General features: G+C 43.7%; 3 protein-coding genes, 1 long non-coding RNA gene and 2 pseudogenes across 6 annotated transcripts in view; 3 read left to right on the top strand and 3 right to left on the bottom strand.

The window, feature by feature from the left end:
- CDKL3 (cyclin dependent kinase like 3) overlaps positions 1-47,554 on the bottom strand; it is a 63,169-nt gene extending 15,615 nt beyond the window's left edge. The window contains exons 1-5 of one of the 2 annotated variants that reach the window (XM_074381508.1): positions 46,756-47,554; positions 43,147-43,341; positions 30,469-30,647; positions 6,914-7,026; positions 4,482-4,621 (exon numbers count right to left, since the gene is read on the bottom strand). In XM_074381508.1, coding sequence (XP_074237609.1) covers positions 4,482-4,621; positions 6,914-7,026; positions 30,469-30,647; positions 43,147-43,341; positions 46,756-46,920 — 792 coding nt within the window. In that variant the 5' untranslated portion in view covers positions 46,921-47,554. Of the gene's footprint in view, positions 1-4,481; positions 4,622-6,913; positions 7,043-30,468; positions 30,648-43,146; positions 43,342-46,755 lie in introns of those variants that run through there. The other variant, XM_010338718.2, reaches the window with a different exon arrangement.
- Positions 47,555-52,439: 4,885 nt separating this feature from the next.
- On the top strand, positions 52,440-71,941 carry UBE2B (ubiquitin conjugating enzyme E2 B). Of its 2 annotated transcripts, XM_010338699.3 has the most exons (6): positions 52,441-52,630; positions 54,719-54,799; positions 56,725-56,750; positions 62,566-62,655; positions 69,640-69,728; positions 71,513-71,941. In XM_010338699.3, the coding sequence occupies exons 1-6, from the start codon at positions 52,587-52,589 to the stop codon at positions 71,639-71,641; spliced, it is 459 nt and encodes a 152-aa protein (XP_010337001.1). In that variant the 5' UTR covers positions 52,441-52,586; the 3' UTR covers positions 71,642-71,941. The 2 variants fall into 2 exon arrangements, with proteins under 2 accessions (XP_010337006.1, XP_010337001.1); XM_010338704.3 differs by lacking the exon at positions 62,566-62,655 and having other exon boundaries at positions 52,440-52,630.
- Positions 71,942-75,900: 3,959 nt separating this feature from the next.
- On the bottom strand, positions 75,901-95,385 carry CDKN2AIPNL (CDKN2A interacting protein N-terminal like). Its single transcript, XM_003920577.4, has 3 exons — positions 95,081-95,385; positions 93,310-93,409; positions 75,901-86,995 (listed from the first exon to the last, which is right to left on the bottom strand). The coding sequence occupies exons 1-3, from the start codon at positions 95,317-95,319 to the stop codon at positions 86,984-86,986; spliced, it is 351 nt and encodes a 116-aa protein (XP_003920626.1). The 5' UTR covers positions 95,320-95,385; the 3' UTR covers positions 75,901-86,983.
- An 828-nt stretch (positions 95,386-96,213) lies between these two features.
- On the top strand, positions 96,214-96,338 carry LOC120365488 (U4 spliceosomal RNA; annotated as a pseudogene).
- Positions 96,339-105,486: 9,148 nt separating this feature from the next.
- Positions 105,487-105,886, top strand: LOC101054310 (small ribosomal subunit protein eS17 pseudogene; annotated as a pseudogene).
- An 81-nt stretch (positions 105,887-105,967) lies between these two features.
- Positions 105,968-130,730, bottom strand: LOC141582628 (uncharacterized). Its single transcript, XR_012515523.1, has 4 exons — positions 128,372-130,730; positions 107,740-107,806; positions 106,568-106,853; positions 105,968-106,258 (listed from the first exon to the last, which is right to left on the bottom strand). It is a non-coding gene; the product is annotated as an uncharacterized LOC141582628 (long non-coding RNA).
- Between the last annotated feature and the right edge of the window lie 13,145 nt (positions 130,731-143,875).

Here is a 143,875-nt window from a genome sequence, read left to right as displayed (position 1 = left end):
ATAAAAATAAATGAGTTTTGTACTAAATATGTTGGTATATTTATTACCTAGTTTAAAAATTTTATGTTTTTATTTTTATCATTTATTGATTTATTTTTGAGACAGAGTCTTGCTCTGTCACCCAGGCTGGAGTGCAGTGGTGTGATCTCAGCTCACTGCAACCTCCGTCTCCAAGGTTCAAGTGATTCTCCTGTCTCAGCCTCCTGAGTAGCTGGGACTACAGCCACACACCACCACGCCCAGCAAATTTTTCTATTTTTAGAAGAGATGGGGTTTCATCGTGTTGGTCTGGCTGGTCTTGAACTCCTGACCTCAGGTGATCCACCTGCCTCAGCCTCTCAAAGTGCTGGGACAACAGGCATGAGCCACTGTACCCAGCCAGTTTAAATAAAATTTAAATTTTGACCAGGAACAGTTGCTTATGCCTATAATCCCACTTTCAGAGGCCAAGGAGGAAGGATTACTAGAGGATAGGAGCTTGAGGTTGCAGTGAGCAATGATCACACCATTGCACTCCAGCCTCGGCAACAGAGTGAAACTGTAAAAAATAATTAACTAATTTTTTTTTAATGGGGCCTGGCTCTGTGGCACATGTGTGTAATCCCAATATTTTGGGAGGCTGAGGCAAGTCGATTGTTTGTGCCCAGGAGTTTGAGACCAGCCTGGGCAACATGGAGAAACTCAAACTCTACAAAAAAATACAAAAATTATCTGGCATGTTGGCATGTAACTGTAGTCCAGGCTACTCGGGAGGCTGAGTTGAGAGGATCAGTTGAGCCTGGGAAGTCGCAATTTCAGTGAGCTGAGGTCACACCACTGCACTCTGACCTGGGTGAAAGAGTGAGAGCCCATCTCAAAAAAAATAAATAAAGGCCGGGTGCAGTGGCTCACACTTGTAATCCCAGCACTTTGGGAGGCCGAGGCAGGTAGATCACCTGAGGTCAGGAGTTCGAGACCATCCTGACCAACATGGAGAAACCCCATCTCTACTAAAAATACAAACTTAGCCGGACATGGTGGTACATGACTATAATCCCAGCTACTTGGGAGGCTGAGGCAGAAGAATCGCTTGAACCCGGGAGGCAGAGGTTGTGCTGAGCAGAGATCATGCCACTGCACTCCAGCCTGGGCAACAAGAGCAAAACTCATCTCAAAAAGAAGGGGGGGGGGCAGGCACAGTGGCTCACGCCTGTAATCCCAGCACTTTGGGAGGCTGAGATGGGTGGATTATGAGGTCAGTTAGGAGTTCAAGACTAGCCTGCCTAACATAGTGAAACCCTGTCTCTACTAAAAACGCAAAAATTAGCCAGGCATGATGGAGCAAGCCTGTAGTCCCAGCTACTCGGGAGGCTGAGGCAGGAGAACTGCTTGAACTCAGGAGGCGGAGGTCGCAGTGAGCTAGATCATGCTACCGCACTCCAGCCTGGGCAACAGAGTGGGACTCCATATCAAAAAATAAATAAATAAGTAAACAGAGATCCAAGATGGCTGATCACTAGCAGCTCGGGAATGTAGCTCCCAGTGAAAACGCAAAGAACGAGAGGACGCCACACCTTCACATGAATTCTTGTTGCTCACGCACCAGGAGATTCCCAGCGGAGGAGCCCCACGGGTCGCCAGCGCGACTCTTGTGACCGGCGAAGCGGTTTTGCCGGAGCCTCAGAGCGTCGGTTCTCGGTGCAGAGTCAGAAAAGCACCATCAATCTTAACGCCGCTGATTTAGTCGGTGCAGTGGGTTGCTCAGATTTCGGCGCTGAGAATCAATAAGTTGGACGTCCACTCAGAAACCCAATTACAAAGACGGTAATTATAAAGACCACAGATGGATAAATCTACAATGAAGGCAAGAAAACAGTCAAAAAAGGCTGAGAATACCCAAGATCAGAACGCCTCTTCCTCAGCAGGGGATCCCAGTTCCTCATCAGCAACGAAACAAGGCTTGATGGAGAACGAGCGTGTTCCAATTACAGAAGCAGGCTTCAAAACGTGGATAATAAGAAACTTCTGTGAATTAAAAGAACTTGTTATAACACAATCTAAAGAAACTAAGAACTTTGAAAAAAGGTTTAACGAAATGTCAACAGGAATACAAAATTTAGAGAGGAAAATAAGTGAATTGATGGAGCTGAAAAACACAATACGAGAACTACGTGAAGTATGCACAAGTTTTAACAGCCGAATTGATCAAGCAGAAGAAAGGATATCAGAGGTCGAAGACCAACTTAATGAAATAAAACTAGAAGACAAGATTAGAGAAAAAAGGATAAAAAGGAATGAGCAAAGTCTCCAAGAAATATGGGACTATGTGAAAAGACCTAATCTACGCTTGATAGGTGTACCTGAATGTGACGAAGAGAATGAATCCAAGCTGGAAAATATGCTTCAGGATATTATTCAGGAAAATTTTCCCAACTTAGTAAGGCAGGATAATATCCAAATCCAGGTAATACAGAGAACACCACAAAGATATTCCTCAAGAAGAGCAACTCCAAGGCACATAATCGTCAGATTCACCAGGGTTGAAATGAAGGAGAAAATACTAAGGGCAGCCAGAGAGAAAGGTCAGGTTACCCACAAAGGGAAGCCTATCAGACTTACAGCAGATCTCTCAGCAGAAACCCTACAAGCCAGAAGAGAGTGGGGACCAATATTCAACATCCTTAAAGAAAAGAATTTTCAACCAAGAATTTCACATCCAGCCAAACTAAGCTTCATAAGTGAAGGAAAAATAAAGTTTTTTGTGAACAAGCAAGCACTCAGAGAATTCATCACTACCAGGCCTGCTTTACAAGAGCTTCTGAAAGAACCACTACACATAGAAAGGAACAAACAGTATCAGCCTTTCTAAAAAATACCAAAAAGTAAAGAACATTAATATAATGAAGAATTTATATCAACTAATGGGCAAATGGCAGTATTAAACTCACATACATTATTATTAATTCTAAATTTAAATTGACTAAATTCCCCAATTCAAAGACAGACAGGCAATTTGGACAAAAAACTAAAACTGTATGCTGCATCCAGACCCATCTCACATTCAAGGATACACAAAGACTCAAAACAAAGGATGGAGAGAGACTTACCAACCAACCAGAGAGCAAAAATAAATAAATAAAAAGCAGAAGTTACAATTTTTGCCTCTGATAAAATAGTATTTAAAGCAACAAAGATAAAAAGAAGCAAAGAAGGACATTACATAATGATAAAAGAATCAATGCAACAACAAGAAGAGTTAAAGGTCCTAAATATATATGCACCCAATACAGGAATACCCAGACATACAAGACTTATAAAGAGACTTAGACTCCCACACAATAATAGTGGGAGACTTCAACATTAATATTAGACAGATCAATGAGACAGAAAATTAACAACGATATCCAGGACTTGAACTCAGATCTGGAACAAGTAAACGTAATTAACATTTATAGAACTCTCCACTTTACACAAAATATACACTCTTATCAGTACCACATCATATCAACTTAGAAGTTTAAACGAAATGTTGGTTGGCTCCTTGTTTGTTACTCTCTTCCCTCATTTTCTTTCATGTCTCCATTATTAAGGATAATTATAGGCATACCCATATTTAGACTGCATTCTAGCCCGGGCAACAAAGCAATACCCCTATTCTCTCTCCCTCTTCCTCTTTCTCTTTCTTAAAAAAAAATAAAATAAAATAAAATAAATAAATAAGTAAACAAATAAAACCAAAAAAAATAATTTTTAAGTAATAAAAAGGAGCTATACAATGCTTTTATTTTCTCCAGTTCAAGATGGATTTTGGCCTTGGTGTATCTTCAGACGTTAAAACTACAGCTGCTAATGTCCTGTAGATATTTTAGTACCAAAAATAGGTCCCTAACCTAGCTAAACTAAATGTTAAAAGGTAGTGATAAACATAGTAAGTCCTTAGAATTTCTCCAGGTTATACCTAATTATCATTAAAATAGAGATAAATTAAATATAATGAACCTAATTATCTTAGGGAGCTTTCAGCTCTGACAGTCTATGAATTTTAATATTTCTCTACTAAAGACATAACTTTCTACGGATTACTTTAGGAATCCTTTCGGAATTTCATTAAAGTGATAATTTAAAACTGTATTATGTTTCATGCAAATTTCTCAGATATAAAGTCTTAATTTCTCAACATACATTAACTGGCTAGGCACAGTGGCTCATGCTTATAATCCCAGCACTTTGGGAGGCTGAGGTGGGCAGATCACTTGAGCTCAGGAATTCAGGACCGGCCTGGCCAACCATGGCCAACGTGGTGAAACCCTGTCTCTACTAAAAATACAAAAATTAGCTGGGTGTTGTGGCGGGCACCTGTAATGCCAACTACTCAGAAGGCTGAGGCAGGAGAATCTCTTGAACCTGGGAGGCAGGGGTTGCACTGGGCTGAGATCATACCACTGCATTCCAGCCTAGGTAACAGAGTGAGACTCTGTCTCAGGAAAACAACAGCAACATACATGAACTATATCTGCCAACAATCCATTAAGCTTTGGATATTTTTTTCTTGCATTTTTGGGATGTTGAACTTGAGGAAGGACTACCCCAGCAAAAATGGGGCTCTTGGAAAAGATATTCTGCAAGTGAGGTGTCAAATTGCCTGAAAAGAAAAAAAAATGTATATTTAAAAAACAGAGAAATGAATATATGATCAAAATAATCAAATTGCTATGTGATCTACATTAGATTACTAAAAACTTATATAAGGAAAAATAGCAATCATGTCTTTTAATTTCTTGAAGTTGAATAAAAAAACTTTCTGAATATGTCATTAAAAATTGAGGTTTCCTAAGTCATCTGCTGATAGCCCACAGGCAACAGGGGATGTAAATCCACCAGGTTTATTTGTTTTTCCTAAACTATAAGACATAATATGTAATGCTATCAGAAATTCCACAGCACAACTTTTATGCATTTCCATATGGGTATCCAAATGATTTTACTATCATCAGCAAAACAGGTTGAAACCTTACTCAAAACAGCTAAAATATTAAAGGTATTTAGAAATCAAAATTTGCAAAAAAAAAAAAAAAAGAAACCAGGCTAGAGAGTAGTAGCAGAATGAAAATAATTACAAATAGGAGTGGAAGGAACTAAGTTCTAGCAGTTTTGCTATAACCAGTTCTGTGACCTTGGGTAAATCTCTTCCTTTTTTATGCTTGGTTTTCTCATTTGTGAAATGATAGGATGAAACTCCACCATCTAAGATTCCTTCTGATATTAATCCCTTAACCAAAACTTCTTAAAAGACACACAAAAGTGAGGTGTCTTGAGGCTCTAAACTATATCTTAAATCATTAATTATCCAAATTTCACTGTTTTTAGAATTGTTCATAGTATCTTCCTCATAATCCTGTAATTATAAATTTATGTATAGCTTCCCTGCCACACAAAGAGCTTCTTACTCTCCTCATTCAGCAATAATAAAAAACAAATCTTGGCCAGGCATGGTGGCTCACACCTATAATCCCAGCACTTTGGGAGGACAAGATGGGTGGATCACTTGAGTTCAGGAGTTCGAGACCAGCCTGGACAACATGGCAAAACCCCAGCTCCACCAAAAATGCAAAAATTAGCCAGGCATGATGGCACGTGCCTATAGTCCCAGCTATTCAGCAGGCTGAGGTGGGAGAATCACCTGAGCCCAGGAAGTATGCCATAATTGCACTACTGCACTCCAGCTTGGATGACAAAGTGAGACCCTGTCTTAAAAAAATTAAAATTTAAAATTTAAAAAAAAAACCATAAATCTTGAAATTGTAATTTCAAGACTAACCATCATAATGTTTTGGTGGCCAAAGCAGATCATCAAATAATTAAACTCTCATTAAATATACTCTTTTTGTTTTGAGACAAGTCTCATTCCATTGCCCAGGCTAGAGTGCAGTGGCATGATCTTGGCTCACTGCAACCTCTGTCTCCTGGATTCAAGTGATTCTTATGCTTCAGCCTCCTGAGTAACTGTGATTACAGGTGCCTGCCACCACACCTGGTTAATTTTTTTTTTTTTTTTAATTTTTAGTAGAGATCAGGTTTCACTATGTTGGTCAGGTTGGTCTCTAATTCCTGATCTCAGGTAGTCTGCCTGCCTCAGCCTCCAAAGTGTTGGGATTACAAGTGTGAGTCACCATGCTTGGCCTTCATCAAATACGTTCTTGAACACAGCTATCTGGCTACCTAGTCTTATTTTCTTTAAAAAGAAAGGTGGTTGGCGAGACACGGGGCTCACCGCTTGTAATTGAAGTACTTTGGGAAGCTGAGGCAGGTGGATCATGAGATCTGGAGTTCAAGACCAGCCTGGCCTAGATGGTGAATCCCCGTCTCTACTAAAAATACAAAAATTAGCCTGGCATGTTGGCAGGTGCCTGAAATCCCAGCTCCTCGGGAGGCTGAGGCAGAGAACTGCTTGAACCCGGGAGGGAGAAGTTGCAGTAAGCCCAGATCATGCTACTGTACTCCAACCTGGGCAACAGAGAGAGACTCCGTCCCAAAAAAAAAAAAAAAAAAAAAAAGGGAGGCGGCGGCTTCTGAGTAAATAATTTCTATTTCCAAATGCTTTAAAAAACCATCTGACTCAACTCTATTTAAAAGTTCTTATATAGAGGTGCAAATATTTGTAGAAGCCTAATTTAAAAACAACTTTTGAACAAATTGAAGTACATTCCCATTGCACTATTTTTCTTAGCATCAACCATCAACATATGGCTTAGCTATTTGCATCCTAGCAAAGAATTTTCTACCTTCTTTATCAGCCCAAGGCACCCATCTGCTGCTATCAAAACAATATGCTTCCCTGTTCTTATACAGAAAAGTGAAATATGAAAATTAAGCAGAATTGATCTGGTAATATTTATTTTAGACATGTAACTCATGTTATTTCAGTAATACCTACCTACTTTCAAAACGATTTTATGGAGTAAATCCAAATCAGAGCTACTAGGAAGATAGGGATTTCCAGTGGCCATCTCAATGATCATACAGCCCAAAGCCCAGATATCCACAGGTCTCAAACAGATCAGAAAAAAAAAAAAATCACTTTTTCATGTAGAAATATATAAATATATTCTTAAAAATATGTTTAAATAAGGCCAAAGCCAAAGAAACAAGTGGTATCATTTGTAAGTTTTTCTTGTAGATCATATACCAGCTTTATAAGAATTGTTAACTGCTATATTGGTGAGGCTACAGGAAAGAAATAGTCCCATGTACTGTTCTGGGAGTATAAACTTATACAACTTCTTTGGAGGAAAAATTGGCAAAAGCCACCAAAATTTAAATTGCATATACTTCTGATCATATAACTTTATTCCTAGGATTTTATCCTAAGATATACTCACATGTGTATACAAATATAAATACGAGAATTTCACTGCAGCACTGTTTGTGGAAGAAAAAGATTGGAAACAACCAAAACATCCGTCTGTAAGGGAATGGCTAAGAAACTTTTTGTACAACCACACAATAAAATATTCATCTGTTAAAAATGATGAGGTAGGTCTATCTATATATGCAGAAATAGAATGATCCCCAAGATAAATTATCGAGCTAAAAAAGCAACATTCATGAAAGAAATCAAAGATCTAAATAAATGGAAAGATACTCCATGTTCATCAATACTCCATGTTACTCAATACTGTCAAGATGTCAGTTCTTCCAAGCTTTATGTAAAGAGTCAATGCAATCCCAATCAAAATCCCAGTAAATTAAAAATTGATAATTATATGAGGTAACATAATATGTCAATTAGCCAAATTTAGTCATTCTACAATGTATATATACCTCAAAACATTATGCTGCATACAATAAATACATACAATTTACTCTGTGAATTTTTTAAAAATCCTAGGAAATTATTTTGTAGATATTGACAATTGATTGCAAAGTTTATATGGAGAGGCAATAGACTCAGAACAGCCAATACAATATTGAAAAGAACAAAGACTGATACTACTTGACTTCAAGATGTTTTATAAAGCTATAATAAGCAAGATAGTATGGTGCTGGTGAAAGAATAGCCAAATAGATCAAGGGAACAGAATAAAGAACCCAGAAACAGACTTGCACCAATATACTCAATTGATTTTTAATAAAGGAACAAAGATAAATGAATAGAAAAAAAAGATAGTCTTTTCAGCAAATAGCACCGGGACATACAAAAACTGAATCTAAACACAGACCTTACACCTTTCACAAAAATTAACTCAAGATGCATGATAGACCTAAATATAAGATGCAAAACTGTAAAACCTCTAGACAATCACATAGGAAAACATCTAAATGGCTTGGGTTCGGTAATGAGATTTTAGATACAACACCAAAAGTGTAATTCACAAAAGAAAAAATTGATAGGAGGAACTTCATTAAAATTAAAATTTCTGCTCCATGAGAGATCATGTTATGCAAATGAAAAGACAAGCCACAAATCTGGGGAAAATATTTGCAAAATAATAAAGAATTTGTATCCAAAACATATAAAACTTAAAATTCAAGAGAACCCAATTAAAAAGTGGGCAAAAGATATGAGCATACAACTTACCAAAGAAGATATAAAGATGGCAAATAGGCAGATTAAAAGATGCCCAATATCATATGTCATCAGATAATTCCAAATTAAAATAATAATGAGTTACCATTACACACTTATTAGAATGCCTAAAATCCAAAATACTGACAACATCAAATTCAGGTGAGGATGGAGAGCAACAGGTTTTCTCATCCAATGCTGGTAGAAACACAAAATTCTACAATCACTTTCGAGGACAATTTGACAGCTTCTTACAAAGCTAAACAGTCTTACCATATGACCCAGCAATTGCTCTCCTTGGCATTTACCCAAATGAGTTGAACACTTAAGTCCACACAAAAACCTGGACATGAATGTTTATAACAGCTTGCTTCATAATTGCCAACACATAGAAGCAATAAAGATGTCCTTCAATAGGTGAGTGGGTAAACAAACTGTGGTACATATATACAATGGAATATTATTTAGCAATAAAAGAGAAGTGAGCTGTCAAGACACCAAAGAAAAGGAGGAACTTTAAATATATATTGGTAGGTCAAAGAAACCAGTCTGAAAAAGCTACATACTGTGTGATTCCAACTATATGACATTCTGGAAAAGTCTGAAGTATAGTGACAGTAAAAAGATCAATGGCTGCCAGGAGTTCTAGGAGAGGGAAGGAAGAATAAAAATGAAGCACAGAAGATTTTTAGGACCACAAAATTATTCTGTATGATATTATAATTATGGATACATGACGTTCTACATTTATCAAAACCCAGGAAATACATCACAGAGTAAACTCTAAACTATGGAATTTAGTTAATACTAATTTATCAATATTGGTACATCAACTGGAACAAATGTACCACACTAATACAAGATGTTAGTAATAGAGAAATGTGTGGAGTAGGGTGGAGGAGACATAGGAAACTACAATTTCTGTTCAATTTTTCTGGAACCTAAAACTGGTCTAAAAATTAAAGTCTATGAATATAAGCACATAAAAAGTGGCAGGGCTTGGTGGCTCATGTCTGTGGTCCCAGCTACTTGGGAGGCTGAGGCAGGAGGATCACTTAAGCCTGGGAGATCAAGGCTGCAGTGAGCCATGAGTATGCCAATGTACTCCAGCCTGTGAGACAGAGTCAGACACCGTCTCATAAAGAAAGAAGAGGGGGAAGGGAAACCAAGATTTTATACTCTATGTATAGTATGCTCCTATGTCTGTTGAAAAGGAAGGAGATGGAGAACTATGTGTATGTATTTGTGCATATTGTTAGATAATGACTGAAGAAATCAAGGAATTAACTATAGTATACATGATTTTTCAGATCTACATTATAACCACAGATGATATCATAGTAACTTATAAGCTTGCTTATTTCACAAGTTTTATTTAATGAATATTAGTAAGTTTTAGTGATAATAAATAAAATGAAGACCAAGTTTTGAATCTTTTGGTGAATACATACATGTGTATGTTCAGCTTTAACAGTTGTTTAGTAACAGTTTTCCAGAGTGATTGTACAAGTTTACATTTCCCCACCAGTGTATGTGAGTTGTAACTGTTCCACTTACACTAGTCTTTTTTCCAATTTAACCATTCTGGTGGTTATATAGTGGTACCACCTTGTGATAAAGGTTTATATGTTTCTTATGACTAATAAAGGTAAGAGTTTTCACACTTTAAAAAGCCAAATTTTCACCCTCAAGCTTTAAGTTAATTATTTTTAAGTATTCTCTCCACAGAATGCAATTTCTATGCACCTCGCCACTACAAAAGAGACACTAAAAACATACCTACACAAAGCAGTTCACTTTTTCCCAGCTTTACCTGAAATTTCACAGTACAGTTTAGTAAGGTAAGCCATTATGTACAGAAATTTAAAGCATTATCTAGGCAGACCTTTCAAAGAGCAACAAAGGAAAGACCATGTCTAGTTAATTATCATTGTAGCAGCAATCTTAAAAGGCCCCCCTATTTTCTGAAAAATGAGCAAGTCCTAGTTAGCTATAGAGAAAACCTCTCCTCATTTCAACTACATTTTGCAGAAAAAGAGCTGTCCGATGAAAAAAACGAGAACAAAACCTACTAAGGAAAGTAAAGGTATGAGACTCAAGACTTAGTTAAGAAACGTAGATCCAAGAAAGCTTAGATCTGGACTGGGCACGGTGGCTCAAGCCTGTTAATCCCAGCACTTTGGGAGGCCGAGGCGGGTGGATCACGAGGTCAAGAGATCGAGACCATCCTGGTCAACATGGTGAAACCCCGTCTCTACTAAAAATACAAAAAATTAGCTGGGCATGGTGGCGCGTGCCTGTAATCCCAGCTACTCAGGAGGCTGAGGCAGGAGAATTGCCTGAACCCAGGAGGCAGAGGTTGCGGTGAGCCGAGATCGCGCCATTGCACTCCAGCCTGGGTAACAAGAGTGAAACTCCGTGTCACAAAAAAAAAAAAAAAAAAAAAAAAAGAAAAGAAAACATTTCCTTCCCCACTCTCTGCCTAGTGAGGCAAAGACTCCACTCTAGGGCTCCCTCTTCCTCCAGCTCCCAGTTGAAGAGCTTTCTTCCCAGGACGAAGTCCAACTTCAGCATTTCTCATAATTCTCCCAGCTACCTGTTGCTGAGGCTAAGTTCTGGGTGCTTAGTGTCAAGAGGAGGGAGACCCTCTTCCAACCAACCCCTGTTCATGAAACCATAGTTCTACCTTGAATGCAGTGCACAGGGAATACTGGGGCCCAAACTACACTTGCCCCACTCATAAGGCAGAGGTTTTATGCCAGGAGAAGCAAGCTTAGGGGACCTCAGGTTGCTGCTTTCCATACCCTGCTAAGTAGTCAGCTCTTAAGAGCAGAAATAGAACTTAGAGAGAAAATGCCATGAATTCAGTCCAGATCCAGAAACTGAGCTCAGAGAATTTCCCTGGGGGAAGAAGCAAGCCATAAATTAGATGACTTCTAATCTCTTTCAAAGGAATTAACATCATTTGCAACAGAGTGTAGAGAAGTTCCAGCCTAAATGTGTTCTCAACAACAGTACAGAAGGTGGTGAAAGGCAACTGGGTGGAGATTCATCAATTTAATGAAGCTACAGTCTAGAGTATAAGTTAGCTAGCTTGTGGGAAAGAACCATGGAATAATACAATTAGAAGATGCTTTCCTGGGGTCAGGGCAAATATTAAATAGTGAACACCGAAACTACTTCTTCAAAGGAGCCACAATTTGATTGGAACAGTTTGTAGAGCTATTTAAACCCCAAGGCAATGTTGAAAATAATAATGCAATAAGCTATCAATGAATGGAGTTTAACAGCTAGGAGTAGCCATGGAAAGAAAGATAACCCTACCAATACCACTGTCATCTCAGAATGACTGTGGGCCTACCCAAAGCTGTGCCTCCCTGAGGGGCAACTAAAGAGGTTTAATACTGTGTGTTGGGGGTGCAGCCGGAATACTGACTCCGTGAAAATAATTTAGCCAGTCACTATGATACAAACAAGCAAATAACAATAACAAGTCACAGAAGGAGGGGTCCCATACCCAGAGTTCCTACCATACATTATCTAAAATAGTCAAGTTCCAACAAAAATTACACGTCATGCAAAGAAATCTGAGATATGACTCACACACCAGAAAAAAAGCAGGTAACCCAAACTATCTGCAAGAGTAACTAGGCTGGGTGTGGTGGCTCACACCTGTAATCCTAGCACTTTGGGAGGCTCAGGCAAGCAGATTGCCTGAGCTTAGGAGTTCAAGACCAGCCTGGGCAACACAGTGAAACCCCATTTCTACTAAAATACAAAAGAAATTAGCCAGGCGTGGCAGTGTGCACCTGTAGTCCCAGCTATTCGGGAGCCTGAAGCAGGAGAATTGCTTGAACCTGGGAGGCGGAGGTTGCAGTGAGCTGAGATTGGGCCATTGCACTGCAGCCTGGGCAACAGAGCAAGACTCCATCTCTAAAAAAAAAAAAAAGAAAAGGAAGAAAAGTAACTACATGTTGGATTTGGCAGAAAAATATTTCAAAAGACCAATTATGAATATGTTCACAGAACTAAGGGAAAACATGATTAAAGAAGGAAAGAAAGGCATAATGACAGTGTCGCATCAAATATTAATAGAGAACATCAATCAAGATATATATATATATATATATATATATATATATATATATATGAAGAAGAACCAAGTAGAAATTCTGGAGTTGAGAAGCACAATAACTGAAATTTAAAAATCTACTAGAGAAAATCAACATTAGATTTAAACAGGGAGAAAAAAGAATTCATGAGGCCAGCCATGGTGGCTCACATCTATAATCCCAGCACTTTGGGAAGCCAAGGCAAATGGATCATCTGAGGTTAGGAATTCAAGACCCAGCCTGGCCAACATGGTAAAACCCTGTCTCTACTAAAAATACAAAAATTAGCCAGGCATGGATGTTGGGAACCTGTAATCCCAGCTACTCAGGAAGTTGAGGCAAGAGAATCCCTTGAACCCAGGAGGCAGAAGTTGCAGTGAGCCGAGACCGTGCCATTTGCACCCCAGCTTGGGCAAGAAGAGCAAAACTCTGCCCCTGACCCCTGCCCCCAAAAAAAGAATTCATGAACTTGAAGACAGACCAGTAGAAATTATGTAAGCTCAAGGACAGAAGGTAAAAGGGATGAAAAAAATAGCAGAGACTCAGAGAAATGTGAAACACCAAAATATGTATGTATACTGGGAATACAAAAATGAGTGGAGAGAAGAGAAAAATATTTTATAAAATAATGGAGGAAAACTGCCCACTTTTATTTCAGAAAAATAATCCACAAACCCAGGAAGCTCAACAAACTCCAAGAACAATAAACACAAGGAGATCCATAAACAAATACATCATACAAGATGAAAATCTTGAAAGCAGCATGAGAAAAACAAGTCACTTACAAAAGAACTTTGGTAAGATCAGCAACAGACTTCTCAAAGGAAACAGTGGAGACCAGTAGACAGTGGTACAACAATTCAAAGTGCTCAAAAAAGACCTGTCAACCAAAAACCCTATATCTAGCAAAGATACCTTTCAAAAATGAAGGTGAAAGTAAGACTTTTCAAGATAAACAAAAACAGAGAATTTGTTGCTAACCAACCCAACTCACAAGAAATATTAAGGAAGTTCTTAAGACTGAAAGCAAGTGACCCCGGATGGTAATTCAAATCCACAGGAAGGGCAGGTATAGTTGCTCATACCTGCAATCCCAGCACATTTGAGGACCAAGGGAAGACTGCTTGTGGCCAGGAGTTTGAGACCAGCCTAGGCAATATAGTATGACACCGTATCTACAAAAAAATTAATTAGTTGGGTATGGTGGCACATGCCTGTAGTCCCAGCTATTTGAGAGGCTGAAACAGAAGAACTATTTAAGCCCAGAAGATTGAGGATGCAGTAAGTCATGATCACTCCACTGCACTCCAGCTTGGGTGACAGAGTGAGACGCTGTCTCAAAAAAGTTAAAAATCCACATGAAAAAACAAAAAGCACTGGTAAAAGTAATTATGTAATTATAAAAGGCAATATAAATGCATAATTTTTTCTTTCTTCTCTTAATTCATTTTAAAAAGCAATTATAGAGAAGACTTCAAAAAGTTTGTGAAAATAAAAATAAATGACAAAAATAAAATATAAGCTTTATTCTCATTAGCTGGGCATGGTGGCACATGCCTGTAATCCCAACTACTTGGGAGGCTGAGGCAGGAGAATTGCTTGAGCCTGGAAGGTGAAAGTTGCAATGAGGTAAGATCGCACCACTGCACTCCAGTCTGGGTGACACAGTGAGACTCTGTCTCAAAAAAAATAAATAATAAATAATAATGATACTCTAAGAAAAAAATTAAAATATAAACTTTATTCTCAATGTAAGATCTCTAAGGTTCAAGATACTTTTGTAAGCAACGATACCAGCCATTTAGTACATCCCTAAGGAACTGAGCGTCTTGGGAATTTAACCACATCAATGTAGTCCTTTTAACATTATTAACTAACTAAAGAAAAATGGGTGCCCTTTATAGACTTTTTTAAGATTAGGAAATAAAAAGAATCAGAAGAAAATAATCAGAATTTTAAAGTAGATGCCTAATAATTTTGCATCAAAATGTTTATAACATTGCCCTTGTTTGATGAGAAGAATGAGCTGGAGCACAGTCATGATGGAGAAAGACACTCTGGTGAAGCTTTCCCAGATGTTTATTTTGCTAAAGCTTTGGCTAACTTTCAGCTGGGTGCAGTGGCTCATGCCTATAATCCCAGCACTTTGGGAGACCAAGAGAGGCAGATTGCTTGAGCTCAGGAGTTCAAGACTAGCCTGGACAACATGGTAAAACCCCATCTCTACAAAAAATACAAAATGTAGCTGGGCATGGCGGCACATACCTGTAGTCCCAACTACTCAGGGGGCTGAGGTGGGAGAATCACTTGAGCCCAGGAAACAGGTTGCAGTGAGCCAAGATCCCACCACTGCACCCCAGTCTGGGTGACAGAGACTGACTCGTCTGGGGAAAAGAAAAAAAAAAAGCTTGGGTAATTTTCTTGAAATACTCTCACAAGAAGCAGATATTATTCTTTGGACATCCAGAAAGTCAACAAGCAAAATTCTGTGAGCATCCAAAAACAAACAAACAAACAAACAAAAAAACTGTTGCCATGACCTTTGCTCTTGACTAATCTCTTTAGCTTTGACCAGCCCACTTCCACCCCTTAGTAGCCAGTGCTTTGTCTTCAGGATCATACTAGTAAAGCCAGGTTTCATCACCTGTTACAGTTCTTCAGAGAAATGCTTCAGGATCTTGATGCCACCTGCTTAAAATTTCCATTGAAAGCTCTGCTGTTCTCTGCAGCTGATCTTGGTGCAATGGTTTTCACATCCATCAAGTGGAAAGTTTGCTCAAGTTTAATTTTTCAGTCAGAATTATATACACTGAACCAGTTGAGATGTCTACAGTGTTGGCTATTGTTTCTACCTGTATAATCCTTCAATTAGAGCAGTCATCTCCTTAAATTAGGGCATGAACAAGAAAAATGTTTTCCTCACAAATTGATGTGAGTGGTCTGCTATTGCAGTCTTCTTTTTTTTTTTTTGAGACAGTCTCGCTCTGTCACTCAGGATGGAGTGCAGTGGCATCTCAGCTCACTGCAACCTCTGCTGCCCAGCTTCAAGCAATTCTTCTGCCCCAGCCTCCTAAGTAGCTGGGATTACAGGCATGCACCACTACAACCGGCCAATTTTTTGTAGTTTTAGTAGAGACTGAGGTTTTACCACATTGGCCAGGCTGGTCTCAAACTCCTGACCTTGTGATCTGCCCACCTCAGCCTCCCAGAGTGCTGGGATTACAGGCGTGAGCCACCGCACCCAGCCAGGCTTCCTTTTTAACATCGTTTCCTCCCTTCTTAAAATAAGTTATCCATTTGTAAACTGCTGGTTTCTTTGGGGCATTGTCTCCATAAACTTTTCAAAAAGCCAATCAAGCCTGCAATCTCAGCACTTTTGGAGGCTGATGCAGGAGGACTGCTTGAGCCCAGTTCGAGACTAGCTTGGCCAGCACTGCAAAGACCTTGTTTCTGTATTAAAATTTTAAAACATTAAAAATTGAAAAAAAAAAAAAAAAAAGAACTTTTCATAAAACATCAGTGCTTCCACCATTCTTCCACTCAAGCTTCATCATGAATTTGATGCTTGTTCTTACTTCAATTTTAGCAGAATTCATGTTGTTTTGATAGAGGCTCTTTTCTAACTGATGTATTACCCTTCTTAGTGCCTCAAACTAGATCCTCCTCAGAAAGGTAACAAGTTAATATGAGTTTACTTTGGTGCCAAAAAAAAAAAATTAAAGCCATGCACAGTTTTTTTGTAATATGCATTTCCATAAACTTTTTGAAGACCCCTCATACAAAATAATATGCAAGACATTACAGCTGCCTCTACCTAGGGAAGAAATAATATGCATACAACATACTGTTGGGCCGATAACATTACAAATGTAATATGTGTAATATATTTGCCAATGATATCAAAAAGGAAGTGAGAGGAAGCAAAACTATATTGAGTTTAGAGAAATGACTATAAAGAAAAGGTAATAGTAACAACATATTGTTGGGTTTAAAACAGTACTAGATGTAATATGTACAACAAACCACACAAAGATGGAAAAGGGAATAGAATGATATAAGAATAACTTTTCTATATCTGTATCACTGGAATTAAACTACTATACACAGAAACTTACTTGTTGATTCTGATAAGGTGTAAACCTTAGAGAAACCACTAAAAAGAAAATATATATATATATATAGTAAAGGAGGGGCATGGTGGCTCACACCTGTAATCCCAGCACTTTAGGAGGCCTAGGTGTGTGGATCACTTTAGGTCAGGAATTCAAGGTCAGCCTGCCTGGCTAACATGGTGAAATCCCATCTCTATGAAAAATATAAAATTTAGCCAAGAATGGTGGTGGGCATCTGTAATCCCAGCTACTCAGGAGGATGAGGCAAGGAGAATTGCTTGAACCTGGGAGGCGGAAGTTACAGTGAGCTGAGATCGCACCACTGCACTCCAGCCTGGGACTCTGTCTCAAAAAAATGAATAAATAAAAATAATAATAACATTAAATGTTAACAGATTAATCCATCCAGCAAAAGGCAGAGACTGTCAGCCTGGAGGGGGGAAAAAAAGACTCGTGATTTGACTATATGCTATTTAAGGAAGATATACTTTATATTCAATATATAAACATTGTAAGCAAAAGTTGTAAAAAAGATATATTATGCAAACAACAATCACAAGAAAACTAAAAAGCCTGTCCTAATATCACACAAAATAGACTTTTAATAAAAAAAGTTACTAGAGATGAAGAGGGAAATTTCATAATGATAAAGGGAGCAGTCTATCAGAAAACTATAATAATGATAAACATGTCTAAACCAATTAGAAAATCAAGAAGGAAAGAGAAAATATGAATGCCATGATAAACAAGTTAGACCTAATAACTCTCTGCAGAACACCTCACAGAACAATAGAATATATATTTATATATTGTTCTCAAGTCACATGGAATGTTCTCCAGGAGAGCCCATGTGCTGGGCCATAAATAAACCTCAGTAAATTTAAAAGGCAGAAATGACACAAAATATATTTTCTTACTACAGTGGAATAAAATTAGATATCAATTACAGGAAAAATTTTGGAAATTTACAAATATACGGATATTAAACTATATTCTACTAAATAACCAATGGGTCCAAGGGGAAATCAGAAAATACTTTGAGGCTGGGCACGGTAGCTCATGACTTTAATCTCAATACTTTGGGAAGTAGAGGTAGGAGGATCACTTGAGAACAGGAGTTTGAGATCAGCCTGGGTAACATAGTGAGACCTTGTCGCTGCAAAAAAAAAAAAAAAAAAAAAATTAGCCAGGCATGAGGGCACAAACCTAAAGTCTCAGCTACTCGGGAGGCTGAAGAGGGAGGATCACTCAAGCTGGGGAAGTCAGGGCTGCAGTGATCTGAGATCACACCACTGCACTCCAGCCCGGGCAACAGAGCAAGATCCTGTCTCAAAAAAAAAAAAACAAAAAAAAAAACTTTGAGATTAATGAAAATGAAGACAAAACATACCATCATTTGTGGGATACAGTAAAGCAGAGAGGAAAATGAATAGCTGTAATGCCTATATAAAGACATCAAATCAGTAACCTAACCTTCCACCTTAAGACACTGGAAAAAGAAGAGCAAACTAAACCAAGCAAGCAAAAAGAAATATTTAAAAAGTAAGTTCATGAAATAGAGAATAAGAAAACAGAAAATCAATGAAACCAAAGCTATTTTTTTAAATAAATCAACAAAATTGAAAGACATTTAGTTAGAATGACCAAGAACAAAAGAGAGAAAACTTACTAGAATCAGAAATGAAAGAGGTGACATTACTACTGACTTCACAGAATTAAAAGGATTATAAAGGAATAAATAATTGTTTGCCAACAAATTAAGATAACTTAGATTAAATGAGGTTTCCCAGAAAAACATAAACTACTGAAACTGGCTCAAGAAAAAACAGACAATCTCAATAAACTTTTAACAAGTGAAAAGACTGAATCAGTTTATTTAAAAAAAAAAAAACTATCTGCAAAGAAAAGCCCAGGCCTAGATGTCGTCACTACTGAATTCTATCATTTAAAGAAGAGTTAATACCAAATCTTCATAAACTCTTTCAAAAAACAGGAGGAATACATCCATCTCATTTTTTAAAACCAGTACTTCCCTGACACCCAAACCAGTAGAAAAGAAAAGTACAGACAAATATCTTTCATGAATGTGAACACAAAATTCTCAACAAAAATACCAGCAAACTGAATCCAGCATCACATTAAAAGAATTATGCTACCGGGCACAGTAGCTTACACCTGTCATCCCAGCACTTTGGGAGGCAGAGGTTGGTGGATCACCTGAGGTCAGGAGTTCAAGACCAGCCTGGCCAACATAGTGAAAACCCGTCTCTACTAAAAATACAAAAAATTAGCTGGGCGTGGTAGCTTGTACTTGTAATCCCAGCTACTTGGGAGGCTAAGGCAGGAAAATCGGTTGAACCCAGGAGGCAGAGGTTGCAGTGAGCCAAGATGGTGCCATTGCACTCCAGCCTGGGCAACAAGACTGAGACTCTGTCTCAAAAAAAAAAAGAAAAGAAAAGAAAAGAAAAGAAAAAGACTTATGCACTGTGACAATTGGATATTGGTTCAACATCCAAAAACCAAGAAATGTAATATAATACATCAATAGAATAAAACCAAAAAAATTCTCATTTTGATCATTTCAATAGACAAAGAAAAAGCATTTTATAAAATCCAACACCCTTCATGATAAAAGCACTCAACAAACTAAGAATAAAAGGAAACTTCCTCAACCTGATAAAAGGCATCTGTGAAAAATCCAATCTAATATCATACTTAGACTGAGTGCTTTCCCCATAAGATTAGGAACAAGACAAGGGTATCTGCTCTTGCCACTTTTTTTTTTTTTTTTTTTTGAGATGGAGTTTCGCTCGTTACCCAGGCTGGAGTGCAATGGCGCGATCTCGGCTCACCGCATCCTCCGCCTCCTGGGTTCAAGCAATTCTCCTGCCTCAGCCTCCTGAGTAGCTGGGATTACAGGCACGTGCCACCATGCCCAGCTAATTTTTTGTATTTTTAGTAGAGACGGGGTCTCACCATGTTGACCAGGATGGTCTCGATCTCTCGACCTCGTGATCCACCCACCTCAGCCTCCCAAAGTGCTGGGATTACAGGCTTGAGCCACCGTGCCCGGCCCACTTTTTTTTTTTTTGAGACAGAATTTTGCTCTTGTTGCCCAGGTTGGAGTGCAATGGCACAATCTCAGCTCACTGCAACCTCTGCCTCCTGGGTTCAAGTGATTCTCCTGCTTCAGCCTCCAGAGTAGCTGGGATTACAGGCATGCGCCACCACTCCTGACTAATTTTGTATTTTTAGTACAGATGGGGTTTTTCAATGTTGGTCAGGCTGGTCTTGAATTCCCAACCTCAGGTGATCTGCCCTCCTTGGCCTCCCAAAGTGCTGGGATTACAGGGGTGAGCCACCATGCCTGGCCAATGCTCTCGCCACTTCTATTCAACATTGTACTGGAGGTTCAAGTCTGCACAATTAGGAAAAAGAAATAAAAGGCATCCAGACCAGCAAAAAAGCAAAACTATATCTACTCACAGACGACATTATCTTCTATGTGGAAAATCCTAAGGAATCCACTAAAGAACTATGAATACCAATAAACAAGTTCAGAAGGTTGCATGATATTAAGAGTTAAGAATAAATTATCTAGGCAAATAGTGTGGGTATGGGATCCTCGGTAAGGTTTTCCTTTTAGTGAAAAGCAGCCCCAAAGCATTTTCTTTTCTAACCAAGAGCAGCCTGTAGAATCAAGCTGCAGACGTAGACACAAAAACTGGAAGCTTGCACAGGTGAATGCCAGCAGTAGTGCCAACTGGAAAAGGCTACCTGAGACTAGGCATGTACAAAATGATGGCTCCACCTTCCCTTCTCTTTGCAAATCATGTAAGGAGAGGACAGTAAGGCTCCAGCCAGGCAAAGACTCCTTTTGCATAATAATATTAGGGTGGGGCAACCAGCCTTCCCCTTGCACTATGTAAATGTCACACCTGGTGGAAACAATCTGTGAGCCCTACGCAAATTGGACACCACCTCGTCAAGCTGCAGGCCAGATTTTCCTTTTGGAGATCCCTCTTTCTCACTAAGGAGAGAGCTATTCTTTCTCTTTCTTGTGCCTATTAAACCTCTGCTCTTAAACTCACTCCTTGCGTATGTCCATGTCCTTAATCTTCTTGGCACGAGATGACAAACCCTGGGTATTTACCCCAAACAATGACACCACTTCAATATAAGCTCAATATACAAAAGTCAGTTGCATTTTTATGCCCTTGCAATGAACAATTTGAAATAAAATTAAGAAAACTCCATTCATAATAGCATCAAAAAGAGTAAGATATTTAAGAATAAATTTTACAAAACAAGGGTAAAATGTATGCTTTGAAAACTATAAAACATTGTTGAAAAAATTAATGGAAGATCTAAATAAATGGCAAAACATACTAAATTCACAGATTAGAATAAGAGTTAACATTTTTAAGACAGCAATAACCTCTAAACTAATCCACAGATACAATGTAATCCAAATCAGAATCTCAGATGTCTTTTTTCAAAAATTGACAAACTGATCTTAAAATTCATATGGAATTGCAATGGACCTAGAATAGCCAAAACAATCTCAGAAAAGTAAAGTAGAAAGACTAGCACTTCCTGATTTCAAACTTACTATAAAGTAGTAGTTATTAAGACAGTGTGTTGGCTGGGTGCAATGGCTCATGCCCATAATCCCAACACTTTTCGAAGCCAAGGCAGGCAGATTGCTTGAGTGCCATTCAAGACCAGCCTAGGCAACGTGGTGAAATTCTGTCTCTATAAAAACATTTAAAAATTAGCCAGGCTTGGTGATACACCCCGAAGTCCCAACTACTCAGGAGGCTGAGGTGGGAGGATTGCTTGAGCCTAGAAGGTGGAGGTTGCTGTGAGCCAAGATCATGCCACTGCACTCCAGCCTGGGCAAAAGAGTAAGACCTTGTCAAAAAAAAAGAAAAAAAAAAAAAAAAGGAAAGAAAGTGTATTGCTGGAACAAGGACAGCCTTGCAGATCAATGGAACAGAACTGAGATTCTAGAAATAAGCCCTTATGAAACCACCTTTCCAAAATTATGACTGAGACAGTGAAGGAGATATAACTTAATCAGCTCTATCTTGCTTCTAACCTTCAAGCTGTCCTTGTTCATTCTTGGACACAGGCTAGACTAATTTCACATACAGTTTAAGACAGAGACGGTAACAGCCCTTTTCCAAAGCAGACTTCCTTCTTGCCTGGGGACCAGATTGCCTTTGTAGGACTAACATGTAGGGTACAGTAAATTTCTCTTCAAAGAACCAGTATGTCAGTATATTCAGTTTCCCTGTTCTTTGTCCTCCATTTTTAAGTTTAACTTCCTCGTTCTTTACATCTCCTTGCCCCTGGTTTCAGTGAACAACCCCGTCCTCTCCTCTATGACCTGCTCTGTCCTTGGTCATTTTTAGTCACCTGCTCTGTCCTTAGTCACCTGCTCTGTCTTTAGTCATCCTTGGTCACCTGCTTTGTAACCGTCCTTCCTGTCAAAACTATTCACTCCACCACTCTGGATCATACCCCTGCTCTCTTTAAAAATAGCCAGTCAGAATTAACTTAGACTGTGCAGTCCAACCCTACCCAATAGGGGAAAGACAAAGCAGTAGGGACCAGCTGTATCAAGGATAAGACCCCCTTCCCCTCCCTTGTCCGGTGTGCTTTTGCCATTGCCCCATCCACAAGATGCACCTTTCTATAGAAGTAAATTTGCCTTGCTGAGAAAACTTATGTTCCAGTGCTATTTCTTTTGTGGCACCAAAAATTTGTGGCCACAAGATTAGAAATTATGGTTTAGGAGTCATGCAGCTAGAGGCTACAAGATTCTGACCCTTCCTAAAATGCTCCTAAGATCAGTGCTTGAGATATTTTACAGACCCTGCACTTGATGGATCAGCTGGCACCACCTAGTTTGAAAAACCAGCTCATCTGATCTTATGTCCCACCCCAACCCAGGAATTGACTCAGTGAAAGAAGACAGCTTCCACTCCCTGTGATTTCAAGCCTGACCAAACAATACTCCCAGCTCACTGGCCTCTCCCACCCACCAAATTGTCCCTAAAAACTCTGCTCCCTGAATGCTCAAGGAGACTGATTTGAGTAATAATAAAATTCTGTTCTCCTGCAGAGCCAGCTCTGCATGAGTTATTCTATCTCTATTGAAATTTCCCTGTCTTGATGAATTGGCTCTGTCTAGGCAGCAGGCAAGGTGAATTCCTTGGGTGGTTACACTTACATCCATGATCAACCAAATTTCAACAAGGGGCCAAGACCATAATGGGGAAAGAACAGTATTTTCAACAAATGGTGCTGGGACAACAACTGGATAGCCACATGCAAACGCATGAACTTGAACTCTTATAGCACATACAAAAATTAACTCAAATGGATCAGACTTAAATGTAAGAGCTAAAGTCATAACTCAAAAGAAAATGTAACTCTTCATAACTCCAGATTTGTTAAACAATTTTGAAATATGATACCAAAAGCATAGGCAACCAAATAAACAGATAAATTGGACTTCTCAAAATTAGAAACATTTAAAAATCAAAAGACATCATTAAGAAAGTAAAGACAAAACCCACAAAATGGAAGAATATATTTGCAAATCACATATCTGATAAGGAATTTGTATCTAGGATATGCAGAAAATTCTTATATCTCGGCCGGGCGCGGTGGCTCAAGCCTGTAATCCCAGCACTTTGGGAGGCCGAGGCGGGTGGATCACGAGGTCGAGAGATCGAGACCAACCTGGTCAACAAGGTGAAACCCCGTCTCTACTAAAAATACAAAAAATTAGCTGGGCATGGTGGCGTGTGCCTATAATCCCAGCTACTCAGGAGGCTGAGGCAGGAGAATTGCCTGAACCCAGGAGGCGGAGGTTGCGGTGAGCCGAGATCGCGCCATTGCACTCCAGCCTGGGTAACGAGAGCGAAACTCCGTCTCAAAAAAAAAAAAAAAAACCAGGCAAAGAATATGAACAGACATTTCTCCAAGGACAATATACAAATGGATAATAAGTACCAAAAAAAAAGACATTCAACCTCATTAGACACTAGGGAAATGTAGATCAAACCCACAATGAAATACCACTTTACATTCATTAGAATAGCTAGAAAAAAAGTGAGGCTTCAGTGTGGTGGCTCACATCTATCACCCTAACACTCTGGGAGGCTAAGGCAGGAGGATTGCTTGAGCCCAGGAATTCAAAATCAGCCTAGTCAACATAGCGAGACCCTGTCCCTACAAAAGAAAAAATTAAAAATTAGCTGGCCATAATGGTGCATGTCTGCAGAAGTAAGGCCAGGTGTGGTGGTTTATGCCTATAATCCTCGCACTTTGAGAGTCTGAGTGGGGAGGATTTCTTGAGCCCATGATTTCAAAACCAGCCTGGGCAACATAGGGAGACCTCATCTCTATGCAAAAAATAATAATAAAATTAAAATTAAAAAAGAAAAATCTATAAAGATAGTAGTGATTGCTTAGGGTTAGGGAGGGGGTTTGGAGGTCTGGGGTTAATAGACAAAGGGTATGGGGTTTTTACTGAGTTGATGAAAATTGACTGTGGTGATGGTGGTACATATCTGTGAATATACAAAAAGCCACTGAAATTTACTTCAAATGGATGGATCATATTATATAAAAATATCTCAACTATGCTGTTTTTAAAAACAATATAATATGGCTGACACCAGGTCTGGGGCAAAAACACGTAAAAAATGAGCCTGGACTACTATCTTGTCAGTAAGGTCACAAGGAAAGTATCAAATTCTACATACTAGGTCCTGTTAAAAGGACTTGGGAAGCCGCCTTGTAAAGGCACCCATTGATTTTGAGCTCCAATAATAATAATAATTGTGTCCAGGTTTAGACTATGATACCCAAAAGTATGGTGCTTTGGCATGACACGTATTTTGAAATGAAGGAGATTAGAAGGGCCTCAGAAACAAAAATGTCTCTGACCTTCTCCTGCCCTCCCCTCTCCCTCAAGGTGTATCACAGAAACCAGGATTTCTCTCCCCCTTGCCCACCTCCAGAGCAACTAGAATTCCTCTTCCCCAAAGCAAGCCATAAAACATAGAAAGGTCACTCTCTGATCTACCACCCTTGATAAGACCTTCATTCCAGAGAGCTTCTTTCCACCACACCTGGAAGGAAGGAATGTAAAACAGAGGCAGAAGAATCTGAACAAACAGGCCTTGCTGTGCTTATTACCATGAGATCTTACTCCTTTTGCCCAATCGTGTTTCTCTACAACTATCCACTCCTTTCAGCAAATTTAGCATAAAATCAGACTGTGTTCTCCCTGGGTCTTTGGGTTTTCATTTATGAAGACTTCTACATCACATAGAACTTCGTTAAATTTGTCATGCTTGCTAACCTATCTTCTGTTATATGAGTATTGGCTGTGACTCTTGTTACAGGTAGGCAAAAGGTATTATCTTTCTGCCCTGATAATTGCAATACATTGAAACTCATTACATGTGTTTAAGTTCATGAGTTTATAATATTTCCAAAAAAATTAATTGGTTGCCTTTGTAGGTCACTTTTTGGAGTCAATTCTTTAAAATGTATGAAAAAAAATCAAGTATTTACCCAGTTTCTCCATATGAACTATATCATTAGGTAACTAAACAAGGGAAAATGTCTATTTATAAGAGTATTCAAATATTAAATTTTAAAAAGATGATAAAGTTAAAATAACACCATTTTAGACATCCCAATGAAGTGATGGATCTAGTCATTAAGCATCAGTACTTACTAACATCACAAAAAGAGACATTCAAACATGTGCCCTCTGATGAAAGAAGACAGTAATACCTGCAGTCTTGTCAAAGGGATTGAACCTCAGATCAATCTGCATCAGCTGCCTGTTTGCAGAAAATACACAGGACAGATAAACACACTGAACTCCTCTATGGGAATGCAATCAACAGCATTCAGATTGTGAGAAATTCAACAAAGCAAATGGTCTGAACTCCTCAACATGTAAGCTATAAGGGAAACAAAGGGATAGAGGAAATTCCCGTAGTTTAAAAGATAGTTGAAAAACATATTAGGCCAGGTGTGATGGCTCACACCTGTAATCCCAACACTTTGGGAGGCCAAGGCAGGCGGATCACCTGATGTCAGGAGTTCAAGACCAGCCTGGCCAATATGGCGAAACCCAGTCTCTACTAAAAATACACAAATTAGCTGGGCATAATGGTGGGTGCCTGAAATCCCAGCTACTTGGGAGGCTGAGGTACAAGAAGGACTTGAACCCAGGAGGTGGAGGTTGCAGTGAGGTGGATTACACCACTGCACCCTAGCCTAGGCGAAAGAGTGAGACTCCATCTCAAAAAAAGAAAAAAAATCAAATCTTGGCCCAGCGTGGAGGCTCACACCTGTAATCTCAGCCCTTTGGGATGTGGAGGCAGGTAGATCACTTGAGACCAGTAGTTCAAGACCAGCTTGGCCAACATGGTGGAACCATATCTCTACTAAAAATACAAAAATTGGCCAGGTGCAGTGGTTCACACCTGTAATCCCAGCACTTTGGAAGGCTGAGGTGGGTAGATCATCTGAGGTCAGGAGTTCAAGACCAGCCTGGCCAACACAGAGAAACCCCCTCTACTAAAAACACAAAAATTTAGCCAGGCATGGTCGCAGGCACCTGTAATCCCAGCTACTTGGTAGTCCCAGGCACTTGAACCTGGGAGGCAGAGGTTGCAGTGAGCAGAGATTGTGCCGTTACACTCCAGCCTGGGCAACAGTGTGAGACTCCATCTTAAAAAAAAAAAAAAAAAAAAAAATTAACCAGGTGTGGTGATGGGCACCTGTAATCCCAGCTACTCAGGAGGCTGAGGCACAAGAATCATTTGAACCTGGGAGACAGAGGGTGCCATGAGCTGGTATGCCACTGCACTCCAGCCTGGGTGACAGAGCAAGACTCATCCTCAAAAAAAAAAAAAAAAAAAAAAAAAAAAAAAAAATCGAATCTTTTTTAAATAAAAAAAGGCAAGGCTAGTTATGTTGTTGGCAATGGTTTCATGGGTTTTTTAAGAGATAGAGTCTCGCTATGTTGCCCAGGCTAGATAGATTGCAGTGGCTATTCATAGGTGCAAACATAACACACTATGGCCTCAGACTCCTGGGCGCAAGTGATCCTCCTGCCTCAGCTTCCTAAGAAGCTGGGACTACAGGTATGTGCCATGACACCTGCGTGGCTAGGACAAGATTAGTTTTGACAAATTTACCCGTAGTAATGAAATAGGATAATATTAGGACAAACAGAAACTGGTTGAGGAATATATGGAAACTCTCTATACTATCTTTGCAACTTTCTTGTAAATCTAAAATTATCCCAAAATAAAGTTTACTTAAAAAAAAAAGGGGCCAAGATGGCTATAAAAACAAAACAATAATAGTAAGTGCTAGCAAAGACGGAGTAACTGAAACCCTCACACTCAACTAATGGGGATGTAAAATGGTACAAACAATTTGGAAAACAGTCTGGCAGTTCTTCAAAGATTAAACATAGAGTTACCACGTGACCCACAATTCTAACTCCTAAGTATATACTTTAAAGAAATGAAAACATATGTCCACACAAAAACGAGTATACAAATGCTCATAGCAGCATTACCCATTATAGCTAAAAAGTAAAAACAACCCAAATATCTATCAGCTGATGAAAGGTAAATAAAAAGAGGTCTATCCATTCAGTGGAATATTATTCAGCCATAAAAAGAAATAAAGTAATGGCTGGGCATGGTGGCTCATGCCTGTAATTCCAGGACTTTGGGAGGCCGAGGTGAGTGATCACTTGAGGTCAAGAGTTCAAGACCAACCTGGCTGACATGGCAAAACCCCAGCTCTGCTAAAAAAAAAAAAAAAAAAAGAAAGAAAGAAAGAAGGAAATGAAGTACTAATACTGCTATGTTAAGTGAAAAAAGCTAGTCCTGAGGACCATATATTATATAATTTTCCTTATATGAAATGTTCAAAATAGGCAAATCCATAGAGAATGAAAGCAGATAGGAGTTTGTCTAGGCCTAGAAGGGTTGGGAGGACATGGAGAGTTATTACTAACGGGTACAGGGTTTCATTTGGGGGTGATAAATATGTTCTAAAATTGCCTATGATTGTGGTTGTACAATTCTGTGAATATACTGAAAACCACTTAACTGTACACTTTAAATGTCTGATTGTATGATATATGAATCATATCTCGAAAAAGCCTAGATTAAACTAAATGGATGCACATTTGGGTGATAAAACTATCTTTAAAATGCAAGGAAATGGCCAGGCCTGGTGGCTAACACCTGTAATCCCAGCACTTTGGGAGGCTGAGGCAGGAGGATTGCTTGAGGCCAGGAGTTCGAGACCAGCCTGGGCAACATAGCAAAACCTGTCTCCATTATTTAAAAAAATGCAAGGAAATGATTACAATAAAAGTCAATATGATGGTTGCTTTGTAGGGAAGGGGGCATGTTACAATTGCAGTAGGACACACAAAGGGTTTTCTGGGGTGGTGGGCAAAATTCTATTTTTTGATCAGGTGGTAGAGCTATCCATTTGTTATGTGTGATATTTTGTGTCTGTGTTTTCTTTTACAATAAAAACGTTTTTAAAAAGGATATTTTGTGTCTGTGTTTTCTTTTACAATAAAAAGGTTTTTAAAAAGAACTCACTAGTGCAAGTTTGTTTCAAACACAATGTGAAATCTCCTAGAATCCAATCTTACCATGGGCAAGGCACCAAGTTTGGTTATGCCAAATACAAGAGATTATGCTGATCCTCAAGGAACTTAATTTTTAGTAGGAGGCTAGTAAAAAAGAGCTAGAGAAAGAACTAGCCCATGTTAATATTAACTGGCACAAAATTTATAAATAATGTACTAGAAGATATAGAATAGGATTGAGGGGCTAGGGAGTGTATCAGAAAAGGAATTTAAGTACAGCAAGAACAGAGGGTAAAACTGAGAAGAGAGATCTTATGTAGGCTACATTATGCCCAGAGGCAAAAAAGAAATGAAGAAAAAAATTTTGAGGACTTTGAATAAGAGTAGATAATATAGGCTGGCTGCAGTGGCTTACACCTATAATCTCAGTACTTTGGGAGTTCGAGGCTGGTGGATCACCTGAGGTCAGGAGTTTGAGAGCAGCCTGACCAACATGGAGAAACTCCGTCTCTACTAAAAATACAAAATTAGCTGGGTGTGGTGGTGCAGGCCTGTAATCACAGCTACTCGGGAGGCTGAGGAAGGAGAATCGCTTGAGCCCAAGAGGTGGAGGTTGCAGTGAGCCGGGATGGTGCCGTTGCACTCCAGCCTGGGCAATAAGAGCGAAACTCTGTCTCAAAAAAAAAAAAAAAAAAAGTAGATAATATTTATTGAGCATATATCACATCATTTAATCTTCACCACAAACCTATGAAGTGAGTCCTATTATTATTTCCATTTTATAGGTAAAGTAACTGAGGCACAGAGACAGTCTGTACAGTACCTCAATGGTAGGTACAGTTGAAAAGGTACCCTGGGGAATGGATTGTGAATTCAGACCACCTGGGCTAGAATCCTGGTTCTGTTCTGCTATTAACCAGCTATGTGACTTTAGGCAAATTACTTTATCTCTGTGCTTTAGTGTTCTATTATTTAAAATGAGAATGCTAATAGTGGCAACTTCATCATAGGGTTGTTATAAAGATTAAATTATTTGATGTATATAAAGCATTTAGAAGAGTTTCTGGCAGAAGGTTAAAACCCATTAATATTACATATTATTATAACAGAATAATAATTTCTAGGAAAAGCACATGAGAATTACCTCCTTCAAGTTTTCTATTAAATCAGGTATTAAGTTACATACTTTTACCTCTTTATGTTCAAGATTGATTATTTGTATTTTAGGTTGCTGTTGTGTGCTAAACCAAGATCATGCTACTTTTGAGGCACCTAAAACAGTACCATTTTAAAATAATTTTTCCAGGAAATACTCGGCAGTTTCTACTGCAACACTGGCAGAGTAAGGTAAATGATTTCAAATCTTTGCAGAATGTAGAGACTGAAGATAAACAAAGGAGGGAACTCTGCCAAGGGTATGGCACCGCTTAAAGCAAATAAAGATACGCTCTGAGGGATTTCTGCATAGGTCTTCTGGGGCTGTGGCCATTCAACCCATGAGAGTTGAATGAGCATAGCAGCAGCAGTAGCCAGCAATGCAGGTACCTATAGGATCTGTTCCATTACCTTTAAAGGTGTCCCTCTTGTTAGCACCAACCTAGATGCAGAGGGCAGAACCTGTCAGTATTAGGGGTGATGGATATAAAAGAATATACCAAGGGATAAAAGAGATACCTAGGAGGCTGGGCACAGTGGCTCACGCCTGTAATCCCAGCACTTTGGGAGGCTGAGGCTGGTGGATCACCTGAGGTCAGGAGTTCGAGACCAGCCTGACCAATATGGAGAAACCTTGTTTCTACTAAAAATACAAAAATTAGCCAGGCATGGTGGTGTGAGCCTGTAGTCCCAGCTACTTGGGAGGCTAAAACAGGAGAACTGCTTGAACCTGGGAGGCGGAGAATGCAGTGAGCCAAGATTGTGCCATTGCACTCCAGCCTGGGCAACAGAGTGAGACTCCATCCCAAATAAAAAAAAAAAAAAGAGAGAGAGAGATAACTAGGAAAGGCTGGCAGGATCCCAAAATATACATACTTTCCATAAGAAGTATCTTTTAATACTAATTCTGGAGCTCTATACCAGCGTGTGGCCACATAGTCCGTATAAATGTCCCCAGGAGCTGCTAGTGTTCGTGCAAAACCAAAATCACAGAGCTTAGTAATTCCTGACTGGGATACTAAAATATTCTCAGGTTTTATATCTCGATGAATGATCTAAAAAGCAAACAGCACACAAAATATATTAAAACGAGATTTCATTATCCAGAATCTCTCAAAATTTATACTGAGAAAATCTAGTTAATTAAGATAGTAAAACTATTTCCTTACCACATGCAAAGGGTTAATTACACAACACAAATATAGTCACATGTTTTCAATTCTTGTCCTATCATCTCAAAATAAAATGAAGCTAAGAAAACAGGCATAATACTAAAACGGCAAATCATATTCCTATAAGAAAAACCAAAAGAACTTCATGATGCTGGGAATGGTGGCTCATGCCTGTAAACCTAGTACTTTGGGAGGCCAAGGCAGGAGGATAGCTTGAGGCCAGGAGTTTGAGACTAGCCTGGGTAACACTGTGAGACCCGTTCTCTAAATAAATAAATAAATAAAAGAAAAAAGATAAAAAGAAAGAAAATAACTTAATGAAATTTTACTTTCCTTTAACCTATGTCCCACTCCAGTTCCTGCCCTTTCATGTCCTTCACAGCTAAACCTCTTGAAGACATTATCTGTACTCATAGTCTTCACTTTCTGACCCAGTCACCCAAGATAATGTAACCTCCTCTTTTGCTTCTATACTGCATTAAACTTCTCTAGCCAAAGTCATCCACATTTTTGCTGCATCCAATAGCCACCTCTCCACCCATATCTTACTTGATTTCTTACTGCAAAAATATTGCCAGTTATTCCTCCATTCCTGTTTTCTGGGATCCAAAATGTTCCCAGTCTCCTCCTATCTACCTGGCAGCTCCTCTTTTTCTGTCTGTCCCTAAAATACAGGGTCCTTGTCTTAGGCTTTCGTCTCTTCATATATATCATGTTTCCTCATCCATTTCACATACTCTCTTTTTTGGGGGGTGGGAGGGCCACTTTCGTCACTTGGTTATAGGGACAACACTCTTGGGCGTCTCCCCACCTATTGGCTGCTCCATCTCAATCTGATCAATGCTTTTTAAGAAATTATTTTTTAAAGAGATAGGGTATTGCTCCATAGCACAGGCCAGAGTGCAAAGGCACAATCAAAGCTCAGTGCAGCCCCAAACGCCTGGGCTCAAGCAAGGAGTGCTGAGGCAATCCTACCACCTCAACCTCCTGGGTAGCTAGGAGTACAAGTGTGTGGCTGTAGTTGTACAGCCTACATTATTAGGAGTACTGGCTAATTTAAAATTGGCCTCCCAAAGTGCTGGAATTACACGTGTGAGCCACGTCACCCAGCCTGATCATGTTACTTCTTTGCTTCAAGTTTTCCTCATCCTGCAGGATAAATTTTAAACTCCCTAAAATGGCTTAGAAGTCCTTGTGAGATTTGGCCCCTATTAACCCTCTTAACCTCCTCTCCCTAGCCTACAGAATATTAGTTTCCAAATTTGCCAGCGTTTGTCTAATCTCTGTGCATTTGTCGATGCTGCTCAAACTGCCTAGAATACTTTGCCTGACCAAGTCAGCTATTTCCTCAGGACTCGGCTTATATGTTAGTATTAGATGTTCCTTCTACATGTTCACATCAATCTGCACTTCCCCCTTCATAGCATCTGTCATGCAGTACTGTTAATTGCCTGTTTAGTTGTCTAAAACCACCAGGAGACCATAAGCTCCATGAGGGAAAGATGCATATCTGTCTTGTTCAAGTAATACCCCGTTTTCAGTACAGTGCCTAGAACAAAGAAGGCATTTAAAATTTTTATCAAATGAATTATGGAAGCATATACTATTCATCACCTGTAAAGTATTACAGCACAAGTTTAAATGTCTCAGTGACAGAAATTCGGGATCTTTCCTTGCTTATGTAACTTACTACCATAAATCTTTGAGACTGGCTCCTGTTTTGACTCAGTCTCCCACCATAAATAGCTAAGAAATTAATTTAGGGTAAGCCTGTCTAATTGAGGCATTTTAAAGTTGCCATCTGTTAAATTATATTAATCCTTTTTCATTACCACAATTTTCATTGAGTGCCTACTATATGCCAGGCACTATTCCAAGACCTAAGTATATAATGTGAACAAAAATAGACATTAACAAAGCACATTAAGATACCACTTCAGGGACTGGGTGCCTCACGTTTGTAATCCCAGCACTTTGGGAGGCCCAGGCAGGTGGATCACAAGGTCAGGAGATAGAGACCAGCCTTGCCAACATGATGAAACCTCATCTCTACTAAAAATACAAAAATTAGCCGGGCATGGTGGTATGCACCTGTAGTCCCAGCTACTCAAGAGGCTAAGGCAGGAGAATAGCTTGAGCCCGGGAGGTGGAGGTTGCAGTGAGCCGAGATCACACCATTGCGCTCCAGCCTGGTTGACAGAGTGAGACTCCATCCCCCCACGAAAAAAAGATACCACTTCAGGCTGGGCATGGTAGCCCATGCCTGTAATCCCAGCATTTTGGAAAATGGAGGCAGGAGGATCACTTGAGCTCAGGAGTTTGAGACAAGCCGGGGCAACATAGTGAGACCTCAGCACTACTAAAAATAAAAAATAAAAAAATTAGCCCTGCATGATGGTGGGCATCTGTAGTCCCAGCTACTCAGGAGACAGAGGTGGGAGGATAGCTTGAGCCCAGAAGGTTGAGGTGCCAGTGAGCCAAGATTATGACACTGCACTCTAGCCTGGGTGACAGAGTGAGACTCTATCTCAAAGAAAGAAAAAAAGGTATCACTTCACACATTCTGCCCACTATACACCCATTGACCTCCTCCTCAGTGTTCTAAACATGGGGCAAGAAGATCTACAGATCCACCCACTTAACACCCTGACAGTTTCACTTGCTTTGTCACCCAGACTAGAGTGCAGTGGTATGATCATGGCTCACTGCATGATCATAGCCTTGAAGCCCAGGTTCAAGCAATCCTCCCACCTCACCCTCCTGAATAGCTGGGACCACAGGCATAAGCCACCACACACCCAGCACATTTTTAAATTTTTTTGTAGAGATGAGATCTCACTATGTTGTTCAGGCTGTTCTCAAACTCCTAGGCTCAAGCAATTCTCCTGCCTCAGCCTCCCAAAGTGCTGGGATCACAGGCATGCACCACCATACTCGGCCCATTCTCTCTTTCTAGCAACTAACACCATGACTACATTTAGAATTTTCTTATGCTTGAAAACCAAGCACTCTCTGAGTTCCAACTTTTAAAATTCTATGTTTCAATGACATCCTCCTTGGTCTTTCATCATCATGTTGAGAACCCCATAAAAACAGTTATGTCACTCCATTTGTTTAGGCTTCTTTAGTATTTCTCATCAATGTTCCATAGTTGTCAGTGCATAGGTCTTGTCAGATTTTTCTCAATGTTCCTGAAAATATGTGATATGCTTTGGTGCTACTATAAATGATATTTTTAAATTTCAGATTTTTGTCATTAATAAATGAAAATACAATTGACTTTGGCATACTGATCTTGTATATCACAATTTTAACAAACTTAATAGTTCTATTAACTTTGTTGTAGATTCCTTAGGATTTTCTATATAGATGATTATGTCATCTGTGAATAAAGACAGTTTACCCCTCAAAAAAAAAAAGGTATCATTTCATACCCACTAGCATACCTACAATAAAAAAGACAATGAAAAATATTGGGAATAATGTGAAAAAACATGAAACCCATTGCTGGTTGGGATTTAAAATGATACAGCCACTTTGGAAAAAAAGTGTGGCAGTTTCCTTTAAAAAACATAACTAACCCTAACTATGTGACCCAGAAATTCTGCTAGGCATCTATCCAAGAGAACTAAAAACGTATGTCCACACAAAGACTGTACATAGCAGTATTATTTATAATAGCCAAAATGTAAAAACAATTCCATCAAATGGTGAATAAAAAAAAATGTGGTCTAGCCATACAATGGAATATTATTCAGCAACAAAAAAAGAATAAAGGCCAAATGCAGAGGCTTACACCTGTAATCTCCACACTTTGGGAGGCCAAGCTGGAAGGATCACTTAAGCCCAGGTGTTCAAGACTAACCTGGGCAACATAGGGAGAGCCCACCTCCACAAAAAATGTGTTTTTTTTGTTTTGTTTTGTTTTTTTTGAGACGGAGTTTCGCTCGTTACCCAGGCTGGAGTGCAATGGCGCGATCTCGGCTCACCGCAACCTCCGCCTCCTGGGCTCAGGCAATTCTCCTGCCTCAGCCTCCTGAGTAGCTGGGATTACAGGCATGCGCCACCATGCCCAGCTAATTTTTTTGTATTTTTAGTAGAGACGGGGTTTCACCATGTTGACCAGGATGGTCTCGATCTCTTGACCTCGTGATCCACCCGCCTCGGCCTCCCAAAGTGCTGGGATTACAAGCTTGAGCCACCGCGCCCGGCCCAAAAAATGTTTTTAAAAAAGAAGGAATGAAGTACTGATACATACTATAATACAGATAAACTACAACATAGAAAATCATGGTCAATAAAGGAAGCCAGATGCAAAAGACTATATATTGTATAATTCCATTTATATGAAATGTCCAAAAAAGGTATATCTGTAGAGATAGAAAGCAGATTATTGGTTGCCTGGAACTGGGGGTGGAAATTGGTATTGTGTGAAAATAAGCAAGGGGAATCTTTGGAGTGAAGAAATGTTCTATAACTGGATTGTGATGATAGTTGCAGAACTCTGGAAATTAACTTTAAAAATCAATGAACCGTACACTTAAAACAGGTGAATTATATGGTATTTAAACTGTGCCTCAGGCAGGGCACAGTGACTCATGCCTGTAATCCCAGCACTTTGAGAGGTGGAGGTGGGTGCATCGCTTGAGGTTAGGAGTTTGAGACCAGCCTGACCAACATGGTGAAAGTCCATCTCAACTGAAAAATTAGCTAGGCATGGTGGTACACACCTGTGAAGAATTGCTTGAACCTGGGAGGTGGAGGTTGCAGGGAGCCATGGTCGTGCCATTGCACTCCAACCTGGGCAACAAGAGCAAAACTCCATCTCAAAAAAATAAAAATAAAAATAAACTGTACCTTGGTTGGGCATGGTGGCTCATGCCTGTTAAAACCAGCACTTTGGGAGGCCTGTAATACCAACACAAGGCAGGTGGATCACTTGAGGTCAGGAGTTTGAGACCAGCCTGGCCAACATGGTGAAACCCTGTCTCTACTAAAAATACAAAAAATTATCTGGGTGTGGTAGCATATGCCTGTAATCCTAGCTACTCTGGAGGCTCAGGCAGGAGAATCGCTTGAACCCAGGAGATGGAGGTTGCAGTGAACTGAGATCTTGCCATTGCACTCCAGCCTGGGCAACAGAGTGAGATCCTATCTCAAAATAATAAATAAAATAAAATAGAACACTGTACCTCAATAAAGCTAGTAAAGAAAAATAGTTCAGAAATACATATGTTGAGTGAAAAATAAATACTTAAAAAAAAAAAAAAAAAGAAGTCTGGACATGGTGGCTCATGCCTATAATCCCAGCACTTTGGGAGGCCCAGGTGTGTGGATCATGAGATCAGAAGTTTGAGACCAGCCTGGCCAACATAGTGAAACCCTGTCTCTACTAAAAATACAAAAATTACTGGGGCATGGTGGCATGTACCTGTAACCCCAGCTACTCAGGAGGTTGAGGCAGGAGAATTGCTTGAACCTGAGAGGCAGAGGTTACAGGGAGCCAAGATCATGCCACTGCACTCCAGCCTGGGTAACAGAGTAAGACTCAGTTTCAAAAAAAAAAAAAAAAATAGATATAGTTCTTCGCCATCATAGAACTAACAGTCAATTGGAAGAGAAACACCTTACTGCATATAATCACAAGTAACACAAGTGCTACAAAGGAAAGGAACATATCATTATGATAATTTAAATGGAGACATGACCCAGTGACAGATTAGGGAAGATGTCCCTGGGGAAAACTCCATTTTCATTAAGATCTGAGGGATGAGCAGAGGTAAACTAGGAAAGAGTGGAAGAAAGAGAAATCCAAGCTGGGCGTGGTGGCTCACGCCTGTAATCCTAGCACTTTGGGAAGCTGAGGTGGCTGTATCACCTGAGGTCAAGAGTTCAAATCCACCCTGGCCATCATGGTGAAACCCCATCTTAAAAAAAAAAAAAAAGGCCGGGTGCGGTGGCTCAAGCCTGTAATCCCAGTACTTTGGGAGGCCGAGGCGGGTGGATCACGAGGTCGAGAGATCGAGACCATCCTGGTCAACCTGGTGAAACCCCGTCTCTACTAAAAATACAAAAAATTAGCTGGGCATGGTGGCACGTGCCTGTAATCCCAGCTACTCAGGTGGCTGAGGCAGGAGAATTGCCTGAACCCAGGAGGCGGAGGTTGCAGTGAGCCAAGATCGCGCCATTGCACTCCAGCCTGGGTAACAAGAGTGAAACTCCGTCTCAAAAAAAGAAAGAAAGAAAGAGAACTCCAAGAAGAGAGAATCATATGTGCAAAGGTGTTGTGTTAGGAGGAAGCATGGTAAAAAAAAAAAAAAGGTATTTATTGAGGCTAGGCGCAGCGGCTCATGCCTGTAATCCCAGCACTCTGGGAGGCTGAGGCAGGTGGATCACCTGAGGTCAGAAGTTCAAGACCAGCTTGACCAACATAGAGAAACCCCATCTCTATTAAAAATACAAAATTATCCCAGTGTGGTGGCACATGCCTGCAATCCCAGCTACCCAGGAGGCTGAGGCAGGAGAATCACTTGAACCTGGGAGGCAGAGGTTGTAGTAAGCTGAGATCACACCATTGCACTCCAGCCTAGGCAACAAGTGCAAAAAAAAAAAAAAAAGGAAGGTATTTATTGAAAAGTTACATCGCGATTCTGAGATGACTTCAGATGAACTCATTGATTTATTATTATAAGTTTCTCTTTTATAAACAGCAATTAAAGTTTTGGAAATCTTTCTTTTCACTGTCACTTTCCTCTTCTGATCCCCTAATTCCATTTAACAAACAAATATATGCATGCATATAAACGTGTACCATATCCATAAATATAAATATTTATCTGCTTCCCAAACACAATTACACTTTCCTCATTCTTCAGTATTTCCTAAGCACAAGTTTTTTTTTTTTTTTTTTTTTTTTTTTTTTAAGATGGAGTTTCGCTCTTGTTACCCAGGCTGGAGTGCAATGGCGCGATCTTGGCTCACTGCAACCTCCGCCTCCTGGGTTCAGGCAATTCTCCTGCCTCAGCCTCCTGAGTAGCTGGGATTACAGGCACGTGCCACCATGCCCAGCTAATTTTTTGTATTTTTAGTAGAGACGGGGTTTCACCATGTTGACCAGGATGGTCTCGATCTCTCGACCTCGTGATCCACCCGCCTCGGCCTCCCAAAGTGCTGGGATTACAGGCTTGAGCCACCGCGCCCGGCCTAGCACAAGCTTTAAGAATTAAAGCTAAACACTAAGCTGCTGTGGAGAGATAGCATGGTAGAAAGGAAAGAGTATGGACTGTAGAAGGAATCTAATTCCCCTCTTCCATCAGTTATTAACTGTATTACAGCAGTCGCCAACCTTTTTGGCAACAGGAACTGGTTTCATGGAAGACAGTTTTTCAACAGACCAGGCTGGGGGATGGTTTCAGGATGCTTCAGGTGTATTATATTTATTGTGTACTTTATTTCTATTATTATATTGTAATATACAATAAAATCAGTATACAACTCACCATAATGTAGAATCGGGGGGAGCCCCAAGCTTGTTTTCCCGCAACTAGATGGTCCCAACTGGGGGTGATGGGAGACAGTGACAGATCATGAGGCATTATAGTCTCACAAGGAGTGCACAACCCAGATCCCCTGCATGCGCAGTTCACAGTAGGGTTCACATTCCTGTAACAATCTAATGCCTCCGCTGATCTGATAGGAGGCAGAGCTCAGGTGGTATTGCGAGAATGGAAAGCGGCTGTAAATATTGCCTGCTCACCTGCCACTCATCTACTGTGTGGCCTGATTCCTAACAGGCTGCAGACTGATATTGGTTGTAGCCCAGGAGTTGGGTACCCCTGCTGTATGGTATCAGGAGATTCATTTATTAACCTGTGAATTTGTTTCCTTGGTTATTACTTATAAACTCTCATCAGTGGCTCATGCCTATAATCCCAGCACTTTGGGAGGCCAGGCGGGTGGATCACTTGAGGTCAGGATTTCTAAACCATCCTGGCTACCATGGTGAAACCCCGTCTCTACTAAAAATACAAAAATTAGCTGGGTATGCTGGTGGGTGCCTGTAATCCCAGTTACTCAGGAGGCTGAGGCAGGAGAATCGCTTAAATCTGTGATGTGGAGGTTGCAGTGAGCTGAGATTGTGCCACTGAACTCCAGCCGAGTGACAGAATGAGACTCTGTCAAATAAACAAATAAAATAAAATAAAGATAGGCTGGTCGCAGTGGTTTACACTTGTAATCCTAGCACTTTGGGAGACCAAGGCAGGCTGCTCCACTGAGGTCTGGAGTTCAAGACCAGGCTAGCTAACAAGGTAAAACCCTGTCTCTACTAAAAATACAAAAAAAAATTAGCTGAGTGTGGCAGTACATGCCTATAATCTCAGCTACTCAGGAGGCTGAGGCAGAAGAATTGCTTGAACCTGGGAGGTGGAGGGTGCAGTAAGCTGAGATTGTGCCACTGAACTCTAGTCTGGTGACAGAGTGAGACTCTGTCTCAAGAAAAAAAAAAAAAAAAAAAAAAAAAAGAGTAGGAACCAAGTATTTTACTTAAGTCTGTATTCCCAGTACCTAGTACAAAAAATGTTTATCAGTAGACACTTAATAGAAATTTTCACTATTTCTTAAAATATATTGATATATCTTAAAGCAATTCCTATTTCTAAATTCGGTTATTGTCAATGGCACTTCTGTGTCTCTCAGTTAAAAATACTGCAATACTATGAAAAATAGAAAAATTAGCTGGGCTGGATGGCAGGTACCTGTAATCCCAGCTACTCGGGAGGCCAAAGCAGGGAGAATTGCTTGAACCCAGAAGGCAGAGATTGCAGTGAGCCAAGATCACACCACTGCACTCCAGCCTGGGTGACAGAGTGAGACTCTGTCTCAAAAAAAAAATAATAATAATACTGTAATAACCTCTCTGACTTCACCCTTTGTTTTCAACCCTCTCATATCTAATTAGTTCCCAAGTCCTGTGATTTTCCCTCTGAAATCTTTTCACCCTCTGCCTCTGCCACCTTTCCTCTCCTTCCCATTGCTACTATCTTAGTCCAAACCCTTAACCACCCACACGTCTAGACTGTCACAACTTCCCACCTGATCTCTCTGGGTCTCTGTCTACTCATATCTTCCACTCTTGCTAAAATAAAATTGGGTTTTGTTTTCACCCAGTCATGGCAATGCTCAAGAACCTCCAATGGGTCAGGTGTAGTGCCATGTGCCTGCAATCCTAGCAACTTGGGAGGCTGAGGCAGGAGGATTGCTTGAGCCCAGAAGTTGGAGGCTGTAGTGAGCTATGATCATGCTATTGTACTCCCATCTGGGCAACAGAGCAAGATCCTATCTCAGGAAAAACAAAAACAAAAAAACAACAAAATCTTCAATAGTTTCCCAGCATCCTCAGGAAACAGTCCACCCTCTTATGGATAAATTTCAAGGTTCCGGAAAATCTCTCCCCTGGGAACCTGTGTAATCTTATCTTCCTCCACCTGTTGTTCCCTGTAACCTGACTTAACAGCTCTCTCTGAAATTAAGAACAACTCGGACACAGAGGGAGGTGGGGGGAAAGTCTCTTGGGTACCTGCCAAACTTCACCCTCATACAATGGGCCCCAATAAAACAGTGGGCCTTAATAAGCACATTCCTTTCTCTTCAAGTACACTAAGACAGGGAAGCTAAAAGCAGACTTGGGGAATATGCCTGCAGCCGCAGAAAGATGTATGGGAAAAGACACCCAGCTCTCCCTCCCAAATAAGCACAACAAAGAGACAAAGAAGCAGTCCAAGCCTCTAATAAACTCTCCCACTCTGAATCCTTAAAAACTCTTAGTCTGTAAGAGAGTGAGCTCTGACCTAACTTGGCCAGAAGCCTCTCGCAGGTTTATTTAAAATAAACCGATTCCTGAAGACTGAAAAGTCACCCTTCATGTTTCTCTCCTCTTTCTTTAATTCTTACAGTGGTGTGAGCCTGTAGTCCCAGCTATTCATGGGGCTGAGGCAGGAAGATCACTTGAGCCTGGGAGGTTGAGGCTGCAGTGAACTGTGATTGGGCCAATGTACTCCACTGTGGGCAACAGAGTGAGTGAGACTCTGTCTCAGAAAAAAAAAAAAAAAAAAAAATCTGTGTAGTGCTGCACCTGTAGTCCCAGCTACTCAGAGGGCTGAGACAGGAGGATCACTTGAGGCCAGGAGTTCATGGCTGCAGGGTGCTACCATTGTGCCTATGAATAGCCACTGCACTCCAATCTGGGCAACATAGAGGGACACTGTCTTAAAAAAAAAAAAAAAAAAAAAAAAAAAAAAAAAAAAAAAAAAAACCAGACAGGTTAGCTTGTGAAAGTTATGGGGATAGACAGGGCCTTGTAGAGCCTGATAAGGAGTTTGGATTTCACTGCCTGGAAGTTCTCTCTCCCAAACCACTGCTTGGAGTACTGAGTAGTCCTGGCTGGGAGGCAAGCAGGCATCATAAGAGATGCAGAAGAAATGAATATTAAAATTACTAAACTTGGCCAGGCACAGTGGCTCACGCCTGTAATCCCAACACTGTGGGAGGACAAGGTGGGCAGATCACCTAAGGTCAGGAGTTCAAGACCAGCCTGGCCAACATGGTGAAATCCCATCTCTACTAAAAATACAAAAATTAGATGGACGTGGTAGTGGGTGCCTATAATTCCAGCTACTCAGGAAGCTGAGGCAGGAGAATTGTTTGAACCTCGGGGGCGGAGGTTGCAGTGAGCCAAGATCATGCCACTTCCCTCCAGCCTGGGTAAACAAGCGAAACTCTGACTCAAAAAAAAAAAAAAATTACTAAACTCATAAGTGATAGTAACCTGTGAGTTCCCTTTTCCTTGGATGTAATGTTTAAAGAAAAAAAATTTAATAAAAAATAAAAACCTGTGAGGTACCAAGTATCATTTTACAGATGAGGAAAACGAGACTCAGAGAGGTTAGATAACTTTCCCAAGATCACAGAGTCACCTTTGGTCGCACAAGTTGTGCACTGCAGAAGTTGCGTGTTTTTTCATAGTGAAAAACCAGTAAGGTCAAAACTCAGGATGTTCTGATTCCAAAGACTGTATGCTCTTAACTGTCACATTATACCACCTCCCCATGGATTCAGCTGGCAAGGAAATTACAATCTGAATTCTAGTTGCTATCAGAGCCATATTTTTCAAAGCCACAAAATGAGATGCATTATTAGCAAGCCAGACAGGTAGAGATTAAGATACCAAATCTATAAAACCCTAGGACATATAGTTGTGTCATCTACCTAATAAAATGACTTCTGGCCAAGTATGGTGACTCATGCCTGTAATCCCAGTAGTCTGAGTGGCTGAAGCAGGAGGATTGCTTGATCCCAGGAATTTAAGACCAGCCTGGGCAATATAGAAAGACTCTGCCTCTAAAAAACAATTTAAAAATTTTAAAAACAAAGAAAAATATTATTTTTCAGGCTTTTAGTGTTATTTCCTGAATATATATCTTATTTTCCAGAAAGTAGAGCCACGATGAGAACAAAAGAAGCTCCATAAAAACCTGCTGAGCTGGCTGGGCATGGTGGCTAATCCCAGCACTTTGGGAAGCTGAGGCAGGTGGATCACCTGCGTGCAGAGTTCAAGACTTGACCAACATGGAGAAACCCATTGCTACTAAAAATACAAAATTAGCTGGGCATGGTGGTGCATGCCTGTAATCCCAGCTACTTGGGAGGGTGAGGCAGGAGAATCGCTTGACCCCGGAAGTGGTTGCGGTAAGCCAACCTGGGCCACAAGAGTGAAATTCCATCTCAAAAAAAAACAACAAAACCAAACCAAACCCTGCTGAGCTAAACACTTAGGAGGCAATGCTAAAGTCAACATTAAAAATCAGTATAGCTGATCTTTTCTTTTCCTTGATTTTTCATAGGTTAAATGACAATGCCTCATACCTCTCAGCCACTTTATACCTCCTTTCTTCCCCTAAAGGCATCCACATTAATTAGCTATTACCCTGGCCTAATTTCCACTTCCTAATGCTAAACCTCCCTTAATTTGAGCAGCTCTCCATTAAGCCACAGCCTTGACTCTCAATGTTTTAATATACTTCCTCTAATAATGGTGGCCCAGTTGATTATTGATTCTACTAAACATAATTATTGATACTGCCTTTACCATCCCACTTGGATGGATGGTAATTCTAACTTTATAGTTAGAATTACTGAGTGCTCAATATTTTTGGTTCTGCAACTAAAATATAGTGCCCCCACCATTCCCTATCCCATTTTCAGGATGTCTATTATTATTGTATAGAAAAAGAATGTTAGCAATCTTCATGAAAATAAAACAATGTATAAGGAACGTTTATGATTCATACTCAGCCTACAATTTGTCTTATTCTAAAGTACTTACATTATTACTGTGAAGATATTCAATTGCTCGAAGAATCTGGAAGAGGTATTTTCTAAGTCGTTTACTCTCTAGTCCATAACAATAATGTTGTAACTCATCTAGTACTGTGTGGTCAATAAATTCAAATACCAAATGAATTTTCTTTTTCTGTCTAAAAACTTCAATCAGATTGACCAGGTTTTCATGATGAAATTGCTATTGACAAAAGAAATAAAACAAATTTTTAATTATTTCACGCATAATAATTTGTACATATAACACCTAAAATTTTGAGAAAAAAAAAAAGACAGTAATAGTCTCAGCTCTGTTCCATGCTTTTTTTTTTTTTTTTTGGCGATGGAGTCTTACTCTGCCACCAGGCTGGAGTGCAGTCGCACAATCTTGGCTGACTGCAACCTCTACCACCCTGTTTCAAGCAATCCTCCTGCCTCAGTGTCCTCAGCAGCTGGGATTACAAGCATACACCACCACACCCAGCTAAGTTTTGTATTTTTAGTAGAAACAGGATTTCCCCATGTTGGCCAGGCTGGTCTCGATATCCTGACCTAAGGTGATCCTCTTGCCTTGCCTTCCCAAACTCCTGGAATTACAGGTGTGAGTCATCATGCCCAGCCTATGTTCCATGCATTTCAATTGAAATTTCTCAACCAGTTTGCTTCCATTCCTAGTTTAAGAAAAATTTAATACATCTTATAATCAATATTTATAGGACAAAGTGAGATATATTATTTTATCTCAAGTTGGTATTTGGTTGCTTGTGAAAATAATTTAATGTATATAACTTAGTATTCTGTTGAGAGATATCTTGCTATTTTTAAACTTTGGTTGTGGTTAAGTTTAACATCCAAAATTTAAAAGGTCCTATGTTTTCAGATGAGCATGGATTTCAACACGATGTGGTCTGACTTTATATAAGTTAATTATTCTTTAATTTTGATTCTAAACTCTAGAAGGTAAACCATAAGTTTTAAGGGACATCATAAATTCATTAAGACTATAACAAAAGAACATCAAAATATCTGCAAAATCAGATATGTGAACTACCAATTTATAACCACAGAAAGTTTACATAATTATATAATTATGCCAGGCACGGTGGCTCAAGCCTGTAATCCCAGCACTTTGGGAGGCAGAGGCGGGTGGATCACGAGGTCAAGAGATCGAGACCATCCTGGTCAACATGGTGAAACCCCGTCTCTACTAAAAATACCAAAAATTAGCTAGGCATGGTGGCGTGTGCCTGTAATCCCAGCTACTCAGGAGGCTGAGGCAGGAGAATTGCCTGAACCCAGGAGGCGGAGGTTGCGGTGAGCCGAGATCGCGCCATTGCACTCCAGCCTGGGTAACAAGAGCGAAACTCCGTCTCAAAAAAAACCAAAAAACAAAAAACAAAAAAATATAATTATTTGTGGGTAAACGTTTGTTTGTTGTCTGTACTCTTATTAAACAACTAACCACCTTTTCAGACTGGTAACAATTATTGCTAATTTTAAAATGTCAACGATGGCCATGTATCAGCTTGGGAAACAAATGACATTTAATGTTGTATGCTACTTATTTTATTTTTTATCACACTGACTTAATTACAATCAGTTCTGAAATATTTAACCACTTTGTCCAAACTATCAAGAATATATGTTTATTTGGTTAAAAATGAAGAAGTACTTCTTTTTCAAAAAAAGAAAGAAAGAAAGAATCTTGCTATATTGCCAGGCTGGTCTCAAACTCCTAGCCTCAAGAGATCCTCCTGCCTCAGCCTCCCAAGTTGCTAGGACTACAGGCATGAGCCACTGCTCCTAGCTTTAGAAAACTGTATTTTTATGAAAATATATTTGCCTTTATTCCAATGGCACAATGTCAATTTTTCTACTTCTCTGTAACTGATGAAGAGATGAAAGTCCTTAAAACATGACTAAAGACAAACATCCAAAATATAACACCAGATTCCTTTCCTTTTTGCTCCAAATTTCCCTGGTTGGCAAGATGCCAGAGTGCTGCAGCAATAGCATACTGGCAGCAGCGAAAATAACTGACTGCTAGCTGGGCACAGCGGCTCACACCTGTAATCTCAGCACTTTGGCAGGCTGTGGTAGCTTTCCACACTCTTTCATGTCTTCTTTTTTCTGAGACAGAGTCTCTGTCACACAGGCTGGAGTGCAGTGGCAGGATCTCAGCTCACTGCAACCTCCACCTCCTGGGTTCAAGTGATTCTTGTGCCTCAGCCTCCCAAGTAGCTGACACTACAGGAGCACACCACTACCCTGGCTTTTTTTTTTTTTTTTTTTTTTTTTTTGTTGAGATGGGGTCTCACTCTGTAACACAAGCTGGAGTGCAGTGGGCAATCTCAGCTCACTGCAACCTTTGCCTCTGGAACTCAAACGATTCTCCTGCCTCAGCCTCCCAAGTAGTTGGGACTAGAAGCATGCGCCACCACACCTGGTTAATTTTTTGGTATTTTTAATAGAGACGGGGTTTCACCACGTTGCCCTGGGTGGTCTCAAACTCCTGAGCTCAGGCAATCCACCAGCCTTGGCCTCCCAAAGTGCTGGGATTACAGGCGTGAACCATGCCAGGCTTTTTTTTTTCCAGTAGATACAGGGTTTCACTATGTTGCCTGGGATGGTCTCAAACCCCTGACATCAGGTGATCCACCCACCTTGTCCTCCCAAAGTGCTGGGATTACAGGCGTGAGCCATTGCACCTGGCCTCATGTCTTCTTTTACAATATACCATGTTCTAACTTTACTTTCCATTCACATTGCTGCATTTTAGCAAGGGCCCTCATTTTCCAAAATTCCTTAATTGAACAGGATCTGTTTTTACTCTCAGTCCTCCAATCCATTTGGCACAATAGCGCTAGATTAAAATTTACATTTCTTTACACTGAATTCAAAACCGTCACTGACTTTCCACCTCTTAAAAAATCAAGTTTTGACTTCTTACCCTAAAAGACTTTAAAATCCAATTTACTGTTCTAATGTACGTCTTCCCAATTCTGCTCAGAAAACTCTATAGGCAAATGTCTTTGCTCTTTGTGCTTTCCACTTTGCCCTTTATCCTTTGTCCCTTTTTAGTTTCTTTGAGTTTATGTTGGTCCTCTAACCTAGAAAACAGTTTCTTCCTCTTATCTAAACCCTCCACATCCTTCAAAGCCTAATTCATGCCCCATTTTCATCAAAAAAACTTTCCCTACCAGGGAAAGGACTTTGTGTTGATTCCTTGGCATTTACTACAAGCCACTTTTTATTCAGTATTACTTTTATATACTCTCCTTTCTGATTATAGAAATCTTTAAGGGCAGGAAGTAGCTTTTAACTCCGTAGAGTCTCACTAATACCTAGCATCGTGCCTTGCACAAAGCAGAAATTTTTATTATTATACTTGAATATTTCTGAATAAGTATTAAACAATATTGGCATAGCTTTTGTTACATACCCAAAACACATGTATCTTGTATCACTACAAAATTACAAAATGTAGACAAGATAGAGTATCACTCTTTTTATATAACATGAATCAGCACATGTGTGAACTAAAATATTTCATGCAACTTTTCATTCCATAACAATTTTTCTTTTGACTTAGAGAATTAAGGCAAAATAAGCAAACCTTTAGAAACTTTATTTCTCTCATCGCAATTTTGTTGACAGATTTTTCTGGTCTCTCATAAAATATCTTAATGGCCACTATCTGCCCAGTATTCTTATGTTTACATTTCATGACTGTTCCATAACTTCCCTCTCCCACTTTTCCAAGGGTTTCATACATCTCCATTGTCAAGCTGGGCTTTTACTACTTTATAGAAATGAAGAAAGAAAATGGAAAATGTTAAACGTTTATATTTGTATTTATTCAAACAAATAATCATATCCACAATAAACCCATAGTTTCAAATAACAGAGCCATTAAACAAACAAAAAAAGGAATCTTTTCCACTGAGCTTTTTTGTCTTTGGGAACTAAAGACAGCTTGAGTAAGGTGTCCTTCTGAGGCTCCAACTCTCACCAGAATTTAGGGGTACTCCTGCTGTCTCGGTCATGCCCATCAACACCTTGAGATTACCTCACTCTAAGTCACCATCCATCAAGCATGGGGTCCCCACAATTCCTGTCACGTTCCTGTCAAATTAGAAGTTCCCGCACTACAGCAGTCGCCTACTTATCAGGCCCAAGGTCATAAAAAAAGACCGGTCCCGCCCTCAATTCAAACCAGACGTCTTAGGATGCCGGACCAGCATCACGCCCCACGTCCAGCTGTCGACTTTATCCAAACAGCTGCCACCGCCTCAGCCATTCTGTGGTCCCGCTGGCCTGGCTCTGCGTAGTTCCAGTGGGGCCACGGAACACTGACCCTACTTTGTTGGTTAGGTCCTAGCCAAGGCTCCGGCCACTCGCTACCATGGAAACGGCGGTGGGGTTGCTGCGTTCTAGCCCTAGTGCGCAAGAGCGGAACGTGGTCAAGGTCCCGACCCGGAAGGGAAAGTGAGAAGAAACGGAACCTGTTCTGGGTAGGCGCAAGGTGGAAGAGTATTTGGGAATCGGGTGGGCAGTACAGCTTGCTATCGCAGCCGAGCCGCCTCAGAAGGTTACTTTTGAATGGCGGTGGGGAGCGCCGGCATATTTTTTTTTTTTTTTTTTTTTTTTTTTGAGACAGTCTTCTTGTGTTGCCCAGGCTGGAGTGCAGTGGCGCAATCTCGGCTCCCTGCAATCTCCAACTCCCGGGTTCAAATGATTCTCCTGCCTCAGCCTCCCGAGTAGGTGGGATTACAGGCATGCGCCACCACGCCCGGCTAATTTTTGTGTTTTTAGTAGAGACGGGGTTTCTACCATGTTGGCCAGGCTGGTCTCAAACTCGGACCTCAGGTGATCTGCCCGCCTCGGCCTCCCAAAGTGCTGGGATTACAGGGGTGAGCCGTCACGCTTTGCCAACATGGTTCTTTTTTTTTTTTTTTTTTTTTTTTTTTTTGAGACGGAGTTTCGCTCTTGTTACCCAGGCTGGAGTGCAATGGCGTGATCTCGGCTCACTGCAACCTCCGCCTCCTGGGCTCAGGCAATTCTCCTGTCTCGGCCTCCTGAGTAGCTGGGATTACAGGCACGTGCCACCATGCCCAGCTAATTTTTTGTATTTTTAGTAGAGACGGGGTTTCACTATGTTGACCAGGATGGTCTCGATCTCTTGACCTCGTGATCCACCCGCCTCGGCCTCCCAAAGTGCTGGGATTACAGGCTTGAGCCACCGCGCCCGGCTCAACATGGTTCTTAAATCAAAAACTTCTTGAACACGTACCATATGCCTTTTAATTTTTTCCAACTGTTAGTAATCTTTAAAAAAAAAAAAAAAAAAAAAAAAAAAAAAAGAACCCTCCCTCACCGCGTCAAACTCTGGGCAAGCAGGTAATTCGAAGGGTTCTGCCATATAGGAAGTGATGTACAAGGGCACAGAAATAAAGAGGCCGGAGTCTAATTGCTTAAGTAGACAGAGTTCAGCTGGAGTGACAGTCCCTAATGAATAACCACCACATCACTAGAGCAAGTCCCTAAGGAGTGCTTTTTTTTTTTTTTAAATTGAATAGAGCTTTTTTTTTTTTCTTTTTTCTGTAAAATGACTTAAATGTAAAAGGCGAAATCTCGCTATGCTTCCCCTAAATAAGAGAAAAAGCATTAATTCTAGTCCGGTGGGTCTCACCCCATCATGCATATTTAAATCGCACCTGGAGGGCTTTTTGAAAGCAACTCACAATCCCCACGTCCACACCCGTGCCCAGAGAGCCTCATTTAATTAGGATAGCGTAAATAAGTTAGCATTTTTAAAGCTTCTCAAGTTTTCCATGCTGCTAGGGTTTATACTGAGAGAAAGGAGAAGTGGTCATGGCTTATTGTCTTTCCTTTGAACGTTACTGAACCACAATATAAAATGCCGTCTATAAGTAAGAATGTCGCAGTAAATCTTACAGTGGGCTCAAACTTGGCGTAAGCATATTATTGTGGGCTAAATATTTGCAAGGAGGCTGCACACAGTGGATCATACCTGTAATCCCAAGGAGACCACGATGGCTTGAGCCCAGGCGTTCCAGACAGGGCGAAACTCCATCTCTACAAAATTTAGAAAATATAAAAATTAGCCAGGCGTGGTGGTGCACACCTGTGGTTCCAGCTACTTGGGAGGCTGAAGTGGAAGAACTGCTTGAGCTTGGAAGGTCAAGGCTGCAGTGAGCCCTGTTCTCGCCACTGCACTCCAGCCTGGGTGACAAAGCAAGACTCTGTCGCAAAAAATAAAAAGAAAAAATTTTCCCAGGAGAAAAATGAGCCAAACGGAGTCCCTTCCCTGCTCTCAGTGAGTTCATAATCCAGAGCTAGGGAATTGATAACAGCATACAACTGATAGCTTTAAAATTATTCCTTCTACAAGTAGGTTGTGGCAGGCCTGGTTAACCAGGACAGCCAGCGATTCTTGCTAATACACAACTGTAAGACTTTATGATGCAGATTCACTGAATTAGGAAAAGTATTTCATTTTGGAAAATAATAAACTGTTTCCAAAACAATTGTAAATCCCTGTAGTCACTGAATTCCTTACCTCTCTTGCCTCCAGTTCCCATCTTCAGGACTTCGTTGGTCAGTCAGGAGGATTCTGAGCACATTTGTATCCATTTAGGAAATTCTTCAGCTCAACAGGGAAAGGGAGGGTAGGAGGAGGACCTCAGCATTGTCCTAATCTTGCCCATAGTTCCATGAAAGCAGAAAGGGTTAACTTTTTCCACTTTCCTTGTACCTCCCTTTCTGCAAACCCTGAATTGTCTCTGCTTTCAGTGACTGCCTTGACTGGTAAATTACAAGGTTTTTTGGTTTTTGGTTTTTGCTGGTTTTTTTTTTTTTTTTTTTTTTTTTTTGAGACAAGGTCTCAGTGGCACGATGATGGCTCACTGCAGCTTCAACTTCCTCGGCTCAAGCGATGTTTCTGCCTCAGCCTCCGCCTCCCGGGTTGCTGGGACTACTGGTGTGTGCCACCGCGCCTAGCTAATTATACTTTTTGCAGAGACAGGATCTCCTGTTTTGCCCAGGTTGGTCTCAAACTCCTGGCCTCCCAAAGTATTAGGATTACAGGCATGAGCTAATGCCTCAGCTCATGAGGAATTTTTCTTTTTGAGACGGAGTTTCGCTCTCGTTACCCAAGCTGGAGTGCAATGGCGCGATCTCGGCTCACCGCAACCTCCGCCTCCTGGGTTCAAGCAATTCTCCTGCCTCAGCCTCCTGAGTAGCTGGGATTACATGCACGTGCCACCATGCCCAGCTAATTTTTTTGTATTTTTAGTAGAGACGGGGTTTCACCATGTTGACCAGGATGGTCTCGATCTCTTGACTTCGTGATCCACCCGCCTCAGCCTCTCAAAGTGCTGGGATTACAGGCTTGAGCCACCGCACCCGGCCTAGAATATTTTTAAGATACAGTTTCTCTTGACCATTTTTCTCCGTGTAACCCTACATGTGTATCTTTCTCTTTTGCTATTGGAAGGGACTTAGAAAACACACGTGACGGTGGCTCAAGCCTGTAATCCCAGCACTTTGGGAGGCCGAGGCGGGTGGATCACGAGGTCAAGAGATGGAGACCATCCTGGTCAACATGGTGAAACCCCTTCTCTACTAAAAATACAAAAAAAATTAGCTGGGCATGGTGGCACGTGCATGTAATCCCAGCTACTCAGGAGGCTGAGGCAGGAGAATTGCCTGAACCCAGGAGGCGGAGGTTGCAGTGAGTTGAGATCATGCCATTGCACTCCAGCCTGGGTAACAGGAGCAAAACTCCATCTCAAAAAAAAAAAAGAAAGAAAGAAAAGAAAACACACGTGAATGTTTAACAGGACCTATCAAGAGTTAGGCCTGGATAACTTAATCACCAAGGCAGTCACTGGAAGCAGAGAGAGAATTCAAGGTTTAAGAAAGGAAGATGGAAGGAAAGTCGGAAAAGTTAACTCTGCTTCCATGGAACTATGGGCAAGGTTGAGACAATGCAAAGGTCTTCATTCCACCTTCCCTTTCCCTGTTGAGCTGAAGGATTCCCCAAATGGATACAAAAGTACTCAGAGTCCTTAGTATAACAAAGTCCCGAAGGTAGGAATTGGAAGCAATAGAGGAAAGGATAGTAACTACAGAAAATATTCAAGGTCTGTGGGAAGTCAACACTTCTGAACCCCCTGGGGATGAGTGGGCACTTCTGGCCCATTTGCAGTTTACTTGCTAGCACGGAAAACCTGAAGTTATCTCAGGCTAGATTTATAACCCTCACGCATGTCTACAGGATCTCTCCCCCAGGTATGAATCATATTTGTAGGTTTCTTTGACAACCAACCACTCATTGATATGCCTGGAAGTCTGCAACCCCACATTCCTTAAAAATACAATGGTACACCCCCCTCCCCCCGCCATAGGCAAGTCCCGGACTCTGACACATATCTTCAAATGAAGGCAGACCCAGAAAGGAAAAACTGCATAATACACCATCCTTTAATGTTTGCCCAACATTTCCAATACTAGAAACCCCACTGCAAAGCCGAAAGACTATTTGGTAGCTTCAGGGAAGCATTTCAAGAGGTTGTTGTGTGGGCCTCAGCATTCAATGCTGCCTTAGAAGATCATGCAGTCCTCTCACTCTTCTTGCCCCAATACCAGAGTTGATAAGCCACTGAACCCACCAGAGGGGAATTATTTTTGGTCCTGGTTTAAAGAAAACAAAACAAGCTGTTGATTCTGCCATGACCTCTTGGGTACTGTTGTCTCTAACCTGTAATAAACAGGAAACAACGAATAAAGGTGTAGCCCCCTTAAACCCGGTTCTTAGACCTGGCTGAAACTCACATCCAGGAGAGGCTTTCACGTGACCCGTTTTAAATGCGTCATAGGGACACGTGGTTCTAGATACTTCTCCCCCTCCCCCTCAGGGGTGGATTGTTGACAAGGCCACGGTCAGTCACGTGATCTTACGTCATCCCACCTCCTTTCCCTGAAATCTCTGGCCCGGATGAGTCCCCCTCTCTCCACCCCGCCTAGCCTAAACTAATGACGGGGAGGGAGACAGGATAGTGTTTTGGTTCCGTGGTCTCTGAATCCACAACCTCTAGTGTGAGCACTGAGTACACAAACGTGTCGATCATTTCAGGAATCCCAGGCTGAACCCAGTCCCACAGGAGGGATCCGGGAACGCCCGCTCCCGCGTCCCGCCCCCTCCTCCCCCAGCGCTCTTCTGTGGTAGCGGCGGAGGGCGGAGGGCGGAGGGATCCGGAGGCGGCGGAGGGAGACGTCATTGCAGGGTTGTTTGTCAGTCTCGGTGGCGGCGGCGGCGGCGGCGGCGGCGGCTACCCACAGTGATTTGGCCGCCGCGCCGGGGGGTGGGGGGGCTGCGCGGGACTCTTTTCTTTCAGACTGACCGCGGGGCAGCTGGGGAGCATGTCGACCCCGGCCCGGAGGAGGCTCATGCGGGATTTCAAGCGGTAAGGGCCTTCACCTCCGCCTAGATGACGGCCCCTCAAAGCTGCGGGGCTGCAGGGTGGGGATTCCGGACACCTTCCCCTTGTGATCCTCCGAGGGCCGGCTGTGGGCCCAGCGGAACTGGCGGAAGCCGGGTCCTAGCCTCTGCTTTCACTCCCTTATCCTTGCCTGTAGCTCTGGCGGCCGAATAAATTTCGATACTCCTTCTCTTCCCCCCCAAAAGTAAAACGGTGTCGATCGACTGGCCTAGGGTTCCCTGCTGCCGATTTCGGCCGGCTGCCCGGCGATCAGACTTCTCCACCCGCCCCTGCACCCTGCGGCGCCCTCTTCTTGTCCTCTCAAAGTGAGCTCCTGCGGGAGCTTGTTCCTCGCCGGCTGCACCAGTCAGCTTTGTGTCACCGCCCAGCCGTCTTCTCCTAGGAGCCGGGTTGGGGCGAACCCCCACCTCCACGCCCCAGTCCTTTCCATTTCTGCCGTGAGGGTGGGGTCCAGTGCGTGAGGCCCGGAGCTTAACCCATCCCCCGAAACCCGACTCTGTCCCCGCCCGCCTGAAAGGACCTTGGGAACGGACTTAGAGATCTGGGACCTCAGAGCTGGCCACCCCGGCTGCCAGTGCCTGCTGGAACTCAGCTCTGGCTGCTGAAGAAAGCCCTATCTATAGCCTCCCGAGTCTGGAAAAATGCCTTCCCTTAGACTGGCGCTAATTTGATACTCCCTGGGCCTCCTTTGGTAAATAGGGTTTTGTTAGGAGGTATTGGGGTTGTGAGGAAGAAAATGATTAGTCCGTTGTTTACCTTTAATTGGATACTTAGAGATGTAGAAAACATAAGTGAAAAAACAGCATTTTGATACTCTGCACATTTTTCTTAATTTTTTTTTTCTGGGGATACCTTCCCTAATTGAGACAAAATATCTGGCCTAAAAACTTAGATTTGTCGCTCAGGAAGTCGCCTCTAAACTCAGCCATGATAAAGCCTATGTGAAGCATTTGGAAGCCATCCATTGTTTTGGGCTTTGGCCAACTTATTTAATTCATTGGTAGCTTCTCTTAGCCATTTAAAGGTAGGCGTCAAGCAGTGCAGTTCTTGTGAGGCTTCTGTTCGTAGTGGCCTAATTTGCTTGAAATTGATGAAAAACCATTTTTTTTTTTTTAATGTGGACTAGTTGCAAAGTGTGATGCCCCATGAAAACGACTGCATATTTATTTGTGTGTATGATGTAGCATTTTTCATTGCAGCTACAGACTCTGAAGGGAGATGCCCTTTTTTGTGCAAAAGTCATCTTTCTAAAGCTTGAAATCAGTGTATTTGCCTGGCACTCGTGACTAAAATTCAAATAGTAATTTAGTTCATGTCATTGTCGCCCTGGCTTCTTACTGTAATGCTCTGCTTAATTCTGAGTTGAATATGTGACACCTTTTGAAGTTTTCCAGAGGTCTGCAGTTTACAAGAATTTGAGGAATATTGGAAAGCCTTGTATTGAGTCTCATGATCTGAGAGGTAGATTTGGTGTTAGTGCAGAGCCTTAAAATAGGGACTGGCGGAAAACCTTTTAATTACTTTTTAAAGCCATTGCTGTTTGAAGCAAAAGGGATAAAGTAAATCTGCCTAATACTAGTTTCGTAATTAATGTGTTTTCAGTCATTTAGTGTTTACACTGAGGTTTGCTTTTTTCTTTTTTTTTAAGCCATTTTGCAGAAGTACCTGTGGTTAAGACACACAGTCTTTGGATGTTTAGAGCAGCAAAATCGATGGTTCTGTAAAAATACTATTTGCTTTTGAGGTTTTAAACTTTTTTTGGTTTAAGAGGACAGTCTGTATGCATCAATTCTTGAAGAGATAATAATCTTGATAATATTGAAAGAGGGATGATTCTTAAGCCTTTTACATTTTTAGATAATTTGGAGAGGTATTTAATAAGTGTTTATACCTGCTTAATATATTTAAGTCATAGAGTTCATTTTAGTTCACAATAAGGAAATGGAGTTAGTCTCTGTGTCACAGTAGATGGTATAGTGTCTGTAGGTGTTTATGTGGCCTCCTTAGTGGCCTTAATGTTCAACTTTTTAAATTACCACTCTGGATTTCTAGGTTACAAGAGGACCCACCTGTGGGTGTCAGTGGTGCACCATCTGAAAACAACATCATGCAGTGGAATGCAGTTATATTTGGGTGAGTTGAAAGGTTTATAATAGGTGTGTGTTGAATCTTTAAGTGAATACATAACAACTGCCTAGGAAAAGAAACTGGGGTGGAATGAGAGATCTTAAGGGCTAAAACTACAAGATAAATTAGAATAAAATTTTTTAAATTAGAATTTTAGCTCATGCCCAGGAGGATGGCTTGAACCCAGGAGTTCATCACCAGCCTGAGCAATATAATGAGACAGTGAGTCTCTCTCTCCCCGTCCCCCAAAAAAGGAGTTTTGGCCCAGCCTGGGCAGCATAGTGAGACCTCATCTCTACAAAAAGTACAAAACTAGCTGGGCATAGTGGTGCACACCTGTGGTCCCAGCTACTTGGAAGGTTGAGGCAGGAGGACCACTTGAGCCCAGGAGTTTGAGTGCCATGATTATGCCACTGTACTCCAGCCTAGGCAGCAGAGCCAAGACCCTGTGTCTCAAAATTAAAAAGGAAAAAAATTTCAGCAGTTATATAAAATTTATTTGCTCTTTTATTACGTAGGGTTTTATAATCGCTTCAGGTTTTACTTTTAAAATACTATTCAAAACTAAATGGAATGGAATAATAAAGGAGAAAAGATAAATTATTTTGTATAAAATATACCATGCAAATGCTCTCATTCTGTTGGAGCTATTACAAGATTTGGAACCAAAAATATTAAGAACTTCTACTGTGGCAAGTATTTAAGTGAAAGTGATTCACAGCCCAGTGTGAAATAGCAGAATGCAGCCATTTGAGAAGCAGTCATAAATTTTACCTACTATATATGTTGTATATATGCTTTTTACATTAAAGTTTTCTTATGCTTTTTTTTTTTTTGGTTTTTCTAGACTTGATCTGTTTTTTCTTTCATTCCTTTGAAACTCGAGATATGCATTCAAAAGTAAAAGGAATATGTTGATAAACAGAATTCTGACACTATAGATGAGCTACAAGAGTCTACATTTAAAGACTAGTGGAAAATGAGTGAGGTTCACCCTCATAAAGCACTTCTGTTATATTCAGGCTATTATCTGGCTACTTTGATATCCTGAATATGCCTTGCAAGTAATGATTAAACTTTATGCTGCTGCTTAGGAAGTATGAAATTGGGATGTGGGGGCAAGGGTCTGAGCAAGAGAATCTGGCGTTTTGGTGACAGCAACTATGCTTAGCTTATTTGAACAAGCGTTATGCATCTGTTGGAAAGCAGGACACTTGGGTTTGGCATCATAACTAAAGAGTATTGCTTTCCATCTTATTGCTGTAAAATAAAAAGATGACTTTTTCTCTTAAGAATATACATATGTGGCCAGGCGTGGTGGCTCACGCCTGAAATCCCAGCACTTTGGGAGGCTGAGGCGTGTGGATCACCTGAGGTCAGAGTTCAAGACCAGACTGACCAACATAGTAAAACCCCGTCTCTACTAAAAATACAAAAATTAACCAGGTATGGTGGCGCATGCCTATAATCCCAGCTACTCTGGAGGCTGAGACAGGAGAATCCCTTGAATCCAGGATGAGCAGGTTGCAGTGAGCCGAGATCATACCATTGCACTCCAGCCTGGGCAACAAGAGTGAAACTCCTTCTCAGAAGAAAAAACAAAAAACAACAACAAACAAAAAATATACATGTGTACAAAATGACTGGTCAGTATTAATGAACTGGAAGTTTTTTGTGCTAAAATTATGGGCAAGTTTTTTTGCTTGGTTTGGTAAAAACACCCTAAAAAGAAAGCTTAGAATGAAAGTTGTACTTTATGCCTGTGTTTACGAAAATCCAGGGCTAAGGTGTTATTAAGCTGTATCTTAAAACTCCACAAGTCATCAGACTTGGTCCCTCTTTTTCTGTTGGAATTTATCATTTCCACTGTTGAAAGTCAGCAAAAAGCAGAATGAGAAACTTCTTTTAATCAGAAATCTTCTTGTTTTCAGACCAGAAGGGACTCCCTTTGAAGATGGTAAGTGATACTCATTATGTCTTCTGGAGTGTTATGAGGTTGGTTTTTAGTAGCAAATAGTAACACCAACATATCTACTTGAAGCCGTATTCTAAGGTTAATAGGCCAAGTTAAAATTTAGTAAAGCTGTGGAGAATTTATACTTTATAAGGGACTTTTTTTCCCACATCAGCTTGGTCACATCCATTGGTAAAGTAACCAATATTAAAGGTTACTTTAAGGCCAGGCACGGTGGCTCACACCTGTAATCCCAGCACTTGGGGAGGCCAAGGCAGGCAGATCACAGGGTCAGGAGATTGAGACCATCATGCCCAACATAGTGAAACCCCATCACTACTAAAATACAAAAAAAAGCACCTATAGTCCCAGCTACTCAGAAGGTTGAGGCAGGGGAATCAACTTGAACCCAGGAGGCAGAGATTGCAGTGAGCTGAGATCAGGCCAGTGCACTCCAGGCTGGTGACAAGAGTGAAACTCCGTCTCAAAAAAAAAAAAGGGGGGGGTGGGTTACTTTAATATTTTCCTGTAGAACTGTAAGCCTAGATGGCAGTGTCTATGTTGAGAATAGTTTAAATTTAGTTGGCTTTGATAACAATATCTCTAAGGTGAACCTCAGAGGAGTAAATCATGCTTTTTACTTTGTTATCTTTGATATTTGATATGGTGTTGAGCTGAGATTTTTCTTAAAACATACATAGCTGCCAGTAGCTTCAAGTACTGTAGCATTTAACACCCATAAGTAGTTACCATTTTGCATAATCTTATGCATCTCAAGTTGAGTATTTATATCAGAAGCTAGGAAAATGGGAAACTAGTTCTAATAATGTGTTTATAATTGAGCTTATCAAATTGATTTTAACCAGGTACTTAGATTTTTCCTAATTACAGTGTTGGATTTTAAGAAATTATCAAGCAGCTTTGTTATTAACAAAATGACTTCAGAATTAATCCATCAAAAATATTTATCCAAGAATACTTACTGCAGCATTTGTTCATAAGGATGTAACCTGAATGTCCAGTGGGAGAAATGATTAAGCAAATTATGGTGTATCTGGACTCTGGAATATGTACCTGTTAAAGAATAAGGTCGCCGGGCGCGGTGGCTCAAGCCTGTAATCCCAGCACTTTGGGAGGCCGAGGCGGGTGGATCACGAGGTCAAGAGATTGAGACCATCCCGGTCAACATAGTGAAACCCCGTCTCTACTAAAAATACAAAAAATTAGCTGGGCATGGTGGCACGTGCCTGTAATCCCAGCTACTCAGGAGGCTGAGGCAGGAGAATTGCCTGAACCCAGGAGGCGGAGGTTGCGGTGAGCCGAGATCGCACCATTGCACTCCAGCCTGGGTAACAAGAGCGAAACTCTGTCTCAAAAAAAAAAAAAAGAATAAGGTCAATTTGGACAAATGCCTTAAGAGGACAAAAAAACTGAAGGATAATGTTTGTTGTAGCATCACATTTTCAGTAAATACATACATACATGTGCGTCTGTGTTAAAGGGTTATATACCAAACTGTTATCAGTGATTATCTGTAGGTGGGGGAAAGGAGTTGAAGGGGGAGGTACTTAAGGACTTCACCTTTTTTCGCTACATCAAGGATTCTCAAGTGTGTGTTCCATAAACCCCTTGGGGTCTCAGAGACACTTTCGGGGGACCCCTGCAGTCAAGTCTCATCATACTAAGAATGTTGACATTTGCACTGATGGTACCAAACCAATGGTGGCTAAAAACTACACCTAAGCAGTTTCCTATCTTAGAACAACAAGGCATTAGACAGTGGCACCAAACCACACTAACAGTTATTGTATTTGCATTTTAAAAGATGCCAGTTGGCCAGGTGCAGTGGCTCACACCTGCATAGCCAGCACTTTGGGAGACTGAGGCAGATGGATCACTTGAGTCCAGAAGTTTGAGACCAGCCTAGGGCAACCCATCTCTACAAAAAATTAGCCAGGAATGGTGGTACATGCCTTTAGTCCCCGTTACTTGGGAGGATGACCTGAGCCTGAGAGGTCAGGCCTGCAGTAAGCCCTGATGGAGCCACTGCACTCCAGCCTGGGTGACAGAGTGAGACCCTGTCTCAAAAAAGAAACTGCCAGTTTTTCTTAATTTCAAGGCATTTTAATTAGTAGTATGAAGCTCTGGACCCTTGAGTTATCTATCTTTTTGTTTGTTTGTTTGAGATGGAGTCTCGCTCCCTCACCCAGGCTGGAGTGCAGTGGCTCAATCTTGGCTCACTGAAACCTCTGCCTCCCTGGTTGAAGTGATTCTCATGCCTCAGCCTTCCAAGTAGCTGGGATTATAGATATGTGCCACCACGCCCAGCTAATTTTTGTATTTTTGTAGAGACAGGGTTTTACCATGTTGGCCAGGCTGGGGTCTTGAACTCCCAACCTCAGGTGATCTGCCCACCTCTGCCTCCCAAAGTGCTGAGATTACAGGCGTGAGCCACTGCGCCCATCCGAGTATCTATCTTTTAATATTCTGTATGATGAAGTGAGATGTATGAACAAATCACTTCTGCATGTCACAATATGATAGTTGTCTGGAAGAAAAGCACTTGTGCAGTTGTTTGAGTTGCAATTTGAACTACTTTTTTCATGGAACATTTTTATTTGAAAGAATGACAGACAAGCTGTGGTTATTTATGTTTGAATGTACGGCAGACATATTCTCAGAAGTGATGTAATAAGCTGGGCATGGTGCCGCATGCCTATAATCCCAGCTACTCAGGAGCCTGAGGTGGGAGGATCGCTTGAGCCCAGGAGTTTGAGGCTGCAGTACGCAATGATTGTGCCATTGCACTATAGCCTGGGCAACAGAGCAAGACTCTGTCTCAATTAAAAAAAAAAAAAAAAGTGTGGCCAGGCGCAGTGGCTCATGCCTGTAATCCCAGCACTTTGGGAGGCTGAGGTGGGTGGATCATGAGGTCAGGAGTTCGAGACCAGCCTGTCCAACATGGTGAAACCCCGTCTCTATTAAAAAATACAAAAATTAGTCGGGCATGGTGGCGGGCGCCTTTAATCTCAGCTACTTGGGAAGCCGCCATTGAACACCAGCCTGGGCGACAGAGCAAGACTCTGTCTCCAAAAAAGAAAATATTCCTTTTTTCAATTACATACTTGTGTGAGCCTGGATTTTCTTCTTGTACTTAAACCAAGCAAGATATTATAACAGACTGAGTGCAGAAGCAGATGAAAGAATCCAGCTGTCTTCTGTTAAACCAGTCATTAAAGAGAGAGTTGCAAAAATGCAAAACAATGCTAAACTTATCACTAACTTGGGGAGAAATATAATTTTCATTTATATTATGTGTAATGGGTTTGTGGTTTAACCTAACATGTTGAGTTAATGTGTAAGGAGTTTGCAGTTGTTTTGATTGTTTTTGTTTTTGAGACAGTCTCACTCTTGTTGCCCAGGCTGGAGTGCCATGGCACGATCTCTGCTCAATGCAACCTCCGCCTACCGGGTTCAAGCCATTCTCCTGCCTCAGCCTCCCAAGTAGCTGGTATCACAGGCACGTGCCATCATGCCTGGCTAATTTTTATACTTTTAGTAGAGATGGGGTTTCATCATGTTGGCCAGGCTAATCTCGAACTGCTGACCTCAGGTGATCCACCACCTCAGCCTCCCAAAGTGCTGGGATTACAGGTGTGAGCCACCGCACCCAGCTGTAGTTATTTTTAATGAAGATTTTCTAAGCTTATTTTTTTTTTTCTTACTGATTTGGAGTCTTACTTTGTCACCCATGCTGTAGTACAGCGGCGTACTCTGGGCTCACTGTAACCTCCACGTCCTGGGTTCAGTGGATTCTCCTGCCTCAGCCACCCGAGTAACTGGGATTACAGGCGTGCTTCACCACGCCCCACTAATTTTTGTATCTTTGGTAGAGATGGGTTTCACCATGTTGGCCAGGCTGATCTCAAAACTCCTGACCTCAAAGTGATCTGCCTGCCTCAGCCTCACAAAGTGCTGGGATTACAGGCATGAACCATCGCACCCACCCCTGAGTTACAGTTTCTAATACAACAAATATCAATAAGTATATCCTGTGGTGTGCTGGAGGCGGCCTATACTGATTCATGAGAGCCGGTTGTTAACATTATTTTTGCAAGCTGGTTATTAAAAAGGCATTCTTTTAAAATAATATAAAAACTCAGTTTTCAGAAATTAGAAAGTGATAAATACACAAACCTCATCACCTTTTAATTATTTTGGCACATTGTACTACTTTGGTGGTCTTAAGGTTATTATGATTTTTGTATCTCTATAATAGAAATACTATAAAATGGTATGCTATTGCATGCATCTCTTCCCAGCTTCATGTTCAGTTAGTTCACATTGAAGTGTGGTCCTGGTAGGACTAAGAGGGTAAAGAGGTCCTTCAATTAAAAAGTTTAAGGATAGCTATGCTTCATATGTGGTTTTGCCTGAAATTTTACACTGTACAGCTGTTATTTTTGTAATTAAAATTAAAATGAAAACTTAAAAATCTGTAATTAGGCTTAGGGCTAACTTCGTAGAATGTTTCAGAGTTTCTCTATTCTATTAATACGTGCTAAAATAGAAATCACTTTAGGTTGCTGGTATTTTTGGTCTTTCCAGTCTCAAATTTCCAAACAACTTTTTGTTTTTGTTTTTGTTTTTGAGACGGAGTTTCACTCTTGTTACCCAGGCTGGAGTGCAATGGCGCGATCTCGGCTCACCGCAACCTCTGCTTCCTGGGTTCAGGCAATTTTCCTGCCTCAGCTTCCTGAGTAGCTGGGATTACAGGCACGCACCACCATACCCAGCTAATGTTTTGTATTTTTAGTAGAGATGGGCTTTCACCATGTTGACCAGGATGGTCTTGATCTCTTGACCTCGTGATCCACCCGCCTCGGCCTCCCAAAGTGCTGGAATTACAGGCTTGAGCCACCGCGCCCAGCCCCAAACAACTTTTAAGTATGGAGTTGAAGGTTGTATGGCAAAGATAGGACCACGATAATATAATATAAAATATTTACCTAGCTGTGAGCTATAATCTTAATAGACTAAAGCCAGGAGCTTATAATTTAGGCCAAGAAAGACTGTTTTGTTTTTAACTGTGCATTGATGAAATTAGGAAAGAACCTAATAGAGACATCTGGACTGGTTTAAAGTTGTATTGACTTCATTAGGATTAAGTCCCAGCTTCCTGAATATGTTCAAGGGGTTGTAGTTAGAGGACTGCCTTTAAAGAAACAGCATCTGGATAGTTAAGTAAGACCAAAAGAAGTCTATAGAGACAAACTGTTAATAGTGGTTAAATGCTGATTTAGACTGACCAACATGTACCTTGTTGGCGTATAACCAAAAGTAGGTAATGATACTAAAGCTTTAATGATTCTTGGCAATTTCAAATGGAGCGATTGGTGTGGGGATAGAATGAGTCTATCACATAAGTACCCACACCTCCAGTATGAGTCTTTTGCCATGTGGTAGTCAGCCCCTCTCAAAAATCCTTTGACCGTCCTCTGTTCCAAACTATGATAAACTATTTGTAGTTCTTCAAATATGCATTTTAAATCTTGGTAGCTAGGGCCCAGTTGCCTTCCAAAAATGTGACAGTTAACACTCCCACCAATAGCAACATGATTGTGCTCGTCCCCAACTGCTTGCCAATGCTGCGTGTTATCACTCTAACATAGAGTATATTTAGCATGTTTTGTGTGCCCAACCAAAGTTGACATACTAACTTATATGTGGTTGTGCAAAAACGAGTATGCAGTTGAGAACTGATTGATGAGATAAAGTTCTGCTTTTCTTTACTATCATTATTTTGTTTTCTCTCTAGGTACTTTTAAACTAGTAATAGAATTTTCTGAAGAATATCCAAATAAACCACCAACTGTTAGGTTTTTATCCAAAATGTTTCATCCAAATGGTAAGTAGCATTTTTTAGATTTTGCAGATCATAGTGGGGGAAAGAATTTTGCTTCCCTCCTTTTAGCTCTTGCCCCTTACTTTTCACCAGTAGGGCTCACTCATAGGTGTTGCTTCTGTGTCCCTGTTAGCCATGTTTTTTGTTGTGGATTTTTGGTCTGTTTCTTGTTTCTTCAGAGACAAGGTTACACTCTGTCATCCCTGATGGAGTGCAGTGGTGTGAGTAACTCAAACTCATGGGTTCAAGTAATCCTTCTGCCGCAGACTCCTAAGTAGCCAGGATGACAGGCATGGACCACCATTACCAGATAATTTTTTTTTCTTTTTCTGGTTTGTAGACACAAAGTCTGTGTGCTGCCCAGGCTGGTCCTTGAACTCCTAGCCTCAAGCAGTCCTCCTACTTTGGCTTCCCAAAGCACTGGGATTTCAGGAATGGGCCACCTTTTCTAGCCTTCCTTTCTGTAGTAGAATCTTATCAAGCTTTCAAATGGAGGTCAAGTTGTTTTAATAACTCCTGAATTAAAAGTAATATGTGGTTGGGCATGGAGACTCATACCTGTAATCTCAGCACTTTGGGAGGCCAAGGTGGGCGGTCAGGAGTTTGAGACCAGCCTGACCAACATGGTGAAACTCCATCTCTACTACAGATACAAAAATTAGCCAGGTGTGGTGGTGGGCACCTTTAATCTCAATTACCCAGGAGGCTTGAAGCAGGAGAATCACTTGAACCTGGGAGGCAGAGGTTGCATTGAGCCGAGATCACAACACTGCACTTCAGCCTGAGTTACAAAGCAAGAGCCTGTCTCAAAAAGAAAAAAAAGGTAATATGTAAGCCAGGCACAGTGGTCAGTCCCAGCTACTCTGGAGGCTAAGGCAGGAGGGTGGCTTGAGCCTAGGAGTTAAGAGGCCAGCCTAGGTAACATAAAGCAAGATTCTGTTGCCACTAAAATAAATAAAAGTATTACCTATTTATTTGTAGAACTGTGAAAAATAACAACAAAAAAATCTGTTGACTACAATTTAGCTTTTCAAAACTATAATTTTGGCCAGGCATGGTGGCTCATACCTATAATCCCAGCACTTTCGGAGGCCAAGGTGGGAGGGTTGCTTTAACCCGGGAGTTAGAGACCAGCCTGGGCAACATAGTGAGATCCCATCCCTATAAAATTTTTAAAAAATAACAGGGCATGGTAGCATACACCTGTAGTCTCAGCTCCTCATGGAGGCCGAAGTGAGAGGATCACTTCAGCCCAGGAGGTCAAGGCCACAGTGAGCCATGACTGTGCCACTGCACTCTAGCCTGGGCAACAGAGCAAGATCCTACCTTAAAAAAAAAGTACAGTTTGGCTTATACAAAATTGGAGTTGGTGGCCTCGCACAGTGGCTGATGCCTATAATTCAGCAATTTGGGAGACTGAGGTGGGTGAATTGCTTGATCCTAGGAGTTCCAGACCAGCTTGGGCAACATAGTAAAACCCCATCCCTACAAAAAAATGTAAAAATTAGTTGAGCACAGTGGTGCATACCTGTATTCTCAGCTGCTACGGAGGCTGAGGTGGGAGAATTTATAGAGCCTGGAAGGTTGAGGCTGTAGTGAGCCATGATTGCACCACTGCACTCCTGCCTGAGTGACAAAGCAAGACCCTGTCTCAAAAAAAAAAAAAAAAAAAAAAAAAAAATTGGGATCATGTTATATATAAAGTGAGGTAACTTTTTTTTTTTTTTTTTTTTTTTTTTTTTAAATATACTGTGAACATTTGCCCTTACTAAATATTCTGAGCCAGGCACAGTGGCTCATGCCTATAATCCCAGCATGTTGGGAAGCCGAGTAGATCACAAGGTAGATCACAAGGTTAAGAGATCAAGACCATTCTGGCCAACATGGTGAGACCCTGTCTCTACTAAAAATACACAAAATTAGCTGGGTGTGGTGGCCTGCGCTTGTAGTCCTAGCTACTCAGGAGGCTGAGGCAGGAGAATCACTTGAACCCGGGAGGTGGAGATTGCACTGAGCTCAGATCACACCACTGCACTCCAGCCTGGTGACAGAGCAAGACTCCGTCTCAAAAATAATAATTAAAAAAAAATTCTGATACATCATTTTTAATGGCAAAATGTTCTGTTACATAGATCTTATCATATTTTTAACCAATGTCCAATTGTTGATAGTATTCAATTGTTTACAGCTTTAAATAGCACTTTGAACATTCTTAAAAATCTTAAATTTTTTTGCTTTTTTTTGAGACAAAGACTTGCTCTGTCATGCTGGCTAGAGTGCATTGGCGTGATCTTGGCTTACTGCAACCTACACCTCCTGGGTTCAAGCGATTCTCTTGCCTCAGCCTCCTGAGTAGCTGGGACTACAGGCTTGTGCCACCATACCTGGCTAATTTTTGTGGTTTTTTTTTGAGACACAGTCTTGTTCTGTAGCCAGGCGCCAGGCTGGAGCGCAGTGGCACAGTCTCGGCTCACTGCAACCTCCACCTCCCAGGTTCAAGCAATTCTCCTGCTACAGCCTCCCGAGTAGCTGGGACTACAGGCGCACGCCACCACACCCAGCTAATTTTTGTATTTTTAGTAGAGATGGGGTTTCACCATGTTGGCCAGGATGGTCTCGATCTCTTAACCTGGTGATCTGCCTGCCTCAGCCTCCCAAAGTGCTGGGATTACAGGCTTGAGCCACCGCACCCGGCCAATTTTTGTATTTTTAGTAGACACAGACTTTCACCATGTTGGCCAGGCTGGTCTTGAACTCCTGACTTCAGGGGATCCGCCTGCCTTGGCCTCCCAAAGTGCTAGGATTACAGGTGTGAGCCACTGTGCCTGGCCTCAAAATAAGTATTTTCAGATACCAATTATTATTTTGACTGAGTTTTCTGTTTGTTTTTTTAATTGCTGCATAACAGTTAGACTAAATTTTTAAAGTGAAGATTATTGGGCATAGGCTTGTATGTTTTTAAAGCTTTTAATATCATTTTTCATTTTTTTTCCTTCAGTAGAATTGTTCTAAATTTCACTCGGTAGAGTAGTTACTATTCTTTAAATGATGGCTAATTCCTTTGTAATAAATTTGGTCTTTCTTGACATATTGCTGTTTACATCTATTAATTACATTTATAATTCTGGATTATAAATTAACATGTGAAAGAGCTTTTCCAAATTCTTGAAGCTCCTCTTCAGTCTTGAAGCTTCTCTTCCGCCTTTGCTTATTTAAATGTGATATTCCCCATCAGCCAACTCACTTTGAGGAAGAACATTTTCAGAGGTCCTCTTGATTGTGTCTCTTGTGCTGCAGAATACGTTATAGAGCTCCCTACCTAAAGGAGAGATGTGTTTTTTGTCTGGAAGCAAGGTGACTTTCCAGTGATAAATACAACCTTTGGTGCTTCATTGCTGTGAAGTTGCCTTTTCCTTCTAGCTGCCATTTTTGCTTTTTTTTTTTTTTTGGTCCAAGACAGGTTTAATTTTATTTTCTGTTTCTCCTTTTAGGGATGTTCCCAACTCATTTACCATTTATTAGACTGTAGCTTTGTCTGGCTTAGACTCGTTATTGAGTCAAAACCAAACCAATTATGGTAAGGGAGGTCTTTAAATCGAGGTAGGAAACACTAGAATGAGTAAGAGGTATGAATCTAGGGTTATCAACTTAAGAAATTCAAATTTTTAAGAAAACAGTGTATTTGGTTTTCACATCTCTTCATATTTACAGCATGGATTCCCTTTTTACTATGAGTACTTTTTTATAATTTAATTTTCTGGTTTAATTTTTAAAAAACATTTATTGAAATATAATTTACACACCAAGCTGTTCACTTTAATTGTATAGCTCATATAGTTTTTAGCATAATCACAACCATCACCGTGACCACTTTAAAAACAACAAAAAGCCCCATGACTATTCTCTTAGCAGTCTTAGATTTGACTATTCTGGACATTTCATATAAGTGGAATCTTATAATATGTGGTCCTTTGTAACTGACTTCTGTCACCCAGCATAAAGTTTTCAAGGTTCATCTATGTTGTGACATAAAGTATCTGTGATTCATTTTTTATTGCTGAATAATATTCCATTGTATGGATCTTCTGCATTTTGTTTTATCAATTCATCAGTTGATAGATAATTTGAGCTCTGGTTTACTTTTGGATTCTCAAAAATACTCAGAACTTTAAAATTGTTTTATACTTTTATGGGTTTTACAAAGGTGCTCATTTTTGCTTTGCGTGGCTAAGTTTGGTGTTTCTGTGGGACAGACAGTAATTGGCTGTATTTCTTTGAAGGTGAGAGAGAGCTCTACTAGGCTAAGGCCAACTATTGGGAGTACTGAGCACATGGATGGTAAATGAGGCCACAGGAGTGAATAGATTGCCCAGAGTATGTATAAAGGATAAGAAGGAAAAGGGCCTAGGATGGAGCCCTGAAGAATAATAGTGTTTAAGCATGATTTGCACTCCCACACCGTTATGAAGTGGTATCTGTAACATTTAAATGCATTTACCCTTTGTCTTATATAGCAGTTCACTTCTAGAAATTTATCGTACAGATAAATAGTCTCACAGTTAGGCAGATATTTACATTAATTGCTTGTATTTTCACAGAATCAGTCTAAAAGGGGAAGAACCCTCCCACATGTTTAGGACTTTAAATACCTGTTAGTCACTTTATTTTTAAGTGAAAGGAATATATACTCATTGCACAAATAAATCATAAACACAAGAAAGGGTAAAGAAAATAAGGTCAGCCGGGCACCATGGCTCACGCCTGGAATCCTAACACTTTGGGAGGCCAAGGTGGGTGGATCACAGGTCAAGGAGTTTGAGACCAGCCTATCCAGCATGGGAAAACCCTTTCTCTACTAAAAATACAAAAATTAGCTGGATGTGGTTGTGCATGCCTGTGATCCCAGCTATTCGGGAGGCTGAGGCAGGAGAATCACTTGAACCTTGGAGGCGGAGGTTGCAGTGAGCTTAAATTACACCACTGCACTCCATCCTGGGCAACAGACTGAGACTCCGTCTCAAAAAAAAAAAAAGGCTGGGTGTGGTGGCTCACGCCTATAATCCCAGTACTTTGGGAGGCCAAGGTGGGTAGATCACCTGAGATCAGGAGTTTCAGACCAGCCTGGCCAATGTGGCAAAACCCTGTCTCTACTAAAAACGCAGAAATTAGCTGGGTGTGGTGGCAGGCGCCTGTAATCCCAGCTACATGAGAGACTGGCAGGACAATTGCTTGAACCTGGGAGGTGGAGGTTGCAGTGAGTCGAGATTTGCACCATTGCATTGCTCTCCAGCCTGCGCAACAAGAGTGAAACTGTCTCAAAAATAAAGGAAGATCATCCATCATCCTACTAGTATATCCACTACTTATATTTTGACATTAAGTCTTACAGATGTTTTTGTGACTACATATACTTTAAATGAAATATTTATATAAAACTTCTTAATCAAAATAGGGAATTATAAATAATTAAAAACTTTTTTTTTGAGATGGAGTTTCACTCTTGTTGCCCAGGCTGGAGTGCAATGGCACAATCTCAGCTCACTGCAGCCTCCGCCTCCCAGGTTCAAGCGATTCTCTTGCCTGAGCCTCCTGAGTAGCTGGGATTAGAGGCACGTGCCACCATGCCTGGCCAATTTTGTAATTTTTAGTAGAGATGGGGCTTCTCCATGTTGGAGGCTGGTCTCAAACTCCCAACCTCAGGTGATCTACCCGCCTCAGCCTCCCAGAGTGCTGGGATTACAGGTGTGAGCCACCATGCCCAGCCTTAAAAACTTATTTTTAAGGTAATATTTTGTGAATGTCTTACTATATAAACAGTAGATGTGTATCATTTCTGGTGACTGTTGGTATTGGTTATATGAATGTACCGTTGTTTATTTAGTCAGCCCCCTCTCAGTTCCCCCTTTATGGAACACAAGGTAGTTAGTTTCCAGTTTTTCACTTTTTTTTTTTTTTTTTTAAGACAGAGTCTTGCTCTGTCGCCCAGGCTGGAGTATAGTGGCACAATCTTGGATAACTGCAGCCTCTGCCTGCCGGGTTCAAGCCATTCTGCCTCAGCCTCCCAAGTAGCTGGGACTACAGGCAAGCACCACCATGCCCGGCTAATTTTTGTATTTTTAGTAGAGATGGGGTTTCACCATGCTGGCCAGGCTGGTCTCAAACTCCTGACCTCATTATCCGCCTGCCTTGGCCTTCCAAAGTGCTGGAATTACAGGCATGAGCCACTGTGTCTGGTCTTTCACTCTTATAAATAATATTATAGTGAACATCCTGTAAGTCAATCTTTGTGCATGTCCACGTTTATTTCCTTAGAGTAATTTCTAGGAGTATAATTGCTATGTCAAAAAAAGCAGTTTTTAAAAAGCTTTATTTAAGAATATTTAGAAATACAGAATTTAAACAGATTGTTAAATGATAATGTGTTGAAGAAATTTAACTCAAAGCCTATTGATCATAAGGTGCTGTCTTAGTTCATTTTCTGCTACAACAGAATAGCAGGGACTGATAATTTATAAACAATAGTAGTTTGTTTGGCTCATGGTTCTGGAGACTGGGAAGTCCAAGGGCATGGCACTGGCACCTAAGCAAGGTCCTTGGTGCTGTGACATCCCATGGTGGAAGGCAGGCAAGTGAGCACACAAGACAGAGAGAAAAAATGGAGCCAAACTCATCCTTTTATCTGGAGCCCACTCCTGCCATAATTAATCCATTCATTGAGGGCAGAGCCCTCATGACCTAAGCACTTAAAGGTCCCGCTTCTCAACACTGTTTAATGGCAATTAAATTTCAACATGAGTTTTGGAGGGAACATTCAAACCACAGCAGGTGCAAAATAAGAGACCTTAGTTTTAAGACAGGTTTTCCTGTGATACACAAGAGTTTAGTGCCTAATATTTAAAACTTCTAAGCTGTTTGTTATAAAGATTTCTCTTAACTGTTAGATATGACAAAGTGAATGTGTAACCAATTTTAATGTTGTTTTTGCAGTGTATGCTGATGGTAGCATATGTTTAGATATCCTTCAGAACCGATGGAGTCCAACATATGATGTATCTTCTATCTTAACATCAATTCAGGTAGGTGTGTGTTAGGATGTATTACAATTTGTCAGTATTCTGTAGGATATAGTCAGCTCCTTTAGGAGCACTCTAACCTTCATGGCAGAGCTTGGACAAGAATCCATGATTTTCAGCTAACTTCTCTTTCAGTAGTGCCTACATGAGATCCAGTCCACAGTCTCTTTCCTAATTGTATAAGTTACATGCTCTCACATGTCAAACTTAGTTTGTGCCTATGAAGCATAGCCAAGGGTTGTGGAAAAGAAAAAATTGCTTGGAAAAACCATAGGGACCTAAAGAAACTGCCAGGTGCAGATAAGCATTGAGTATGTTACTCCATCAAATAAATTCTGTCTTAAAAAAAGACAGGAAAAGTAATGTAACCATTTGCCAAAGCAGTCTGGCAGAATATTTCAGAATAGATTTTTGAATAAAAATTTAGGAAGGATGGAGTGAGGGGTATTTTAGTTTTGTGGATTTGAGAGGAGCAGAAATAATACGTTGGCTTGTGATGTTCCTTTTAAAGTTTTTTCTTTCACACTTCTTTAATTCTGGTCCTCTTTTTTTTTCTCTTCTTTTTTTGAGACAGAGTCTCGCTCTGTCGCCCAGGCTGGAGTGTAGTGGCTTGATCTCGGCTCACTGCAACCTCCACTTCCTGGGTTCAAGTGAATCTCTTGCCTTAGCCTCCCGAGTAGCTGGACTACAGGCACGTGCCATGATGCGTGGCTGAGTTTTTGTGTTTTTAGTAAGACGGGCTTCCACTGTGTTAGCCAGGATAGTCTTGACCTCCCAAATTGTTAACGATTATAGGCATGAGCCACTGAGCCTGGCCAATTGTGGTCATCCTGTAAGCAGTTTTTCAACCTTCCTATCTCATTCCCTTCCTGCTAAATGTGTTTTGTTGATGAAAGGAAACAAGACTTACCCCCTAACTTTTACTGTCAGGCATTTGCAAAGTAACTGCAGTAATAGAGTTTAACCTTGGATGGTGTTAGTTACTGTGAGATTTATTGGTAGTATATGTTAACCAAATTAAGCTGTTCAGTTCCTTGGTTTAATGAGAAAGTCTCAATATGCTTAAGAATATTCTTTTCAGATTTCTTTGAAATTATATAGGGTTTTTTTTTCTTCTTTTTCTTTTTTTGAAACAGGGTTTTGCTCTCGTTGCCCAGGCTGGAGTGCAGTGGCGCAATCCTGGCTCATTGCAACCTCCACCTCCCCGGTTCAAGCAGTTTTCTTGCCTCAGCCTCCCTAGTAGCTGGGATTACAGGCATATGCCACCACGCCTGGTTAATTTTGTATTTGTAGTAGAGATGGGGTTTCTCCATGTTGGTCAGGCTGGTCTTGAACTCCCCACCTCAGGTGATCCACTCGCCTCAGCCTCCCAAAGTGCTGGAATTACAGGCGTGAGCCACCGCACCCCGCCTCTTTTTCTTTTTTAATAGGAATAGGGTATCCTGTGTTACCCAGGCTGGTCTTGAACTGCTGGGCTCAAGGGTTCCTCCTGTCTCAGCCTCCCAAAGTGTTAGGATTACAGGTGTGAGCCACTGTACCCAGCTGAAATTAATTATAGGCTTTAAGGCAATTGAGAACTTTGTTTCAGAAGCTTAAGTTCCTTAGCAGCAAGAAACCTCATAATATTTATAAAACCATTTCTAAAAGTATTTAGACCAAAAATTATTTAACATGTTGATCTCTGAAGTAATTTGTTTCATATAACTTCTCTAATATATTCCATATCTGACCCCTGTTAGTATAAAGAATAACTATGCAAATCTGTTTTTTCTTCTCTTTTCTCCTAGTCTCTGCTGGATGAACCGAATCCTAACAGTCCAGCCAATAGCCAGGCAGCACAGCTTTATCAGGAAAACAAACGAGAATATGAGAAAAGAGTTTCGGCCATTGTTGAACAAAGCTGGAATGATTCATAATAGACAACTGGTCTGTTAATCTTTTTCATCATTGTTGTGTATAATTTACCTCTCAGTAGAAAGGCTAACAAATTTTAAGTGCCACAGGTTTTAAGGATTCTGCAGAAAAAAAAGAAAAATGTCCTTCAGTTTAGAACCTACAAAAGCTTGTGTATCTTGATTAATGTACTTTTTATTGCATGGTGTGAACTAAGTTATTGCTGCATAAATTTGTAATATATCCTGTTTGTATTTTTTTCCAAGTGTATAATGTTGGTGTGGAGTTTTCATGACAGAATATACACATTTTGTAAATCTGTACTTTTTTCAAATATTGAATGCCTTATTTTTGAATTCTTTAGATTTTTAAATTGGAAAAAGCACTTAAAGTTTTTTATATATGAATATTACATGTAAAGCTGTTAAAATACATAACTTCAGTGCAAGAGACTTTGTCACTTATTTCCTTATGTGCATAGGACGGGTTAATAAGTCTCTAGCTCTCCATCAACTCATAGTTTCATTTACAATTTCAAAAGAACATTCTTATATTTTATCAAGAATGTCTTCAAATTGGATTCAAAATAGCAATTATAATCTCAAACTTTCTTGTGAATGTACCTATGTTAGTTCAATTGAATAATTCTATACATAACTGGTTTGATTCTGTCCAACTCTGGTATAGTTTCTTCATGCATTACTTACTGTTAAACTGTACCTTTTGCAATTTCACAGTTGGCACCTCTGCCATGAGCAGAGAACTGATGCGACTTGTTTTGCTGCTTGGTCGCACTTTAAAAGGTTTTTGAGAGGCCGGGCACGGAGGCTAACGCCTGTAATCCCAGCACTTTGGGAGGCCAAGACAGGTGGATCACCTGAGGTCAAGAGTTTGAGACCATCCTGGCTAACACGGTGAAACCCCATCTCTATTAAAAAAAAATACAAAAAATTAGCTGGGCATGGTCTCACTTGCCTGTAGTTCCAGCTACTTGGGACGCTGAGGCAGGAGAATCACTTGAACCCGGGACGCAGAGGTTGCAGTCAGCCGAGATTGCGCCACTGCACTCCACCCTGGGTTACAGAGTGAGATTCCATCTCAAAAACAAAATTTAAAAAAGGTTTTTGATTAAGGAAGAAAGTAAAGCCATAAACATTTGCCAGAAATTCATACCCCCCAGTATTAGCAATGAATTGGTTCCATTGATTTGAGAAAGGCACATACTTGGGAGGGAAATCTTGGTGTAACTTAAAGATTTGAAAATTACCTTTAATGCAATGCCTATCTGTTTATTCTGGGAAATGTTTTAACGCCAGGGCCTGCTGAGTTGCTGCTTCTTGTGGAGATTTTTTTTTTTTTTAAATCTCCTGAGTTGTAAAAGTTGTACTGCATCTTAGTTTACCGGTTAAATTTAAAACACAGTATTGTAGAAAGCTAATACAAAACTATCCTATGCCTTCAAATAGTATAGAAAATGGAAAATATACAAGTAAATTCTGTTGAACCACCTGTGTATTCTCTCTAGTAGTTAAAACAGCTATTTCAGTAACCTCAAGAGTTTCTTGTCATATCCATAAGATTGAGTTACAGTATGGCAATATCTGCAGCTTCTATTCATTAGGCAAAGTTTAACATTTGAATGGATAAATGCTTATAGGCCAGGCCAGGTGGCTCCCACTTGTAATTCCAGGACTTTGGGAGGCCAAGGCAGGAGGATCACTTGAGGCTAGGAGTTCGAGGCCAGCCAAGGCAACATAATTAGACCTTGTCTCTACTTAAAAAAAATTTTTTTAATTACTTGGGCATAATGGCACTTGCCTGTAGTCTCAGCTACTCAGGAGACTGAGGCAGTAAGATAGCTTGTGCCTAGGAGGTTGAGGCTGCAGTGAGCTGTGATCATGCCATTGCAGTCCAGCCTGGGTGACAGAGCAATAGCCTGTCTTTAAAAATAAAAGGTATTACTTGGCAAATTCTGAGGTAAGTGTATGATCTGAGGGAACTCTTGATACAAATGGGAATTCATTAACTGGAAACAGGGCTCCCCAAAGGATGCTTTTTGTGGTGCTTTTATAGTTTAGCTCCAAAACAAATTATGGACATTCACTCCAGTAACTCCTACCTAGATCATGCAGTAACTATGAAGGTCTGCCCTCTTTTTTTTTTAAAAGCTAGGTGGCTTTTTTTATTTTTAAATTTTATTTATTTATTTATTTTGAGACGGAGTCTTGCTCTGTCACCAGCCCGGAGTGCAGTGGCGCAATCTTGGCTCACTGCAGCCTCTGCCTCCTGGGTTCAAGCGCTTCTTCTATCTCAGCCTCCCGAGTAGCTGGGACCACAGGCGCGTGCCACCACACCCAGCTAATTTTTTTGTATTTTTAGTAGGGACAGGGTTTCACCGTGTTGGCCAGGATTGTCTCGATCTCTTGACCTTGTGATCCACCCGCCTCGGCCTCTCAAAGTGCTGGGATTACAGGCATGAGCCACTGCGCCAGGCCTAGGGTCTGCCCTCTTATTTCATTAAATGTTATCTGGTTACTATTTCAACATCCATTTTTATCTTTAATCTGTTTTTGCCTTTCCAGTTTAAAACAGGAATATTTCAAGTATTGGTAGATACTTGAAATAAACGAGTTACATGTTATTTGCAGGGAGGTCAGTGAGTTCTAACTCCAAAATTCGATACATGCATAAAACTCAGCATCCACATTCCTTGTGGAGAAAATCCTTAAGAAGGTTCAATCTATACGTAACTCCTCACTTTTTTCTTCAGCCTTGGAACAGATTCCTGTTTCTTTGGTTAGGTACCAGATACAAATCTTCAATTTACAAAATTGTGTCATACAAAAAGTGTTTAAACTCTAGGTCAATTTCATAAATGTATGGTAGGGCAAGAAGCTAGAACTAATTTATTTATGTTGGTACAAAGTTGTATTGATGGATTCATGTTAAAAGTTTACATGCATGTGTGATACAATTCCCTGTAACAATACCCCTAGCACAGAATAATCTGTGAAAGGCACTATTCTAAGCACTTTTAACACATATTATTTCATTTCGGATTCACAGTAACCGCCAAGTATGGTGGCTCACGCCTGTAATCTCAACACTTTGGCAGGCCACGGCAGGCAGATGACCTGAGGTCAGAGGTTCAATACCAGCCTGGCCAACATGGTGAAACCCTCCAGAAATGTACTACCTATTAAGAGATAAGAGGTTGAGATTGGTTGTAGAAATTCTGCAGAACTTCAACATTCATCTCAATTTGTGGAAATACTTTAATGGATTTAGTTTTATACAGGCTTGTAACTACTCCAATGAAAAGGTTTCCTGTTTTTTGAGATAGGGTCTTGCTCTGTTTCCCAGGCTGGACTGCAGTGGCTCTAGGCAGCTCACTGCAGTCTCGACTTCCCAGGCTTAAGCAGTCCTCCTACCTCAACGTGAGTAGCTGAGACTACAGGTGCATGCCACCATGCCCAGCTAATTTTTTTACTTTGTAGAGATGATGTCTATGTTGGCCAGGCTGGTCTCAGAGTCCTGGGCTCAAGTGATCATCCTGCCTCAACCTCCCAAAGTGCTGGGATTACAGGCATGAGCCACTGCACTTAGCCCAAAGAGTTTTCTTGACTACCATTTTCCACTGACTTTAGGAACACTTCCTGGTTTCTGTATAAAGGACTGACTTACCAATTTTTCCCCTTCCCAGAAATATCCTTGAGTCTGTAGGATTTCTCCCCTCCACCTCCCCCGCCAAGTTTCATTAATGTGAATAACTTTGGAACTAATCTAAATTCACACTCATGTAGGTGGAAGATAGCAGAGAAGTAAGTTATTAAAGGTGTGGTATTAGTAACAGTCTGTTTAATGCTCATTAAACAACGTTAACTGCCTACTTACTCATTTAGTACTCTTTAAGAGAGAACCCTGAGGATCCATAATGTACTTCAGAGTTATGTCTAAGGTTTTCATATCTCAGTTCTCCCAGGTTTTAGGAGGTAGGGATCAAATTTTTGAGTCTTGATGGTGTTTATGACAATTTCTTTTCCATTCTATTCAACAACGCGGAGTTCAAGTGGAATCTGAGTTATGTGAGAATCATGTATTTAAATAGAAAAGTGAATAGCTGGAAAGCTGTTAAATGAATTTATCTATAGGACAGGGGCCTTATGTCAAGATGATAGCTCTTACTTTAGTTCCCATTTAGTTAGTGGGGAATGAACTGTTAGCAGATGGGGAAAAGATTAGTTATCATCAGTCGTTCTAGTATAGATATTAGAAACAAAGACATTAGAAACTAAATTTTATTGTTGAAAAGACTTCTTTATCATTTGAACAAAGAAGACACAATTAAATGTGTACCATTATTCCTTCAATGAATTTTCCTCCTCATCACTACAGCTTTTTAAAACAATTCTGTCAGCTGGACGTGGTGGCTCATGCCTGTAAACCTAGCACTTTGGGAGGCCAAGGCAAGCAGATCACAAAGTTAGGAGACTGAGACCATCCTGGCCATGGTGAAACCCCGTCTCTACTAAAATACAAAATATTAGCCAGGTGTGGTGGCGGGTGCCTTTAGTCCCAGCTACTCCCAGCTAATCGCTTGAACCTGGGAGACAGAGGTTGCAGTGAGCCAAGATAATGCCACTGCACTCCAGGCTGGTGACAGAACAAGACTCATCTCAAACAAACAGTTTTGTAAGAAATGCCTTGAGGTTTCAGTGCTTCTAGTGTTCACAGGATGGCCTAGGAATTTTTAGTTGAGCCAAAAAGGTGAATGAGCTGTTCTCATTACAAACCTTGTTGGCTGGCTGACTGCTCCACAGCTCAACATTAGCTACTTGATGGCAGAAATCAGGAACCCTGGAAGAACTTGAGCTCCAGAGGTCTCTTTGGCATATGGAAGATTCACCATCATGGCCAGGCTGGTCTTGAACTCCTGACCTCAGGTGATCCGCCCACCTCCCAAAGTGCTAGGATTACAGGCGTGAGCCACCGTGCCTGGCCCAATTTTTTTTTTTTTTTTTTAAGAGAGTTTTGCTCTGTTGCCCAGGCTAGAGTGCAGTGGCACGATCTTGGCTCACTGCAACTTCTGCCTCCCAGGTTCAAGTGATTCTCCTGGGTCAGCCTCCCAAGTAGCTGGGATTATAGGCACCCACCACCATGCCGGGCTGATTTTTGTATTTGCAGTAGAGATGGTGTTTCACCATCTTGGGCAGGCTGTCTCGAACTCCTGACCTCATGATCCACCCGCCTTGGCCTCTCAAAGTGCTGAGATTACAGGCGAGCTACCACACCCAGTTCATTGTATAAGACTGGGTTGGAAATTTTACCTTTTTGTGTTGATGCTAGTACAAAGAAAGAACAGGAAGTTGCTTAGCTGTTACCTCATTTTAAATCTGAGGGATATTTTTCCCTTCCTATAGAAAAAGATGCTTTTGCTTGGCCTAATGACCATGGCCTCTTAAGAAATACTTGTAGGCTGGGCACAGTGGCTCACGCCTGTAATCCCAGCACTCTGGTACAGACAACAGGGTGAAACCCAGAGTCTTCAGACCATGTTACTAGTTTCAGCTACAGGTTTGAAACAGCTCTCCAAAGAAAAGCAAAACTGGTAACTTTGCTGTGCAGCAGAGATTTTTGGTCATAGGACTATTCCTGCATGGGCCACAAGGCTGTGGTTTGAGGTGGAAACTCCCTGGAACATCAGCTGGAAAGTTATTTTTAGAATAAAGACAACCTTCTACAAGCCAGCCAAAGCAATACTGGGCCTGGAGGTAGTGAGTTTGATAAACTCATCTGTAGGAAAAAGTTCCCATCTCTGGCTTTTGTTAGTGCTTACGCAGTTCTGTTTTTGTTTTTGTTTTTGTTTTTTGGTGGAGATAGGGTCTTGCTACATTGGTTCTTTGACTGGGGCTGGGTTTTCTATTGCACAGGGCAGCTTGAGAACAGACAACAGTCACTATGGCTTCCTCTCAAAACCAAGTCAGGGATTAGGCTGTAAGAACAACATAAGGCTAGGCACGGTGGCTCACACCTGTAATCCTAAGACTTCGGGAGGCCAAGGTGGGCGGATCACGAGGTCAGGAGTTCGAGACCAGCCTGGCCAATATGGTAAACCCCTGTCTCTACTAAAAATACAAAAACTAGCTGGGTGTGGTGGCACATGCCTATAGTCCCAGCTACTTGGGAGGCTGTGGCAGGAGAATCACTTGAACTCAGGAGGTGGAGGCTGCAGTGAGCCAAGATTACGCCACTACACTCCAGCATGGGCAACAAGAGCGAAACTCTGTCTCAAAAAAAAAAAAAAAGAATATAAGTACTAAAGACTGGAATTTCATTAAAGCCCAAGATTGGGAACTGGTTTCCAGATAGCTTCTGGCCATGCATGCACAGGCCGTGGGCAGGAGTCCTGTAAAATAACAGGACCTTTGGGGTCCAAGCTCTGATGCTTCTGGGGACATTTTAAATGGGTCTCACTTTCTCACCCAGTCTGGAATGCAGTGGCATGATCACAGCTCACTGCAGCCCAGAACCCTTGGGCTCAAGCAGTTCCAACCTCAGGCCCCTAAGTAGTTGGGACTACAGGCGCATGCCACCTCAGCTAATTTTATTTATTTACTTTTTAGAGACAGGGTCTCATATGTTGACCAGGCTGGAATCAAACTGCTGGGCTCAAGCAATCCTCGTGCTTCAGCCTCCCAAGTAGCTAGGATTACAGGCATGGGCCACCACTCCCAGCTTAAATAGCAGTTCTGTTTTTTGATGAAAATCATCATGAAAGATAATTTGAATACAAAAAGGAGGAATCTGAGTCAGTCTTACCACCTGAGATGCTGAAAACAGCTGGTTTAAGGGGAAATGGGTTCTACAGTGCACTGGGGCCCAAAATTCACAGCCAGAGTGATAAGGAATCCAGTCAGTTTATAGGACAAAACTCCAGGACAGGCTGGGCGCAGTGGCTCACACCCGTAATCCCTACACTTTGGGAGGCCAAGGTGGGTTGATCACCTGAGGTCAGGAGTTCGACCTCAGCCTGGCCAACGTAATGAAACCCTGTAACTACTAAAAATACAAAAATTAGCCGGGCATGGTGGCACATGCCTGTAGTTCCAGCTACTCAGGAGGCTGAGGCAGGAGAATCACTTGAACCTGGGAGGCAGAGGTTGCAGTGAGCCAAGATCATGCCACTGCACTCCAGCCTGGGCAACAAGGGCAAAACTCTGTCAAAAAAAAAAAAAAAAAAAAACTCACAGCCAGGCATGGTGGCTCACATCTGTAATCCCAACACTTCAGGAGGCCGAGGTGGGCAGATCACAAGGTCAGGAGTTTGAGACCAGCCTAACCAATATGGTGAAACCCTGTCTTTACTAAAAATAAAAATTAGCCGGGCATGGTGGTGCACACATGTAATCCCAGCTACTCAGGAGTCTGAGGCAGAAGAATTGCTTAAACCCATGAGGCACAGGTTGCAGTAAGCCAAGATCATGCCACTGCACTCCAGCCTGGGCAACAGAACAAGACTCTGTCTCAAAAAAAAAAAAAACAACAACTCCAGGACAAGCCTTCTGCCACATAGCAAGTGCTGGAGCAAAGGCTATGCTCACAATGAAAGGTGCATACCCAGAAGCTGCACAAGCTCCAGACCTCCTAGATCCAGTGGTTCAGGATTTACAAGGCACCTAGTATTGAGGCACGGCTGTGTCAGGGCAGGGTGCAGTGGTAACCTGAGCTCTGGCCAAGGTCTGCCACCTGGTAACCCTTTCCCCTGGAGGTTTTGCTACTTCCCCCTCCAGAACAGCCTGGCATTTCAGTTGATGCTGCAGTGCTCAGTGCCTGCCACCACTCATCAGTCAGCCACATTTACTTAGGATCTAATGGGTGTCAGGTTGCATGTTGGGCTCCGCACCACAAATTAAACCGAAAAGGTCCACCCTTTCGCAGCCCTCTGATGGAGCCTGGTTGCCTGGGATGATTGTGGGCACCTGTTTTGTATAAATCTAAGTTAGCTGAAAAGCTTTCCTATCTTCCCTCCTTGGGCTTAGAGGGAAGCTAGGGCAGGAATGAAGCAGTGAGAGCCTCGGTGCCAGGTGCTCATAGACATTCATTTTTCCACTGAATCCTCCAATGAAGTTTGAAGTAAGAATCATCCCCACTTTGCAAATGCCTACACTGAGGTAAAGTAACACTCAGTATGAAGGAATATCTACCAGCTCACACCTATTAGGGACAATTCAACATTCTTACTATGAAAAAGTGTCAGAAGGAATGGAAAATGCAGCCCTAGAAGGATGAGATTTTGGTGCCAACTTTCACAGCAAAGCAAGAGCTTCAGTTACCAGGCCCACACAGCTCAAGGCTGACCTCTTTACTGTTCATTGCCTCTTACTAGGTGAGGACCAAGGCCTGCCTTGGACCCCTAACAGCAGCATTCTCCAAGGCAAATGAGGTTGGAGGGGCGACACTCAAGGATACTTTTTGTTCACTGGTTCATTAGCCTATGAGGCTGGGAAAGAAAGGACTTGGGTTAGGACCAACTGGTTTATATTCTAAAGAGTCGTCCCTGTCTGACACAATGTCAAGTTAAAAAGCTCTTGCTCAGACACCCAAGTCTAGTTTAAGCAAGAATAGGGGCTAAATAGTGTCAATGTCACTCAATTTTTTTCCTCTCCCCACCTTTCTTTTTTGAGACAAAGTCTCAGTCATTGCCAGGCTGGCGTGCAGTGGCTCTGTCATGGCTCACTGCTGTCTCAACCTCCTGGCCTCAAGCAATCCTCCCACCTCAGCCTCCCAAGTAGCTGGGACTACATACAGGTGTGCACCACCATGCCTATTTTTTAAAACCGTACAAAACAATTTTTAAAATTACAGAGATGGGGTCTTACTATGTTACCTAGGCTGGTCTTGAACTCCTGGCCTCAAATGATCCTCCCACCTCAGCCTCCCAAAGTGCTGGGGTTACAGGTATGGAGCCCCTGTACCCAGCCTCAATTTTTATTTTCTGTTCTTTGATTTTCAAGGAAATCTGTTTAGACAATAGTCTTTTTTTTGTTTTGTTTTGTTTTGTATTTTTGGCGATACAGAGTCTCGCTCTGGTGCCCAGGCTAGAGTGCAATGGTGCAATCTTGGCCCATCACAACCTCCACCTCCCGGGTTCAAGTGATTCCCCTGCCTCAGCCTCCAGAGTAGCTGGGATTACAGGCATGTGACACCACACCCAGCTAATTTTTTGTTGTTGTTGTTGTTGTTGTTGTTGTTGTTTTTTGAGACGGAGTTTCACTCTTGTTGCCCAGGCTGGAGTGCAATAGTGCGATCTCAGCTCACCGCAACCTCCGCCTCCTGGGTTCAGGCAATTCTCCTGCCTCAACCTCCCGAGTAGCTGGGATTACAGGCACGCACCACCATGCCCAGCTAATGTTTTTTTTGTATTTTTAGTAGAGACGGGGTTTCACCATGTTGACCTGGATGGTCTCGATCTCTCGCCCTCATGATCCACCCGCCTCAGCCTCCCAAAGTGCTGGGATTACAGGCTTGAGCCACCGCACCCAGCCAATTTTTGTATTTTTAATAGAGATGGGGTTTCACCATGTTGGTCAGGCTGGTCTCGAACTCCTGACCTCGTGATCCACCTGCCTCGGCCTCCCAAAGTGCTTGGATTACAGGAGTGAGCCGCCATGCCTGGCCTCAGATGGTAGTCTTTTTACCGCACCTCCTCATTTGGTCCAGTGTGTGTTGATGAGCAGGTCTCAGGCCCACATTCATCACTGACAGGACCACATGCAGAGGACTCTGACCCTATTGCAGTCATTGTGAAAACCTTCCAAACCAAAATGAGAAGGGTAGCCAACACCACCACTACCTAGCCCTAGGAGGCCCAACTTTAGAAAAGGCAGAGTAAGCTGTGCACACACGCATCTGTAATCCCAGCTACTCCAATGCCTGAGGTAGGAAGATGGCTTGAGGCCCAGAGATCAAGGCTGTAGTGTACTGTGACTGCACCTGTGAACAGTCACTGTACTCTAGCCTGGGCAACATAGCAAGGCCTTGTCTCTAATTTAAAAAAAAAAAACAAAAAACAAACAAAAAAAACAGGCAGACTGAACTTTGGGGAAGGAACAATCTTGCCTGGTTTTTCATTGCATATATATATGTACACACACACACACACACACACACACACACACACACACAGATACACATACCCAATGACAGTAGAGCTTTTACGTGTGCATTCAATATTTGTTGAATGAAGTTTCCATATGACCAAAAGTCTTTTTTTTTTTTTGAGACGGAGTCTCACTCTTGTTACCCAGGCTTGAGTGCAATGGCGCGATCTCGGCTCACCGCAACCTCCGCCTCCTGGGTTCAAGCAATTCTCCTGCCTCAGCCTCCTGAGTAGCTGGGATTACAGGCACGTGCCACCATGCCCAGCTAATTTTTTTTTTTTTGTATTTTTAGTAGAGACGGGGTTTCACCATGTTGACCAGGATGGTCTCGATCTCTTGACCTCGTGATCCACCCGCCTCAGCCTCCCAAAGTGCTGGGATTACAGGCTTGAGCCACTGCGCCCGGCTTGACCAAAAATCTTTAATAAGTTCTAAAACTCTTGCCTCTGAAGATGTGTTTACTCTTATTCCTACAGAAAGGCATCCCTAAACTAGTCAAGAATAACAGCCGCAACTAGATGTTATAGGGCACACAGGTCTCAGATACCAGAAGCTGAAAGTCTCCTCCAGACATAAGGGGATACCCAGCATAGATTCTTTAGAGCTGGAGAACTAGGAAACACCAAATTATCTGACATTTAGGGTAACACAATTCTCATATTTTAGATGGGATAGTATTTAATTACAGACTGCAAAGCATCAGAGGATAGGCAGTGACAGTTAACGTGATTCCTCCTCATGTCTATATGTAGGCCACTGATCCAAATGGATCCTGAGTTCAGACAGAATCCTTACCTCTCTGATAAAGCAGAGGATTGATCAGGTGGTCCACAGACACTAAAGAATCTTTCAGAAAGCAGTTTTCTGGGGTAGTTTGGATTTTTTTAAAAAAAGGTTCTTGTATTTATTTCTTGTCCCTTCCTATGATCTCACTCTATCTTCACTCCAAGTCTTCAGTAAGACTGTATATGAACTTCTATGTGATATGAGGTCCTGTTTCAAGGCTAACAGTGGGCCATTTTACCTTTACCACAAGTATTGCTGAAATTTAGACATTTAGATTTCTTTGCCACTTTCTATTCCAGAAATATATAAAGGATGAAATTCTAAAATACTGGTTAATTTTAAATGTGAGATAGCCACAGAAGTTGTAAAAGACAAGAAGAAAAACAGGCAGTTTAAGTGAAGAAACAATGAGAGAAAACTTATTAGAAAATCGAAATAAAACTTGTCGGACATGGTGGCTCAAGCCTGTAATCCCAGCACTTTGGGAGGCCGAGACGGGTGGATCACGAGGTCAAGAGATCGAGACCATCCTGGTCAACATGTTGAAACCCCCGTCTCTACTAAAAATACAAAAAATTAGCTGGGCATGGTGGCGCGTGCCTGTAATCCCAGCTACTCAGGAGGCTGAGGCAGGAGAATTGTCTGAACCCAGGAGGCGGAGGTTGCGGTGAGCCGAGATCGCGCCATTGCACTCCAGCCTGGGTAACAAGAGCGAAACTCCGTCTCAAAAAAAAAAAAAAAAGAAAAAAGAAATACAACTTGATTGTAATTCACTAGAGAAGTCTTCAAAAACAAACTAAAGGAGGCCAGGCTTAGTAGCTCCTGCCTCTATTCTTAGCACTTCGCGAGGCTGAGGCAGGAGGATAGCTTGAGGCCAGGAGTTTGAGGCTGCAGTGAGCTATGATTGCGCCACTGCACTCCAGCCTGGGTGATAGAGTGAGAGACCCTAGCTCTGAAAAAAAACCAAAAATGAATAAAAGCAATTGAGGGGAAATCACTCCAAAATTTAAACTTGCTTTATGCAACGGATGCATTACTGAAAGGCTATTATTATTTTATCAGGGCATTGTATCATATAAAGAAATGGAATTCATGATGAGAAACCTATGAAAAACGCATTTTCTTTTTTTTTAATAGCTTCCTACTCAGACTGTAGGAAAATGCATTTTCAAAGTAAATAGTCACACTGACTTTTACCCATTTTGTAATTTAACTTTTTTTTTTTTGAGATGGAGTCTTGCCCTTGTCACCCAGGCTGGAGTGCAATGGGTACAATCTCAGCTCACTGCAACCTCTGCCTCATGGGTTCAAGTGATTTTCCTGTCTCAGCCTCCCGAGTAACTGGGATTACAGGCGCCTGACACCATGCCCGGCTAATTTTTGTATTTTCAGGAGAGACAGGGTTTCGCCATGTTGGTTAGGTTGGTCTCAAACTCCTGACCTCAAGATCCACTAGCTTCAGATTCCAAAAGTGCTGGGATTACAGGTGGCAGCCACTGTGCCTGGCCATGATTTAATTTTTTTAGGCCTCTCAAATTTGTACAAACAATCAGAATAGAAAAAAGGCCGGGAGCAGTGGCTCACGCTTGTAATCCCAGCACTTTGGGAGGCCGAGGCAGGTGAATCACAAGGTCAGGAGTTCGAGACCAGCCTGGCCAACATGGTTCTGAAACCCTGTCTCTACTAAAAAAATACAAAAAATTAGCTAGGCATAATGGCAGGCACCTGTAGTCCCAGCTACTTGTGAGGCTGAGGCAGAAGAATCGCTTGAACCTGGGAGGTGGAGGTTGCAGTGAGCCAGGATTGCATCACTGCACTCCAGCCTGGGTGACAGAGTAAGACTCCGTCTGAAAAAAAAAAAAAAATCTAGGCTACATTTGAGGAAAAGAAGAGGCTCACGAACATTGTGCTTGGCCCTCTAACATTTACTACCTAATCCTTGCCTCAGCTCTCTGTGGTAGGTCTTTCTGTGATCTACATTTTCCAGGTAAGGATCAGGAGAGAACTGGCTTGTCTTCAGATTATAGATCCTAGATCCTGACTTCTTCACTCAGTCCACCCTTCATGGTCACTAGGGACACTGCAGCTAGAAGCCTCACAAAGATGTGGCCCATCCAAGCTGTGTTGCCTGGCCTTCATCTCGAGCAGGGGGCAAGAGTCCTGTCCCACTTCTCTGTCCCCAGACACCATGCTCCTCCAACAAGCTCTCCTTTTCAGCACCTCTAGTTGTTAATTACCTGCATTCACCAGTAGATTAAGGCAGGGTCCAATGTCTTACTCGCCACTATCACTAGTACCAACCACAGTGCCTACCACTGTTGAGTGACCCTGCCTGTGATAAACTTACACTACTGCCCCCCAAATGAAGCCGCTTTCCCAGTATTTATGCCTAGACCTATTTACTTAATGGCAGGGACTAAACAAGAAAGAGGAGAAGAGAGGGAGTACAGAACAGACACTTAGTTGAGGAACATTAACACCAAAATTTCAGAGCAAAGCAGGACTACAAGTTTGGGGTTTTTTTCTTTTTTCTTTTTTTTTTTTTTTGAGAAGTCTCACTCTTATTGCCCAGGCTGGAGTGCAATGGTGTGATCTCAGCTCACTGCAACCTCCTCCTCCCTGGTTCAAACGATTTTCCTGCCTCAGCCTCCCAAGTAGCTGGGATTACAGGCACCTGTCACCACACCTGGCTAATTTTTATATTTTTACTAGAAACAGGATTTCACCGTGTTGGCCAGGCTGGTCTCAAACTCCTGACCTCAGGTAATCCACCTGCCTCAGCCTCCCAAAGTGCTGGGATTACAGGTGTGAGCCACCATGCCCGGCCTGCAACAAGTATTTCTTAAGAGGCTATATGCAAGGTGGTTCCTCAAGTCTAGAAGACCCAAGCCTCAGGCTTCCTTCAGAATAGCAGCCTGGGAGACAGAGAATTTACAAATCAACTGGTTGACAAGACAAAATGGACTCCTGTGTCAATGCATTTTAAACTAAGGCCAGATGCTTTTTGGTAGGCTATCTCTTTCTATGAGCTGGTGGGTACTTCAAGTCTATAATTTGATTCTCATTTCTTTCTTTCTTTTTTTTTTTTTTTTTGAGACGGAGTTTCGCTCTTGTTGCCCAGGCTGGAGTGCAATGGCGCGATCTCGGCTCACCGCATCCTCTGCCTCCTGGGTTCAAGCAATTCTCCTGCCTCAGCCTCCTGAGTAGCTGGGATTACAGGCACATGCCACCATGCCCAGCTAATTTTTTGTATATTTTAGTAGAGACGGGGTTTCACCATGTTGACCAGTATGGTCTCGATCTCTTGACCTCGTGATCCACCTGCCTCAGCCTCCCAAAGTGCTGGGATTACAGGCTTGAGCCACCGCGCCTGGCTGATTCTCATTTCTTAAAAAAAAAATAAGTATGTATGGTAGTTGGGTACAGGTATGGTATAAATTTCAAGTGGAAATAAGGAATTAAAGGATCTGATTTGCAAGTAAAAGGCCATAAAACAGAATCACACTTAAAGGTACATTGCTGAAAAATCCAAACTATAAAATTACCTGCCATTATTACATCAACCACAAAAAGGCATTTTATTACGTTTCTTTCTTTGAGACAATGTTTCACTTTTGTCACTGGAGTGACAATGGTGCGATCCTGGCTCACCGCAACCTCCGCCTCCCAGGTTCAAGCAATTCTCCTGCCTCAGCCTCCCAGGTAGCTGGGATTGCAGATGGCCGCCACCAGCCCCAGCTAATTTTTTTTTTTTTTTTTTTTTTTTTTGTATTTTTAGTAGAGATGGGTTTTACCATGTTGGCCAGGCTGGCTGTCAGTTTACCTCAGGTGATCTGCCTACCTCAGCCTCCCAAAGTGCTGGGATTACTACAAGCGTAAGCCACTTCGCCCAGCCCCAAAAGGCATTTTAAACAAAAATTCTGACATTTAAAAACTTAAAACATATCGCACCACACTGCAATCCAGCCTGGGCGACAGAGCAAGACTCCATCTCAAAAAAAAAAAAAAAGAAAAAGAAAAAGAAAAAAACTGAAAATAGGAGCCCAGGAGTTCAAGGCTGCAATGAGCCAATACTGCACCTTTGTATTCCTGCCAGGGCAAGAGTGAGACCTTGTCGGTAAGAAAAAAAAAACCCAAAACTGGAAATAGAAAAGAGGGCTTTTACAATGCTGATGAACTCATCTTAGAGTGCATGATTTATAAATACATAAATATTCATGCATACTTTTACAGTGATAACTACTGGAAAAATGAGAATGTTAAAAAAGCCAATCTAGACAGAGTCCTTCTCATTCCACCTCCCTCTTTATGTTGGTAATACCAGGAGTCTTAAGAGAGCTGCTGTGGTCTATGTCACATTCATCCCAGCCTCCTTTCTAATCCTGTAGCTGATGATGGAAATGTGATAAATCTTCTGGCTTAGCTTTGATGCTGGGAAAAAAAGAAAAGAGGTTATATAACCACGTAGTCCAGTGAATCAAATTCATCTTCATAAATTAAAATATGGCAGTGATGTAATATTTATGTACTATTCAGACAGTAAGTATACTCAGAAATTATTAATATTTTACAACATACAGAAAATTCAGCAAAACATTGACCACACCATCCATTTGGAAGCCAGAACTTGATTTTCCTGTCTTGTCACTTGCAATCTATAAATGTTCACAATTTAAAGTGATAATGGAAATGCTTAAAATACAACTTTTCCTGGCATGCTTTGCAGTGAAAGATTCTAAAAGCAGAGTCACACAAACACTTATTGTTCTAAATTAAAAGCAGTCAGATTCAGGTAGTAATTCACAACATTTCACATTGAGTCAGGATATTTAGATGTGAAGGTTATGTATTTTTGGATTTCACACTATTAGAAACTGTAAAAGCATGTCTTCAAATAGTGGTGAAATGAAGCAGAGCTATTCTTTCTGGGTACTCTCTAGCACCTTTGGTAAATTTAAACTTGGCTTTAGACAACTTTTAAGCAGGGTGTGAAGAAATCACTTTGGCTGTCACCTTGTATTGAATGAATTTCCTTAACATTTAGCAATGCAAGTGAATCAATCTGAGAGTCTTTTTAGTAATCAGAGATTTCAAGGTATGACCTATTTCCTAGATAGACCAGTCAGTCTTTTTTTCTTTCTTTTTTGAGACGGAGTCTCACTGTCACCTAGGCTGGAGTGCAGTGGAGTGACCTCGGCTCACTGCAACCTCTGCTGCCCAGGTTCAACTGATTTGCCTGCATCAGCCTTCCAAGTAGTTGGACTACAGGACCCTGCCACTGTCCCCAGCTAATTTTTGTAGTTTTTAGTAGAGATGGAGTTTCACCATCTTGGCCAGGCTGGTCTTGAACTCCTGACCTCACAATTTCATCCACCTTGGCTTCCCAAAGTGTTGGGACCACCACGCCTGGCCCCAGTCTTTTTGAGATGAAAAAACAAAATTCCTCAGCAAAAGCAAATTATAAGACTTTCTCCATTTAGAAGAATGCAGTATTACCTCAAGAAACCATCTTAAGTCCAAAGAGAAAAAAAATCCCCTAAGCAATCTCTTAAACGATAGGACAGACCAAGGCTATGGCAGCTGTGTGCTGGTCTGGGCTGCTGCTGCTGGTCTGGGCTAGTGTGATACTGTCTTTTCTACAGGTGTTTGCAGGTGATCCACTACTGACTCATGAGCTCCAGACAAGACTGGTCTGTGGGCTCAGACACACCTTTTCTGGCTTTTATTTCTAGTGGATAAAGAGTAAAAGACATGCCAGGCGCGGTGGCTCAAGCCTGTAATCCCAGCACTTTGGGAGGCCGAGGCGGGTGGATCACGAGGTCAAGAGATCGAGACCATCCCGGTCAACATGGTGAAACCCCGTCTCTACTAAAAATACAAAAAAATTAGGTGGGCATGGTGGCGCGTGCCTGTAATCCCAGCTACTCAGGAGGCTGAGGCAGGAGAATTGCCTGAACCCAGGAGGCGGAGGTTACGGTGAGCCGAGATCGCTCCATTGCATTCCAGCCTGGGTAACAAGAGTGAAACTCCGTCTCAAAAAAAAAAAAAAAAAAAAGAGTAAAAGACAAGTAGCTCCAATAAGTGTTTCTCTTGGGGTACAACAAAACCTCTGATTTAACTAATCTGACAGGCTGATTTTTTTTTTTTAAACTTTTCTTTGAGACAAGGTCTCACTCTGTCACCCAAGCTGGAGTGCAGTGGCGCGATCATGGCTCACTGAAGCCTCAACCTCCCAGGCTTAAGTGATCCTCCCACCTCAGCCTCTGCAGCCGCTGGGACCACAGGCATGTACCACCATGCCCAGCTAGTTTTTATTTTTTGTGGAGACAAAAGTCTCACTATGCTGCCCAGGTTGGTCTGGAATTCCTGGGCTCAAGCAATCCTCCCACCTCCGCTTCCCAAAGTGCTGGGATTACAGGCAGAGCCACAGGGCAAGGCTGATTTTTTTAATACTCACCAACATTTGCACCATCTTAGAATCACAGTCACAGGTGTTTCCACCAAGGGAGCAGCAGTTCTAGTACCTCAGAGCTTACCAAGATGACACAGTGCATAAAAGATAACTTCCTGGAAATGCAGGCACACTTGTTTTTCTAACTTTTTCTTCAAATTTCTTTTGTGTGTGTGTGTGTATGTGTGTGTGTGTGTGTGTGAGAGAGAGAGAGAGAGAGAGACAGAGTCTTACTCTGTTGCCCAGGCTGGAGCACACTGGTATTATCTCGGCTCACTGCAACCTCCTCCTTCCAGGCTCAAGCAATTCTGCCTCAGCCTCAAGAGTAGCTGGAACTACAGGCACATATCACCACACCCACCTAATTTTTATATTTTTAGTAGACAAGGTTTTGCCATGTAGCCAAGCTGGTCTCAAACTCCTAGCCTCAAGTGATCCTCCCACCTCAGCCTTACAAAGTGCTGGGATTACAGGCATGAGCCACTGCACCTGGCCTTTCAAATTTCAGTCACTTTTCATACTGCCATTTTCCCTCTTGGGATAAAAATGTTCTCAGAAAAAAATGGACCAAGTAATTATGTTGACAGCTTCTTTCTTTGAGTCAATAATGATAGCTTCCTAGTCATCACTCCTCTTTCTTCTTGGTTAAGACATTCCTTGGAAATATTAACTCTGACAATCATAGCAATGACACTCTTCCTGAGTCAGCTGCTGCTTTTTGTTAATTATCACTCATTAATAGGTAAGCTGAGCAACCATAAAGGCTGCTAGCAGGAGCCTAGGATGGCGGTTAATCAAGACTATTTACTCAATATATGTGTGTTTGAATCCCCCTCTTTCACAAGAAAAAAAAATCATATACAGTACTCCAACTGTCCAACAAATCCCACCTGTCAGAAACCAATGCTCATTTCTTTTCTCAGACTTAAAAAAAGAGCTGGACAGATTGCAGAAATGTACTTGCCTCCAAGCTGCAGAATAGCCATAAAGTATTTTTAAAATCTTAAAGAGCGGCTGGGCTCAGTGGCTCACACCTGTAATCCCAGAGCTTTGGGAAGCTGAAGGTGGGCAGATCACCTGAGGTCAGGAGTTCAAGACCAGTCTGACCAATATGGTGAACCCCATCTCTACTAAAAATACAAAATTAGCTGGGTACGGTGGCACATGCCTGTAATAACAGCTACTTGGAGGCTGAGGCAGGAGAATCACTTGAACCCGGGAGGTGGAGGTTGCGATGAGCCAAGATCGCACCATTGCCCTCCAGCCTAGGCAACAAGAGCAAAACTCCATCTCAAAAAAAAAAAAAAAAAAAATCTTAAAAGAGCTTATGTCTCCAAGTCATCATTGCTGTCTGTCCTGAGATACCAACAATGCCAGGCGATTTATTTCCATTTGGTAGCTGGCTTTAAAACCCAACTAAACTTTACTTTTAGAGCTAAAGATCAATTCTGGGCAGAGCAACAACAGATGTTTTCAGGTGTATGGCTTGACATCAGGAGTCTGTCTATGGGCTGGCAATGTTGCCTAATGTTTATCAACCTCCTCTATTATGTGTGCAAAAACTGCAGGCAAAGGACAAAACTGCTGCAAAGTCCTCAGGGCTGTCTGTCCAGTGGCCTTAAATGGAAAGGAGACAGCCTTCAATATCACACAAATTGGTCATGGTACATAGCTCAGATGACTTCTTCTCATCTAGAAGAGTCTTAAAAGACTCACCATGGCACAGTGACTCATGCCTGTAGTCCCAGCACTTTGGGAGACTGAGGCAGGTAGATCATTTGAGCCCAGGAGTTTGAGACCAGCCTGAGGAACACAGTGAAACACGGTCTCTACAATAATTAGCCAAGCGTGGTGGCGCAGGCCTGTAGTCCCAGCTACTAGGGAGGCTGAGGTACAAGGATCACTTGAGCCTGGGAGGTCATGGCTGCAGTTAGTCTGTCTCAAAATAAAACTGGTAAAACTCTATGCACCCTCTAAGTATCTCACTTTTCAGGATCAGCCAAATTTCACTTACAGTGGCATCAACAGACTAAAATTAAACCTGGTTACTTAAAAAAACGTAAGTTTTATTTGAAGGAAGTTGTAACACACAATTCAAATATGCTGTAGAAGTATGGCCTCTATATACATGTAGCTAACTGCTAATGATGAGTAAGATGGTGGCACTGATTTCAAGATGGTAATTTCACTCCCGAGGACTTTTCTCTGTAGGCTCACACTGTGCAGTGACAGTGTCAAAAATGAACATCCCAGGGCAGGGGCTGTTTACATTTTTGAGATATAAGACCCTTTTAGGATGTTTCAGAAAGACCCTTCTTAACACACACACACACACACACACACACACACACACACACTTCACACTGGTCTACAATAATATTTAGGACGTGCCAAACCTCCTTAGCCCCCTATTGGGGTCTACAGACCAAATGTCATTAAGTGTTCTCATCACTTACACCCAGCATGACTGGAAAGAGTTCAGCTACCTGGGGTGAAACAGAAAACATACAAGACAGAGAAGTACAATGTAGAACCGAGGTAAGAAAATCAGAAAACCCCTTAGGAACAAAAAGCAAGTAAAGAATCTACCACCAGCAGTTAAAAAATAAAGTCTCAGCTGGGTGCAGTGGCTCACGCCTGTAATCCTAGCAATTTAGGAGACTGAGGTGGGCAGATTACTTGAGGACAAGAGTTCAAGACCAGCTGGACAACATGGCAAAACCCTGTCTCTACTAAATACAAAAATTAGCTGTGTGTGGTGGTATACGGCTGTAATCCCAGCTACTAGGAAAGCTGAGACAGGAGAGTTGCTTGAACTGAGGAGGCAGAGGGAGCAGTGAGCTGAGATCGTGCCATTGTACTCCAGCCTCGGTGACAAACTGAGACTTTGTCTAAAAAATAAACTAAAAATAAAGGCTTACCCCATTCCCTGCTTACCGCTGCTCCTGCTCCAGCTCCATGAGGTATACTCCAGTAGCCAGAAACTATCTAGCCTCTCCCTGGCTGGGCCCCAAGAACTTCATAGGACACCCAAGGACTGTCCAGTTATTTTTTTGAGTATTACATGAAAAGATCCAAAAAGCCACGAACTCCCAATTCACATTGCTCCCTGGCCAAAAACAGTAACCCCATTTTAACAGCTGATTTTACTTATTTTTCAGGAGTACTGTGTTAACAGCTGATTTTAAAAACATAATAACATCTCGAAAACCAACCTGAAGCTTTTCCCCAGGTTCAGATTAAAACTAGAAGAATACTCTTTTAAAAAAAACAAACCATCCTGAAAATCAAGTGGGATGTGCTAGTTGGGGCTGAAATACTTTCTGAGCAACTGAGGATTTGACAGAAGACCTCTATATGTGCCCCACCTCCCAAGACAAGACCTAAATGTGGAGAGAGGAGCTTACCTATGTTTCTAAGGGCAGAACTGAAAAGGGGCCAGCAGCTTTTTACTCTATTGTTTCAGTCGATTTTCTCAGTAGTTTCTGAGTACCTTCTCTGGGATGTAACTATACTAGGTTTGGGTGTTCTAAAGACTAAATAAAACTTTAGACACCATCTCGTCCCTCAAGGTCACAACTGCTTTAAAAGAAGCCTGGATAAAATGCCAAAAGAACTCTGGAAGATAAGCGAGCAATTAATTCTCCTGTCTGAGCAGACAAATGTGAAATAAGCATGTATTGGGGGTGATTCTGAAAAGCATTAATACCTGGGATGCCCAGTCCCATACTCAGAGGTTCTTTGTGCTACACTCTCTATAGCCCCAGCTCCGGGGTCCAGATTCAAGACTCCAGGCAAGATTCACTGTAAAAAGCCCATCACCTGAGATCAGACCCCACAGGATAGAGAACAGCTATGGTGTTGACATTGCTCCAGCCACATTCCTATCAGCAAATCAGAGAAGCCAAACAAGTCAGCTCAACACTCACAACTGGGTAAGGATGAGTTAGTCACTCTATTACCAACAAGATTTTTTAACAAGTAAGAAACTTCAGTATTCTAGCCAACATTTTTTTAAACATCAAGCAAAAATCTCAAAATAATGTTCCTAAACAACTGGAAGAGGCTAAGTTTATGTGTCACCTCATCAACAATGCATAATTTATCACCATGAGTTGTTAACTAGTTATGAAAAGGCTTATACCAATTATGGGGAAATAAAAATGAAAGGGTATAGGTCTTTGGGGTAGTAAACAAGAGCATTCAAAAACAATATACTCTAATATAGTGTCATCAAAGCAGGGACTGTTAACTCTACACCATTTCATCACATGCACTTGGAAATCCGATTTACCTTTTTCATTAATTCACTTCTGGTAGTAAATTGTGGCAGGTCTTCCACTTCAATCCCATCAGCCATTTCCATCACCTTGTCTAAAAGGTCTTTATTGTAACTGCACAATAAAAAGTAGTAAGGTAAAAACCTTGGAAGAATTGTCACTGTGGATTAACAAGAAATTGCAGGTTGCTCAACCACAGAATCAACTTTTAGAGAACTGATCTGATAGTGCAAGGCAAACCTATATATGTTCAGCACAAGATCAATGAACACTTCTTTTTTGTTTTGTTTTGTTTTTTGTTTTGTTTTTTTTTTTTTTGAGCTGGAGGCTTGCTCTGTTGCCCATGCTGGAGTGCAGTGGCGCAGTCTCAGCTAACTGCAATCTCCGCCTCCCAGGTTCAAGCAATTCTCCTGCTTCAGCCTCCCGAGTAGCTGGGATTGTAGGCACCTGCCAACATGCCTTGCTAATTTTTGTATTTTTAGTGGAGATGGGATTTCACCATGTTGGCCAGGCTGGACTCCTGACCTCAAGCGATCCTCCTGCCTCAGCTTCCCAAAGTGCTGGAATTACAGGTGTGAGCCACCACACCTGGCCCTGTGAACACTTCTTGCTTGTAGATACAGAAGTGGACTTTAGGAATGCCAGTAAAGCAGATGTTTCAAGATTTACAAGAAGAGGCACTGTACATCCAGCAATACATATTCTCAGATACGGGATGAGGGCAAAAGTATTTTTATTTTTTAAATACATGGAATGTTAGTCTAACAAAGACATTATTTATTTGCCCAATTCTCTGACATTTGCCTAATCATAGATCCTGTAAACCAGGATTTCCAAGGAGAACCTAGAAGGCAGGAAAAAAGGATGAGTATCTCTGGCATTGCTTCTCTACATACTGTTCTAATAAATCCCAACAAGTAAAGCAAGACCAAGTGGCTTAGGCCTGGAGGGGCCAAGTGATCAGAGTCAGGCAGCCATAATTGGTATAGAAACCAAGATCAAGCCAAGTCACCCTATTTTCCTAACACAATTTCAGGAAAAATGAAGCTAATAGGGAACCTCAAGATTTGCCACCTTCTTCATGGAGGGGTGAAGGGAATGCCTTATCAGGCACTTCAAAAGTGGGCCTCTGGCCTTTTGGTGCAGCAGACAGGATGCAATGGGCTTTGGGACCTTGCCAAAAAGGCATCGGCCATTTTCATAAGAGGGAAAGCAGAGAGATGAAGCTGGTTCCTACTTAGGACCCAGTGGGCTGTGGAACGAGGAGAAAAAGCCACAGGATACAGATTACATCCTGTCATTAGTGGTTAAAATCCACCAATCTTGCCAGAAGCTGCATGACCCCAGGTATATCGCTTCCCTCCCTAAGCTTTTTCACCTGTAAAATGGGAATCTCCGTTTTTGACTCTGCACGTTTGCCATGTGAATGACAGGAGCTAACGGACTTGGAATGCACCCTGCAAAGGTGATGGTTTGAGCTAATAATAATAGTAATACAAATAACAATAGCAACTTTTTAGTTCGCCATGTATTTAGCTCTTCACCCTTTAATTATTACAGTCATCATAACTACCCATTTACCAAAAGAGAAAACTGAGGCTCAAAGATAAGGATCTTTCCAAGGTGCCTCCTAGGTGGGAATCAGCCTTCGGGCCGGCCAATAAGGATGGAGGTTGGGCGCGGGTTCAGTCTGGGGCAGAGATTCCAGTCAGGGCTGAGCCCTGGAAGAGGGCTTGAGGATCGGAACACAGGGGACAGGATCAGCCGGCCGGCAGGGGTCCGCACCTGCAGCCCAGGAAGAGGTGGTTGGCCCAAACCATGGAGAGGGACAGCAGCTGGTCCAGGCGGCCACCGCCGTCAGGCGGGTCGCGGTAGTCGGGCAGGTGGCGCAGGATGAATTCCATGCGGGCCTTCCATTGCTTCTCGCTCTCTGAGTAGGAGCGGAACTGCTCCGCGAAGTCGGCCGCCTGCCGCACCCCCGAGACCAGCTCCTCCACTGCGGCGGCTGCCTCGCCACCGACCATGGTGCCAGCCGCAGCCGAGGACCGGATAGCCCGCCGCCTTCCCGACGAGCACTGCGCCACCGCCTGCCGGCCAGAGGGGCGCTGTCAGCGCACGACTGCTCCAGAAGACCAACCTGGAGCGCCCTCGCCCGGAGCGGCGGCCTGTCGGGGCACGGAGTGGCTCCTGGCTCATCAGATTGCCGCAGCCCGTGGAGCCTGCCCTGGGTCTACCCAAGGCTGCAAGGGCCCTTCGCGGTCGACCCTGCGGGGAACCGGGAGGCGGGGGGGTCCCTAAGCACAGAGTCTGGGCGCCCCATTCCAGTTGGCAGCTGGATGCCAATTAGAGCTATGCTGTGTCCTTCTTGCCCTGGGGTTCCCCGGGCACCGCCTCATCTCGAGCGACATCGGGGGCCCGGGTCACAGATCGATAGGATGCCCTCAGTTCTGGGGACTTACACACGTAGCTGCTTTGATCGACTTCCAGGGTCTCTACACCCACCCAGGTTGGGGCCCTCTTTCCTGGAGCGAGTAATACATCCATCCGGTGAATACCTGCCTGGCACATTGCTAGGTACTGCAAAGGCAATGAGAGCACACTCAGGGCCCTGCTCGGACGAACTTTACCATCGAGCGGACAAGCAGACATTAGTGACATAATTGCTCAAGTAAATGGAGAATTTAAACGTTGACAAGTATTAGTAAAGAGAAACCCAGCGTGCTATAACCATGAATAAGCAAGGGACTCAATCTAGTCTTGGGGTCAGGGAAGTGATCTTGGAGAACTGAAGAACGAGCAGGAGTTTTCTGAGTAAAGGGGAGTCGGTCAGAGCAAGAGAGAGCCTGGCCTGGTAAGACAATGGCAAGATAGTGGGTAGGAGGGGTTGGGGGCCAGGGCACGTAGAGAATGGAGAAGATAGCTTTCCACAGTGGCAGTATCGTAGCCAATGAGGTTTGTCCGAGGTGCGATTATTGCTAATTGAAAACTTTTCCCGCCGGGCGCGGTGGCTCAAGACTGTAATCCCAGCACTTTGGGAGGCCGAGGCGGGTGGATCACGAGGTCAAGAGATCGAGACCATCCTGGTCAACATGGTGAAACCCCGTCTCTACTAAAAATACAAAAAATTAGCTGGGCATGGTTGCGTGTGCCTGTAATCCCAGCTACTCTGGAGGCTGAGGCAGGAGAATTGCTTGAACCCAGGAGGCAGAGGTTGTGGTGAGCCGAGATCGCGCCATTGCACTCCAGCCTGGGTAACAAGAGTGAAACTCCGTCTCAAAAAAAAAAAGAAAGAAAGAAAACTTTTCCCAATACCTCGCTGTGACGACTTGCAATATAGTGGGCACTGGCAATTTTTGACAGTCTCTATGGAGACTGAATTTAAAAAGAGAGAGAGAGAGAATGGAGAAGATGAGGTTGCAGAGGTCAGCAAGGCCAGTAGGCCAGTCAGGGATCCTGGCTAGATCCCAAGAACAGGGAGCTACTGAAGGATTTTAACCAGAACAGTGACACCTGTGTTTACAAAAGATGTTTGAAGGAGCCAGAAAGAATGTGTACAGAGGAAATGAGCAAGTTTGGTTTTGGTTTTAAATAGAGACAGGGTTTCACCATGTTGCCCAGGCTGGTCTCAAACTCCTGAGTTCAAGTGATCTGCTCCCCTTGGAACAGATCCATGATCTAGGGCTCCAGTGCAGGTCCCCTATTGTGAGTGGGGCCTGTGGGGGGAGCTGATTATGTGCTGTCTGCTGCTTCTGCCACTTCTTTTGGGACCTCAGGGTCCCAGAAGTCAGCGACTCAACAGAGCATGGAAATACAGGGCAGTGTGAGCAGACTGAGCCTGAAGACCCAGCACCAAGCTCAGGGATATGGCGTTATGGCTAACAACAGGGAGGCATGATAGTCATGCTCATGCGGGCAGACAAAGTGTCAACAGGGCCTGTGAGACCAAAGACAGAGTCAGCAATCAGGAATTGGTGCACAGTCCTGGAGATCCTAAAAGTGAGTGCAGATCACATGTCCTGAGGGGCTTATTAAAATGAGACTCCCCCAGCCTCTGAACATGGAATGTTCAGAATCAAGACCACAGGTATTTCTGCTTCCACCTGCAGCTGACCAAACTTAGAAAAACTCAAAGTTGTTGAGGGTTCTCTGAGCAAAATTTGTGGTCACCTGGTTGTACAGTACAGACTGGCTCAGATATAGGAACCCAGGCTCTGCAAACAGCAGCTGCAGTTACACAGCCAGCCATGCCTACGGGGTGTGAAAAAGCTAACGGTCATGCAGCAACTAACTTATTTAGCACATCTGTGACAATTATGGAGCATATGCATATACATAATGTATGTACAAACATATTCAGACATGCATACAGTTGTAAACCAAAAAGTACACAAAATAGGCCTTTTTTTTTTTTGAGGTGGAGTCTCACTCTTGCCCAGGCTAGAGTGCTTTGGGGTGATCTCAGCTCACTGCAACCTCTGCCTCTCTGATTCAAGCGATTCTCCTTCCTCAACCTCCCGAGTAGCTGGGACTACAGGTGTGTGCCACCATGCCCGGCTAATTTTTTTTTTTTTTTTTTTTGAGATGGAGTCTCACTCTGCCGCCCAGGCTAGAGTGCAGTGGCACGATTTCAGCTCACTGCAAACTCTGCCTCCCAGGTTCAAGCAGTTCTCCGCCTCAGCCTCTTGAGGAGCTGGGATTACAGGCACGTGCCACCAAACCTGGCTAATTTTGTGTTTTTAGTAGAGACGAGGTTTTGCCATGTTGGCCAGGCTGGTCTCAAACCCCTGACCTCAGGTGATCTGCCCGCCTCAGCCTCCCAAAGTGCTGGGATTACAGGTGTGAGCCACTGCACCTAGCCAATATTTTTATACTGCTTCACATTTTGAAAGTATAATGTTAATAATATCACATTTTTCTAAAAAGAATACCTCGTCAGGTATAGTGGCTCATGCCTGTAATTGGTTGCAGTGAGCCGAGATCACGCCATTGCACGCCAGCCTGGGCAACATCGAGACTATGTCTCAAAAAGAGAAAAAAATTAGTTAATGGCCACACACAGTGAGACCCCCATCTCTACAATCAAATTTTATTTTATTTTATTTTTTATTTTTTTTTTTACAGGACGGGGTTTCACCATGGTGGTCAGGCTGGTCTTGAACTCCCGACCTCAGGTGATCTGCCCACTTCGGCCTCCCAGAGTGCTGGGATTACAGGCGTGAGCCACTGCACCCGGCCAACAATTTAAAAATTAGCTGGGCATGGTGGTACACACCTATAGTTCCAGCTGCTTGGGAGGCTAAGACAGAATGATCGCTTGAACCCAGGAGTTCAAGGCTGCAGGATCACCTGCAGTCAGGAGTTCAAGACCAGCCTGACCAACATGGCCATAATTCTTGTTATATTTTTGTTCTGATGGAGTCAAAACATGCTACCCTAAAACATGGCACTGTGGCATTTGAGAAAGCAGGAGCAGGAAGGTCACTCTCACCATTCCTTCTCCTCTCCCTTCTCCCCCGAAGCAGGTCATAAGACCCTTATTCAAGAGGTACCCTTCCTGTAGCCAGAGGAAAGGAACATCTTTATTTCTGAAGACACAAAGAAAAATAATCTAAACAAACAGGCCTTACTAGGTTTCACTGAGTTTATTATCATTGGATCATACCTTTTTTTGTTTAAACAGATTCTCTCTGTCACCTATGGTGAAGTACAGTGGCAGTCACAGCTCACTGCAGCCTTCATCTCCAAGGCTCAAGCAATCCTCCCACCTAAGTCTCTAAATAGCTGGGACTACAGGCCATGCCACCATGCCCAGCTAATTTTTTATTTTTTTTTTAGAGATGGTGTCTTGCTATGTTGTCCAGGCTGGTCTGGAACTCCTGGGCTCAAGTGATCCTCCTACCTCAGCCTCCCAATTGCTGGTATTACAGCCATGAGCCACTGTGACCTGCTGAGCATACCCTTTTGTCCTCCAATCATATTACTCCACAACTGCACTTTTCATAATAGCCAGGCATGGTGGTGGGCTCCTATAGTCCCAGCTACTCGGGAGGCTGAGGCAGGAGAATTGCTTGATCCTGGGAGGCAGAGGTTGCAGTGAACCGAGATTGCGCCGCTGCACTCCAGCCTGGCGCCTGGTGACAGAGTGAGACTCTGTCTCAAAATAAATAAATAAAAATAACAGCAGCAACAAACAGGATCCACCAAAGAAAACAACTGCTTTCCATCACCTCCCACATATTTCATTATCTACTGAAAAAAAAAAAAAAAGACCGAGGAATGTGATCACACCTCAACAGACCTTTTCACAAGATCAGGTCTGTTTCTAGGGCTCACTCATATGCAAAGAGGACCATTTACAGCTTAGTTTATGTTCTCCAAGGTCCGTTCATTCTCCCTAATAATCATTTATTTTCCCTCAAAAGGATTACCTACCTTTCCCCTGTCTATGAAGAAAGTTATATAAGCATCTGGGGGCATCTGGGCACCATAAGATTATCTGGGTAATTACTTTGTGATCCCCAATTTCCCCCTCTCATCAATAAATTTGCATGCCTTTTTCTTCTATTAATCTGCCTTTTTTCAGTTTATTTTCAGTGAAACTTCAGAGGGGGAAGGGAGGAGTTTCCTTCTTCACCTCTGCAAGCTGAACTTCTATGGACAATGCAGGGGCACAATCTCAGCTCACTACAGCCTCCACCTCCCAAGTTCAAGTGATTCTCCTGCCCCAGCTTCTGCAGTAGCTGGGACTACAGGCATGCACCACCATGCCTGGATAATTTTTTTTAGCACAGATAGGGTTCTGCCATGTTGGCCAGGCTGGTCTCAAACTCCTGATCTCAGGTGATCTGTCCTCCTTGGCCTCCCAAAGTGCTGAGATTACAGATGTGAACCACTGTTCCCAGCCCAGGGTTTTCCTAATTTCTGATTCAAAAGAGTATGTACAGGCCGGGCGCGGTGGCTCAAGCCTGTAATCCCAGCACTTTGGGAGGCCGAGGCTGGTGGATCACGAGGTCGAGAGATCGAGACCATCCTGGTCAACATGGTGAAATCCCGTCTCTACCAAAAATACAAAAAATTAGCTGGGCATGGTGGCATGTGCCTGTAATCCCAGCTACTCAGGAGGCTGAGGCAGGAGAATTGCTTGAACCCAGGAGGCGGAGGTTGCGGTGAGCCGAGATCGCGCCATTGCACTCCAGCCTGGGTAACAAGGGTGAAACTCCGTCTCAAAAAAAAAAAAAAAAAAAAAAAAGAGTATGTACTTTTTTTTTTTTTTTTTGAGACCAAGTCTCTCTCCTGTTGCCCAGGCTGGAGTGCAGTGGCATGGTCTCGACTCACCACAACCTCCACTTTCCAGGTTCAAGCGATTCTTGTGCCTCAGCCTCCCAAGTAACTGGGATTACAGGCTCCTGCCACTGGGCCTGGCTAATTTTTTTCCATTTTTAGTAGGGACAGGGTTTCACCATGTTGGTCAGGCTAGTCTTAAACTCCTCGGCCTCCAAAAGTGCTAGGGTTACAGGCATGAGCCACCGCACCCACCTTTTTTTAAAAAAAACTGGGGACACACAGCCTTTGGTGGAAGCTCACTGCAGTTTTGATCTTCTAGACTCAAGCAATCCTCCTACCTGAGCGTGCCAGGTAGCTGGGACTATGGGCACGCCACCAAGCCCAGTTAATTTTATTTAAAATTTTCAGGCTGGGCGCGGTGGCTCATGCCTGTAATCCCAACACTTTGGGAGGCAGAGACAGATGGATCACCTAAGGTTGTGAGTTCGAGATCAGTCTGACCAACATGGAGAAACCCCATCTCTACTAAAAATACAAAAAATTAGCCTGGCATGGTGGTGCATGCCTGTAATCGCAGCTACTCGGGAGGCTGAGGCAGGAGAATCGCTTGAACCCGGGAGATGGAGGTTGTGGTGAGCCAAGGTCACGCCATTGCACTCCAGCCTGAACAACAAGAGCAAAACTCCGTCTCAAAACAAAAGTAAAAAAACAATTTTTGTTTTGTTTTGTTTTGAGACGGAGTTTTGCTCTCGTTATTCAGGCTGGAGTGCAATGGCACGATCTTGGCTCACCGCAACCTCCGCCTGCTGGGTTCAGGCGATTCTCCTGCCTCAGCCTCCCGAGTAGCTGGGATTACAGGCATGCGCCACCATGCCCAGCTAATTTTTTGTATTTTTAGTAGAGACGGGGTTTCACCATGTTGACCAGGATGGTCTCGATCTCTTGACCTCGTGATCCATCCGCCTTGGCCTCCCAAAGTGCTGGGATTACAGGCTTGAGCCACCAGGCCTGGCCACAATTTTTTTTTATAGAGACAGGATTTTGTCATCTTGCCCAGGCTGATCTCGAACTCAAGCAATCCTTTTGCCTCAGCCTCCCAAAGTTTGGGGATTACAGGTGTAAGCCACCGTGCCTGGCCCTCATGCACACTTTTAAAGTTTTTATTATGTTTTGCCGAATTATCCTCCAGAAGGTTTATACCTAAGTTTCCATACCTGCCAGTTGCAGTCTTACTCTTTAAAGCTGGTTAACACCTACAGCAATCATTACTCTCACATTCCTGAATTTCTAGACTCTTTTAAGCAGCCTTTCTTCTCTTTGTGCAGTCCCGGAAACTCTGTGGCTGAGGCTCAGTAGGAGCGTGAGGTCCAGAGGCCCAGGCACTGAAATGCTAGGCTAGAAAACAGCTGGTCCTCATTTATCCTCCAGCACTTTCAGCTGTTCTGTTCCAATTTTGATCCATGCAAGGCAGGGGTTGTGGGGGGTGGGGGGTGGGGGGAGCACTCCAACAGGTGAATCCTCTCCCACCCCCAGAAATGGCTGAAGGGGGCCTCCTGGTGGGTGGTGGGACCACTGAGCCATGGACCCCAGGGTCACCTTTCTTCCCACCCAGTCAAGCTCAGCACATAATTTAAACACATAGTGGTCCCAGAAGTGTCAAAGAGAAAAAAAATGCCCATTTTTTTTTTCCCTTCATACACAACAAAACTGTTCCGATATAGCCAAATGAACTGGAGAAGCAGTTTTATTCTTGCCCTTCCTGCCTTGGAAAACTAAAAATGCAGGTGCCATGAAAATACTAAATGGAGGCCGGACGCAGTGGCTCATGTCTGTAATCCCAGCACTTTGGGAGGCTACGGTGGCTGGATCACCTGAAGTCAGGAATTAGAGACTAGCCTGGCTAACGTGGTGAACCCCCATCTCTACTAAAAATACAAAATTAGCCAGGCGTGGTGGTGGGCACCTGTAATCCTAGCTACTTGGGAGGCTGAGGCAGGAGAATCATTTGAACCCAGGAGGCAGAGGCTGCAGTGAGCCAAGATCAGGTCATTGCACTCCAGCCTGGGCAATAGAGCAAAACTCCGTCTCAAAAAAAAAGAAAAAAACCTATGTGGAGAGTGCTCATGGAGCAGGGTTTCCAGCCTTTCAGAGGAAGGCTGGAAAATAATAAAAGCTTTCAAACTTTGGGATCTTCAACTCTTACAGAAGTATCTAAGCCAGGTGTGGTTATGCACACCTGTAATCCCAGCTACTTGAGAGGATCCCTGGACTCAAGGCTGTAAATCCAAGGCCAGCCTAGGTAGTGTGGCAAAACTCGTCTCTAAAAAAATAAATAAATAAATGCAAATTCTAAGCTGGGTGTAGTGGCTCAAGCCTGTAATCCCAACACTTTGGAAGACCAAGGCAGGTAGATCTCTGGAGGTCAGGAGTTTGAGACCAAACTGGCCAACCTGGTGAAACCCCGTCTCTACTAAAAATACAGAAATTAGCCGGGCATGGTGGCGAGTGCCTGTAATCCCAGCTACTCAGGAGGCTAAAGTGGGAGAATCACTTTATCCCTGGGGACAGGAAGCTGCAGTGAGCTGAGATCATGCCACTGCCTTCCAGCCTGGGCAACAGAGTGAGACTCCATCTCAACAAAAACAAAAACAAAACAAAACAGAAATTCTGACTATTCCTTTCCTAGGGCTTCTCCAGCATCCCAACTCACCAACAGCACTGGGCTTTCACAAGGACAAATCATTCGCAAAACTTTTTGGGGAGTTTACTTATGATAATTGCCTTAAATTAACATCGCAAGGCAATGGAAATTGCACTTCCCTAAGGCTTCTTACTGCAGGAAGTTACCCAGCTCCTGACTGCAGAGGTGGTGACGATTAAAATCAGGTTGGTTAGCTTCTGTCTTGCAAGTCTTGTCTGTTAATCCATTACTTGTATTAGTATAAAATGGCATTTCTTTTTTTTTTTTTTTGAGACGGAGTTTCGCTCTTGTTACCCAGGCTGGAGTGCAATGGCGCGATCTCAGCTCACCGCAACCTCCGCCTCCTGGGTTCAGGCAATTCTCCTGCCTCAGCCTCCCGAGTAGCTGGGATTACAGGCACGTGCCACCATGCCCAGCTAATTTTTTGTATTTTTAGTAGAGACGGGGTTTCACCATGTTGACCAGGTTGGTCTCGATCTCTCGACCTTGTGATACACCCGCCTTGGCCTCCCAAAGTGCTGGGATTACAGGCTTGAGCCACCGCGCCCGGCCTTAAAATGGCATTTCTATATCAAAATGCATGAATGTTTTAAACTATTGTAAACATAAGCTTTTTTTTCCTGTTGAATCAGACAAGTCTATTCTCTGCCAGAAACCTTAAAACTGGTATTCTTAAAACAGTATTCTACTTGCTTTTACTTTACTGGATGGAGGTTCAGCTTTCAGATCACAGAAAGTCAGTCCTTCACTATTTTGCTAGCCTCAGGCCATACCATGAGAACTTCAGTGTGAGTGCCTTATTTTAAGTCTGCTAGCTTCGGTGAACTGAAGTGCTCACAGGAAGATGGAGGAGAACCGCAGACCAGCTTACATGAGGAGTGGAGGAGGCAGTTCCAGAGGCCCTGTAATGTCTTCAGACCTTTGAAGACTGTTTTGTAGAAGATGGTTTGTTCTTCCTTAATTTTCAAGGCAGGCATAGGACTAGAGAGCTACAAGAAGCCAGATTTTGTCTTTTTTTTTTTTTTTTTTTTTTTTTTTTGAGATGGAGTTTCACTCTTGTTACCCAGGCTGGAGTGCAATGGCGCGATCTCGGCTCACCGCAACCTCCGCCTCCTGGGTTCAGGCAATTCTCCTGCCTCAGCCTCCTGAGTAGCTGGGATTACAGGCACGCGCCAACATGCCCAGCTAATTTTTTGTATTTTTAGTAGAGACGGGGTTTCACTATGGTGACCAGGATGGTCTCGATCTCTTGACCTCGTGATCCACCCACCTCGGCCTCCCAAAGTGCTGGGATTATAGGCTTGAGCCACCGTGCCCGGCCGATTTTGTCTTTAAATGGAAGACCTTTAAACAATCAGAGCTGTCTGAAAGATACAAAGACTTCCTTGGATTGAACTGAGCTCCTAAATCATTGTGAGGATTCAAAAGAATAGTCATCTCACAGCTCTACAATAAATGCATGATTGAACATGATTAAATATTTTACATGATTATTTTACAATTTAAAAATATTTATATGGCCAAAGCCATTTGTTTTTAGAAAATTTTGAAAATGTTTAAGCAGGCCGTGTGGTTATAATCCCAGCACTTTGGAAGGCTGAGGCAGGCGGATCACCCGAGGTCAGGAGTTCGAGACCAGTCTGGCCAACATGGAGAAACCTTGTCTCTACTAAAAATACAAAAAAATTAGCCAGGCGTTGTGGTGGTTGCCTGTAATCCCAGTTACTCAGGAGGCTGAGGCAAGAGAATTGCTTGAACCCTGGAGTTGGAGGTTGCAGTGAACCAAGAGTGCACCATTGCACTCCAGCCTGGGCAACAGAGCGGGACTCCATCTCAAGAAAAAAAAAAAAAAAAAAAAATGAAAAGAAAGAAAATGCTTAAGCAAACTTAAACATTTTTATTTTATTCTATTTTTATTAAAATAGAGACAAGGTCTTACTGTGTTGCCAGGCTGGTCTCAAACTCCTGAACTCAAGCAATCATCTCACCTCAGCCTCCTAATGAACAAATTCTTGTTATTCTGACCACTAATTTGTAGACTAGAACCACGTGGCTAATCATCTTAATCCCACTCGGGTTTCTGAAACTGTTGCCTGGCTGGCTGTTGTTGACACTGTAGGGGCAAAGAGGGAGAGATTCCCCCTTTACCTTCTGAAGGTTCACTGAAAATGACAAAAGGCACTCTTTCACCAAGGACCCAACCAACATGGGCCACATTCAAACCAAAACTGTGAAGAAGGCAGCCCAGGTCATCATAGAAAAGTACTACACTTGCCTGAGCAACAACTTCCACATGAACAGGCGTGTGTGTGAGGAGATTGCCATTATCCCTAGCAAGCAGCTCAAGATAGCTGGCTACGCCATGCATCTGATGACGTGGATTCAGAAAGGCCCAGTAAGAGGTACCTCCATCAAGCTGCAAGAGAAGGAGAGAGAAAGGAGAGACAATTATGTTCCTGAGGTCTCAGCCCTGGATCAGGAGATCACTGAAGTAGATCCCGATATTAAGGAAATGCTGAAGCTTTTGGATTTCGGCAGTCTCCGACCTGCAGGTCACTCAGCCTACAGTTGGGATGGATTTCAAAATGCCTCGGGGACCTGTATGAATCTTTTCTGCAATGCTGTATGATTTTCAATAAACCTGAGACAACAGAAAAAAAAAAAAAAGAAAATGACAAGAAGCAGGAAGGAAAAAAAGGCATACAAATTTATTTGCCAGGCAGGGTACAGGGGAACTGCATGAGAATGATTACCCAATAACCCAATGAGGTCTAAATGTTGATAGACACTTCTTCATAGAGGAAGGAGAGATGAGAGTGTAGGGGTAAAAGATTTTTAGTGGAGAATGAATGAACCCAGAAGGCAGACTTGATCTTGTGAATGATTCTGGCAATTGAATGGGGCAGGAGAACAAACAATGGTTTGGGACAAAGATTGTCTGGGCTGTAGCTATGGTGTTTTATGTTGAGTCTCTTCCTCTGTGATAGAAGTTTTTTTTTTTTTTTTGAGACGGAGTCTCACTCTTGTTACCCAGGCTGGAATGCAATGGCACGATCTTGGCTCACCGCAACCTCCGCCTCCTGGGTTCAAGCAATTCTCCTGCCTCAGCCTCCTGAGTAGCTGGGATTACAGGCACGCACCACCATGCCCAGCTAATTTTTAGTATTTTTAGTAGAGACGGGGTTTCACCATGTTGACCAGGATGGTCTCGATCTCTTGACCTCGTGATCCACCCGCCTCGGCCTCCCAAAGTGCTGGGATTACAGGCTTGAGCCACCGCGCCCGGCCAGTGATAGAAGTTTTAATTTTCTCTGGCTAACGAAATTTCAGGGAAGGGATCAAAGGCAATTGTGTTCCTCTTTGGGGGTCCAGTTTCTAGGTAGATAAGGGAACTTCAGAGAACAGCTTCATTCTGTGCTTTGGGAGAGACAGGATCAGAGAGATGGGGAGGAAGGGGGAGGGCAGAGGGAGACCCTGCACTGACGCTTATTTCTGAGGCCTTTCAATTTTCAAAGCACTCAGCATGCTGAAGCGTCATATTTTGGGGTATGGCTTTCCGTGCTTTAACATCTGCTCAAAAAAAAATGATTAATGTCAAAACAGTAAAAATGCTTTTTATAAGCCGGGCGCGGTGGCTCAAGCCTGTAATCCCAGCACTTTGGGAGGCCGAGGTGGGCGGATCACGAGGTCGAGAGATCGAGACCATCCTGGTCAACATGGTGAAACCCCGTCTCTACTAAAAATACAAAAAATTAGCTGGGCATGGTGGCGCGTGCCTGTAATCCCAGCTACTCAGGAGGCTGAGGCAGGAGAATTGCCTGAGCCCAGGAGGCGGAGGTTGCGGTGAGCCGAGATTGCGCCATTGCACTCCAGCCTGTGTAACAAGGGCGAAACTCCGTCTCAAAAAAAAAAAAAAAAAAAAAATGCTTTTTATATTCTTCTGTATTTGTAAATATCTAGATTTTAGCTGTTTCTCTTTTACCATATAAACGTATGTTTATGTATTTCCAAATTACATATTTACATATTCTGGAGATGATTTTAGCTTTCAGGAAGACTCATCTGTTTCCTTAGTTTTTTTTGTTTTTTTTTTTTTTTTTGAGATGGAGTCTCGCTTTGTTGCCCAGGCTGGAGTGCAGTGACACAATCTCGGCTCATTTCGACCTCCACCTCCCGAGTTCAAGCGATTCTCCTGCCTCAGCCTCCTGAGTAACTGGGATTACAGGTGTGTGCCACCACGCCCGGCTTATTTTTGTATTTTTAGTAGAGACAGGGTTTCACCGTGTTAGCCAGGATGATCTCGATCATCTGACCTCATGATCTGCCTGCCTTGGCTTCCCAAAGTGCCGGGATTACAGGCATGAGACATTGTCCCTGGCAGTTTCCTTAACAGTTAATTCTCTTAACACCAAAGGATAGCTTCCTGAACATAAAAGGGAGAAAATTATTCTATTCCTGCCTTTAGCCATCAGTGGCAGAGATCACTCCACAATCGAAGAACAAAATCCTCCTCTAAGAGTGAAACTCTTAAATAAAACACGTTGTAGACAAGATTAAGCAACTGTGTAAGAAATTTGCCTAAAGAGATAGTTTTTTCCATAAAAAGCAAAAGACTGATATGGATGTCATCTCGCTCCTGAATTTAGCTAAACTCAGGTCACCTCTCATCCTGCCCTGCCCCCGCTCAGGAGGAAGAATGCATCCTGGGCATGGTGTTAGCCTGCAGAAGTCTTGGGCTCTGCTCCTAAGCCCTCAGGACAGATGCAGAGAGGAGGACCAGGGGCGAGGAGGCGGGTGTGCTGCTCCAGGTCCGGGGCAAGACCTGCACTACGTATGCTTCTGGGCTCCCAGAGATTGGCCAGAGGCTGATTGGCATCACACCATGCACATCTGTACTCGATACCAAATCACCGCTCAGTGCTCAGCCTCAACCAGAAAGTTTAGTCAGTTAGTTGTGAATATTAATTGCAGAAGAACTTCCTGGTTTCAGTATCTCTCTTTGGCCACAGTCCTAGCTTGTGGGGTTAGAGAAAACAAGAGTCCACTTTTTAGGGTTCCAGATTTAGCAAACAAATAAAATATAAAAATACAAGAGGATGAGTTAAATTTGAATTTCCGAAAAATAATAATTTTCTTAGTGTAAGCGTATCCTAAATATATTTTACCTGGCAACTCTATCATATTTTCCAATCAAGAGTTAAGCACTGGGGGAACTCTATGTTTGGGTCCCCCTCCACGAACACTCCCTTTGTGGAAGCCATCTTTCTCTCTCCTGGATTTTCCCTCTGGAGTCCCTTTCCACACTCTCGTGGAAGCCTGTCTTCCCCTCCTAAACTCCATCTCTCTCTATTCCCTTCCGCTCAGTGTGGAAGCTGCTTTCCTCTCCTGGATTCCATCTTTCTGGATTCTCTCACTCAGTGTGAGAGTTAGCTGTTTCTTTCTCTTTCTGTTTCTCTCTCTCTTTAAATAAATCACTTTCTGCAAACAAAGTGGCGCACTGGCGCACGCCTGTAATCCAGGACTTTGGGAGGCTGAGGCAGGCAGATCACCTGAGGTTAGGAGTTCGACACCAGCCTGGCCAACGTGGTGAAACCCTGTCTCTATTAATAAATAAATAAATAAAGAGTTAAGCACTGGGGCTGGGCCCAGTGGCTCACACCTATAATCCCTATACTTTTGTAAGAGAAGCGGCCTCGAAGAAAACCTCTTAGCACCGAACTGGGGATGGAAGTGGCAGTTGTATTCGGCCGGGAGCTGCAGCTGGCTCAAGCCTAACAACCAAGCTCCTCGACAAAGAAAGTCCTGGCCCTTTCTAAGGCTCACAGTCTAAGGAGTGCACATGTGAGAGGGTCGTGATCAATTAGGCAAGTGTAGGGGACGTGACTAGGTAGGGGTCTGAGCAGTTGAGCAAGAACAATACCTTTTGGGGCAAATTCCTCCATCCCATGTGTGCGATCTATAGATAGGACTGTGGTTAGGAGTAGGGGGTTTAATCTTTAACCTCTAGAGCCGGTCAGCGGCGCCAACCAGTCCTTCCACTGACCTCATCTGGCTGACCTTTAACTTTTACTTCCTTCTTTTCTCCAAGCACAGGCTCGGAGAAGGGAGTCTCCTTCCTCACTTTGGAAGGCTGAAGTGGGCAGATCTCTTGATGTCAGGAGTTTGAGATATATCTGGCCAACACGGGGAAACCTCGTCTCTACTAAAAGTACAAAAGAAATTAGCCAGGCATGGTGGCATGTGCCTGTAATCCAGCTACTTAGGAGGCTGAGGCAGGAGGATCACTTGAACCTGGGAGGAGGAGGTTGCAGTCAGACAACATCAAGCCACTGTACTCCAGCCTGGGCAACAGAGCGAGACTCCATCTCAAAAAACAAGAAGATAAAGAGAAAAGTCAGCAGAATGAAAATAAATCAAAGATGTAAGTAATCAATGACTAACACTTTTTGCTAATTTGTTTTTCTCAGTTTAAGTTTTTTCTTTTAAAAATTACCTTTTGGGCCAGGCGTGGTGGCTCATGCCTATAATCCCAGCACTCACAAGGTCAGGAGATCAAGATTATCCTGGCCAAAATGGTGAAACCCCATCTCTACTAAAAATACAAAAATTAGCTGGGTGTGGTGGCGCACACCTGTAATCCCAGCTATTTGGGAGGCGAGGCAGAAGAATCACTTGAACCCAGGAGGCGGAGGTTGCAGTGAGCCAAGATCACACCACTGCACTCCAGCCTGGCAACAGAATAAGACTCTGACTCAATTAAAAAAAAAAAAAAATTACCTTTTGTTGCCAGGCACGGTGGGTCAGGCCTGTAATCCTAGCACTTTGGGAGGCCAAGGTGGGTGGATCACAAGGTCAGGAGTTCGAGACCAGCCTTGCCAACATGGTGAAACCCTGTCTCTGCTAAAAATACAAAAAATTAGCCAGGTGTGGTGGTTGGCACCTGTAATCCCAGCTACTTGGGAGACTGAGGGAGGAGAATTGCTTAAACCAGGGAGGCGAAGGCTGCAGTGAGCTGAGATTGTGCCACTGCACTCCAGCCTGGGCAACAGAGCAAGACTGTCTGAAGAAAAAAAAAATTACCTTTTGTTTTTGTGAAAATAATGTAACTGCACACAATAATTAAAAAGTCAAAAGAAACTGGATGCAGTGGCTCATGTGTATTATACCAGCACTTTGGGAAGCCAAGGAGGGAGGATCACTTGAAGCCAAGAATTCTAGACCAGCCTGAGCAACATAGCAAGATCTTGTCTCTAAAAAAAAATTAGCTGGGAATGGCAGCGTGCACTTGTAGTCATAGCTACTTCAGAGGCTGAGGTGGGAGGATTGTATGAGCCCTGGTGTTGTATGTATGATCATAGGTGAGCTACGATCCTGCCCCTGCACTTCAGCCTGGGTGACAGAGCAAGACCCCAACTTAAAAAAAACAAAAGTCAAAAGTACTAAAAGTCATGTGATGAAAAACAGCAGTGCAATGTTCTACCCAATCCCATTCAATCCCACCCCGCTCTGATCCCCAGAGGTAGACAGCTCATCTCTTTCCGTTGTTTCTTCCAGTTTAAACCACCTCCAATATTCCTAAAAATGCCTATACTGCTATTTTGTCGATTTGTCAGTTTTGGACATTACCCTTTTTTTTTTTTTTTTTTTTTGAGATGAGCCTCGCTCTGTCGCCCAGGCTGGAGTGCGAGTGCAGTGACACAGTCTCAGTTCACTGCAACCTCCGTCGCCTGGGTTCAAGCGATTCTCCTGTCTTAGCCTCCCACGTAGCAGGGATTACAGGCACCTACCATCAAGACCGGCTAATTTTTATTTTTAGTAGAGACAGGGTTTCGCCATGTTGGCCAGGCTGGCCTCCAACGCCTGACCTCAAGTGATCTGCCCACATCGGCCTCCCAAAGTGCTGGGATTACAGGTGTGAGCCACCACACCCCGTCGGCATTACTCACTTTCTTGTGATTACAGGAGATGAGAATGTTTTTTTTAACCCATGACCACCTGCATCCTCCTTTCCCTTCCCCCATCTTCCCAGCACTGTTTATTAAATTCTGTTTAATTCAGTCTTTGGTTAAATCAATATTCAGTGTTTACATTAGCATGTCTATGTAATTTTTTGTTTTTTTTTTAGACAAGGTCTCACTGTGTTGCCCAAGCTGGTCTCAAATTCCTGGGCTCAAGTGGTCCTGCTTTGGCTTCCCAAAGTGCTGGGATTACAAATGTGAGCCACCACTCCTGTCCCGTGTAAATGTCTGGTGTTGCACTTATTTTCCTTTACGGTTTATGCATGTGTGTTTTCGTAAGTATGAATTGCCTCGTTTTTATTTATTCGGTTTTTGAGAAACCTATTACTGCACATGGTCCCAAATTTACAATGGTGTGATTTACTGCTTTTTTACTTTAAGATGGTATGAAAGCAATAACTCATTCAGTAGAAACTGTACTTCTAGTACCTGTGGGTAACACCCCCCGATGGGCACCGAGGAAGGAGAACCGTCCAGACCCCAGGCCAACCAGTGCCTGAAGAATATCTTAGTTTATAGTGTTATTGCTCAGCTGTTTCCTTTATATAATCCTGCATATATAATCATATATTAGTTTATAGAATTAGTGCTTGAAGTATAACTTACTGCTTACATATATCTAGTTTATATAATCATACTTAACACTTATATCTACTTAGTTCTATATAATCTTTCTATATAATCATGTAGGTATTGTAGTCAGAGCTGTATTGACACATTTAGTGCTGATTTATATAATCCTTCTAGATAACTATATAGTAGTTTGTAGTAGGAGGAATGCCTAGAGCAGTCACAGAACAGAAGCAGTACATGGGAAAACAGCCAGAGCAGGACAAGAACCAACGATCCAGGCAGTGGCATCCCTGCCTGAAAGGGCATACGCTGTATGGCAGGCTTGGAGCAAGAGCCTCTCCTCCTGTTAAAGGAGTTGTAGTACCTTGCATCCAGTTCCTGTGGAAAGTAGGCCTCAGGCCTGAGATCCTGGAAGTAACGGAGGGAGAAGAACCCCTCTGGTGTGACCAGTCACAGCAGCTCTACACCCTGTCAGTCTTTTCTTATTTCTGTGCTAGCTCAAATCATCCTCCAATAAATATCTCAAGAGAAGAGCACAAGTCTGTCAGCTCCCACTGCATTAAGCTTACAGTAGCCTTCTATTAGAAATCCTTTGAAGTCAGCCGGGCGCGGTGGCTCAAGCCTGTAATCCCAGCACTTTGGGAGGCCGAGGCGGGTGGATCATGAGATCAAGAGATCGAGACCATCCTGGTCAACATGGTGAAACCTCGTCTCTACTAAAAATACAAAAATTAGCTGGGCATGGTGGCGCATGCCTGTAATCACAGCTACTCAGGAGGTTGAGGCAGGAGAATTGCCTGAACCCAGGAGGCGGAGGTTGCGGTGAGCCAAGATCGCGCCATTGCACTCTAGCCTGGGTAACAAGAGCGAAACTCCATCTCAAAAAAAAGAAAAAAGAAGGCCGGGCACGGTGGCTCAAGCCTGTAATCCCAGCACTTTGGGAGGCCGAGGCGGGTGGATCACGAGGTCAAGAGATCGAGACCATTCTGGTCAACATGGTGAAAGCCCGTCTCTACTAAAAATACAAAAAATTAGCTGGGCATGGTGGCATGTGCCTGTAATCCCAGCTACTCAGGAGGCTGAGGCAGGAGAATTGCCTGAACCCAGGAGGCGGAGGTTGCGGTGAGCCGAGATCGTGCCATTGCACTCCAGCCTGGGTTAACAAGAGCGAAACTCCGTCTCAAAAAAAACCAAACAAACAAAAAAACGTGCCATTGCACTCCAGCCTGGGTTAACAAGAGCGAAACTCCGTCTCAAAAAAAAAAAAAAAAGAAATCCTTTGAAGTCTCCAGCCCGCAGATAAGAAGTGTTGCACACAGCCCACCTCCTTGTCTCGGTGACCTAATGGGGGTGGACCCCTTTTCTGTACAAGACCTCTACTACTGCGCACGGCACGGCCCCCTGCTGGGCACGGCCCACCTATCTGCCCAGGTGACATAATGGGGTGGTCTCCTTGCTTGTGACTCACGTGATTATATATGCCCTATTACTAAGCCTATAGATGACGACCTCACTCACGACCCTGCCCCCTGCTTGTACCTAATAAATACAGATGCTCTGGGGCATTTGGGGGCCACCGCTGATCTCCACTCACAGGTGGTGTGGCCCCCCCCAAGTCCAGATGCTCTTCACCAGTTCTTCAGTGTCCTGTTTCTTTACTTCTCAGATCCTGCAACTCAACACAGCGTAAGGGACACCCCACGACCCTATGGGGCCTCCACAGCCCTACAAGTACCTGTATAACCGTTCTGTTTTTCACTTTCAGTACAGTATTTAATAAATTACATGATAACTTATTAAATAATAAATTAAGTTTATGAACACTTTATAATAAAATAGGCTTTGGTGTTAGATGATTTGGCCCCAGTGTAGGCTGTCGGCATTTGGAGCACATTGAAGGGAGGCCAGGCTAAACTGTGATGTTCAGTAGATTAGATGTATTAAATGCATTTTTGATTTACAATATATTCAACCTTTTTTTTTTTTTTTTTTTTGAGACGGAGTTTCGCTCTTGTTGCCCAGGCTGGAGTGCAATGGCGCGATCTCGGTTCACCGCAACCTCTGCCTCCTGGATTCAGGCAATTCTCCTGCCTCAGCCTCCTGAGTAGCTGGGATTACAGGCACGTGCCACCATGCCCAGCTATTTTTTTGTATTTTTAGTAGAGATGGGGTTTCACCATGTTGACCAGGATGGTCTCGATCTCTCGACCACGTGATCCACCCGCCTCGGCCTCCCAAAGTGCTGGGATTACAGGCTTGAGCCACCGCGCCTGGCTCAACTTTTTTTTTTTTTTTGAGATGGAGTTTCACTTTTATTGCCCAGGCTAGAGTATAATGGCGTGATCTTAGCTCACTGCAAACTCTGCCTCCCGGGTTCAAGTGATTTTCCTGCCTCAGCCTCCTGAGTAGATGGGATTACAGGCATGAGCCACCACATCCAGCTAATTTTGTATTTTTAGTACAGATGAAATTTCACCATGTCGGCCAGGCTGGTCTTGAACTCCTGACCTTAGGTGATCCACCCGCCTCAGCCTCCCAAAGTGTTAGAATTACAGGTGTGAGCCACCATGCCTGGCGATATATTCAACTTATAATGGTTTTTTTCTTTTGAGATGGAGTTTCGCTTTGTTGCCCAGGCTGGAGTGCAATGGCACGATCTCAGCTCATCGCAGAGCCTAGGCTCACTGCCTCAGCCTCCCAAGTAGCTGGGATTATAGGGATACGTCACCATGCCTGGCTAATTTTGTATTTTTAGTAGAAATGAGGTTTTTCCATGTTGGTCAGGCTGGTCTCAAACTCTTGATCTCAGGTGATTAAGCGCCTTGGCCTCCCAAAGTGCTAGAATTCCAGTCCTGAGCCACTGCACCGGGCCCATAATGGGTTTATTTGGACATAACCCCATCACAAGTCGAGGAGCACCTGTAATTCTCAAAACTCTCCAACAGTCTCTCAATATCACTTTCCACCTACTCACACCTGTGGGATAATCCCTCTAGCTTATCTTTCTCCTGACGTCTTCTACCCTCTAGCTTGAAGGCCTACTGCCTATCTGTTGGCCAGGGTCTCCTTCACCATCATTCTAGGATCCCCTGGCCTATCAGGCACAGCTTCCTCATTCTCTTTTCTTTCTCTAGACAGGTCTCACTGTCACCCAGGATGGAGTACAATGGCACGATCTCAGCTTACTACAACCTCCACCTCCTGAGTTCAAGCAACTCTCCTGCCTCAGACTTCTTAGTAGCTGGATTACAGGTGTTCGCCACCATACCTGGCTAATTTTTTTTGTATTTTTACTAGAGATGGGGTTTTCGCCATGTTGGCCAGGCTGGTCTCGAACTCCTGACCTCAAGTGATCTGCCCACCTCAGCCTCCCAAAGTGCTGGGATTACAGGCATGAGCCACGCACCTGGCCTACAGCTTCCTCCTTCTTAGATTACTCTCTTGTTTGGGTGGAGGACTTCCTGAGAGAGGGAGCCTGACATGCAAATTATTTGTGATCTCTGTTTTCTGAAAATACCTTTTTACTGTATCACTCCTCCTGACTAATGGTTTGGGCTTAGATCTCTAGGCTGTAAATCATTCTCACTCCGAATTCTGAAGGCCTCGCTCCATTCTGCTCCAGCTTCAAGCACTGCTCCTGAGAAGCCTGCTGCCATTCTCATTCCTGATCCTTTGGATACACTTGTTTTCTTTCTGGATCCTTTTAGAGTCTTTTCTTTATCCCTGGTTTTCTGCCAGTTCATGACATTGAACCTTGAAATGTAAATGTAAATCTTTTTTTTTTTTTTTTTTTTTTTTTTTGAGACGGAGTTTCGCTCTTGTTACCCAGGCTGGAGTGCAATGGCGCGATCTCGGCTCACCGCAACCTCCACCTCCCGGGTTCAGGCAATTCTCCTGCCTCAGCCTCCTGAGTAGCTGGGATTACAGGCACGTGCCACCATGCCCAGCTAACTTTTGTATTTTTAGTAGAGACGGGGTTTCACCATGTTGACCAGGATGGTCTCGATTTCTTGACCTCGTGATCCACCCACCTCGTCCTCCCAAAGTGCTGGGATTACAGGCGTGAGCCACCGCACCCAGTGAGATGTAAATCTTATTTTCTCTCCCTGAGGATTTTATACATTTAAAAAGTTTTCTTCTCCTCTCTGATCATATTAAAAGATCATGTGCTGAAGAGATGACTAGATGGATGGCCAGCCTGCTTGGGCAGAGCCTGGTGAACGGGGCACTTCCCTGTGCAGGGTGGTTGCCCCTGAACTGCTCTTCCATCGAAGGCCCCAAATGCCTGTATCTATAGGTCTTCACTTTGAGCCTGCTCAGTTTCTACAGAAAAGGGTTCTTGCATTTTCAGGTGGTGGTTGTGGAGTAGGGGGCGGGTTGGAAGGGTGAAGGGGTGAGAAACGTGCCCTCTCTGAAGTTATCTAGAAGCAGAGTGAGGAAAGGGGCTGAGAGTTTAAATTTTAGTATCTACATTTCCTTTTGTTCCCCATATTTCCAGTTCTACATGCCATACCTGCACTTCTGCCGGATGTGCTGATCCAAATTCCCCAGAGAGAAAAGCTCAGCTCTCCTTCAAGAGTGGGCAGGAGCAGACAGCCCACTATCCACCTGGGCCTCTCACCTGGCTCTCAGGCAGGCACCACACTCCTGCCATTCACAGCGCAGTCCTGTCTCCCAGCAGCTCCGCCTGCCTCTCTCCTCCCCTCTGCGGGATCAGGCCTCAGCTCCCTCCATGCCGCTGTGTGACTCACCACTCCTTCCTCTGCTTCCCACCTTCCAAAAATGTGGTGACATCCTCCGTCTGCTGCTGTCTCCTCTCCTATTCTCAGAGACCTCATCAGGTTTTGGGTTTTTTTTTTATCTTTTTTTCTTAACTCTTTTTACTCCTGTGTAGTTGTTTTTAGCAGGGCTTGGGAGGGAGCAGACAGAGATTCACGAGAGACTCCTCTGCCCCGTTTAACCAGAAGTTCTTTTGCGTCAGTTTTCACTCTGAAGCACTTTCAGGGGATACTTTCCAGGCCCTGTTCTGAAATCTTGCTTTCAGTCAACACAGTTGCTTTTTATTTTACTTTGGGGTAGATGTTTCTTTATGGGAAGTGGATCAAAGTCTCAACACACACTTTGTTTAAAGTTATTGGTAAAATACTCTCGACCTTTTGAACAATAGCAACAAGACACAAGTGTGCTTGTCTGCTTTTGTCTTGGAATAGGGGATGGAAAAGCTGGAGAGGTGCTCGGCAGCACGGCCTTTGCCCCAGTGCTCGAAAGTCTGGTCCATCTCCTGTGCGTGAATGAAAGCAATGGGAGCTGAAATATCATCTCCTTTGAATTCGCTGTGAGCCCCACTTCTCTGCTCTCCTGTGTTTACACATTACTGCTATTGTGTTGCATTTGCTGGTGGATCTCCTTTCATCTGCAGGCCACACAAACCCACTTCATGTAAAGCTGAGGACACTTTAGCAGCCATTCCTCTTATTGAAGAGCTCACAGTCTTAGAGAAGGATCGCTGCCATTTCAGTGTGCTCTGCTGTGCCCTGATACAGAAAGCCCAGACAAGTGATGGCAGGAAAGCCGGAATGGGAGCCTGTGTCAGGGAAAATCAGCAGAAGAGTGCGTGGACCAGATAGATAGGGCTTTGCATGCCACACCAAGGTCTTTGGACTTTTCTGCAGACAGTGGGGAGCCACCCAAGGATTTTGAGCAGGAGAGTAACATGAGATAAACTTTGCTTTCAGAAAATTAAGTTGGCCAGGCACTCATGCCTGTAATCCCAGCACTTTGGGAGGTAGAGGCTGGCAGATCACTTAAGGTCAGGAGTCAAGACCAGCCTGGCCAACATGGCAAAACCCCATCTCTACTAAAAATACAAAAATTAGTCAGGTGTGGTGTCAGCTGCCTATAGTCCCAGCTACCTGGGTGACTGCAACAGAAGAATTGCTTGAACTCTGGAGGCAGAGGTTGCAGTGAGCCAAGATTGCACCATTGCACTCCAGCCTGGGTGACAGAGCAAGACTATGTCTCTAAATAAATAAAAATACAAAAATTAGCTGGGTATGGTGGCAGGTGCCTGTAGTTCCAGCTACTTGGGAGGCTGAGGCAGGAGAATTGCTTGAACATGGGAGGTGGAGGTTGCAGTGAACCAAGACTGTGCCACTGCAATCCAGCCTGGGCAACAGAGTGAAACTCTGTCTCAAAAAAAAGAAAGAAAGAAAAGAAAGAAAAGAGGAAAGAAAGAGAAAGAAAGAAAAAGAAAAGAAAAATTAAGTTGATAGCTGTAGGTAAGAAGGTTCAGAGAGGGAGAGGCTAGAGTCCAGAGGTCTCTAGATCAGATCACTGGGGGAGCTTTGTAAAAATCCACCCCCAGCCTCTGCCCTTCAAGATTTTGTTTCAGGTGGTTTGAGGGAGGGGAACTAGGAATCTGCGTTCTCAAAACATTCCACAGATGCAGAGGCCATTGTGACAGGCTGCTAAAGGGGACCAGACCCCAAATATGGGGCTGAGAGTCTAGGGAAGGAGAAGGGAAATAGACTGTGGGAGGCTCCCCTGAGGGGACTCCCACCTGGCCCCTGCCTGTTTGGGGGCCTCAGGGGAAGAAGACCTGAAGAAGACCATAAAATTGGGCCAGGAGAGCTGCCTGAAGACTGGTACCTGGCCTGCAAGGCAACCTTAGAAGAAAATCAGATTTGGGAGATGATGACAGGGGACATTCTGGGTGACAAAGGGGTTTGAGGCTTGGGGGATGGTGAATCTGTAAGCATCTGGCTCCTACTTATAGTGATGGAGTATGTGGAACTGGGAAAGGAGACTGCCATTCACATCCCTCAGTCAAACATAGGTAGACACATGCATGGACACAAACACAGCCCTCTTCTGCAGGAGTCAGAAAGGGTGGTGGTTCAGAGCCTGGGCTCTGTAATCCAGCAGTCCTGGATTGAAATCCTGACTCTGGGCCGCACGAGGTGGCTCACGCCTGTAATCCCAATACTCTGGGAGGCTGAGGCAGATGGATCACGAGGTCAGGAGATAGAGACCATCTTGGTCAACATGGTGAAACCCCGTCTCTACTAAAAATACAAAAATTAGCTGTGCATGGTGGCACTTGCCTGTAATCCCAGCTACTCAGGAGGCCGAGGCAGGAGAATCGCTTGAACCAGGGAGTCAGAGGTTGCAGTGAGCTGACATCACACCACTGCACTCCAGTCTGGTGACAGAGCAAGACTCCATCTCAAAAAAAAAAAAAAAATCCTGTCTCTGTGGCTCTGGCTGAGTCACCTGTCCTCTGTGAGCAACAGCTTCCTCACCTACAGAAAGAAAATGTTGCCGGCAGTTAACTCAATATGGCTTTGTGATGACTTGATGAGATGCTGCATGCAGAGGCTGGGCACAGTGCCTGACACACGGGGAGACTGTATGGAAGCTCTAAGGGTAATACTAAAAAAATGCAATCTCACTCCTGAAGCCAGAGAGCCGTAAAGTATTTCATTCAGAGTGTAAGGAAGTAAGTCCACAGGAAGACATGAAGCCTTTCTTTTTCTTCTTGTTCTTGTTCTTTTATTTTTTGATACAGAATTTTGCTCTGTTGCCCAGGCTGGAGTATAGTGGTGTGATTTTGGCTCACTGCAGCCTCCGCCTCCCAGGTTCAAGCGATTCTCATACTTCAGCCTCCCGAGTAGCTGGAATTCATGCCCAGCTTATTTTTTTGTATTTTTAGTAGAGATGGGATTTTACCATGTTGGCCAGGCTGGTCTCGAACTCCTAACCTCAAGTGATCTGCCTGCCTCCACCTCTCAAAGTGCTGGGATTATAGGCAAGAGCCACCATACCTGGCCAGCATGAAGCCTTTCATCTGCTGCTACCCATTCTGTATGGCTTTCTCTGGGTGTGTGTTTGGTGAGTCTTTTGCCTTTAGTTTCTAGGACTCATAGAGAAATGACAGACCCTTCCTGCTGCATTTAATTGGAGAGGAGCACAGAGACCTGAGATTATAATTATGACGTCTTAAATGTCAAGCGCTTCAGAAGTCTGCTGTTGCCCTCACTGTCACCCTGAACAGCTCTGGGAACCAAAACCCTGCAGCCACCTAGAGCATGCCCTGAGTCTCTCAGGCAGGTTTCACCTGGGAAATCTGAGTGACAGTGACGTGCAGGCAGCTGGAAGACGCACAGTAAACCGAGGAGCCTGTGATGAGCTCAGAGGAGGTGAGTTGATGATCTGCTATTTATAGCCCCACTAAGAGGCTCTGGCGGCCAGCTCCATGTGAGGCTGGTTGGAAATGATGCCTTCGCAGAGCTGAGAGCACAAAATGAAATTGGTGATTCATGGGCAGCAGCCACTTGAAAATACGAACACTCCTGCGTCCCCGGCCCCGCCGGCCTTTCACACCCATTTGGAAGCGTGTTGAGCAGAGCTGCTAGCCTTCTGTGTCCTAGTCTGCATGTGTTTGGGAAGTATGTGAGGACAGGCAGGTTCTGCCCCAACGAGGAGCCTGCAAAGGGCAGCAGTACCCCTGGGAGCGCTCTGAGAACCTCTACCCAACCCCCAGAGCCCTCAGCTGGAACCCAGAGCAGGGCTGAGTAAGAGGCAAGCCCTGGGAGGACCTGCGGTCACAGAGAAAGGACACTTCCTGCCTCTGCCCTCTGTCTCCAGGGGCGACGCTGGCAACAGAGCAGCTTTCTGATGACGCTTGTTCTGCTGAACATACAAAAATGTGCAATGAGGAAATTCTTGCAGCTTAACATTCCCCCCACTTCCAATTCCACAGCCCAGCACCTGTCACCTGAAATAGCTATTGTTTCTTTTCCTCAGTAACATCTTGGCTCCCACGCCAACGTCTACTTGGAGACCCCAACTCAACTCACCCTATGTGAGGAATGCACTGGAGGTCTCTTAGTTTGTTGCAGTCAAACTGGATATAAAGGGCCAAGCCAGGATAAGGAGGCCAGCTGAGCTCTGAAGCCAGGTTGTCTGGGTTCGTATTCTTTCTCTACACTTTCAGCCATGTGGTTTCGGTCAAATCGCCCTCTGAGATTCGGTTGTTCTCAATGGTGAAGTGGGGATAATTACAGAACCTACCTCGAAGGGTTGTTGTGAAGGGTGACATGTGGATAGTGGTTAGCCCGGTGTCCAGCACGTGGACAGACTTGATACTGGACACTGCTGCTGCTGCTGCTTTTGCTGTTGAAGTTGTTTTTATCACTGGATTTTGGTCCCCGTACTGATAGCACTCCTTTGCGCACAGTCCGTGGCACTGAGGTACGTCCTGGAGGTGGTGCCCTGAGGCCTCGGTGGAGACCTTCTCCCCATCACAAACACACCCCATATGAGGCTGCCCAGCGTAGCGGACTTCATCCCAGGGCATCTCAGCCCCCTGCTTGACCGGCCCCTGACTTTACCTAGAAACCAAGTGCCTTTCCCCTGGGGCTGGGGCTGGGCCTTGCCGCAGGTTGACCACCCTGATGCTTCTGCTCGTCTATGTCCTGAGGTGGCCTCGGGGGCATTAACTGTCACCATCCAGTGGAGGGCTTCACCTGAGGGTCCCAGGTGAAGGAGGTCTGTGGCCAGCAGGCAGCCACCTAGGGAGGGCCTGGATGACTGGCCGGATGGGCCGCCTCGCCCACAGGCTGCACTTGCAGCAGAAAGTGCTGATTCATGGAGACTCATGAGGCCTTGGCTATCTGTACATTCTCCATCTCCAGCTGTCGTCCAAAACATAATTGTAGTTGTCACTTTGGCAGCGAGATGCTATGATGTGTCCTCTCTCCACAGCAGTGAGCTTTGGGGAGGTAGGAGGGATATGCAGCTGCTCCAGTGGAGAGAGCCATTCTGGAAAGCGGTCTGTGTGAAGTGCACCCAGGTGCCGTCCCAGAAGTGGTGTGAGCAGCAGGGTGAGGCCCTGCATTAGAACGGGCACTGGTGTTGCCTGTGTCTGCATCTACAATAATGCAATTCTGATGACATCAGTGAATAACAGAGAGGCTGCCATTGAAATGAGGCGTTGTTGGCAGCTATGAGGACTTGGAAAACAGCCATCAGGCTTATGCACAAGTCAGAATCCGTGGTGTGTGGGGTGAATAAGTGGTTAGACCATGGGGTACATGGTGTAGGGACATGGTGCCAGAGACATAGCTAGGAGCAGATTGAGAAGCAAGGGATTCGAAGACCAGGCATGTGGCTTTGACTTGATCCTGGACATGGGAAAAGTGATGTGATCAGACGCATGGGGGGTCTGGGCTCAAGCATCCTTGAAAGGTGGCAGTAAGGGAAGGCTCCCCCTCCCCACAGCAGTTGGCAAGCAGCGGCTTGCTGCTTGGGAAGGTGTTTACCCCTCTGGAGCACTAGTCCCACACTCAGAAGGTGCCTGAGACTGCGTAGGGTAAGCATGGGAAGGGCTGGTTCCAGCCAGAACAGCTGAGTGCACGCAGTGAGCAAGGGAATGCACCAGGCTCATGTCTTCCCTCTTCGTCTGTCCTTCTTGGCCAGGAGTTCATTAATGAAGCCCCTCTGTGCAGATGTGCCAAATGTGAGGACTGCACCACTCAGGCCAAAGGTCAGGGAGGCTCCTGGGACTGAGAGATGACCCTGCTGCCTGTGGATGCAGCCTCCCTCCCCACTAAGGAAACAGCAGAGGCAAACATCCAAGCTTGCCTGATGGAGGAACTAGAAGAAAGATTCTATCCTTATGAACTTAAATACTGATTTATAGGTTGGTTAATGGAGACAGAATAATACTAAGTGTTGGGAGCCATTACCAGTCAAGGACCCACCCATGAGCATGGAAGCCAGAGCATATCTGGACCATCATGTAAGTCAGGAGGAAGACACGATTCAATTGACAAAAATTTGTATACCCGCCTCAGAAGTGCATTATTGTGCAAGAAATGGTTTGGCAGTGACTCTCCCCTTTCAGCTGCAAGCCATCAAGGGCTGAATGCCTCTCCAGTTGCCGGGGGAGGAATGGCTTGTAGAGCGGATGTTCCCAGTCTGGCAGAATCTTCTACCAAGTGTTCCCTGAGTTGGGCTGCCAGGGGACAGGTGTTGAACAGTGAGGAAGTCCTCTCACCTGAGCAGCTTCTGATGCAAGAGGGGTGTTGTGGGTGTCTGGAACCCTAGGCCTGTGGGTGGAGCGTGAACTTAGCCTCTTCCCTGAGATTAGGCAGTATGTCATAACCACCTCTGGTTGCCCATGGCTGGTTTGGGGCAATATGCCAAGATGTAGCTTTGCCTATATGGTTTGCTTTCTCCTTATAAATTTACAAAAGTTGTGCCAGGCACAGTGACTCACGCCTGTATCCCAGCACTTTGGGAGGCTGAGGTGGGTGGATCACCTGAGGTTGGGAGTTCGAGACCAGCCTGACCAACATGGAGAAACCCCATCTCTACTAAAAATACAAAATTAGCCAGGTATGGTGGCACATATCTGTAATTCCAGCTACTCTGGAGGCTGAGGCAGGAGAATCACTTGCACCTGGGAGGCAGAGGTTGCAGTGAGCTGAGATCGCACCATTGCACTCCAGCCTGGGCAACAAGAGCGAAACTCCATCTCAAAAAATAAATTTATGGACCAAGTGCAATAGCTCAGGCCTGTAATCCTGGCACTTTGGGAGGTAGAGGGGGTGGATCACCTGAGGTCAGGAGTTCAAGACTAGCCTGGCCAACATGGTGAAACATCGTCTCTACTAAAAATACAAAAATCAGCCGGGTGTGGTGGTATTCTTTGCCTATAGTCCCAGCTACTCAGGAGGCCGAGGCATGAGAATTGCTTGAACCCGAGAATCGGAGGTTTCAGTGAGCCAAGACTGTGCCACTGGACTCTAGCCTGGGTGACAGAGTGAGACTCCATCTCAAAAAAAAAAAAAAAAAGAAGAAAGAAAAGTCCAAACAACTAACGACTATGCATACAGTCTCCCAAGTAGCTGGGACTACAGGCACGTGCCACCACACCCAGAAAATATTTGTATTTTTAGTAGAGATGGGGTTTCAACATGTTGGCTCAGGAAGGTCTCGATCTCTTGACCTCATGATTCACCTGCCTTGGCCTCCCAAAGTGCTGGGATTACAGGCATGAGCCACTGCACGCAGCCAGAATGCTTTTTTAATATAGAAAAGTTTTGTGTGTGTGTGTGTGTGTGTGTGTGTGTGTGTGTTTTAAACCACATGGCCAATAAACGTTTACCTGGATGTCTTCCACTGAGATTCTATTAACACAGTAAAAAAATTTAAATGGTAGAAAAAGAAGATGAAAAGTAAATGGAAATTTACTCACTCCCTTTCTCCACAGATAATCACCAACAATTTTTTATGTATCTTTCTAAATTTCCTTCTCTGCATCAGTAATTTTTATTTATTTTATTTATTTATTTATTTATTTATTTTTGAGATGGAGTTTCGCTCTTGTTACCCAGGCTGGAGTGCAATGGCACGATCTCGGCTCACCGCAACCTCCGCCTCCTGGGCTCAGGCAATTCTCCTGCCTCAGCCTCCTGAGTAGCTGGGATTACAGGCACGCGCCACCATGCCCAGCTAATTTTTGTATTTTTAGTAGAGACGGGGTTTCACCATGTTGACCAGGATGGTCTCGATCTCTCGACCTCGTGATCCACCCGCCTCAGCCTCCCAAAGTGCTGGGATTACAGGCTTGAGCCACCGCACCCGGCCTATTTTTTTTTTTTTTTTTTTTTGAGACGGAGTTTCGCTCTTGTTACCCAGGCTGGAGTGCAATGGCGCGATCTCAGCTCACCGCAACCTCCGCCTCCTGGGTTCAGGCAATTCTCCTGCCTCAGCCTCCTGAGTAGCTAGGATTACAGGCACACGCCTCCATGCCCAGCTAATTTTTTGTATTTTTAGTAGAGGTGGGGTTTCACCATTTTGACCAGGATGGTCTCAATCTCTTGACCTCATGATCCACCCACCTCGGCCTCCCAAAGTGCTAGGATTACAGGCTTGAGCCACCGCGCCCGGCAGGTAATTTTTTATTTTATTTAAGATACAGGGCCTTGCTCTGTCACCCACACTGGAGTGCAGTGGCACAGTCATACCTTACTGCAGCCTCAAACTCTTGGGTTCAAGCAATCCTCCCATCTCAGCTTCTCCAGTAGCTGGGACTATAGGCGTGTGCCACCAGCAATGGTTTATAGGGCCCAGTCCAATAATGTTTTGAAAATGAGGACTGGGCCTAGTGGCTTATGACTGTAGTCCAAGCACTGTAGGAGATTGAGACAGGAGGAATGCTTGAGCCCAGGAGTTTGAGACCAGCCTAGGCAACATAGCAAGACCCTGTCTCTATGAAACATCAGAAATTATCTGGGCATGGTGGTGCATGTTTGTAGTCCCAGCTACTTGGGAGACTGAGGTGGGAGGATCACTTGAGCCTGGAACTTGGAAGCTGAAATGGGCTATAATCACACCACTACATTCCAACCTAGGAAACAGAGCAAGACTTTGTCTCATAAAGGAAAGAGAAGAAAATGAGTATGTGGTTTTGTCTATATTTATTGATAAAATTAAAAAAGTTGATGTAGTCTTCATGACACTCCTATGATACAAAATTAACATGTGTCAAGGATTTAATTTTGCCAGGCATGGTGGCCATGCCTGAATCCCAGCACTTTGGGAACCTGAAGTGGAAGGATCACTTGAGGCCAGCAGTTCAAGACCAGCCTGGGCAACATAGCAAGACCCTGTCTCTACAAAAAATAAAAATAAATTTAAAAATTAGCTGGGTGTGGTGGTACACACCTGTAGTAGTCTTAGCTTCTGAGGAGGCTGAGGTGACAGGATCACTTGAGCCCAGGAGTTCCAAGTTACAGTGAGCTATGACTGTGCCACTGCACTCCAGTCCAGGTGACAAAGTGAGACCCTGTCTCGAAAAAAAAAAAGAGGAAAAGGAAAAGGAAGATTTAATTCATGAGGAAACCAGTAAAATACTACAACCAATTCAAAGGAGAACTCAAAGTATCACAAATCCTAGTCAGATAAAGAATGTTGATTTTAGAAATGAATGCAAAACTTGTCAATATCCATGAGGCAATAGTCAGTTGTAATTCACCAGACACAATTTGCATATCTGCGAACAAGAATTATTTGCATTGCTATGAAGTTTCTACAATTTAATTTATATCTCGAGAGAGTTGAGAAATAGTCTAGTCAAAAACAACAAAAGAGTCGGGCACGCCTGTAATCCCAACACTTTGGGAGGCTGACCTGGGTGGATCACCTGAGGTCAGGAGTTTGAGACCAGCCTGACCAACATGGTAAAACCCTGTCTCTACCAAAAATACAAAAATTAGCTGGGTGTGGTGAGTGCCTGTAACCCCAGCTACTCAGGAGGCTGAGACAAGGGAATCACTTGAACCTGGGAGGTGGAGGCTGCAGTAAACTGAGATTGTACCATTGTACTCCAGCCTGGGCAACAAGAGTGAAACTCCACCTCAAAAAAAAAAAAAAAAAAAAAAGGCCGGGCGCGGTGGCTCAAGCCTGTAATCCCAGCACTTTGGGAGGCCGAGGCGGGTGGATCACGAGGTCAAAAGATCGAGACCATCCTGATCAACATGGTGAAACCCCGTCTCTAATAAAAATACAAAAAATTAGTGGGCATGGTGGCGCATGCCTGTAATCCCAGCTACTCAGGAGGCTGAGGCAGGAGAATTGCCTGAACCCAGGAGGCGGAGGTTGCGGTGAGCCGAGATCGCACCATTGCACTCCAGCCTGGGTAACAAGAGCGAAACTCCGTCTCAAAAAAAAAAAAAAAAAAAAAGGCCGGGCGCGGTGGCTCAAGCCTGTAATCCCAGCACTTTGGGAGGCCGAGGCGGGTGGATCACGAGGTCAAGAGATCGAGACCATCCTGGTCAACATGGTGAAACCCCGTCTCTACTAAAAATACTAAAAATTAGCTGGGCATAGTGGCGTGTGCCTGTAATCCCAGCTACTCAGGAGGCTGAGGCAGGAGAATTGCCTGAACCCAGGAGGCGGAGGTTGCAGTGAGCCAAGATCGCGCCATTGCACTCCAGCCTGGGCAACAAGAGCGAAACTCCGTCTCAAAAAAAAAAAAAAAAAAAAAAAGACAACAAAAGCCAGAGATAACCTAGATGAGTAAGTTATTCAGGACACCCATAAGTTTCAACATCGTTCACAGTTTCTTCCTACACTTGTAATTGCCTCCCTACATACCTCCCTCCTAGGATTTTCCCTCTGCATGTTCCTGCTGCCCAGTTTGAACCAGCTGACCCAACCCTTCCTCCCATATTACAGTGATGGGCCAGGGCTGAAAGCGTAACCTGGGAAAATGTGCTCATCACTTAGGCTGAGCCAAATAAGTGCTCCCAAGGCTTGGACACCGCTTTTACAGGGGTGGGCACTGGCATCGTCAGACTCGGGCAGGCAGACCCAGGGCTAGTGGTCACAGTGGGACTTGTAAAAGATAGCCAAGCATTTTCTGTAAAGGGTAACAGATTAGGATTACAAAGAGAAAAAACTGTAGTCCAGCGAGAAAGAGAGTGCCTGTCCAATGAGCTTGCAGTTCCTGGAATGACTTCCTGCATTTGGGTTCCGTGAGACCCCCTTTATATCTGAATCAGCTTAGGTGGGTGTCTGTTCCACTAATTGCCTATCTGAGAGAATAGCTGATGTACAAGATGTATTATGACCTAAAGGGCTAAGGTGTACGTCTCAACCCTCCCAGGATCTGTGTTGGCAACACAGGGCCTTCTGTCAGCCTTAGAAGGTAGGGGCAGGGCGGTCTGTGACCCTGCAGGAAAAGACAAATACCTGATTTGCTCTACACCATTCAACACCCACCTCATCTCCTATGAATAGGCTTTCTTATCTTAAAAATGGGGACAATGTCCTTCCTGCTTGCCTCCCAGGGTCCCTATGGATCCCAGTGAGAACCATGGATGTAAGTCTACTGCGAAGGCCAGTCCTGAGTTGGGACCTGAGCCCACAGCTTTGGCAGGGCAGGAGAGGTTGGCTTAATGTGAAAAGTGCTTTGGGGCTGGGTGCAGTGGCTCATGCCTGTAATCCCAGTACTCTGGGAGGCTGAGGTGGGCAGATCACCTGAGGTTGGGAGTTTGAGACCGGGCTGGCCAACATAGTGAAACCTGTCTCTACTAAAATTGCAAAAATTATCCAGGCATGGTGGCATGTGCCTCTAATCCCAGCTACCTGGAAGGCTGAGGCAGGAGAATCACTTAAACTCGGGAGGCAGAGGTTGCAGTGAGCAGAGATCACACCATTGCACTCCAGCCTGGGCAATGGAGAGAGGTTCCATCTCAAAATATGTATATATATATATATGTATATATATACACACACATATATATATATAATTTTTAAAAAACGTAAAAAAGGGGCTGGGTGCAGTGGCTCCCACCTGTAATCCCAGTACTTTGAAAGGCCAAGGCAGTGGATCAACTGAGGTCAGGAGTTCCAGACCAGCCTGGCCAACATGGTGAAAACTCATCTCTATTAAAAATACAAACATTAGCCAGGCATGGTGGTGGGTGCCTGTAGTCCCAGTTACTCGGGAGGCTGAGGTGGGAGAATCACTTGAACCCGGGAGGTGGAGGTTGCAGTAAGCCGAGAGAGACCATGCCATTGTGCTGTAGCCTAGGCAAGAAGAGTGAAACTCTGTTGCAAAAAAGGAAAAAAAGAAAAGTGCTTTGGGATAAAAGATTTTTTGCAAATGGCCAGTCATGATTAATTGATGGGGAGGCTCTCAAGCAAAGGATCAGATTTCACATGAAGTGTGTGTGTGTGTGTGTGTGTGTGTGTGTGTGTGTATGTGTGTGTGTGTACACATATAGACATATAACTTGGCTCTCCTGAGAAGTAAATGTTCATTTAGTGTAAGGCAAGATAGTATAAGGCAAGTATATCTAAATCAGGGAGGTCTAATCTTTGGCTTCCCTGGGCCACACTGGAAGAATAAGAATTGTCTTGGGCCACACATAAAATATAATACTAACAATAGCCGATGAGCTTTAAAAAAATCATAAACCAAATCTCGTAATGTTTTAAGAAAGTTTGTGAATTTCTGTTGGGCTGCATTTAAAGCTGTCCCAGGCCCAGGCCATGGGTTAGACAAGCTTGATTTAAATCCAGGTTTTCCATCCTTTAAACAGGTACCTTTTCACCATCTCCATTTATTCAGTGAGCATTTTTTGGGCACCTGCTGTATGATAAGCACTGTACCTAGCACTAGGAAACTGAAATAAAGATAGGCAGCCCCTGCTCCTGTGGTGTTGGGAAACAAACATACAGAAAGCGCTTTACCACGGAGTATGATAACCACAGACAGAAGCAAACAAAGGATGTTATAGGAGCACCAAGGAGGGGCACTCATCCATGAGCCTACTGTGGCATCACAGTCCTCAGGGCATGCACAGAGGAAAGTCTGTCATTTCTCTCTTTTTTTTTTTTTTTTTTGAGACAGAGTCTTGCTCTATCGCCCAGGCTGGAGTGCAATAGCATGATCTCGGCTCACTGAACTTCTGCTTCCCAGGTTCAAGTGATTCTCCTGCCTCAGCCTCCTGAGTGGCTGGGACTACAGGTGGGTGCAACCACATCTGGCTAATTTTTGTATTTTAGTAGAGATGGAGTTTCACCATATTAGTCAGGCTGGTCTTGAACTCCTGAGCTTGTGATCCGCCGGCTTTGGCCTCCCAAAGTGCTGGGGTTACAGGCATGAGCCACCATGCCCAGCCTAGGATTTCTTTCTTTCTTTTTTTTTTTTTTTGAGACAGAGTCTTGCTCTGTTGCCCAGGCTGGAGTGCAGTGGTGTGATCTCACTCACTGCAGCCTCTGCCTCCCGGGTTCAAGCAATTCTCCCACCTCAGCCTCCGGAGTAGCTGGAATTACAGGTGAGTGCCACCACGCCCAGCTATTTTTTTATTTTATTTTATTTTTATTTTTAGTAGAGACGGGGTTTCACTATGTTGGCCAGGCTGTTCTCAAACTCCTGACCTTAGGTGATCCACCCACCACCTCGGCCTCCCAAAATGCTGGAATTACAGGTGTGAGCCACCAGGCCCAGCCAAAAGCCTGGTGTTTCTTGAGAGTCAGGGGAGGTGAGTTGAAGAGGGCAGTGAGGCCAGTTACGTGGGGTCCTGGTGACCTCAGAGGGGAATCTGTGCTTCACTTGAGGAGGATGGGGTTTAAGAAAGTGAATGCTCTGGTCAGATCTGTACTTTAGAACAGTCACTCTGGCTGCTGGTGGAGAACAGGCACGAGGGACAATGCACAGGAGGTAGAAAGACCCCTCAGAAGGCAGCGGCAGGCATCCAAGCCAGAAGCAATCACCTGGCCTGAGGAAAGGGGTGAAGGAACCAACTCAAGAAATGCTGGGCCAGAATTTCACCCGAAAAACAAGACAAAGAGAACCCTCAGGTTTTCAGTCAGATCCATCATGTGGTTAGAGTGTCGCCATCATAGGAGGAAGGAAGACAGGTGGGCTGGGAGATGATGAGCTGTTTAAGACTTAGTGAATGTGAAAGAGCTGCAGGCATCCAGGAGGAAGCACCTGGCAGGCAAGTAGATACACAGGTCTGAAACGGAGGGAGGGTTTGGGCCGCAAGGCTGGAGAGAGGAGGCTGGAGTGAATGTGCCGTGAACAAGTTTATATGAGTGTGGTTGGGGAGGAGGCAAGAGGAAAAAAGTGCAGGAAGGTCATGCCTCCTGACCCTAAAATTCTCATTTGCTGAGAGTAAGAGTGAGGGGAGAGGCTGGGGCCAGGAAGGGAGTGTTTAGAACATTTATTATCGGAAACCAGGAGCAAAACAGACCCAGGCACAGCTATGACATCTAAGAGGAGTCAGGGGACTAGTTCTTTTTTTCTTTTTTTTTTTTTTTTGAGACGGAGTCTCACTCTGTCACCCAGGCTGGAGTGCAATGGCACGATCTCTGCTCACTGCAACCTCCGCCTCCCAGGTTCAAACGATTCTCCTGCCTCAGCCTCCTGAGTAGCCGCGATTACAGGCATGTGCCACCGCGCCCAGCTAATTTTTGTATTTTTAGTAGAGACGGGTTTTCAACATTTTGGCCAGGCTGGTCTTGAACTCCTGACCTTGTGATCCACCTGACTCAGCCTCCCAAAGTGCTGGGATTAGAGGCATGAGCCACCTCTCCCAGCCCTAGGGGACTAGTTCTTGCCAATGGAATGTTGATCAGGGATGACATGTCACTTCCAGCCCAAGAGAGCTAAGAAGTAGATGCCCCTTCTCCCAGTTCTATCGCCCTTTGTTATAGAGTGAATGTTTGTGTCACCTCCCAAAATTCATATGTTGAACTGGAATCCCCAGTGTGATGGTATTTGGAAGTGGGGCCTTTGGGAGGTGAATAGGTTTTTTGAGGGTGGAGCCCTCAGGATGGGATTAGTGCCTGTATAATAAGAAGCCAGTGGCTAGACATGATGGCTTACACCTGTAATCCCAGCACTTTGGGAGGCTGAGGTGACTGGATCACTTAAAGTCAAGAGTTTAATACCAGCTTGGCCAACATGGTGAAACACCATCTCTACTAGAAATATAAAAATTAGCCAGGTGTGGCCGGGCGCGGTGGCTCAAGCCTGTAATCCCAGCACTTTGGGAGGCCGAGGCGGGTGGATCATGAGGTCGAGAGATCGAGACCATCCTGGTCAACATGGTGAAACCCCGTCTCTACTAAAAATACAAAAAATTAGCTGGGTGTGGTGACACGTGCCTGTAATCCCAGCTACTCAGGAGGCTGAGGCAGGAGAATTGCCTGAACCCAGGAGGCAGAGGTTGTGGTGAGCCGAGATCGTGCCATTGCACTCCAGCCTGGTTAACAAGAGCGAAGCCAGAGCAATCAGGCAAGAAAAAGAAATAAAGGGTATCCAAATTGGAAAGGAGGAAATCAAATTGTCTCTATTTGCAGATGACATGATTGTATATCTGGAAGACCCCATCATCTCAGCCCAAAATCTCCTGAAACTGATAAACAACTTCAGCAAAGTCTCAGGATACAAAATCAACGTGCAAAAATCACAAGCATTCCTATACACCAGTAACAGACTTCAAGAGAGCCAAATCAAGAACGAACTGCCATTCACAATTGCTACAAAGAGAATAAAGTACCTAGGAATACAACTAACAAGGAACGTAAAGGATCTCTTCAAGGAGAACTACAAGCCATTGCTCAACGAAATAAGAGAGGATACAAACAGATGGAGAAACATTCCATGTTCATGGTTAGGAAGAATCAACATCGTGAAAATGGCCATACTGCCCAAAGTAATTTACAGATTCAATGCTATTCCCATCAAGCTACCAATGACCTTCTTCACAGAACTGGAAAAAAACACCTTAAACTTCATATGGAACCAAAAGAGAGCCCGCATAGCCAAGTCAATTCTAAGCAAAAAGAACAAAGCGGGAGGCATCACACTACCGGACTTCAAACTATACTACAAGGCTACAGTAATCAAAACAGCATGGTACTGGTACCAAAACAGAGATATAGACCAATGGAACAGAACAGAGGCCTCACAGGAAATACAACATACCCACAACCATCTGATCTTCGACAAACCTGACAAAAACAAGCAATGGGGAAAGGACTCCCTGTTTAATAAATGGTGTTGGGAAAACTGGCTAGCCATGTGCAGAAAGCAGAAACAGGACCCCTTCCTGACACCTTACACCAAAATTAACTCCAGATGGATTAAAGACTTAAACATCAGACCTAATACCATAAAAACCTTAGAAGAAAATCTAGGCAAAACCATTCAGGACATAGGTGTAGGCAAGGACTTCATGACCAAAACGCCAAAAGCAATGGCAACAAAAGCCAAAATAGACAAATGGGGCCTAATCAAACTCCACAGCTTCTGCAAGGCAAAAGAAACAGTCAGTAGAGTGAATCGGCAACCAACAGAATGGGAAAAAATTTTTGCAGTCTACCCATCTGACAAGGGGCTGATATCCAGAATTTACAAAGAACTAAAGCAGATCTACAAGAAAAAAACAAACAAGCCCATTCAAAAATGGGCAAAGGATATGAACAGATACTTTACAAAAGAAGACATACAGGAGGCCAACAAACATATGAAAAAATGCTCATCATCACTGGTCATCAGAGAAATGCAAATCAAAACCACATTGAGATACCATCTCACACCAGTTAGAATGGCGATCATTAAAAAATCGGGAAACAACAGATGCTGGAGAGGATGTGGAGAAATAGGAACACTTTTACACTGTTGGTGGGAATGTAAATTAATTCAACCATTGTGGAAGACAGTGTGGCGATTCCTCAAGGACCTAAAAATAGAAATCCCATTTGACCCAGCAATCCCATTACTGGGTATATATCCAAAGGATTATAAATCATTCTACTACAAGGACACGTGCACACGAATGTTCATTGCAGCACTGTTTACAATAGCAAAGACCTGGAACCAACCCAAATGCCCAACGATGATAGACTGGATAGGGAAAATGTGGTACATATACACCATGGAATATTATGCAGCCATCAAAAACGATGAGTTCACGTCCTTTATAGGGACATGGATGAACCTGGAAACCATCATTCTCAGCAAACTGACACAAGAGCAGAAAATCAAACACCGTATATTCTCGCTCATAGGCGGGTGTTGAACAATGAGAACACATGGACACAGGGAGGGGAGCACTACACACTGGGGTCTGTTGGGGGGAAATGGGGGAGGGGCGGGGGGTGGGGAGGTGGGAAGAGATAGCATGGGGAGAAATGACAGATACAGGTGAGGGGACGGAAGGCAGCAAAGCACACTGCCATGTGTGTACCTATGCAACAATCTTGCATGTTCATCACATGTACCCCAAAACCTAAAATGCAATAAAAAAAAAAAGAAAAAAAAAAAAAAAAAAAAAAAACAAGAGCGAAACTCCGTCTCAAAAAAAAAAAAAAAAAAAAAAAAAAAATTAGCCAGGTGTGGTGGTGCATGCCTGCAGTCCCAGCTACTTGGGAGGCTGCGGCAGGAGGATCGCTTGAACCTGGGAGGTGGAGGTTGCAGTGAGTGGACATTGCATCATTGCACTCTAGCCTGGGCAAGTGAGTGAGACCTGTCAAAAAAGGAAATGAAGAAAGAAAGAAAGGGGGGAGGGGAAGGAAGGAAGAAAGGACGGAAGGAGGGAGGGAGGGAGGGAGAAAAAGGCCCAGTACAATGCCTCATGCCATAATCCCACCACTTTGGGAGGCCAAGGTGGGAGGATCACCTGAGGTTGGGAGTTCAAGATGAGCCTGACCAACATGGAGAAACCCCATCTTTACTAAACATACAAAATTAGCTGGGCATGGTGGCACATGCCTGTAGTCCTAGCTACTCAGGAGGCTGAGGCAGGAGAATCGCTTGAACCAGGGAGTTGAAGGTTGCAGTGAGCCAAGACCAAGCCACTGCATGCCAGCCTGGTTGCAGAGCGAGACTCCATCTAAAACAAAACAAAACAAAAATTAGCCAGGCATGGTGGTTCATACCTGTAATCCCAGCTACTCAGGAGGCTGAGGCAGGAGAATCACTTCAACATGGGAAGCAGAGGTTGCAGTGACCCAAGATCGTGCCATTGCACTCCAGCTTGAGTGACAAGAGCAAGACTCTGTCTCAAAAAAAAAAAAAAAAAAAAAGAAAAGAAAAGGAAAAAGAAAAGGCCAGAGAACTAGCTTGTTTGTTTTCTACCACGTGAGAATGCAAGGAGAAGTCAGCAGTCTGCAGCCCAGAAGAGGACACTCACCACAGCTTGAGTGTGTTGGTATCCTGATCTCAGACTTTTAGCACCCAGAACTATGAAAAACACACTCTTAAGACTGGGCACAGTGGTTCACACCTGTAATTCCAGCACTTTGGGATGCCAAGGTGGGCAGATCACCTGAGGTCAGGAATTCGAGATCAGCCTGACCAACATGGAGAAACCCCATCTTTACTAAAAATACCGAAATTAGCCAGGCATGGTGGCACATGCCTGTAATCCCAGCTACTCGGGAGGCTAAGGAAGGAAAATTGCTTGAACCCGGGAGGCGGAGGTTGCGGTGAGCTGAGATTGCATCATTGCACTCCAGACTAGGCAACAAGAGCGAAACTCCATCACAAAAAAAAATGAAAGAAAAAGAAAAATACATTTCTGTTGTTCATGAGCCACCCAATCAATGATATTTGTTATAGCTGCCTGAATTGACTAAGACAGTCTTGGAAACCACATATTAGAGATGGTGAAGCCACAGTGTGAGAAGATCTGGATTCCTGAATCATCACTTGGAAGACAAACGCCACTGATCAGGAACACGCATTTCGTTTTTTGTTAGCAAGAAATCAACTATATTGTAGGAGCCAATATACATTTTGGGATTGCTTGTTACAGCATCGAGCATTACCCTCACTGATCTAGGGTTTAAGAAAATGGATGATTGTTCAGATGGCTCAGAGGGGTCCGGGCTGGGGAAACACTCAAGGCCTCTAGGGTCAGAAGGTCTTTGCTAAGGAAGAGCAGAAGTGGTGGGAGGAATGGAAAACTCAGCATATGTCAGGGCCTCTGGCAGAATGCAAGCAACTAAGATTTCAGAGAGAAGTTATCCCACTGTGGCAAGAGCCAAATGCGAGAAGGTGGGGAATGTTAGGCAGGGCTTGGAATTGTGATGAGTGAGATTAGGAATTGTGTCAGCTGGTTAGTGCACAGGGATGTTGGAGTCTGTGATGAAGCAGAATGTGAGGAGGAGAGGAAGCCTCAGAGGAGCTGGCCATTGTTCAGGGATCTGCAATCAGGGACCTGGGAAGGACTGCTTTAGTGAAAGGCATGGGCTAGCAGGATTGCCATCACTCAGTCTGTTAGCTGCCGTGGCTGAGTGGATCTGAGCAGGGAGTATACAAATTGCACAGGCGACCACCTGAGATGCACACCTGAAGGCTAGTTCCTGAAGTGTCACCTGCAAATGCTGATGTAGGCCAACTCCGTCCAGAAACAGCCAGACCCACAGCAGAGCATTGCCTTCAGCTGGTAAAGCGCCATGGCACTTCCCAAAGTACCTTATTCACAAATGTGTCTGGGCCTCATGGGCATCCCAGGGAGACCCAGAAGAGAGTGACATCTCCCTGCGCCAGGTAAGGTCACCTAAGAGAGACCACACAGGAGAGGGTGGAGTCAGGATCTCCTGATCCTTGGTCTGTGGGTCTCATTATAAAATTCCTTTTGCAGACATTTCTGACATAAACTGCCCATCATCTTAGGAAGATTTGGGCTTCAACGTGCCATTGGCAGCAGGGACAACTGAGACAGCCTCCAAAAGGCACTTCCAGCTGGCGACTCTCAGAAGAGTTTCTGAATGAATGCTGCCAAACCAGGAACAGGAATAGGAGTGTCAGAAAACCCAAAATAATAGTTATGAAAACAAGAGGAGTTTATGTTAAAAAAAAAAAAAAAAAAAGTAGATGGGGTTGGAGGTAGATGTCAAGGGTTGCTAGGCGCTCCACAGTGTCAGAAGACCAAGGTTCCTTCTGTTTCATTGTTCTGCTCTGTTGTTGAGTAACAAGTTAATTCAAAATGCAGTGGCTTAAAACAACTATGAACATTTATTATCTTGCACTTTCCGTGGTCAGGATTCAAGAGTGACTTAGTTGGGTGATTCTGGCTCAAGCTGTCTCATGAGGTTGCAGTTGGAATGTCAGATGGAGCTGTGGTCATCTGAAGGCTTCACTGGACTGCCACATTGCTGGCAAGTTAACCCTGGCTGTTTGCAGCCAGTCTCCGTCCCTCACTGCCCGTAATGCTCCACTGGGTTGCTTGAGTGGGCTTCTGCTAGCCTAGAACAAGTGAGGCAGTGAGGGCAAGGCATGCACTGCAGTCTTTCAGGATGTCGTCCCAGAAGTCACTTACTATCACTTCTGCAATATCCTGTTGTTTACACAGGTCAGCTCTAGTGCATGCAGGAGAGAACTGAACAAGGACGTGAATCACTAGGGGCCATCTTGGAAGCTGGCTACCACATCTGCCATCCTCAGAGCATGTGGCTTCATCCTCATGTTTGAAGATGGCTGCTCGAACTCCAACTATCACATCATAGACAGTGCATTGTAGCTAGTGGGAAGAAGGAGGAAAGGAAGCAATGTGTGATTTCCCGAAGTTGGATGTGCAAAGGGGGCTAGGAAATTTAGTATTTATTTTGAGTGGCCATGTGTTCAGCTAGACCAGATACTGGGGATAACTGGCATCTCTGCCACATTAGCAATGTTCCCGTGTGTATCACACAGGATGAGGTGTGAGGGATGAAGCACAGACAACATTACTACCTTGAGTTACATTACCTACCTTGAGTTACAACCCATTTTTTTCTGGGAAATAATTGTGTGTGTATGTCTGTGTGTGTGTGTGAGAGAGAGAGAGAGAGATGGGGATGGGGGAGGAGTGCAAACTATGCTTCACCCCATAATTAGTGAATCTCACTGTGAAAAGAAAATATCCTTAGAGGAACTCAGGAGATAAATAAGCGTAAACAGCAGACCCAGTCCAACAAGCCCAGCCAAGGGTGCTCTTAAAAATTAAGAAGCTTCAGAAAATGAAAGATCATCGCAGGAGGCATAGTGAGGGCAGCCTCATTCTATCCCCAGACCTGCAGGTTTAAATAAATTCCAGGCAGCCTGATTTACTGATCCAAATGCAGAAACACAGATGGGCGACTCTGCCAGCTGTGTTTTTAAAAGATCATATGATTCCTGATCAATGAACCAAAGAGACTGAATGCAGAAGTATTTAGAGCTGAGCTGAGGATTTGCCCAGAGACCTCTCAGAAAGCAGAGCCAAATCTTGAGCAGCCAGCTGAGTGCTGACTCAAGCTAGGGATGGGGGTAAGGAGGGTGTTGTATTGGGCAGCAGAGGCCTAGCTGAGTAGAAGATGAGCCATCAGTCAGCCAGAGAACTCTAAGGTGAGAAAAGTCCACGGGAAGAAAAGCTGCCCTGGCAGAAGGAAAACAAGACTCTGGCTTGGTCAACTGGCCAGTGATGAGGGTACTGTGATCCTAGAGGAATGCAAAGTCTGGAGCAAGAAGCCTGGGCTAGGGCACCCAAAAGGACAGCAGGTACTGCCAAGTTCCTTCTGGCAGGGGTTGGCTTTCTCCTTGCTGCCACATTCTGTCTGGACAGTGGAACCTTATCTTGAGCTGGATGTGGACTGAGGACTTAGTGCTACCTCGGCATGGAGGGTGGCTGGGGACCTCCCCCCTGCCTGGCTGGTCCCACACTCTCTTCCCATGGTTGGGGGTTGGCCCAAGTTGGATGAAGTCCTGGGTCTTGCATCCCTACTTGGTCATCTCCAGATGGGACTGTCAGGACACTTGGGCAGCCAGTATGCTCACTCACTCACTCAGGCACATCCTATGCTCCTTATTGTACATGGGTCGTCAGTCATCACTGCACTCCTGCTGTACAAGGGTCAATTTCCAGTGCAGTGAGGGGATCACCAGAACTCCCAGCCTTCCCACTGTGCCTTGGCCTGAGTCTCAAATTTACCAATAAGGCCTTAGAGGACCTCTTCAGACTCCTAGTTTGAGGGCACTCTCATGAAAGACACCTCCAGGCATGGCTGAGGTCAGGCCCCACCTTGGGCAGAGTAGTGAGGAGGGGAAAGCAGCTGGAAGGGCCTGGAATTGGTCAGGCAACCTGGGACTCTGCTTCATGGCTCTGTTGCAGCAATGTGTATTGAGCAGCAGCTCACTGGGGCAGACACTGGGCTATATCCTCGGGACACAGAAGGGAAGGCTCCTATAACATCACCCCAGACACATCAATAAAACGAAGCAGCAGAGGGTGCAATATGCAGTGATGGGTTAAGTACGAGGTCCAGAAAGAATGTGGGAGGGGCGTGTGCTGACAGAGTAGTACAGGTAAGCTTCACAGAGGAGGTGATACCTGCAAGAAGGAATAGGAGGCGGAGGGGCAACCCAGGCAGAGGAAAGGGCAGGCCCTGAATTCTGAGCTGGGCCACTGCCTGGGGTAGAGGTAAGGGAATCTCCTCACCTGATGTGTTGACTGTGCTCTGAAGTTTCTGGGCTTCTTCAGGGTGGAATGTGGCCTTGATCTCTCTTCACTAAGCAACTCAGCAGAGTCAGGGGAGGGGAGGAGATGCTTCCTCTGCAGGATTTGTTGCATTTCCTTTTATCTTTGGGTCTTTGGTACCTGACCGTGATGGTGAAGTTACCATAAACTAAGAAAGAAGAGGGGCCAGGTGAGGCGGCTCATGCCTGTAATCCCAGCCCTTAGGGAGGTTAAGTCAGGATGATTGCTTGAGGCCAGGAGTTCAAGATCAGGGCAGGCAACATAACAAGACCCTGTCTCTACAAAAAATGAAAAAGAAAAAAAACAGCTGGGTGTGGTGGTACACACCTAGTCCTAACTACTTAGGAGGCTGATGCTGGAGAATACCTTGAGCCCAGGAATTCAAGGTTGCAAAGACCTATGACTGCACCAGTGCACACCAGCTTGGGTGACAGAGCAAGACCCTGTCTCAAAAAAAAAAAAAAGAAAAAGAAAAAAAAAGAGTGAAATTTGTTTGATCTTGGAGAATCTGTCCAAGCTCACCATTCCTTTTCCATGTAGGTTCCCAAGTGATTCTGGATGGGCCCTTAGGCCTGATTGTCCTCAGCAGCCTCAGATGGGGCAGGAGGCAGGGCTGGCAGGCACACTGGGTGGGGCACTCTGCAACTCTCTCCACTGTTAGACTTGGTCCCCTGAGGTCTCAGGGCCTCTCCAGAACCTAGGGGAACCCCCAGCGCCACCAAAGCACCCACCTTGCCTCTTGCAGCCAGCCTTACAGCATGAAAAGACTGATGTGGCTCATGCTGGCACACCATGTGTGCCCCAGTCACACTTTTTGTGGTGTGCAAACTTGCCTTTCTTTCCTCCAGGCCCCAGGAAAATGTGAGAAGCAAATAAATCACCATGCAAATCTAAAACAAGCAGCAGCTCTGGAGCTATTTTATGAAGGTAGAAGGAACGTCCTAAGTGGTCCAGCAGGCCCCACCCTCGGTCACGGTGGGCAGGTGGGCCCAAGCCAGAGCCATGCTGGGATGGCACCCTGTCTCTAGCTACAGGTGGCCCAGGAACCTCAAGTATCGAGCTGCCAGTGCCCAGGAAGGCTACAGGAGGATTTACAGCGCAGATGGAGAATGGGACCTGCCCTTGGTCTCTAGTCCCTGGACAGCCCATCTCTTTCACCCGGGAATCTCTTTCTCCTGGTTGTTGCTCTTCCCACTGGGATGTGCAAATTGCCTCCTGGCAGCCTTGATCTCTCTCTTCCTTCTGCCAGTTCCAGTCCAAAGGCCTCGCTCAGGTCACATCCCTCTGACTCAGATACCCTTTAATTACAAACTCCTCAGGCTGGCATTTAAGGCTTCACCCACTATGGTACCAATTCACCTCTCACCAGTCCTCCAGATCATCCTCCCCCAGCTGTGTATGTGTGTGCCCATTCTTTTTATTCTCTCCCTACAAAGCTCTCCCATCTTTAGTTCCTGGATCTTGCCTCTACCTAGTCCAAAAGCCCCCTTATGGGGGCATTTGCTGTGACACCTGGCCCACCTGATCAGGCCCCCCCTTCAACACTGTCTCACCTATCAAGTCTTCCTCGTCATTCTCTGCTCTCTGAACCTATGGCCTAAGGGATGGAGCTTTTTACTAGATTTGCATATTTAATTATAGAGTGATACATGCTTGTAAAAACATTCCCACATTACAGAAGCATACACAGTAAAATGAGTGTCATTCCAACTCTCCATTCCCCAGAACTCACTGCAGTTAACAGCTAAGCCTGCACATAGACCCTTGTTTTACCAGCATGGGAGGGGCCCTTGGGGGCCTTCCATAACTACTTAAACTAGTGGCAGCAGGATAGCAGTGGGGATGAACAGACTTGGTGAAGGTTTTGGAGAGTGGAGACCTTGGTTGAAAGGAAATTCTCACAGTTGTTCTGTGGGACCCCTTAATTTCTTTTACAAGTCAGTTCAAAGAGCAGAGCCCCAGGGAGCCATTCCTGGTTGTGTGGGGATATTCATTCTCTTCTCCCAAGAGCCAGAAACTCAAGTTGAAAAGGCAACCAGGTCTCTAAAGAATTCCCTTGGCCTAGCACAGCCTGTCACTACAAGCCCAGATGGAGCTGAAGTCTAGCAGTCTTAACGGGGTCGTCGCTCAGTCAGATGGAGAGAGGCAGTGCTGGAACCCAGGCCTTTTCTTCTCCAACCTGGGCCCTTGCCTGTCCCCTGTGGGCCCCTATGTTCTGGCTGGTCATCCTGGAGTACCCCTACCCAAACAAGAGAGACCCCTGCATGCCCTGCTGGCAACACAGTGATTCTCTTTACAGTGTGGCCCAGAGAAGAGTCCACCTTCAGAAAGAAATGGCCCTGCCCTCCTTAGAATAGGATCTGAGTGAAGAACAGAGCTGTGCGGGCATCTCCTTCATGAGAGACTCCAGCGCATGTTACTAAGGAGTGTGAGGGGCAGGGGACACGTGCTTTCCCCAGATAACCTCAGGGACCACATCCCTCCTCCACACTCCAAGTCAAATATTTATTGAGGCGAGAGAAGGGACTGGAGTACTCCAGGTTGTGAACACCTACTCCCAGCTTAGAGATGTGATGAATGGCTCTCCCAAGATGTCAGTATCTAAACCTATACTTGAAAGATAAGCAAAGGCCGGCATGATATCTCACACCTGTAATCCCAGCACCTTGGGAGGCCAAGGCAGGAGGATCATTTGAGGTCAGGAGTGTGAGATCAGCCTGGCCAACATGGTGAAACCCGCTCTCTACTAAAAATACAAAAATTAGCCAGACGTGGTGGCACACACCTGTAGTCCCAGCTACTCAAGAAGCGGAGGCAGAAGAATTGCTTGAACCCTAGAGATGGAGCTTCTGGTGAGCCAAAATCACACCACTGCACTCCAACCTGGGTAACAAAGTGAGACTCCATCTAAAAAAAAAAAAAAAAAAAAAAAGATAAGTAAGAAGTGGTCAGGTTAAGGCCAGGCACGGTGGCTCACATCTATAATCCCAGCATTTTGGAAGGCCAAGGTGGGTGGATCACCTGAGGTCAGGAGTTCAAGACCAGCCTGGCCAACATGATGAAACTGTGTCTCTACTAAAAATACAAAAAATTAGCTGGGTGTGGTGGTGGGTGCCTGTAATCCCAGCTACTCGGGAGGCTGAGGCAAGAGAATCGCTTGAACTTGGGAGGCAGAGGTTGCAGTGAGCCGAGATCGTACCACTGCGCTCCAGCCTGGGCAACAAGAGCGAAATTCCGTCTCAAAAAAAAAAAAAAAAAACAAAAGAAAGAAAGAAATGGTCAGGTAAAGCATTCCTTGCAGAGGAAACACCATAGGCAAAGGTCTGAAGGTGAGAGCAAGCGTTACTCTGGATAAACTGAAACTTCGCTGTGGCGAATCTAGTGTGTGAGGGGGATGTAGTGAGCAGTGGCTGAAGAAGTCAACTGTCTGGGTGTGCAGACCCTTCTCCATCAGCCCAGAAGGCCAGGGTTTATCCCCATGGCCAAGCAGAGTCAAGGAAGGGTTAAGCAGAGGGGTGACATTTTAGACAGACTGTGATTGCCACATAGACCACTAGCTGGAGGTGATAACTTTAGAGGAAGTGAATGTCTTTGGGTGAGCAGTATGGTGGCCTGGGCTAGGGCAGACATAACGGAACATAGAGGAGAAGTAGAATTCAACACAGCATGAAGGAGAGGTGTGGGAGAAGAAGGCGACCCTGGCTTTGTTGATGGGGATGTAAATCCCAGGCCCACAGTTGCATTTCCCAAACAGTTGCTAACTGGTTTGGGCGCAGGGAGTGGGGAGCTGGGGACTCCCACATTGTTTCATAGGTGAAAAATTAAAGGCCAGTAGCAATGGAGAAGCCCTGACCTTCCATTTAGCCTGCTGACATCAGTAAAGACTTGACTGGGCACCCAAATCTTGATTTGGCCAGGAGACTGTTTGATACCCTAATCCTGGCACAATGGCCCAGGTACATAGCTGACCACCTCCAGCCAACCCAGCGCTCACCTGACCCACAGCCCCATGTTCACAGACCATGAGCAACCCGCAGAAACTTCGCCTTTTTTTTTTTTTTTTTTTTTTTTTTTTGAGACGGAGTTTCGCTCTTGTTACCCAGGCTGGAGTGCAATGGCGCGATCTCGGCTCACCGCAACCTCCGCCTCCTGGGTTCAGGCAATTCTCCTGCCTCAGCCTCCTGAGTAGCTGGGATTACAGGCATGTGCCACCATGCCCAGCTAATTTTTTTTTGTATTTTTAGTAGAGACGGGGTTTCACCGTGTTGGCCAGGATGGTCTCGATCTCTTGACCTCGTGATCCACCCGCCTCAGCCTCCCAAAGTGCTCCTTTTGAATACAGAACAGAAATAACTCATGACCAACTCCATGTCTTCCCCATACCCGCAATGCCTGAGGCTAGACTCTGTGATTGAATAGTTTCCCTGTTTGGCAGTAAAACTTTTTTTTACAGCACTCAATCTTTGGCCCCTGGTCTTTTTTCTTCTTCTTCTTCTTTTTTGTTAATAGTAATGGAGTCTCACTATGTTGCGCAGGCTGGTCTTGAATTCTGGGGCTCAAGTGACCCTGTTTTAACACATGCCAGAGGTTCCCACCTGCCGCAGGGCCCTGAAGGGGCTTCACCAAAGTCAGACACACCCTATATGTTCTGTGCACAATTTGGATATTCTGCACTCTGTGATTTGCACTTCAGCCCCTCCTGAGTCACCCACTGCATCCAGGAGTGCATGCAGGAGTGCAGTGGAGGATCCAGGAGGGGCTGGGTGCTGTCTAAGGCCATGAAGTTTAGCTAAGTGTGGTGGTGCATGCCTGTAGTCCCAGGTACTCTGGAGGTTGAGGCAGGAGTTTGGCTTGAACCCAGGAGTTGAAGGCTGTAGTGAGATATGATTGTGCAACTGTACTCCCCACCTGGGTGACAGAGTGAGACCCTGTCTAAAAAAAAAAAGAAACCCAAAAGCCAGAAAAACAACAA

The sequence above is a fragment of the Saimiri boliviensis genome, chromosome 1 (genome assembly GCF_048565385.1).
Source record: "Saimiri boliviensis isolate mSaiBol1 chromosome 1, mSaiBol1.pri, whole genome shotgun sequence".
Lineage (NCBI taxonomy): Eukaryota > Metazoa > Chordata > Mammalia > Primates > Cebidae > Saimiri > Saimiri boliviensis.
Note: the sequence above shows the minus strand (reverse complement) of the source record. Positions and strands in the feature narration are given on the sequence as shown.

Coding starts and splice junctions, on each gene's coding strand:
- UBE2B (XM_010338699.3), top strand. CDS start 52,587: ATGTCGACCCCGGCCCGGAGGAGGCTCATGCGGGATTTCAAGCG. Junction 52,631..54,718: donor CTCATGCGGGATTTCAAGCG/GTAAGGGCCTTC, acceptor CTGGATTTCTAG/GTTACAAGAGGACCCACCTG. Junction 56,751..62,565: donor AGGGACTCCCTTTGAAGATG/GTAAGTGATACT, acceptor TTTTCTCTCTAG/GTACTTTTAAACTAGTAATA.
- CDKN2AIPNL (XM_003920577.4), bottom strand. CDS start 95,319: ATGGTCGGTGGCGAGGCAGCCGCCGCAGTGGAGGAGCTGGTCTCGGGG. Junction 93,410..95,080: donor CACCTCTTCCTGGGCTGCAG/GTGCGGACCCCT, acceptor TTTATTGTGCAG/TTACAATAAAGACCTTTTAG.